This window comes from Engystomops pustulosus, chromosome 3, assembly GCF_040894005.1.
Source record: "Engystomops pustulosus chromosome 3, aEngPut4.maternal, whole genome shotgun sequence".
Classification (NCBI taxonomy): domain Eukaryota; kingdom Metazoa; phylum Chordata; class Amphibia; order Anura; family Leptodactylidae; genus Engystomops; species Engystomops pustulosus.
In genome coordinates this window covers 234,445,578-234,588,000 of record NC_092413.1, presented here as the reverse complement: position 1 = coordinate 234,588,000, position 142,423 = coordinate 234,445,578, and the positions used below count along the sequence as shown (strand labels likewise).

The 142,423-nt window shown below is 51.5% G+C and overlaps 2 protein-coding genes across 5 annotated transcripts; one reads left to right on the top strand and one right to left on the bottom strand.

Annotated features, from left to right (window-relative positions):
* Window positions 1–27,402: 27,402 nt before the first annotated feature.
* CGREF1 (cell growth regulator with EF-hand domain 1) lies at window positions 27,403–57,926 on the top strand. Its single transcript, XM_072144057.1, has 6 exons — window positions 27,403–27,486; window positions 45,166–45,252; window positions 47,005–47,058; window positions 47,451–47,521; window positions 47,807–47,931; window positions 56,314–57,926. Exons 2-6 carry the CDS (start codon window positions 45,176–45,178, stop codon window positions 56,722–56,724), a joined length of 738 nt encoding a protein of 245 aa, XP_072000158.1. The 5' UTR covers window positions 27,403–27,486; window positions 45,166–45,175; the 3' UTR covers window positions 56,725–57,926.
* Window positions 57,927–60,726: 2,800 nt separating this feature from the next.
* Window positions 60,727–128,029, bottom strand: KHK (ketohexokinase). 4 transcript variants are annotated; one of them, XM_072144050.1, is made up of 9 exons: window positions 127,624–128,029; window positions 119,862–119,978; window positions 104,976–105,110; window positions 103,656–103,790; window positions 85,166–85,238; window positions 80,990–81,136; window positions 64,107–64,195; window positions 63,631–63,788; window positions 60,727–61,416 (listed from the first exon to the last, which is right to left on the bottom strand). In XM_072144050.1, exons 1-9 carry the CDS (start codon window positions 127,713–127,715, stop codon window positions 61,328–61,330), a joined length of 1,035 nt encoding a protein of 344 aa, XP_072000151.1. In that variant the 5' UTR covers window positions 127,716–128,029; the 3' UTR covers window positions 60,727–61,327. The 4 variants fall into 4 exon arrangements, with proteins under 4 accessions (XP_072000151.1, XP_072000153.1, XP_072000152.1 ...); XM_072144052.1 differs by lacking the exon at window positions 104,976–105,110; XM_072144051.1 differs by lacking the exon at window positions 103,656–103,790 and having other exon boundaries at window positions 127,624–128,025.
* Between the last annotated feature and the right edge of the window lie 14,394 nt (window positions 128,030–142,423).

The window sequence follows — 142,423 nt, the reverse complement described above, 5'->3', positions numbered from 1 at the left end:
TCAGCACAGAGAGCAGCCTCACCTACACCACGTGCACTGTCCTAGGGTCAGCACAGAGAGCAGCCTCACCTACACCACGTGCACTGTCCTAGGGTCAGCACAGAGAGCAGCCTCACCTACACCACGTGCACTGTCCTAGGGTCAGCACAGAGAGCAGCCTCACCTACACCACGTGCACTGTCCTAGGGTCAGCACAGAGAGCAGCCTCGCCTACACCACGTGCACTGTCCTAGGGTCAGCACAGAGAGCAGCCTCGCCTACACCACGTGCACAGTCCTAGGGTCAGCACAGAGAGCAGCCTCACCTACACCACGTGCACTGTCCTAGGGTCAGCACAGAGAGCAGCCTCACCTACACCACGTGCACTGCCCTAGGGTCAGCACAGAGAGCAGCCTCACCTACACCACGTGCACTGTCCTAGGGTCAGCACAGAGAGTAGCCTCACCTACACCACGTGCACTGTCCTAGGGTCAGCACAGAGAGCAGCCTCACCTACACCACGTGCACTGTCCTAGGGTCAGCACAGAGAGCAGCCTCACCTACACCACGTGCACTGTCCTAGGGTCAGCACAGAGAGCAGCCTCACCTACACCACGTGCACTGCCCTAGGGTCAGCACAGAGAGCAGCCTCACCTACACCACGTGCACTGTCCTAGGGTCAGCACAGAGAGTAGCCTCACCTACACCACGTGCACTGTCCTAGGGTCAGCACAGAGAGCAGCCTCACCTACACCACGTGCACTGTCCTAGGGTCAGCACAGAGAGCAGCCTCACCTACACCACGTGCACTGTCCTAGGGTCAGCACAGAGAGCAGCCTCACCTACACCACGTGCACAGTCCTAGGGTCAGCACAGAGAGCAGCCTCACCTACACCACGTGCACTGTCCTAGGGTCAGCACAGAGAGCAGCCTCACCTACACCACGTGCACTGTCCTAGGGTCAGCACAGAGAGCAGCCTCACCTACACCACGTGCACTGTCCTAGGGTCAGTACAGAGAGCAGCCTCACCTACACCACGTGCACTGTCCTAGGGTCAGCACAGAGCAGCCTCACCTACACCACGTGCACTGTCCTAGGGTCAGCACAGAGAGCAGCCTCACCTACACCACGTGCACTGTCCTAGGGTCAGCACAGAGAGCAGCCTCACCTACACCACGTGCACTGTCCTAGGGTCAGCACAGAGAGCAGCCTCACCTACACCACGTGCACTGTCCTAGGGTCAGCACAGAGCAGCCTCACCTACACCACGTGCACTGTCCTAGGGTCAGCACAGAGAGCAGCCTCACCTACACCACGTGCACTGTCCTAGGGTCAGCACAGAGAGCAGCCTCACCTACACCACGTGCACTGTCCTAGGGTCAGCACAGAGAGCAGCCTCACCTACACCACGTGCACTGTCCTAGGGTCAGCACAGAGAGCAGCCTCACCTTCACCACGTGCACTGTCCTAGGGTCAGCACAGAGAGCAGCCTCACCTTCACCACGTGCACTGTCCTAGGGTCAGCACAGAGAGCAGCCTCACCTACACCACGTGCACTGTCCTAGGGTCAGCACAGAGAGCAGCCTCACCTACACCACGTGCACTGCCCTAGGGTCAGCACAGAGAGCAGCCTCACCTACACCACGTGCACTGTCCTAGGGTCAGCACAGAGGGCAGCCTCACCTACACCACGTGCACTGTCCTAGGGTCAGCACAGAGAGCAGCCTCACCTACACCACGTGCACTGTCCTAGGGTCAGCACAGAGAGCAGCCTCGCCTACACCACGTGCACAGTCCTAGGGTCAGCACAGAGAGCAGCCTCGCCTACACCACGTGCACAGTCCTAGGGTCAGCACAGAGAGCAGCCTCACCTACACCACGTGCACTGTCCTAGGGTCAGCACAGAGAGCAGCCTCACCTACACCACGTGCACTGCCCTAGGGTCAGCACAGAGAGCAGCCTCACCTACACCACGTGCACTGTCCTAGGGTCAGCACAGAGAGCAGCCTCACCTACACCACATGCACTGTCCTAGGGTCAGCACAGAGAGCAGCCTCACCTACACCACGTGCACTGTCCTAGGGTCAGCACAGAGAGCAGCCTCACCTACACCACGTGCACTGCCCTAGGGTCAGCACAGAGAGCAGCCTCACCTACACCACGTGCACTGTCCTAGGGTCAGCACAGAGCAGCCTCACCTACACCACGTGCGCTGTCCTAGGGTCAGCACAGAGAGCAGCCTCACCTACACCACATGCACTGTCCTAGGGTCAGCACAGAGAGCAGCCTCACCTACACCACGTGCACTGTCCTAGGGTCAGCACAGAGGGCAGCCTCACCTACACCACGTGCACTGTCCTAGGGTCAGCACAGAGAGCAGCCTCACCTACACCACGTGCACTGTCCTAGGGTCAGCACAGAGGGCAGCCTCACCTACACCACGTGCACTGTCCTAGGGTCAGCACAGAGAGCAGCCTCACCTACACCACGTGCACTGTCCTAGGGTCAGCACAGAGAGCAGCCTCACCTTCACCACGTGCACTGTCCTAGGGTCAGCACAGAGAGCAGCCTCACCTACACCACGTGCACTGTCCTAGGGTCAGCACAGAGAGCAGCCTCTACTACACCACGTGCACTGTCCTAGGGTCAGCACAGAGAGCAGCCTCACCTACACCACGTGCACTGTCCTAGGGTCAGCACAGAGAGCAGCCTCACCTACACCACGTGCACTGTCCTAGGGTCAGCACAGAGAGCAGCCTCACCTACACCACGTGCGCTGTCCTAGGGTCAGCACAGAGAGCAGCCTCACCTACACCACGTGCACTGTCCTAGGGTCAGCACAGAGGGCAGCCTCACCTACACCACGTGCACTGTCCTAGGGTCAGCACAGAGAGCAGCCTCACCTACACCACGTGCACTGTCCTAGGGTCAGCACAGAGAGCAGCCTCACCTACACCACGTGCACTGTCCTAGGGTCAGCACAGAGAGCAGCCTCACCTACACCACGTGCACTGTCCTAGGGTCAGCACAGAGAGCAGCCTCACCTACACCACGTGCACTGTCCTAGGGTCAGCACAGAGAGCAGCCTCACCTACACCACGTGCACTGTCCTAGGGTCAGCACAGAGAGCAGCCTCACCTACACCACGTGCACTGTCCTAGGGTCAGCACAGAGAGCAGCCTCACCTACACCACGTGCACTGTCCTAGGGTCAGCACAGAGAGCAGCCTCACCTACACCACGTGCACTGTCCTAGGGTCAGCACAGAGAGCAGCCTCACCTACACCACGTGCGCTGTCCTAGGGTCAGCACAGAGAGCAGCCTCACCTTCACCACGTGCACTGTCCTAGGGTCAGCACAGAGAGCAGCCTCACCTTCACCACGTGCACTGTCCTAGGGTCAGCACAGAGAGCAGCCTCACCTTCACCACGTGCACTGTCCTAGGGTCAGCACAGAGAGCAGCCTCACCTACACCACGTGCACTGTCCTAGGGTCAGCACAGAGGGCAGCCTCACCTACACCAGGTGCACTGTCCTAGGGTCAGCACAGAGAGCAGCCTCACCTACACCACGTGCACTGCCCTAGGGTCAGCACAGAGCAGCCTCACCTACACCACGTGCACTGTCCCAGGGTCAGCACAGAGCGCAGCCTCACCTACACCACGTGCACTGTCCTAGGGTCAGCACAGAGCAGCCTCACCTACACCACGTGCACTGTCCTAGGGTCAGCACAGAGAGCAGCCTCACCTTCACCACGTGCACTGTCCTAGGGTCAGCACAGAGCAGCCTCACCTACACCACGTGCACTGTCCTAGGGTCAGCACAGAGAGCAGCCTCACCTACACCACGTGCACTGTCCTAGGGTCAGCACAGAGAGCAGCCTCACCTACACCACGTGCACTGCCCTAGGGTCAGCACAGAGAGCAGCCTCACCTTCACCACGTGCACTGTCCTAGGGTCAGCACAGAGAGCAGCCTCACCTACACCACGTGCACAGTCCTAGGGTCAGCACAGAGAGCAGCCTCACCTACACCACGTGCACTGTCCTAGGGTCAGCACAGAGAGCAGCCTCACCTTCACCACGTGCACTGTCCTAGGGTCAGCACAGAGAGCAGCCTCACCTACACCACGTGCACTGTCCTAGGGTCAGCACAGAGAGCAGCCTCACCTACACCACGTGCACTGTCCTAGGGTCAGCACAGAGAGCAGCCTCACCTACACCACGTGCACAGTCCTAGGGTCAGCACAGAGAGCAGCCTCACCTACACCACGTGCACTGTCCTAGGGTCAGCACAGAGAGCAGCCTCACCTACACCACGTGCACAGTCCTAGGGTCAGCACAGAGAGCAGCCTCACCTACACCACGTGCACTGTCCTAGGGTCAGCACAGAGAGCAGCCTCACCTACACCACGTGCACTGTCCTAGGGTCAGCACAGAGAGCAGCCTCACCTACACCACGCGCACTGTCCTAGGGTCAGCACAGAGCAGCCTCACCTACACCACGTGCACTGTCCTAGGGTCAGCACAGAGAGCAGCCTCACCTACACCACGTGCACTGTCCTAGGGTCAGCACAGAGCAGCCTCACCTACACCACGTGCACTGTCCTAGGGTCAGCACAGAGAGCAGCCTCACCTACACCACGTGCACTGTCCTAGGGTCAGCACAGAGAGCAGCCTCACCTACACCACGTGCACTGTCCTAGGGTCAGCACAGAGAGCAGCCTCACCTACACCACGTGCACAGTCCTAGGGTCAGCACAGAGAGCAGCCTCACCTACACCACGTGCACAGTCCTAGGGTCAGCACAGAGAGCAGCCTCACCTACACCACGTGCACTGTCCTAGGGTCAGCACAGAGAGCAGCCTCACCTACACCAGGTGCACTGTCCTAGGGTCAGCACAGAGAGCAGCCTCACCTACACCACGTGCACTGTCCTAGGGTCAGCACAGAGCAGCCTCACCTACACCACGTGCACTGTCCTAGGGTCAGCACAGAGAGCAGCCTCACCTACACCACGTGCACTGTCCTAGGGTCAGCACAGAGAGCAGCCTCACCTACACCACGTGCACTGTCCTAGGGTCAGCACAGAGAGCAGCCTCACCTACACCACGTGCACTGTCCCAGGGTCAGCACAGAGAGCAGCCTCACCTACACCACGTGCACTGTCCTAGGGTCAGCACAGAGAGCAGCCTCACCTACACCACGTGCACTGTCCTAGGGTCAGCACAGAGAGCAGCCTCACCTACACCACGTGCACTGTCCTAGGGTCAGCACAGAGAGCAGCCTCACCTACACCACGTGCACTGTCCTAGGGTCAGCACAGAGCAGCCTCACCTACACCACGTGCACTGTCCTAGGGTCAGCACAGAGAGCAGCCTCACCTACACCACGTGCACTGTCCTAGGGTCAGCACAGAGAGCAGCCTCACCTACACCACGTGCACTGTCCTAGGGTCAGCACAGAGAGCAGCCTCGCCTACACCACGTGCACTGTCCTAGGGTCAGCACAGAGAGCAGCCTCACCTACACCACGTGCACTGTCCTAGGGTCAGCACAGAGAGCAGCCTCACCTACACCACGTGCACTGTCCTAGGATCAGCACAAAGAGCAGCCTCACCTACACCACGTGCACTGTCCTAGGGTCAGCACAGAGAGCAGCCTCACCTACACCACGTGCACTGTCCTAGGGTCAGCACAGAGAGCAGCCTCACCTACACCACGTGCACTGTCCTAGGGTCAGCACAGAGAGCAGCCTCACCTACACCACGTGTACTGTCCTAGGGTCAGCACAGAGAGCAGCCTCACCTACACCACGTGCACTGTCCTAGGGTCAGCACAGAGAGCAGCCTCACCTACACCACGTGCACTGTCCTAGGGTCAGCACAGAGAGCAGCCTCACCTACACCACGTGCACTGTCCTAGGGTCAGCACAGAGAGCAGCCTCACCTTCACCACGTGCACTGTCCTAGGGTCAGCACAGAGAGCAGCCTCACCTACACCACGTGCACTGTCCTAGGGTCAGCACAGAGCAGCCTCACCTACACCACGTGCACTGTCCTAGGGTCAGCACAGAGAGCAGCCTCACCTACACCACGTGCACTGTCCTAGGGTCAGCACAGAGAGCAGCCTCACCTACACCACGTGCACTGTCCTAGGGTCAGCACAGAGAGCAGCCTCACCTACACCACGTGCACTGTCCTAGGGTCAGCACAGAGAGCAGCCTCACCTACACCACGTGCACTGCCCTAGGGTCAGCACAGAGAGCAGCCTCACCTACACCACGTGCACTGTCCTAGGGTCAGCACAGAGAGCAGCCTCACCTACACCACGTGCACTGTCCTAGGGTCAGCACAGAGAGCAGCCTCACCTTCACCACGTGCACTGTCCTAGGGTCAGCACAGAGAGCAGCCTCACCTACACCACGTGCACTGTCCTAGGGTCAGCACAGAGCAGCCTCACCTACACCACGTGCACTGTCCTAGGGTCAGCACAGAGAGCAACCTCGCCTACACCACGTGCACTGTCCTAGGGTCAGCACAGAGAGCAGCCTCACCTACACCACGTGCACAGTCCTAGGGTCAGCACAGAGAGCAGCCTCACCTACACCACGTGCACTGTCCTAGGGTCAGCACAGAGAGCAGCCTCACCTACACCACGTGCACTGTCCTAGGGTCAGCACAGAGAGCAGCCTCACCTACACCACGCGCACTGTCCTAGGGTCAGCACAGAGCAGCCTCACCTACACCACGTGCACTGTCCTAGGGTCAGCACAGAGAGCAGCCTCACCTACACCACGTGCACTGTCCTAGGGTCAGCACAGAGAGCAGCCTCACCTACACCACGTGCACAGTCCTAGGGTCAGCACAGAGAGCAGCCTCACCTACACCACGTGCACTGTCCTAGGGTCAGCACAGAGAGCAGCCTCACCTACACCACGTGCACTGTCCTAGGGTCAGCACAGAGAGCAGCCTCACCTACACCACGTGCACTGTCCTAGGGTCAGCACAGAGAGCAGCCTCACCTACACCACGTGCACTGTCCTAGGGTCAGCACAGAGAGCAACCTCGCCTACACCACGTGCACTGTCCTAGGGTCAGCACAGAGAGCAGCCTCACCTACACCACGTGCACTGTCCTAGGGTCAGCACAGAGAGCAGCCTCACCTACACCACGTGCACTGCCCTAGGGTCAGCACAGAGAGCAGCCTCACCTACACCACGTGCACTGTCCTAGGGTCAGCACAGAGAGCAGCCTCACCTACACCACGTGCACTGTCCTAGGGTCAGCACAGAGAGCAGCCTCACCTACACCACGTGCACTGTCCTAGGGTCAGCACAGAGAGCAGCCTCGCCTACACCACGTGCACAGTCCTAGGGTCAGCACAGAGAGCAGCCTCGCCTACACCACGTGCACAGTCCTAGGGTCAGCACAGAGAGCAGCCTCGCCTACACCACGTGCACTGTCCTAGGGTCAGCACAGAGAGCAGCCTCACCTACACCACGTGCACTGCCCTAGGGTCAGCACAGAGAGCAGCCTCACCTACACCACGTGCACTGTCCTAGGGTCAGCACAGAGAGCAGCCTCTACTACACCACGTGCACTGTCCTAGGGTCAGCACGGAGAGCAGCCTCACCTACACCACGTGCACTGTCCTAGGGTCAGCACAGAGAGCAGCCTCACCTACACCACGTGCACTGTCCTAGGGTCAGCACAGAGAGCAGCCTCACCTACACCACGTGCACTGTCCTAGGGTCAGCACAGAGGGCAGCCTCACCTACACCACGTGCACTGTCCTAGGGTCAGCACAGAGAGCAGCCTCACCTACACCACGTGCACTGTCCCAGGGTCAGCACAGAGAGCAGCCTCACCTACACCACGTGCACTGTCCTAGGGTCAGCACAGAGAGCAGCCTCGCCTACACCACGTGCACTGTCCTAGGGTCAGCACAGAGAGCAGCCTCACCTACACCACGTGCACTGTCCTAGGGTCAGCACAGAGAGCAGCCTCACCTACACCACGTGCACTGTCCTAGGGTCAGCACAGAGAGCAGCCTCACCTACACCACGTGTACTGTCCTAGGGTCAGCACAGAGAGCAGCCTCACCTACACCACGTGCACTGCCCTAGGGTCAGCACAGAGAGCAGCCTCACCTACACCACGTGCACAGTCCTAGGGTCAGCACAGAGAGCAGCCTCACCTACACCACGTGCACTGTCCTAGGGTCAGCACAGAGAGCAGCCTCACCTACACCACGTGCACTGTCCTAGGGTCAGCACAGAGAGCAGCCTCACCTACACCACGTGCACTGTCCTAGGGTCAGCACAGAGAGCAGCCTCACCTACACCACGTGCACTGTCCTAGGGTCAGCACAGAGAGCAGCCTCACCTACACCACGTGCACTGTCCTAGGGTCAGCACAGAGAGCAGCCTCACCTACACCACGTGCACTGTCCTAGGGTCAGCACAGAGAGCAGCCTCACCTACACCACGTGCACTGTCCTAGGGTCAGCACAGAGAGCAGCCTCACCTACACCACGTGCACTGTCCTAGGGTCAGCACAGAGAGCAGCCTCACCTACACCACGTGCACTGTCCTAGAGTCAGCACAGAGAGCAGCCTCACCTACACCACGTGCACTGTCCTAGGGTCAGCACAGAGAGCAGCCTCGCCTACACCACGTGCACTGTCCTAGGGTCAGCACAGAGAGCAGCCTCTACTACACCACGTGCACTGTCCTAGGGTCAGCACAGAGAGCAGCCTCACCTACACCACGTGCACTGTCCTAGGGTCAGCACAGAGAGCAGCCTCACCTACACCTCGTGCACTGTCCTAGGGTCAGCACAGAGAGCAGCCTCACCTTCACCACGTGCACTGTCCTAGGGTCAGTACAGATAGCAGCCTCACCTACACCACGTGCACTGTCCTAGGGTCAGCACAGAGAGCAGCCTCACCTACACCACGTGCACTGTCCTAGGGTCAGCACAGAGAGCAGCCTCACCTTCACCACGTGCACTGTCCTAGGGTCAGCACAGAGAGCAGCCTCACCTACACCACGTGCACTGTCCTAGGGTCAGCACAGAGAGCAGCCTCACCTACACCACGTGCACTGTCCTAGGGTCAGCACAGAGAGCAGCCTCACCTTCACCACGTGCACTGTCCTAGGGTCAGCACAGAGAGCAGCCTCACCTACACCACGTGCACTGTCCTAGGGTCAGCACAGAGAGCAGCCTCACCTACACCACGTGCACTGTCCCAGGGTCAGCACAGAGAGCAGCCTCACCTACACCACGTGCACTGTCCTAGGGTCAGCACAGAGCGCAGCCTCACCTACACCACGTGCACTGTCCTAGGGTCAGCACAGAGGGCAGCCTCACCTACACCACGTGCACTGTCCTAGGGTCAGCACAGAGAGCAGCCTCACCTACACCACGTGCACTGTCCTAGGGTCAGCACAGAGAGCAGCCTCACCTACACCACGTGCACTGTCCTAGGGTCAGCACAGAGAGCAGCCTCACCTACACCACGTGTACTGTCCTAGGGTCAGCACAGAGAGCAGCCTCACCTACACCACGTGCACTGCCCTAGGGTCAGCACAGAGAGCAGCCTCACCTACACCACGTGCACAGTCCTAGGGTCAGCACAGAGAGCAGCCTCACCTACACCACGTGCACTGTCCTAGGGTCAGCACAGAGAGCAGCCTCACCTACACCACGTGCACTGTCCTAGGGTCAGCACAGAGAGCAGCCTCACCTACACCACGTGCACTGTCCTAGGGTCAGCACAGAGAGCAGCCTCACCTACACCACGTGCACTGTCCTAGGGTCAGCACAGAGAGCAGCCTCACCTACACCACGTGCACTGTCCTAGGGTCAGCACAGAGAGCAGCCTCACCTACACCACGTGCACAGTCCTAGGGTCAGCACAGAGAGCAGCCTCACCTACACCACGTGCACTGTCCTAGGGTCAGCACAGAGAGCAGCCTCACCTACACCACGTGCACTGTCCTAGGGTCAGCACAGAGAGCAGCCTCACCTTCACCACGTGCACTGTCCTAGGGTCAGCACAGAGAGCAGCCTCACCTACACCACGTGCACTGTCCTAGGGTCAGCACAGAGAGCAGCCTCACCTACACCACGTGCACAGTCCTAGGGTCAGCACAGAGAGCAGCCTCACCTACACCTCGTGCACTGTCCTAGGGTCAGCACAGAGAGCAGCCTCACCTACACCACGTGCACTGTCCTAGGGTCAGCACAGAGAGCAGCCTCACCTACACCACGTGCACTGTCCTAGGGTCAGCACAGAGAGCAGCCTCACCTACACCACGTGCACTGTCCTAGGGTCAGCACAGAGAGCAGCCTCACCTACACCACGTGCACTGTCCTAGGGTCAGCACAGAGAGCAGCCTCACCTACACCACATGCACTGTCCTAGGGTCAGCACAGAGAGCAGCCTCACCTACACCACGTGCACTGTCCTAGGGTCAGCACAGAGAGCAGCCTCACCTACACCACGTGCACTGTCCTAGGGTCAGCACAGAGAGCAGCCTCACCTACACCACGTGCACTGTCCTAGGGTCAGCACAGAGCAGCCTCACCTACACCACGTGCACTGTCCTAGGGTCAGCACAGAGAGCAGCCTCACCTACACCACGTGCACTGTCCTAGGGTCAGCACAGAGAGCAGCCTCACCTACACCACGTGCACTGTCCTAGGGTCAGCACAGAGAGCAGCCTCACCTACACCACGTGCACTGTCCTAGGGTCAGCACAGAGAGCAGCCTCACCTACACCACGTGCACTGTCCTAGGGTCAGCACAGAGAGCAGCCTCACCTACACCACGTGCACTGTCCTTGGGTCAGCACAGAGAGCAGCCTCACCTACACCACGTGCACTGTCCTAGGGTCAGCACAGAGAGCAGCCTCACCTACACCACGTGCACTGTCCTAGGGTCAGCACAGAGAGCAGCCTCACCTACACCACGTGCACTGTCCTAGGATCAGCACAAAGAGCAGCCTCACCTACACCACGTGCACTGTCCTAGGGTCAGCACAGAGAGCAGCCTCACCTACACCACGTGCACTGTCCTAGGGTCAGCACAGAGAGCAGCCTCACCTACACCACGTGCACTGTCCTAGGGTCAGCACAGAGAGCAGCCTCACCTACACCACGTGCACTGTCCTAGGGTCAGCACAGAGAGCAGCCTCACCTACACCACGTGCACTGTCCTAGGGTCAGCACAGAGAGCAGCCTCACCTACACCACGTGCACTGTCCTAGGGTCAGCACAGAGAGCAGCCTCACCTACACCACGTGCACTGTCCTAGGGTCAGCATAGAGAGCAGCCTCACCTACACCACGTGCACTGTCCTAGGGTCAGCACAGAGGGCAGCCTCACCTACACCACGTGCACTGTCCTAGGGTCAGCACAGAGAGCAGCCTCACCTACACCACGTGCACTGTCCTAGGGTCAGCACAGAGAGCAGCCTCACCTACACCACGTGCACTGTCCTAGGGTCAGCACAGAGGGCAGCCTCACCAACACCACGTGCACTGTCCTAGGGTCAGCACAGAGAGCAGCCTCACCTACACCACGTGCACTGTCCTAGGGTCAGCACAGAGAGCAGCCTCACCTACACCACGTGCACTGTCCCAGGGTCAGCACAGAGAGCAGCCTCACCTACACCACGTGCACTGTCCTAGGGTCAGCACAGAGAGCAGCCTCACCTACACCACGTGCACTGTCCTAGGGTCAGCACAGAGAGCAGCCTCACCTACACCACGTGCACTGTCCTAGGGTCAGCGCAGAGAGCAGCCTCACCTACACCACGTGCACTGTCCTAGGGTCAGCACAGAGAGCAGCCTCACCTACACCACGTGCACTGTCCTAGGGTCAGCACAGAGAGCAGCCTCACCTACACCACGTGCACTGTCCTAGGGTCAGCACAGAGAGCAGCCTCACCTACACCACGTGCACTGTCCTAGGGTCAGCACAGAGAGCAGCCTCACCTACACCACGTGCACTGTCCTAGGGTCAGCGCAGAGAGCAGCCTCACCTACACCACGTGCACTGTCCTAGGGTCAGCGCAGAGAGCAGCCTCACCTACACCACGTGCACTGTCCTAGGGTCAGCACAGAGAGCAGCCTCACCTACACCACGTGCACTGTCCTAGGGTCAGCACAGAGAGCAGCCTCACCTACACCACGTGCACTGTCCTAGGGTCAGCACAGAGAGCAGCCTCACCTACACCACGTGCACTGTCCTAGGGTCAGCATAGAGAGCAGCCTCACCTACACCACGTGCACTGTCCTAGGGTCAGCACAGAGAGCAGGTGGTCAGGTGATCCTTACAGTGAGGACCCCAATGAACCAGCTGCAGAGTTTCCCAATTAATTACCGGATTATGGATCCGGAGCCAGGGTAGACCAAGAATGACATTTTCAGACAAGTTTTCCATAACTAGGAAAGAACCATTCTTCATGCATAGCTCCTACCATAAGCTTTATCTGCGGGGTTCAGAATGTAATCAGCCGCCTGTAGAGGGGTCAAATCCGCACCCGACATCTGGATAGGAGTGGACAATGGAATCAATGACATGCAAAACTGAGAGACAAACTTATAATCGATTAAATTAGACGCAGCACCTGAATCCAAGAAGGCGCGACCAGTGCAGGAAACAGACTGAAACTTAACCGTACAAGGTAAATACATTCTAGACACAATTGGGAGAACCTGAGCTCCTGGCAGTCCCCCGACTACTGCTTAGGAGCGGAAGTTTTCCTGCTGCTGCCTCTTGGAACAGGATCTGATGGTCAGGACTTCCACAGCAGAAACAAAGATGACGTCTCAGTCGATGTTGCTTCCGCTGTGCAGGAGAGATGCTATCCAGCTCCATGGATTCCCTTTCTGGATTACCTGGAGACAGACCGGCCGCTGGCTGACAGTCAGAGGACACCCGAGGTGATCGCCTGGAGACAGACTGGCCGCTGGCTGACAGTCAGAGGACACCCGAGGTGATCGCCTGGAGACAGACTGGCCGCTGGCTGACAGTCAGAGGACACCCGAGGTGATTGCCTGGAGACAGACCGGCCACTGGCTGACAGTCGGAGGACACCCGAGGTGATCGCCTGGAGACAGACCGGCCGCTGGCTGACAGTCAGAGGACACCCGAGGTGATCGCCTGGAGACAGACCGGCCTCTGGCTGACAGTCAGAGGACACCCGAGGTGATCGCCTGGAGACAGACCGGCCGCTGGCTGACAGTCAGAGGACACCCGAGGTGATCGCCTGGAGACAGACCGGCCGCTGGCTGACAGTCAGAGGACACCCGAGGTGATCGCCTGGAGACAGACCGGCCGCTGGCTCACAGTCAGAGGACACCCGAGGTGATCGCCTGGAGACAGACTGGCCGCTGGCTGACAGTCAGAGGACACCCGAGGTGATCGCCTGGAGACAGACCGGCCGCTGGCTGACAGTCAGAGGACACCCGAGGTGATCGCCTGGAGACAGACCGGCCTCTGGCTGACAGTCAGAGGACACCCGAGGTGATCGCCTGGAGACAGACCGGCCACTGGCTGACAGTCAGAGGACACCCGAGGTGATCGCCTGGAGACAGACCGGCCGCTGGCTGACAGTCAGAGGACACCCGAGGTGATCGCCTGGAGACAGACCGGCCGCTGGCTGACAGTCAGAGGACACCCGAGGTGATCGCCTGGAGACAGACCGGCCGCTGGCTGACAGTCAGAGGACACCCGAGGTGATCGCCTGGAGACAGACTGGCCGCTGGCTCACAGTCAGAGGACACCCGAGGTGATCGCCTGGAGACAGACCGGCCGCTGGCTGACAGTCAGGGGACACCCGAGGTGATCGCCTGGAGACAGACCGGCCACTGGATGACAGTCAGAGGACACCCGAGGTGATTGCCTGGAGACAGACCGGCCGCTGGCTGACAGTCAGAGGACACCCGAGGTGAACGCCTGGAGACAGACCGGCCGCTGGCTGACAGTCAGAGGACACCCGAGGTGATCGCCTGGAGACAGACTGGCCGCTGGCTCACAGTCAGAGGACACCCGAGGTGATCGCCTGGAGACAGACTGGCCGCTGGCTGACAGTCAGAGGACACCCGAGGTGATCGCCTGGAGACAGACCGGCCGCTGGCTGACAGTCAGAGGACACCCGAGGTGATTGCCTGGAGACAGACCGGCCGCTGGCTGACAGTCAGAGGACACCCGAGGTGATCGCCTGGAGACAGACCGGCCGCTGGCTGACAGTCAGAGGACACCCGAGGTGAACGCCTGGAGACAGACCGGCCGCTGGCTGACAGTCAGAGGACACCCGAGGTGATCGCCTGGAGACAGACTGGCCGCTGGCTGACAGTCAGAGGACACCCGAGGTGATCGCCTGGAGACAGACCGGCCGCTGGCTGACAGTCAGGGGACACCCGAGGTGATCGCCTGGAGACAGACTGGCCGCTGGCTGACAGTCAGAGGACACCCGAGGTGATTGCCTGGAGACAGACCGGCCGCTGGCTGACAGTCAGAGGACACCCGAGGTGATCGCCTGGAGACAGACCGGCCGCTGGCTGACAGTCAGAGGACACCCGAGGTGATTGCCTGGAGACAGACCGGCCGCTGGCTGACAGTCAGAGGACACCCGAGGTGATCGCCTGGAGACAGACTGGCCGCTGGCTGACAGTCAGAGGACACCCGAGGTGATCGCCTGGAGACAGACTGGCTGCTGGCTGACAGTCAGGGGACACCCGAGGTGATCGCCTGGAGACAGACTGGCCGCTGGCTGACAGTCAGAGGACACCCGAGGGGATCGCCTGGAGACAGACCGGCCGCTGGCTGACAGTCAGAGGACACCCGAGGTGATCGCCTGGAGACAGACTGGCCGCTGGCTGACAGTCAGAGGACACCCGAGGTGATCGCCTGGAGACAGACCGGCCGCTGGCTGACAGTCAGAGGACACCTGAGGTGATCGCCTGGAGACAGACTGGCCGCTGGCTGACAGTCAGAGGACACCCGAGGTGATCGCCTGGAGACAGACCGGCCGCTGGCTGACAGTCAGAGGACACCCGAGGGGATCGCCTGGAGACAGACCGGCCGCTGGCTGACAGTCAGAGGACACCCGAGGGGATCGCCTGGAGACAGACCGGCCGCTGACTGACAGTCAGAGGACACCCGAGGTGATCGCCTGGAGACAGACCGGCCGCTGGCTGACAGTCAGAGGACACCCGAGGTGATCGCCTGGAGACAGACCGGCCGCTGGCTGACAGTCGGAGGACACCCGAGGTGATCGCCTGGAGACAGACTGGCCGCTGGCTGACAGTCAGAGGACACCCGAGGTGATCGCCTGGAGACAGACCGGCCGCTGGCTGACAGTCAGAGGACACCCGAGGGGATCGCCTGGAGACAGACCGGCCGCTGACTGACAGTCAGAGGACACCCGAGGTGATCGCCTGGAGACAGACCGGCCGCTGGCTGACAGTCAGAGGACACCTGAGGTGATCGCCTGGAGACAGACTGGCCGCTGGCTGACAGTCAGAGGACACCCGAGGTGATCGCCTGGAGACAGACTGGCCGCTGGCTGACAGTCAGAGGACACCCGAGGTGATCGCCTGGAGACAGACCGGCCGCTGGCTGACAGTCAGAGGACACCCGAGGGGATCGCCTGGAGACAGACTGGCCGCTGGCTGACAGTCAGAGGACACCCGAGGTGATCGCCTGGAGACAGACCGGCCGCTGGCTGACAGTCAGAGGACACCCGAGGTGATCGCCTGGAGACAGACCGGCCGCTGGCTGACAGTCAGAGGACACCCGAGGTGATCGCCTGGAGACAGACCGGCCGCTGGCTGACAGTCAGAGGACACCCGAGGTGATCGCCTGGAGACAGACCGGCCGCTGGCTGACAGTCAGAGGACACCCGAGGTGATCGCCTGGAGACAGACCGGCCGCTGGCTGACAGTCAGAGCACACCTGAGGTGATCACCTGGAGACAGACTGGCCACTGGCTGACAGTCAGAGGACACCCGAGGTGATCGCCTGGAGACAGACCGGCCGCTGGCTGACAGTCAGAGGACACCTGAGGTGATCACCTGGAGACAGACCGGCCGCTGGCTGACAGTCAGAGGACACCCGAGGTGATCGCCTGGAGACAGACCGGCCGCTGGCTGACAGTCAGAGGACACCTGAGGTGATCGCCTGGAGACAGACTGGCCGCTGGCTGACAGTCAGAGGACACCCGAGGTGATCGCCTGGAGACAGACTGGCCGCTGGCTGACAGTCAGAGGACACCCGAGGTGATCGCCTGGAGACAGACCGGCCGCTGGCTGACAGTCAGAGGACACCCGAGGTGATCGCCTGGAGACAGACCGGCCTCTGGCTGACAGTCAGAGGACACCCGAGGTGATCGCCTGGAGACAGACCGGCCGCTGGCTGACAGTCAGAGGACACCCGAGGTGATCGCCTGGAGACAGACTGGCCGCTGGCTGACAGTCAGAGGACACCCGAGGTGATCGCCTGGAGACAGACTGGCCGCTGGCTGACAGTCAGAGGACACCCGAGGTGATCGCCTGGAGACAGACCGGCCGCTGGCTGACAGTCAGAGGACACCCGAGGTGATCGCCTGGAGACAGACTGGCCGCTGGCTGACAGTCGGGGGACACCCGAGGTGATCGCCTGGAGACAGACCGGCCACTGGCTGACAGTCAGAGGACACCCGAGGTGATCGCCTGGAGACAGACTGGCCACTGGCTGACAGTCAGAGGACACCCGAGGTGATTGCCTGGAGACAGACCGGCCGCTGGCTGACAGTCAGAGGACACCCGAGGTGATCGCCTGGAGACAGACCGGCCACTGGCTGACAGTCAGAGGACACCCGAGGTGATCTCCTGGAGACAGACCGGCCGCTGGCTGACAGTCAGAGGACACCCGAGGTGATTGCCTGGAGACAGACCGGCCACTGGCTGACAGTCAGAGGACACCCGAGGTGATCGCCTGGAGACAGACTGGCCGCTGGCTGACAGTCAGAGGACACCCGAGGTGATCGCCTGGAGACAGACCGGCCGCTGGCTGACAGTCAGAGGACACCCGAGGTGATCGCCTGGAGACAGACCGGCCGCTGGCTGACAGTCAGAGGACACCCGAGGTGATCGCCTGGAGACAGACCGGCCACTGGCTGACAGTCAGAGGACACCCGAGGTGATCGCCTGGAGACAGACCGGCCGCTGGCTGACAGTCAGGGGACACCCGAGGTGATCGCCTGGAGACAGACCGGCCGCTGGCTGACAGTCAGAGGACACCCGAGGTGATCGCCTGGAGACAGACTGGCCGCTGGCTGACAGTCAGAGGACACCCGAGGTGATCGCCTGGATCTTAGGCGACGATCAACTCGGATGACCAGAGTCATGGCTTCATCTAATGTCTGAGGCTCGGCATAAGCGAAGACTAAGTCCTGTACTCGGTCTGACAGTCCGGACATAAATTGGTCTTTTAGGGCGCAGTCGTTCCATTGCGAGTCAGTCACATACTGTCTGAATTGGGCACAATAATCTTCCGCCGTCAGTTTCCCCTGACACAGAGATGGGAAAGGTGGGAAACTGCCAGTGCTCAGCGGTCAGGTTCGTCATAAATCTGGCCTAAAGCAGAAAACAAAGCGTCAATAGAAGAGCGGGATGGAGAGTCAGGTGGGAGAGAAAAGGCCCAATTTTGTGGATCCCCACGCAACAGGGAAATTACCACGCCCACCCTTTGTGTCTCGGTGCCCGATGAACGAGGGCGTAAAGAAAAATAAAGTTTACAGCCTTCCCTAAATGAAAAAAATTTCTTACGGTCACCAAAAAACAAATCAGTGAGAGGAACCTTAGGTTCTGGTGCAGGTGGCGGTGGGGCATTTGAAGACGGGCAGACAGACCCTGAACATGGACCTGAGCGACCACAGCTGACAAAGGCTCCATGGGAGGAGAGAATGTAGCAGGTCGGATACAGGATGCAGACCTATTAGGCCAGTGTTTCTGTTCGGGTTGGGTAACACAGAAGACAGGGGATAGTGTGCCCTGAGCTCGCCCCAACCCCTGTCCCTTCCTATAGCCCCCCCATGCTAAACCGTGGGGCGACTACTTGAAGACTCAGAATACACTGGATAAGTGCGGGAAGGGAAACACAAACAGACTGACAAACATAAAACACAAAAGATTGGTAAACTAGCCGGAGTCACAACGAGAGGGAACGTCAAGAACAAAGTCAGGAAGCAAAGAGTCAAAGTCAAAAACGAGCCGAGGTCACAACAATACAGATACAGATACAGAGCAAGTCAGACCTAATGCAGAGAGCGAGCGATGGAGGGAGCTCACACACCGGCACAGGTGACTAGTGAGGCTGCAATTTATGCAGTCAGAACCTCCAGAACCTGATAGGAGCTGGACAGCATCTGGGAATTAACCCCTCATGGTGCAGAACAACCAGGCACCAAGCAGAGGTAGCACAAGTCCCAGCAGTTCCGAACACAACTCCTAGACAGCGCGAGATCTTAGCAGCCGCTGCCCGGGACGAGAGGTGGAGTTTGCGCGGATACGCGCCGGGGTTCGGAGAACGCTGCTGGTACCACCAGAAGAACCAGAAGTCCCAGCATTCTCCCTAGCGAACCTGACAGGTGCCAGTGGATGCGTTGGAGGTATGAGCAGTGGCGTGGCCAGGGGGTGTGGTTAGGGGGCGTGGCTAGGGTGTGGCTTCTGTGGGTAAAAAAATCCCTCTTTCTCCTCCACAAAAGTTGGGAGGTATGGGTGTCTGTAATATCCTCGGAAGGGGGCGGGACTTCCTATGATAATCCCAGTGATACCTGTATCCTGCTGCTTCCTATCCTGAGATATAGGGGGAATAAATATATGAGGTATCTGTAATATCCCCTGAAGGGGGCGGGACTTCTTGTGATAATCCCAGTGATACCTGTATCCTGCTGCTTTCTATCCTGAGATATAGGGGGAATAGATATATGAGGTATCTGTAATATCCTCTGAAGGGGGCGGGACTTCTTGTGATAATCCCAGTGATATCTGTATCCTGCTGCTTTCTATCCTGAGATATAGGGGGAATAGATATATGAGGTATCTGTAATATCCCCTGAAGGGGGCGGGACTTCTTGTGATAATCCCAGTGATACCTGTATCCTGCTGCTTCCTATCCTGAGATATAGGGGGGAATAGATATATGAGGTATCTGTAATATCCTCTGAAGGGGGCGGGACTTCCTGTGATAATCCCAGTGATACCTGTATCCTGCTGCTTCCCATCCTAAGATATAGGGGGAATAGATATATGAGGTGTCTGTAATATCCTCTGAAGGGGGTGGGACTTCCAGTGATAACAATCCCAGTGATACCTGTGCCCTGCTGCTTCCTATCCTGAGATATAGGGGGGAATAGATATATGAGGTGTCTGTAAGGGCCCTCTGAAGGGGGTGGGACTTCCTGTGATAACAATCCCAGTGATACCTGTGCCCTGCTGCTTCCTATCCTGAGATATAGGGGGAATAGATATATGAGGTGTCTGTAATATCCTCTGAAGGGGGTGGGACTTCCTGTGATAACAATCCCAGTGATACCTGTATCCTGCTGCTTCCTATCCTGAGATATAGGGGGAATAGATATATGAGGTGTCTGTAATATCCTCGGAAGGGGGCGGGACTTCCTGTGATAACATTCCCAGTGATACCTGTATCCTGCTGCTTCCTATCCTGAGATATAGGGGGAATAGATATATGAGGTGTCTGTAATATCCTCTGAAGGGGGCGGGACTTCCTGTGATATCAATCCCAGTGATACCTGTGTCCTGCTGCATCCTATCCTGAGATATAGGGGGGAATAGATATATGAGGTATCTGTAATATCCTCTGAAGGGGGCAGGAATTCCTGTGACATAATTCCCAGTGATATCTGTATCCTGCTGTTTCCTATCCTGAGATATTGGGGGAATAGATATATGAGGTGTCTGTAATATCCTCGGAAGGGGGCGGGACTTCTTATGATAATCCCAGTGATACCTGTATCCTGCTGCTTCCTATTCTGAGATATAGGGGGAATAGATATATGAGGTATCTGTAATATCCTCTGAAGGGGGTGGGACTTCCTGTGACATCAATCCCAGTTATACCTGTGTCCTGCTGCTTCCTATCCAGAGATATTGGGGGAATAGATATATGAGGTATCTGTAATATCCTCTGAAGGGGGCGGGACTTCCTGTGACATCAATCCCAGTGATACCTGTGTCCTGCTGCATCCTATCCTGAGATATAGGGGGAATAGATATATGAGGTATCTGTAATATCCTCTGAAGGGGGCAGGAATTCCTGTGACATAATTCCCAGTGATACCTGTATCCTGCTGCTTCCTATCCTGAGATATTGGGGGAATAGATATATGTGGTGTCTGTAATATCCTCGGAAGGGGGCGGGACTTCTTGTGATAATCCCAGTGATATCTGTATCCTGCTGCTTCCTATCCAGAGATATAGGGGGAATAGATATATGAGGTGTCTGTAATATCCTCGGAAGGGGGCGGGATTTCCTGTGATAACATTCCCAGTGATATCTGTATCCTGCTGCTTCCCATCCTGAGATATTGGGGGAATAGATATATGAGGTATCTGTAATATCCTCTGAAGGGGGCGGGACTTCCTGTGACATCAATCCCAGTGATACCTGTGTCCTGCTGCTTCCTATCCTGAGATATAGGGGGAATAGATATATGAGGTATCTGTAATATCCTCTGAAGGGGGGCAGGACTTACTGTGACATCAATCCCAGTGATACCTGTGTCCTGCTGCTTCCTATTTTGAGATATGGGGGGAATAGATATATGAGGTATCTGTAATATCCTTTTGAAGGGGGCGAGACTTCCTGTGATAACAATCCCAATAATACCTGTATCCTGCTGCTTCCCATCCTGAGATATAGGGGGAATAGATATATGAGGTGTCTGTAATATCCTCTGAAGGGGACGGGACTTCTTGTGATAATCCCAGTGATACCTGTATCCTGCTGCTTCCTATCCAGAGATATTGGGGGAATAGATATATGTGGTGTCTGTAATATCCTCGGAAGGGGGCGGGACTTCTTGTGATAATCCCAGTGATACCTGTGTTCTGCTGCTTCCTATCTTGAGATATGGGGGGAATAGATATATGAGGTATCTGTAATATCCTTTTAAAGGGGGTGAGACTTCCTGTGATAACAATCCCAATAATACCTGTATCCTGCTGCTTCCCATCCTGAGATATAGGGGGAATAGATATATGAGGTGTCTGTAATATCCTCTGAAGGCGGTGGGACTTCATGTGATAAGAATCCCAGTGATACCTGTATCCTGCTGCTTCCTTTCCTGAGATATAGGGGAATAGATATATGAGGTGTCTGTAATATCCTCTGAAGGGGGCAGGAATTCCTGTGACATAATTCCCAGTGATACCTGTATCCTGATGTTTCCTATCCTGAGATATAGGGGGAATAGATATATGAGGTGTCTGTAATATCCTATGAAAGGCGCTGGACTTCCTGTGACATCAATCCCAGTGATACCTGTGTCCTGCTGCTTCCTATCCTGAGATATAGGGGGAATAAATATGAGGTGTCTGTAATATCCTCTGAAGGGGGCGGGACTTCCTGTGACATCAGCTCAGGGCACTGAGGCTACTGCATCGAAGGCATCCATATGAACCAGTGCAGTGCAGGTCTTCATGAATCTGGAACCCCCTGCACTGCCCCGCTACAGCGCACCAACTATTTTTGGTGCTCCTTTGACATTGGTGGTGCAACACAATTCTGTCCAGTCGTTGTAATAAATGTGGCGCATAGTCTGAGTGATAACCGGACACCCCTTTATGTGTAGAAATTTGTGTTGCATCAGGTATTTTGCACCCCCCAATAGAAATGCATAGCTCCCAATCGTCCTGGATTCAGCGGGACAGTCCCGGTTTTTCGCCTCTGCCCCACCGTCACGGGCAGCTGGGAGATTTTCCTGGATATTTCCTCCAGGTCCCGCACTGGCTGGGGTTGTCCCGGCTCTGTGTCCCTCTATATATACTTTCAAAGCTAGAACTTGCGGTACTGAATGGCTTCTACAGACATCAGGCAGGGAATCCCTTCTGTAGATGTGTCCGGTTAGCACAGAGCAGGGACCACCATCAGCACGGAGATATCCCCATCTGTCCATACATGGTCTCTACACCTCCCAGGGCTTCCCCAGACACAAAGGGGCATATTTATCAGGGCCTGAGGTGACGCAGAGTCCCTGAAATAATCACAAATGCTAGTTTACTGCTTATTTCTAGCACTTGCAATTATTTGCCCTAATCCGCCACCTTCACACCAGTGGGGCGAGAAGGGGGTAATTAATAAAAATTAATAATAAGACAGAACATAATAAAAAGGAAAGGGGAGGAGAGAGGATGAGCCAGAAAAGTCCAAAATCAGGTGCAACATCCCCCACCGGGGCCTTTTCTTGGGGCCTAGAGGCAGCCTGGGCCCAGAATACCGGAGTGGCTGGCGGTTGTGGCCTAGGCACGCTAGTGTCACGGTGCTTGGTATGGGGACCGGAGGGCTGTCCTACAGTCTGGCAGCTCTCCAGCAGGTGGTGTGTGCAAGAAATTTGTAGGGAGAGGCTGATGTACTGGATCTCCCTGGGGCAACCCCTGAGTGTCTGTAGGATGAGTCCCTGGGTGATGGATGGGGGAGCCCGTGGTGGTAACAGCCGTATCCAGGGATCAGACAGAGGCAACATTGTGCAAAATAACTCACGATTCTTTATTGAAACAACTGCAGGCAACGGGCCGAAACGATTTCGGGACAGATTCCGGATTACTGGAGGGGTCATGGAGAGTGTAGCTGTGCCCAATGTGTGAACGCTGCAGCTCTGAGTCCTGGTGCACAGACACTGGGGCAGATTTACTTACCCGGTCCATACGCGATCCAGCGGCGCGTTCTCTGCGCTGGATTTGGGTCGGGCCGGGATTTATTAAGGTAGTTCCTCCGCCGTCCACCAGGTGGCGCTGCTGCACTGAAAAGCATTGGAACGTACTGGAGTTCACCGAGCCGGGCTGAGTGAATGTAAGTGCAAGCTCCGCGACAGATTTTTTGTTTTAAATGCGGCGGGTTTTCCAAATCCGCCGGGTTTTCGTTCGGCCACGCCCCCCGATTTCCGTCGCGTGCATGCCAGCACCGCTGCGCCACAATCCGACCGCGTGCGCCAAAACCCCTGGGGCAATTCAGGGAAAATCGGCGCAAATCGGAAATATTCGGGTAACACGTTGGGAAAACGCGAATCGGGCTCTTAGTAATTGACCCCAATGTCTCTCTCTAGTGAGAGCTGAGGCCTGTGGTCAGAGCATGTGCTCTAATATCGGACCTCTCTGGGGACTGTAAACTTAGCCCAAAATATTCAGGCTCTTGACCCGGAAATTTTAAATCCTCCAAAATTAAACCAGCCATCAATGGACACCACACCGTGTTCCTTATTGTGGGTATGTGGGGGGGGGAGGGGGGGGCACAGCATTTATTTTTAGAGAAACAATTAATTAATTAAATAACCAATAGAAAAAATGCAAAATAGTTGGAACAAAATTCATGCCCATCCGGGCCCTTCGCTTCTTCTTTAGCAAAAACCTTTCACTCGAATGGCGTCAGACGTCATGTGGGCCCCTTCATCTCGCCAATGCTGTGACATCTAAAAGGAAGACAGAGAACAGCCAGAAACCGGAAAACCACCTGTAAACGTAAATTAACCTGAGGGCAGGGTGGGCGACTTCACACCGCTCGGTCCTGAGGGCAGAAGGAAAAAGGCCCCTCCACGTGCCCCCAATGCTTTTTAAAACCACAGGGCGGGCCCCAATAAGCCGTCCAATCCAGCCCCTTTTTGGGACCGCCTAAAGAAGGGGCCAATCGCCTTTTCAGCCGCCTTCTGCACCATCACCAGAAATCCCCTACAGTCCCCAGCCCCTTCTCTATGCGATTTGGGGCTAATGATTCCCACTCACTGCACAGGGGTTTTATACTCCCCCTGGTCAGGTGGTAGCTCCTCTCCAATCACACTTCAGGTTACAATACAGCCACATGATTGGTTGATAACTTACACATAGTTAACTGTTGCCTTTCCAGGCAGTATTCACAGGCTGTAATTACAAAGTCTGACATGGAGAGGGACACTTTGCGTCCGCAGGGGTTACACATGATGCAGCGCTGGCAGTGCAGGGGTTACAGATGATGCAGCGCTGACAGTGCAGGGGTTACACATGATGCAGCGCTGGCAGTGCAGGGGTTACACATGATGCAGCGCTGGCAGTGCAGGGGTTACACATGATGCAGCGCTGGCAGTGCAGGGGTTACAGGTGATGCAGCGCTGGCAGTGCAGGGGTTACAGGTGATGCAGCGCTGGCAGTGCAGGGGTTACACGTGATGCAGCGCTGGCAGTGCAGGGGTTACACATGATGCAGCGCTGGTGGTGCAGGGGTTACACATGAGGCAGCGCTGGCAGTGCTGGGGTTACACATGATGCAGCGCTGGCAGTGCAGGGGTTACACATGATGCAGCGTTGGCAGTGCAGGGGTTACAGGTGATGCAGCGCTGGCAGTGAAGGGGTTACAGGTGATGCAGCGCTGGCAGTGCAGGGGTTACAGGTGATGCAGCGCTGGCAGTGCAGGGGTTACACATGAGGCAGCGCTGGCAGTGCAGGGGTTACACATGATGCAGCGCTGGCAGTGCAGGGGTTACAGATGATGCAGCGCTGGCAGTGCAGGGGTTACAGATGATGCAGCGCTGGCAGTGCAGGGGTTACAGATGATGCAGCGCTGGCAGTGCTGGGGTTACACGTGATGCAGCGCTGGCAGTGCAGGGGTTACACATGATGCAGCGCTGGCAGTGCAGGGGTTACACATGATGCAGCGCTGGCAGTGCAGGGGTTACAGGTGATGCAGCGCTGGCAGTGCAGGGGTTACAGGTGATGCAGCGCTGGCAGTGCAGGGGTTACAGGTGATGCAGCGCTGGCAGTGCAGGGGTTACAGGTGATGCAGCGCTGGCAGTGCAGGGGTTACAGGTGATGCAGCGCTGGCAGTGCAGGGGTTACACATGATGCAGCGCTGGCAGTGCAGGGGTTACAGGTGAGGCAGCGCTGGCAGTGCAGGGGTTACACATGATACAGCGCTGGCAGTGCAGGGGTTACACATGATGCAGCGCTGGCAGTGCAGGGGTTACACATGATGCAGCGCTGGCAGTGCAGGGGTTACACATGATGCAGCGCTGGCAGTGCAGGGGTTACACATGATGCAGCGCTGGCAGTGCAGGGGTTACAGGTGATGCAGCGCTGGCAGTGCAGGGGTTACAGGTGATGCAGCGCTGGCAGTGAAGGGGTTACAGATGATGCAGCACTGGCAGTGCAGGGGTTACACATGATGCAGCGCTGGCAGTGCAGGGGTTACACATGATGCAGCGCTGGCAGTGCAGGGGTTACACATGATGCAGCGCTGGCAGTGCAGGGGTTACACATGATGCAGCGCTGGCAGTGCAGGGGTTACAGATGATGCCGGGCAGGGGTTACACATGATGCAGCGCTGGCAGTGCAGGGGTTACAGATGATACAGCGCTGGCAGTGCAGGGGTTACACATGATGCAGCGCTGGCAGTGCAGGGGTTACAGATGATGCAGCGCTGGCAGTGCAGGGGTTACAGATGATGCAGCGCTGGCAGTGCAGGGGTTACAGATGATGCAGCGCTGGCAGTGCAGGGGTTACACATGAGGCAGCGCTGGCAGTGCAGGGGTTACAGATGATGCAGCGCTGGCAGTGCAGGGGTTACACATGAGGCAGCGCTGGCAGTGCAGGGGTTACACATGATGCAGCGCTGGCAGTGCAGGGGTTACACATGAGGCAGCGCTGGCAGTGCAGGGGTTACACATGATGCAGCGCTGGCAGTGCAGGGGTTACACATGATGCAGCGCTGGCAGTGCAGGGGTTACAGGTGATGCAGCGCTGGCAGTGCAGGGGTTACAGGTGATGCAGCGCTGGCAGTGCAGGGGTTACACATGATGCAGCGCTGGCAGTGCAGGGGTTACACATGATGCAGCGCTGGCAGTGCAGGGGTTACACATGATGCAGCGCTGGCAGTGCAGGGGTTACACATGATGCAGCGCTGGCAGTGCAGGGGTTACACATGATGCAGCGCTGGCAGTGCAGGGGTTACACATGATGCAGCGCTGGCAGTGCAGGGGTTACAGGTGAGGCAGCGCTGGCAGTGCAGGGGTTACACATGAGGCAGCGCTGGCAGTGCAGGGGTTACACATGATGCAGCGCTGGCAGTGCAGGGGTTACACATGAGGCAGCGCTGGCAGTGCAGGGGTTACACATGATGCAGCGCTGGCAGTGCAGGGGTTACACATGATGCAGCGCTGGCAGTGCAGGGGTTACACATGATGCAGCGCTGGCAGTGCAGGGGTTACAGGTGAGGCAGCGCTGGCAGTGCAGGGGTTACACATGATGCAGCGCTGGCAGTGCAGGGGTTACACATGAGGCAGCGCTGGCAGTGCTGGGGTTACACATGATGCAGCGCTGGCAGTGCAGGGGTTACAGATGATGCAGCGCTGGCAGTGCAGGGGTTACAGATGATGCAGCGCTGGCAGTGCTGGGGTTACAGGTGATGCAGTGCTGGCAGTGCAGGGGTTACAGGTGATGCAGCGCTGGCAGTGCAGGGGTTACACATGATGCAGCGCTGGCAGTGCAGGGGTTACACATGATGCAGCGCTGGCAGTGCAGGGGTTACAGATGAGGCAGCGCTGGCAGTGCAGGGGTTACACATGATGCAGCGCTGGCAGTGCAGGGGTTACACATGATGCAGCGCTGGCAGTGCAGGGGTTACACATGATGCAGCGCTGGCAGTGCAGGGGTTACACATGATGCAGCGCTGGCAGTGCAGGGGTTACACATGATGCAGCGCTGGCAGTGCAGGGGTTACACATGATGCAGCGCTGGCAGTGCAGGGGTTACACATGATGCAGCGCTGGCAGTGCAGGGGTTACACATGATGCAGCGCTGGCAGTGCAGGGGTTACACATGATGCAGCGCTGGCAGTGCAGGGGTTACACATGATGCAGCGCTGGCAGTGCAGGGGTTACACATGATGCAGCGCTGGCAGTGCTGGGGTTACACATGAGGCAGCGCTGGCAGTGCAGGGGTTACACATGATGCAGCGCTGGCAGTGCAGGGGTTACACATGATGCAGCGCTGGCAGTGCTGGGGTTACACATGAGGCAGCGCTGGCAGTGCTGGGGTTACACATGAGGCAGCGCTGGCAGTGCAGGGGTTACACATGATGCAGCGCTGGCAGTGCAGGGGTTACACATGATGCAGCGCTGGCAGTGCAGGGGTTACACATGATGCAGCGCTGGCAGTGCTGGGGTTACACATGATGCAGCGCTGGAGGCTGGAGGTTGCGGGGAGGAGCTGCGGCTTTTCTGTGCAGATGACAGAAGTCTGTAGAGGGAAGGTGAGTGCCACGAATACAATGATTGTTTCTATGTGTTATTAGAGGAGGAATACTCTCATCATCCATCATAAACATCATGTCACACTGCATCTCCTCTATGTGTACTACCACCCCCAATATGACTGCAATACAACCTTATCCCACCACTGAGGTGTCCTAGACTGTATCCCACCACTGAGGTGTCCTAGACTGTATCCCACCACTGAGGTGTCCTAGACTGTATCCACCACTGAGGTGTCCAAGACTGTATCCACCACTGAGGTGTCCTAGACTGTATCCACCACTGAGGTGTCCTAGACTGTATCCACCACTGAGGTGTCCTAGACTGTATCCACCACTGAGGTGTCCTAGACTGTATCCACCACTGAGGTGCCCTAGACTGTATCCACCACTGAGGTGTCCTAGACTGTATCCCACCACTGAGGTGTCCTAGACTGTATCCACCACCGAGGTGTCCTAGACTGTATCCCATCACTGAGGTGTCCTAGACTGTATCCCACCACTGAGGTGTCCTAGACTGTATCCACCACTGAGGTGTCCTAGACTGTATCCACCACTGAGGTGTCCAAGACTGTATCCACCACTGAGGTGTCCTAGACTGTATCCACCACTGAGGTGTCCTAGACTGTATCCCACCACTGAGGTGTCCTAGACTGTATCCACCACTGAGGTGTCCTAGACTGTATCCACCACTGAGGTGTCCTAGACTGTATCCCACCACTGAGGTATCCTAGACTGTATCCCACCACTGAGGTGTCCTAGACTGTATCCCACCACTGAGGTGTCCTAGACTGTATCCACCACTGAGGCGTCCTAGACTGTATCCACCACTGAGGCGTCCTAGACTGTATCCACCACTGAGGTGTCCTAGACTGTATCCCACCACTGAGGTGTCCTAGACTGTATCCACCACTGAGGAGTCCTAGACTGTATCCCACAACTGAGGTGTCCTAGACTGTATCCCACCACTGAGGTGTCCTAGACCGTATCCACCACTGAGGTGTCCTAGACTGTATCCCACCATTGAGATGTCCTAGACCGTATCCACCACTGAGGTGTCCTAGACTGTATCCCACCACTGAGGTGTCCTAGACTGTATCCACCACTGAGGTGTCCTAGACCGTATCCACCACTGAGATGTCCTAGACTGTATCCACCACTGAGGTGTCCTAGACTGTATAACCCACCACTGAGGTGTCCTAGACTGTATCCCACCACTGAGGTGTCCTAGACTGTATCCACCACTGAGGTGTCCTAGACTGTATCCACCACTGAGGTGTGCTAGACTGTATCCCACCATTGAGATGTCCTAGACTGTATCCCACCATTGAGATGTCCTAGACTGTATCCCACCACTGAGGTAACCTAGACTGTATCCCACCACTGAGGAGTCCTAGACTGTATCCCAGCACTGAGGTGTCCTAGACTGTATCCCACCACTGAGGTGTCCTAGACTGTATCCCACCACTGAGGTGTCCTAGACTGTATCCCACCACTGAGGTGTCCTAGACTGTATCCACCACTGAGGTGTCCTAGACTGTATCCACCACTGAGGTGTCCTAGACTGTATCCCACCACTGAGGTGTCCTAGACTGTATCCACCACTGAGGTGTCCTAGACTGTATCCCACCACTGAGGTGTCCTAGACTGTATCCCACCACTGAGGTCTCCTAGACTGTATCCCACCACTGAGGTGTCCTAGACTGTATCCCACCACTGAGGTCTCCTAGACTGTATCCCACCACTGAGGTCTCCTAGACTGTATCCCACCACTGAGGTGTCCTAGACTGTATCCCACCACTGAAGTGTCCTAGACTGTATCCCACCACTGAGGTGTCCTAGACTGTATCCCACCACTGAGGTGTCCTAGACTGTATCCCACCACTGAGGTGTCCTAGACTGTATCCACCACTGAGGTGTCCTAGACTGTATCCCACCACTGAGGTGTCCTAGACTGTATCCCACCACTGAGGTGTCCTAGACTGTATCCACCACTGAGGTGTCCTAGACTGTATCCACCACTGAGGTGTCCTAGACTGTATCCCACCACTGAGGTGTCCTAGACTGTATCCCACCACTGAGGTGTCCTAGACTGTATCCCACCACTGAGGTGTCCTAGACTGTATCCCACCACTGAGATGTCCTAGACTGTACCCCACCACTGAGGTGTCCTAGACTGTATCCCACCACTGAGGTGTCCTAGACTGTATCCCACCACTGAGGAGTCCTAGACTGTATCCCACCACTGAGGAGTCCTAGACTGTATCCCACCACTGAGGTGTCTTATGCTGTATCCACCACTGAGGTGTCCTAGACTGTATCCCACCACTGAGGTGTCTTATGCTGTATCCACCACTGAGGTGTCCTAGACTGTATCCCACCACTGAGATGTCCTAGACTGTACCCCACCACTGAGGTGTCCTAGACTGTATCCCACCACTGAGATGTCCTAGACTGTATCCACCACTGAGGTGTCCAAGACTGTATACACCACTGAGATGTCCTAGACTGTATCCCACCACTGAGATGTCCTAGACTGTACCCCACCACTGAGGAGTCCTAGGCTGTATCCCACCACTGAGATGTCCTAGACTGTATCCCACCACTGAGATGTCCTAGACCGTATCCACCACTGAGGAGTCCTAGACTGTATCCCACCACTGAGGTGTCCTAGACTGTATCCCACCACTGAGGTGTCCTAGACTGTATCCTATCACTGAGGTGTCCTATACTGTATTCCACCACTGAGGTGTCCTAGACTGTATCCCACCACTGAGGTGTCCTAGACTGTATCCCACCACTGAGGTGTCCTAGACTGTATCCACCACTGAAGTGTCCTAGACTGTATCCACCACTGAGGTGTCCTAGACTGTATCCCAGCACTGAGGTGTCCTAGACTGTATCCACCACTGAGGTGTCCTAGACTGTATCCACCACTGAGGTGTCCTAGACTGTATCCCACCACTGAGGTGTCCTAGACTGTATCCCACCACTGAGGTGTCCTAGACTGTATCCACCACTGAGGTGTCCTAGACTGTATCCCAGCACTGAGGTGTCCTAGACTGTATCCCACCACTGAAGTGTCCTAGACTGTATCCCACCACTGAGGTGTCCTAGACTGTATCCCACCACTGAGGTGTCCTAGACTGTATCCACCACTGAGGTGTCCTAGACTGTATCCACCACTGAAGTGTCCTAGACTGTATCCCACCACTGAGGTGTCCTAGACTGTATCCACCACTCAGGTGTCCTAGACTGTATCCCACCACTGAGGTGTCCTAGACTGTATCCCACCACTGAGATGTCCTAGACTGTACCCCACCACTGAGGTGTCCTAGACTGTATCCCACCACTGAGGTGTCCTAGACTGTATCCCACCACTGAGGAGTCCTAGACTGTATCCCACCACTGAGGAGTCCTAGACTGTATCCCACCACTGAGGTGTCTTATGCTGTATCCACCACTGAGGTGTCCTAGACTGTATCCCACCACTGAGGTGTCTTATGCTGTATCCACCACTGAGGTGTCCTAGACTGTATCCCACCACTGAGATGTCCTAGACTGTACCCCACCACTGAGGTGTCCTAGACTGTATCCCACCACTGAGATGTCCTAGACTGTATCCACCACTGAGGTGTCCAAGACTGTATACACCACTGAGATGTCCTAGACTGTATCCCACCACTGAGATGTCCTAGACTGTACCCCACCACTGAGGAGTCCTAGGCTGTATCCCACCACTGAGATGTCCTAGACTGTATCCCACCACTGAGATGTCCTAGACCGTATCCACCACTGAGGAGTCCTAGACTGTATCCCACCACTGAGGTGTCCTAGACTGTATCCCACCACTGAGGTGTCCTAGACTGTATCCTATCACTGAGGTGTCCTATACTGTATTCCACCACTGAGGTGTCCTAGACTGTATCCCACCACTGAGGTGTCCTAGACTGTATCCCACCACTGAGGTGTCCTAGACTGTATCCACCACTGAGGTGTCCTAGACTGTATCCCACCACTGAGGTGTCCTAGACTGTATCCCACCACTGAGGTGTCCTAGACTGTATCCACCACTGAGGTGTCCTAGACTGTATCCCAGCACTGAGGTGTCCTAGACTGTATCCCACCACTGAAGTGTCCTAGACTGTATCCCACCACTGAGGTGTCCTAGACTGTATCCCACCACTGAGGTGTCCTAGACTGTATCCACCACTGAGGTGTCCTAGACTGTATCCACCACTGAAGTGTCCTAGACTGTATCCCACCACTGAGGTGTCCTAGACTGTATCCACCACTCAGGTGTCCTAGACTGTATCCCACCACTGAGGTGTCCTAGACTGTATCCCACCACTGAGGAGTCCTAGACTGTATCCCACCACTGAGGAGTCCTAGACTGTATCCCACCACTGAGGTGTCTTATGCTGTATCCACCACTGAGGTGTCCTAGACTGTATCCCACCACTGAGGTGTCTTATGCTGTATCCACCACTGAGGTGTCCTAGACTGTATCCCACCACTGAGATGTCCTAGACTGTACCCCACCACTGAGGTGTCCTAGACTGTATCCCACCACTGAGATGTCCTAGACTGTATCCACCACTGAGGTGTCCAAGACTGTATACACCACTGAGATGTCCTAGACTGTATCCCACCACTGAGATGTCCTAGACTGTACCCCACCACTGAGGAGTCCTAGGCTGTATCCCACCACTGAGATGTCCTAGACTGTATCCCACCACTGAGATGTCCTAGACCGTATCCACCACTGAGGAGTCCTAGACTGTATCCCACCACTGAGGTGTCCTAGACTGTATCCCACCACTGAGGTGTCCTAGACTGTATCCTATCACTGAGGTGTCCTATACTGTATTCCACCACTGAGGTGTCCTAGACTGTATCCCACCACTGAGGTGTCCTAGACTGTATCCCACCACTGAGGTGTCCTAGACTGTATCCACCACTGAAGTGTCCTAGACTGTATCCACCACTGAGGTGTCCTAGACTGTATCCCAGCACTGAGGTGTCCTAGACTGTATCCACCACTGAGGTGTCCTAGACTGTATCCACCACTGAGGTGTCCTAGACTGTATCCCACCACTGAGGTGTCCTAGACTGTATCCCACCACTGAGGTGTCCTAGACTGTATCCACCACTGAGGTGTCCTAGACTGTATCCCAGCACTGAGGTGTCCTAGACTGTATCCCACCACTGAAGTGTCCTAGACTGTATCCCACCACTGAGGTGTCCTAGACTGTATCCCACCACTGAGGTGTCCTAGACTGTATCCACCACTGAGGTGTCCTAGACTGTATCCACCACTGAAGTGTCCTAGACTGTATCCCACCACTGAGGTGTCCTAGACTGTATCCACCACTCAGGTGTCCTAGACTGTATCCCACCACTGAGGTGTCCTAGACTGTATCCCACCACTGAGGTGTCCTAGACTGTATCCCACCACTGAGGTGTCCTAGACTGTATCCCATCACTGAGGTGTCCTAGACTGTATAACCCACCACTGAGGTGTCCTAGACCGTATCCACCACTGAGGTGTCCTAGACTGTATCCCACCACTGAGGTGTCCTAGACTGTATCCCACCACTGAAGTGTGCTAGACTGTATCCCACCACTGAGGTGTCCTAGACTGTATCCACCACTGAGGTGTCCTAGACTGTATCCACCACTGAGGTGTCCTAGACTGTATCCCACCACTGAGGTGTCCTAGACTGTATCCCACCACTGAGGTGTCCTAGACTGTATCCCACCACTGAGGTGTCCTAGACTGTATCCCACCACTGAGGTGTCCTAGACTGTATCCACCACTGAAGTGTCCTAGACTGTATCCACCACTGAGGTGTCCTAGACTGTATCCCAGCACTGAGGTGTCCTAGACTGTATCCACCACTGAGGTGTCCTAGACTGTATCCCAGCACTGAGGTGTCCTAGACTGTATCCACCACTGAGGTGTCCTAGACTGTATCCCAGCACTGAGGTGTCCTAGACTGTATCCCACCACTGAAGTGTCCTAGACTGTATCCCACCACTGAGGTGTCCTAGACTGTATCCCACCACTGAGGTGTCCTAGACTGTATCCACCACTGAGGTGTCCTAGACTGTATCCACCACTGAAGTGTCCTAGACTGTATCCCACCACTGAGGTGTCCTAGACTGTATCCACCACTGAGGTGTCCTAGACTGTATCCCACCACTGAGGTGTCCTAGACTGTATCCCACCACTGAAGTGTCCTAGACTGTATCCACCACTGAAGTGTCCTAGACTGTATCCCACCACTGAGGTGTCCTAGACTGTATCCACCACTGAGGTGTCCTAGACTGTATCCACCACTGAGGTGTCCTAGACTGTATCCCACCACTGAGGTGTCCTAGACTGTATCCCACCACTGAGGTGTCCTAGACTGTATCCCACCACTGAGGTGTCCTAGACTGTATCCCACCACTGAGGTGTCCTAGACTGTATCCACCACTGAGGTGTCCTAGACTGTATCCCACCACTGAGGTGTCCTAGACTGTATCCCACCACTGAGGTCTCCTAGACTGTATCCCACCACTGAGGTGTCCTAGACTGTATCCACCACTGAGGTGTCCTAGACTGTATCCCACCACTGAGGTCTCCTAGACTGTATCCCACCACTGAGGTGTCCTAGACTGTATCCACCACTGAGGAGTCCTAGACTGTATCCCATCACTGAGGTGTCCTAGACTGTATCCCACCACTGAGGTGTCCTAGACACTGTATCCCACCACTGAGGTGTCCTAGACTGTATCCCACCACTGAGGTCTCCTAGACTGTATCCCGCCACTGAGGTGTCCTAGACTGTATCCCACCACTGAGGTGTCCTAGACTGTATCCCACCACTGAGGTGTCCTAGACTGTATCCCATCACTGAGGTGTCCTAGACTGTATCCACCACTGAGGAGTCCTAGACTGTATCCACCACTGAGGTGTCCTAGACTGTATCCCACCACTGAGGTGTCCTAGACTGTATCCCACCACTGAGGTGTCCTAGACTGTATCCACCACCGAGGTGTCCTAGACTGTATCCACCACCGAGGTGTCCTAGACTGTATCCACCACTGAGGTGTCCTAGACTGTATCCACCACTGAGGTGTCCTAGACTGTATCCCACCACTGAGGTGTCCTAGACTGTATCCCACCACTGAGGTGTCCTAGACTGTATCCCACCACTGAGGTCTCCTAGACTGTATCCACCACTGAGGTGTCCTAGACTGTATCCCACCACTGAGGTGTCCTAGACTGTATCCACTACTGAGGTGTCCTAGACTGTATCCACTACTGAGGTGTCCTAGACTGTACCCCACCACTGAGGTGTCCTAGACTGTATCCCACCACTGAGGTGTCCTAGACTGTATAACCCACCACTGAGGTGTCCTAGACTGTATCCACCACTGAGGTGTCCTAGACTGTATCCCACCACTGAGGTGTCCTAGACTGTATCCACCACTGAGGTGTCCTAGACTGTATCCCTCCACTGAGGTGTCCTAGACACTGTATCCCACCACTGAGGTGTCCTAGACTGTATCCACCGCTGAGGAGTGCTAGACTGTATCCCATCACTGAGGTGTCCTAGACTGTATCCCACCACTGAGGTGTCCTAGACACTGTATCCCACCACTGAGGTGTCCTAGACTGTATCCACCATTGAGGTGTCCTAGACTGTATCCCATCACTGAGGTGTCCTAGACTGTATCCACCACTGAGGAGTCCTAGACTGTATCCCACCACTGAGGTGTCCTAGACTGTATCCACCACTGAGGTGTCCTAGACTGTATCCACCACTGAGGTGTCCTAGACTGTATCCCACCACTGAGGTGTCCTAGACTGTATCCCACCACTGAGGTGTCCTAGACTGTATCCCACCACTGAGGTCTCCTAGACTGTATCCCACCACTGAGGTGTCCTAGACACTGTATCCCACCACTGAGGTGTCCTAGACTGTATCCACCACTGAGGTGTCCTAGACTGTATCCCATCACTGAGGTGTCCTAGACTGTATCCACCACTGAGGAGTCCTAGACTGTATCCACCACTGAGGTGTCCTAGACTGTATCCCACCACTGAGGTGTCCTAGACTGTATCCCACCACTGAGGTCTCCTAGACTGTATCCAACCACTGAGGTGTCCTAGACTGTATCCCACCACTGAGGTCTCCTAGACTGTATCCACCACTGAGGTCTCCTAGACTGTATCCCACCACTGAGGTCTCCTAGACTGTATCCCACCACTGAGGTGTCCTAGACTGTATCCACCACTGAGGTGTCCTAGACTGTATCCCACCACTGAGGTCTCCTAGACTGTATCCCACCACTGAGGTGTCCTAGACTGTATCCACCACTGAGGTCTCCTAGACTGTATCCCACCACTGAGGTCTCCTAGACTGTATCCCACCACTGAGGTGTCCTAGACTGTATCCCACCACTGAGGCGTCCTAGACTGTATTCCACCACTGAGGTGTCCTAGACTGTATCCCACCACTGAGGTCTCCTAGACTGTATCCACCACTGAGGTGTCCTAGACTGTATCCGATCACTGAGGTGTCCTAGACTGTATCCACCACTGAGGTCTCATAGACTGTATCCACCACTGAGGTGTCCTAGACTGTATCCCATCACTGAGGTGTCCTAGACTGTATCCACCACTGAGGAGTCCTAGACTGTATCCCACCACTGAGGTGTCCTAGACTGTATCCCACCACTGAGGCGTCCTAGACTGTATCCACCACTGAGGTGTCCTAGACTCTATCCCATCACTGAGGTGTCCTAGACTGTATCCCACCACTGAGGAGTCCTAGACTGTATCCACCACTGAGGTGTCCTAGACTCTATCCCATCACTGTGGTGTCCTAGACTGTATCCCACCACTGAGGTGTCCTAGACTGTATCCCACCACTAAGGCGTCCTAGACTGTATCCCACCACTGAGGCGTCCTAGACTGTATTCCACCACTGAGGTGTCCTAGACTGTATCCACCACTGAGGTGTCCTAGACTGTATCCCACCACTGAGGTCTCCTAGACTGTATCCCACCACTGAGGTGTCCTAGACGGTATCCCACCACTGAGGTGTCCTAGACTGTATCCCACCACTGAGGTGTCCTAGACTGTATCCACCACTGAGGTGTCCTAGACTGTATCCCACCACTAAGGCGTCCTAGACTGTATCCACCACTGAGGTGTCCTAGACTGTATTCCACCACTGAGGTGTCCTAGACTGTATCCACCACTGAGGTGTCCTAGACTGTATCCACCACTGAGGTGTCCTAGACTGTATCCACCACTGAGGTGTCCTAGACTGTATCCCACCACTGAGGTGTCCTAGACTGTATCCCACCACTGAGGTGTCCTAGACTGTATCCCACCACTGAGGTCTCCTAGACTGTATCCACCACTGAGGTGTCCTAGACTGTATCCACCACTGAGGAGTGCTAGACTGTATCCCATCTCTGAGGTGTCCTAGACTGTATCCCACCACTGAGGTGTCCTAGACTGTATCCCACCACTGAGGTGTCCTAGACTGTATCCCACCACTGAGGTGTCCTAGACACTGTATCCCACCACTGAGGTGTCCTAGACTGTATCCACCACTGAGGTGTCCTAGACTGTATCCCATCACTGAGGTGTCCTAGACTGTATCCACCACTGAGGAGTCCTAGACTGTATCCACCACTGAGGTGTCCTAGACTGTATCCCACCACTGAGGTGTCCTAGACTGTATCCCACCACTAAGGCGTCCTAGACTGTATCCCACCACTGAGGTGTCCTAGACTGTATCCACCACTGAGGTGTCCTAGACTGTATCCACCACCGAGGTGTCCTAGACTGTATCCACCACTGAGGTGTCCTAGACTGTATCCACCACTGAGGTGTCCTAGACTGTATCCCACCACTGAGGTGTCCTAGACTGTATCCCACCACTGAGGTATCCTAGACTGTATCCCACCACTGAGGTGTCCTAGACTGTATCCCACCACTGAGGTGTCCTAGACTGTACCCCACCACTGAGGTGTCCTAGACTGTATCCCACCACTGAGGTGTCCTAGACTGTATCCCACCACTGAGGTGTCCTAGACTGTATCCCACCACTGAGGTGTCCTAGACTGTATCCACCACTGAGGTGTCCTAGACTGTATCCACCACTGAGGTGTCCTAGACTGTATCCCACCACTGAGGTGTCCTAGACTGTATCCCACCACTGAGGTGTCCTAGACTGTATCCACCACTGAGGTGTCCTAGACTGTATCCCACCACTGAGGTGTCCTAGACTGTATCCACCACTGAGGTGTCCTAGACCAGTGATGGCAAACCTTTTAGAGACCGAGTGCCCAAACTACAACAAAGACCCGCTTATTTATCGCAGAGTGCCAACACAGAAATTTAATTTGTGATTTATACTCCCTTCTTTGTCACAGTTCTCATTGATACCAGCACCTGAGGACACCAATAAAGCAGGAAATAGTCCCAGGTAGAGCTGTCACTTTAAAATAGCTCTGTGCACAGCAAGTCCTGGGCTGTCTGGGACTGCAGGAAGATACCTGGAGTCATCTCTGGTGATGGCCTGAGTGCCCACAGAAAGGGCTCAGAGTGCCCCCTCCACCACCAGTGCCATAGGTTAGCCATCACTGTCCTAGACTGTATCCCACCACTGAGGTCTCCTAGACTGTATCCCACCACTGAGGTGTCCTAGACTGTATCCCACCACTGAGGTCTCCTAGACTGTATCCCACCACTGAGGTCTCCTAGACTGTATCCACCACTGAGGTGTCCTAGACTGTATCCACCACTGAGGAGTCCTAGACTGTATCCCATCACTGAGGTGTCCTAGACTGTATCCCACCACTGAGGTGTCCTAGACACTGTATCCCACCACTGAGGTGTCCTAGACACTGTATCCACCACTGAGGTGTCCTAGACTGTATCCACCACTGAGGTGTCCTAGACTGTATCCCACCACTGAGGTGTCCTAGACTGTATCCCACCACTGAGGTGTCTTAGACACTGTATCCCACCACTGAGGTGTCCTAGACTGTATCCACCACTGAGGTGTCCTAGACTGTATCCCACCACTGAGGTGTCCTAGACTGTATCCCACCACTGAGGTGTCCTAGACTGTATCCCACCACTGAGGTGTCCTAGACTGTATCCCACCACTGAGGTGTCCTAGACTGTATCCCACCACTGAGGTGTCCTAGACTGTATCCCACCACTGAGGTGTCCTAGACTGTATCCCACCACTGAGGTGTCCTAGACTGTATCCCACCACTGAGGTGTCCTAGACTGTATCCCACCACTGAGGTGTCCTAGACTGTATCCACCACTGAGGTGTCCTAGACTGTATCCACCACCGAGGTGTCCTAGACTGTATCCACCACCGAGGTGTCCTAGACTGTATCCCACCACTGAGGTGTCCTAGACTGTATCCCACCACTGAGGTGTCCTAGACTGTATCCCACCACTGAGGTGTCCTAGACTGTATCCACCACTGAGGTGTCCTAGACTGTATCCCACCACTGAGGTGTCCTAGACTGTATCCCACCACTGAGGTGTCCTAGACTGTATCCCACCACTGAGGTCTCCTAGACTGTATCCACCACTGAGGTGTCCTAGACTGTATCCCACCACTGAGGTGTCCTAGACTGTATCCACTACTGAGGTGTCCTAGACTGTATCCACTACTGAGGTGTCCTAGACTGTACCCCACCACTGAGGTGTCCTAGACTGTATCCCACCACTGAGGTGTCCTAGACTGTATAACCCACCACTGAGGTGTCCTAGACTGTATCCACCACTGAGGTGTCCTAGACTGTATCCCACCACTGAGGTGTCCTAGACTGTATCCACCACTGAGGTGTCCTAGACTGTATCCCTCCACTGAGGTGTCCTAGACACTGTATCCCACCACTGAGGTGTCCTAGACTGTATCCACCGCTGAGGAGTGCTAGACTGTATCCCATCACTGAGGTGTCCTAGACTGTATCCCACCACTGAGGTGTCCTAGACACTGTATCCCACCACTGAGGTGTCCTAGACTGTATCCACCATTGAGGTGTCCTAGACTGTATCCCATCACTGAGGTGTCCTAGACTGTATCCACCACTGAGGAGTCCTAGACTGTATCCCACCACTGAGGTGTCCTAGACTGTATCCACCACTGAGGTGTCCTAGACTGTATCCACCACTGAGGTGTCCTAGACTGTATCCCACCACTGAGGTGTCCTAGACTGTATCCCACCACTGAGGTGTCCTAGACTGTATCCCACCACTGAGGTCTCCTAGACTGTATCCCACCACTGAGGTGTCCTAGACACTGTATCCCACCACTGAGGTGTCCTAGACTGTATCCACCACTGAGGTGTCCTAGACTGTATCCCATCACTGAGGTGTCCTAGACTGTATCCACCACTGAGGAGTCCTAGACTGTATCCACCACTGAGGTGTCCTAGACTGTATCCCACCACTGAGGTGTCCTAGACTGTATCCCACCACTGAGGTCTCCTAGACTGTATCCAACCACTGAGGTGTCCTAGACTGTATCCCACCACTGAGGTCTCCTAGACTGTATCCACCACTGAGGTCTCCTAGACTGTATCCCACCACTGAGGTCTCCTAGACTGTATCCCACCACTGAGGTGTCCTAGACTGTATCCACCACTGAGGTGTCCTAGACTGTATCCCACCACTGAGGTCTCCTAGACTGTATCCCACCACTGAGGTGTCCTAGACTGTATCCACCACTGAGGTCTCCTAGACTGTATCCCACCACTGAGGTCTCCTAGACTGTATCCCACCACTGAGGTGTCCTAGACTGTATCCCACCACTGAGGCGTCCTAGACTGTATTCCACCACTGAGGTGTCCTAGACTGTATCCCACCACTGAGGTCTCCTAGACTGTATCCACCACTGAGGTGTCCTAGACTGTATCCGATCACTGAGGTGTCCTAGACTGTATCCACCACTGAGGTCTCATAGACTGTATCCACCACTGAGGTGTCCTAGACTGTATCCCATCACTGAGGTGTCCTAGACTGTATCCACCACTGAGGAGTCCTAGACTGTATCCCACCACTGAGGTGTCCTAGACTGTATCCCACCACTGAGGCGTCCTAGACTGTATCCACCACTGAGGTGTCCTAGACTCTATCCCATCACTGAGGTGTCCTAGACTGTATCCCACCACTGAGGAGTCCTAGACTGTATCCACCACTGAGGTGTCCTAGACTCTATCCCATCACTGTGGTGTCCTAGACTGTATCCCACCACTGAGGTGTCCTAGACTGTATCCCACCACTAAGGCGTCCTAGACTGTATCCCACCACTGAGGCGTCCTAGACTGTATTCCACCACTGAGGTGTCCTAGACTGTATCCACCACTGAGGTGTCCTAGACTGTATCCCACCACTGAGGTCTCCTAGACTGTATCCCACCACTGAGGTGTCCTAGACGGTATCCCACCACTGAGGTGTCCTAGACTGTATCCCACCACTGAGGTGTCCTAGACTGTATCCACCACTGAGGTGTCCTAGACTGTATCCCACCACTAAGGCGTCCTAGACTGTATCCACCACTGAGGTGTCCTAGACTGTATTCCACCACTGAGGTGTCCTAGACTGTATCCACCACTGAGGTGTCCTAGACTGTATCCACCACTGAGGTGTCCTAGACTGTATCCCACCACTGAGGTGTCCTAGACTGTATCCCACCACTGAGGTGTCCTAGACTGTATCCCACCACTGAGGTCTCCTAGACTGTATCCACCACTGAGGTGTCCTAGACTGTATCCACCACTGAGGAGTGCTAGACTGTATCCCATCTCTGAGGTGTCCTAGACTGTATCCCACCACTGAGGTGTCCTAGACTGTATCCCACCACTGAGGTGTCCTAGACTGTATCCCACCACTGAGGTGTCCTAGACACTGTATCCCACCACTGAGGTGTCCTAGACTGTATCCACCACTGAGGTGTCCTAGACTGTATCCCATCACTGAGGTGTCCTAGACTGTATCCACCACTGAGGTGTCCTAGACTGTATCCACCACTGAGGTGTCCTAGACTGTATCCACCACCGAGGTGTCCTAGACTGTATCCACCACTGAGGTGTCCTAGACTGTATCCACCACTGAGGTGTCCTAGACTGTATCCCACCACTGAGGTGTCCTAGACTGTATCCCACCACTGAGGTATCCTAGACTGTATCCCACCACTGAGGTGTCCTAGACTGTATCCCACCACTGAGGTGTCCTAGACTGTACCCCACCACTGAGGTGTCCTAGACTGTATCCCACCACTGAGGTGTCCTAGACTGTATCCCACCACTGAGGTGTCCTAGACTGTATCCCACCACTGAGGTGTCCTAGACTGTATCCACCACTGAGGTGTCCTAGACTGTATCCACCACTGAGGTGTCCTAGACTGTATCCACCACTGAGGTGTCCTAGACTGTATCCCACCACTGAGGTGTCCTAGACTGTATCCACCACTGAGGTGTCCTAGACCAGTGATGGCAAACCTTTTAGAGACCGAGTGCCCAAACTACAACAAAGACCCGCTTATTTATCGCAGAGTGCCAACACAGAAATTTAATTTGTGATTTATACTCCCTTCTTTGTCACAGTTCTCATTGATACCAGCACCTGAGGACACCAATAAAGCAGGAAATAGTCCCAGGTAGAGCTGTCACTTTAAAATAGCTCTGTGCACAGCAAGTCCTGGGCTGTCTGGGACTGCAGGAAGATACCTGGAGTCATCTCTGGTGATGGCCTGAGTGCCCACAGAAAGGGCTCAGAGTGCCCCCTCCACCACCAGTGCCATAGGTTAGCCATCACTGTCCTAGACTGTATCCCACCACTGAGGTCTCCTAGACTGTATCCCACCACTGAGGTGTCCTAGACTGTATCCCACCACTGAGGTCTCCTAGACTGTATCCCACCACTGAGGTCTCCTAGACTGTATCCACCACTGAGGTGTCCTAGACTGTATCCACCACTGAGGAGTCCTAGACTGTATCCCATCACTGAGGTGTCCTAGACTGTATCCCACCACTGAGGTGTCCTAGACACTGTATCCCACCACTGAGGTGTCCTAGACACTGTATCCACCACTGAGGTGTCCTAGACTGTATCCACCACTGAGGTGTCCTAGACTGTATCCCACCACTGAGGTGTCCTAGACTGTATCCCACCACTGAGGTGTCTTAGACACTGTATCCCACCACTGAGGTGTCCTAGACTGTATCCACCACTGAGGTGTCCTAGACTGTATCCCACCACTGAGGTGTCCTAGACTGTATCCCACCACTGAGGTGTCCTAGACTGTATCCCACCACTGAGGTGTCCTAGACTGTATCCCACCACTGAGGTGTCCTAGACTGTATCCCACCACTGAGGTGTCCTAGACTGTATCCCACCACTGAGGTGTCCTAGACTGTATCCCACCACTGAGGTGTCCTAGACTGTATCCCACCACTGAGGTGTCCTAGACTGTATCCCACCACTGAGGTGTCCTAGACTGTATCCCACCACTGAGGTGTCCTAGACTGTATCCCACCACTGAGGTGTCCTAGACTGTATCCCACCACTGAGGTGTCCTAGACTGTATCCACCACCGAGGTGTCCTAGACTGTATCCACCACCGAGGTGTCCTAGACTGTATCCCACCACCGAGGTGTCCTAGACTGTATCCCACCACTGAGGTGTCCTAGACTGTATCCACCACTGAGGTGTCCTAGACTGTATCCCACCACTGAGGTGTCCTAGACTGTATCCCACCACTGAGGTGTCCTAGACTGTATCCACCACCGAGGTGTCCTAGACTGTATCCACCACCGAGGTGTCCTAGACTGTATCCCACCACTGAGGTGTCCTAGACTGTATCCACCACCGAGGTGTCCTAGACTGTATACCACCACTGAGGTGTCCTAGACTGTATCCCACCACTGAGGTGTCCTAGACTGTATCCCACCACTGAGGTGTCCTAGACTGTATCCACCACTGAGGTGTCCTAGACTGTATCCCACCACTGAGGTGTCCTAGACTGTATCCCACCACTGAGGTGTCCTAGACTGTATCCCACCACTGAGGTGTCCTAGACTGTATCCCACCACTGAGGAGTCCTAGACTGTATCCCACCACTGAGGAGTCCTAGACTGTATCCCACCACTGAGGTGTCCTAGACTGTATCCCACCACTGAGGTGTCCTAGACTGTATCCCACCACTGAGGAGTCCTAGACTGTATCCCACCACTGAGGAGTCCTAGACTGTATCCCACCACTGAGGTGTCCTAGACTGTATCCCACCACTGAGGAGTCCTAGACTGTATCCCACCACTGAGGAGTCCTAGACTGTATCCCATCACTGAGGTGTCCTAGACTGTATCCCACCACTGAGGTGTCCTAGACTGTATCCACCACTGAGGTGTCCTAGACTGTATCCCACCACTAAGGCGTCCTAGACTGTATCCACCACTGAGGTGTCCTAGACTGTATCCCACCACTGAGGTCTCCTAGACTGTATCCCACCACTGAGGTGTCCTAGACTGTATCCCATCACTGAGGTGTCCTAGACTGTATCCCACCACTGAGGTGTCCTAGACTGTATCCACCACTGAGGTGTCCTAGACTGTATCCCACCACTAAGGCGTCCTAGACTGTATCCACCACTGAGGTGTCCTAGAATGTATCCCACCACTGAGGTGTCCTAGACTGTATCCCACCACTGAGGTGTCCTAGTCTGTATCCACCACTGAGGTGTCCTAGACTGTATCCCACCACTGAGGTCTCCTAGACTGTATCCCACCACTGAGGTGTCCTCGCTCTTGGTTTGATTATTAATCCTTGTAGGAGGAGACGTCTCGCTTCTCTTATCTATCACCAAGAGGTTTAGCAAACAAGTTGTGCAGCACCGAGACGTCTCAGATCTCCTGGAACTTTCCAGACACAAATCATTCACAATGGTTACACCCTGCTGCCCCTCCCCCAGGGTGTCAGAGAAAACCCCGAGATTAAAAGAAGCACAGCGCTAAAAACCGGTCGGGGAAAACCCAACTGCTGTGTAGGAGGTGGTCACAGCCCCGCCCCCTGCCTGTATATCCTCTGTGAGAGGTAGTCACAGCCCCGCCCCCTGCCTGTATATCCTGTGTGAGAGGTAGTCACAGCCCCACCCCCTGCCTGTATATCCTGTGTGTGAGTAGTCACAGCCCAGCCCCCTGCCTGTATATCCTGTGTGAGAGGTAGTCACAGCCCCGTCCCCTGCCTGTATATCCTGTGTGAGAGGTAGTCACAGCCCCGCCCCCTGCCTGTATATCCTGTGTGAGAGGTAGTCACAGCCCCGCCCCCTGCCTGTATATCCTGTGTGAGAGGTAGTCACAGCCCCGCCCCCTGCCTGTATATCCTGTGTGAGAGGTAGTCACAGCCCCGCCCCCTGCCTGTATATCCTGTGTGAGAGGTAGTCACAGCCCCGCCCCCTGCCTGTATATCCTGTGTGAGAGGTAGTCACAGCCCCGCCCCCTGCCTGTATATCCTGTGTGAGAGGTAGTCACAGCCCCGCCCCCTGCCTGTATATCCTGTGTGAGAGGTAGTCACAGCCCCGCCCAGATTGGCTTTTGTTTATACACAATTCAGTTGCACACAATAATATTCCCTTTGTTCTGCAGAGAGTCCACCATGAGGGGTTCGGTTCTGGTCCGGCTGCTGCCTCTGCTCTTCAGCCATGCACTGGCAGCTCCCAGGGCAGATAGCAGGTAAGTGAGAAGCATACAGGACATGTGTAGTAACACGCCGGGCTCCAAGGTATACAGCCACAAGTTACACCGACATACCACTGCCCCTCATACTACAGCCAACTCCACTTCCTACAGCCTCATGTCCTCCTTCTCCAGGGTACTACTCTGCAACCCAATCAAGACATGCCAGCCCCAGACACGCCAGCCCCAGACACGCCAGCCCCAGACATGCTAGCCCCAGACAAGCCAGACCCAGACACGCCAGCTCAGTCCAGCTCAGACACGCCAGCCCCAGACACGCCAGCCCAGTCCAGCTCAGACACGCCAGCCCAAGACACGCCAGCCCCAGACACGCCAGCCCAGTCCAGCTCAGACACGCCAGCCCAAGACACGCCAGCCCAAGACACGCCAGCCCAAGACACACCAGCCCCAGACACGCCAGCCCAGTCCAGCTCAGACACGCCAGCCCAAGACACGCCAGCCCAGTCCAGCTCAGACACGCCAGCCCCAGACACTTCAGCCCAGTCCAGCTCAGACACGCCAGCCCAAGACACGCCAGCCCGTCACGCCAGCCCCAGACACGCCAGCCCAAGACACGCCAGCCCCAGACACGCCAGCCCAACACATGCCAGCCCAACACACGCCAGCCCAGCTGTGCTGGTAAAGATGGAGCCGACTCCAGGTGGTGGACCTCTGCTCTGGGGCTTAGTCTCCGGACTTGCCCTACTGTGTCAGGCAGCTTGCCTTGACATTAAGACACTGGTATTCAGACACTGGTTGGTGCGGCTCTGCAGGAGCTGCTCTCTCCTCTGGTTGCTTTGCTCCAAGATGGAGTCTCTCACTCTCCTCATGAGGTCTGACCATGTGCTCCCTCCCACCAGGGGTTTATATACTCCCTTGGTCAGGTGATAGCACCCTCCAATCAGCTTCCAGCTTGCCTCACAGTATCACAAGATATATCATTGGACCAGAACATTCCACAGTGTTAACTCTTGCCTTACCAGACAGCTGCAATTAAAAAGATCTCCAGTACTTAGAGACTTCCTAGAGAGGTGATCAGTCTCTCTAACAGCTCCTGACACGGAGATGGTGCTATTCGCAATTACCACCTTGCGAATGCGTTGGCTGGGGTGTTGCACCTTCCTGTTTTAGATTCTTCTTACCAACAACCTCTCCAAAAGAGTAGTCATTTATCCAAGATATTCCTGTCCAAATAAGGTGACGCTTACCCATCACATCCAAAATACCCCCACCACCCAGCTCCTCCATGTGGGCTTCTTATCTCCTGGAGGTCTGCTGGTATTATACTCTAGAAGACCCCGCAGGCTGCCGATTCCTGGTCTCTAGAAGGAAGACTAGGGGTCTATACTAGGGGCCTCACAGAATGCCATTTTGTTGTACAGGAAGTAAATTCTGTAACACAGCATAAGAATTTTGTCCCACAGAAATAGATTTTGTTGCACAGAATAAGAATTTCATGTCACAGAATAAAATTTTGTCACACAGAATTAGAATTTTGTCACAGATTTGGCAGTTTAACGAAAGTTAATTCTGTGTCATAAAAAATGATCCTGTGAACACAAATTAATTTTTTTGTTCACATAATTTATTATGTAAAATTATTCTGTGCTTACAAAATGGATTGTGTGTCAGAAGCAGCAGAGCGCCCCCCCCCCTGCTCCACGTGTAGTTATCATGAGATGGACCTTCTGCTGATGATGAGGCCCCATGCCGTTACTCCATGGATTCATCTCAGCTGTTTTCTTGCAGGTCGGAGCAGTCAGATGTCATCAGCCCCTTCTCTCCAGGAGAAGAACATCTCAGGTGAGAGGTCCGGTTCTCCAATCGCTGAGGACACACAGGTTACATTGAGGCTGCGGTCACACGTGGCGTTTCAACCCGTGGTCACACGGCACGTGTGACCGCAGCCTGAGCCGTAGAGATTCCAGATCACACAAAGACAGTTGTGGAAGAGAAAGGAGTATGACTTCCATCAGATACAAGAACACAAGTCAGAGCTTATTCTACACAAGTCGCACCGACATCTCAGGCCGAGTGACGACTGGACTCAGGGATCTTCAGGCCACACATGATGCAGATCTCCAGGTTACACATATGAAGGGTTTGGTTCTTGGTCTGACCTATTATTATTGTGTTTTGGACCTCCTGAGATCAGGATATGGGATCATAAAAGGATCTACAATCTCTATTCCCAGGTTCCTACAAAGTTACCTACAGGAAATAGATCCACTGGGCGAAAAGGACCCAAACATGAGCCGAGAGACAGGTGAGTTTCTCATGACATCGGACTTATACCCCATCAGCATACAAGGTCTCCTCCAGATACTCCTCATCCAACATGGAGTCTGATAATTGTGGATTTGGTCCAGTGTCTTCCATTGTCCTGGTGGCTCAGTCTTTATGATTCTCCGTTATTGCCCTGGCTGTCTGTGGTGACCCTGGATAAAGGTGTCTAGATACCTCTGAAGTGTAGGACCTTCCTAACGGTTGAGCTATTTGGGCAGATGTAGTACTTAGATGTCATTATTCGTCACGTCTCTTCTCCTTTCAGCCATCTTACGCCTCTTTGCTCTCCATGACTATGATAAGAACGGACAATTGGATGGTCTGGAACTCATGCATCTGCTTCACGGCGTCTTGGTAAAGAGTCTGAAGGAGATTCCTACTGAAGACTTGGTAAATATCTCTTTATGGTTGGCATTTTATTCCTCTTACATTGAATCTGATTGCTATAGGGTCTACTTCATCATCACCAGGAAGACGGATAATAGGGTGACTGCTGGGACCTCAGATCAGGGATCTGCTCATAGCATTTATGAATATGTCTGGATGTCCAGGAGATGCCACCAGTAGACGTTCTCCTCTCCCATATTGTGCGTCCTGGTCATTCCTGATATATTGAAAACATTTTTAGTCAAGCAACAGATAAAATACAGTAAATGTGATGACAAAACAATCATAAAAACAGATATCTCTTGTCCAAATAAAACCGATAGAGATGTCCAAGTCCATTAGGAACCGATTCCATGCATCCTACCACACTGTAACGATCTGGGTCTGGTTTTGGAGTCTAAGTGTTGTAACTTACTTGAGTTATTGCAGGCAGGAATCGTAGTCGTTGAAGCCAGAGGTCGTAGCACAGGAGAGGCTTAGCAGTACAGAGGAGCAGGCAGGAATCGTAGTCGTTGAAGCCAGAGGTCGTAGCACAGGAGAGGCTTAGCAGTACAGAGGAGCAGGCAGGAATCGTAGTCGTTGAAGCCAGAGGTCGTAGCACAGGAGAGGCTTAGCAGTACAGAGGAGCAGGCAGGAATCGTAGTCGTTGAAGCCAGAGGTCGGAACACAGGAGAGGCTCAGCAGTACAGAGGAGCAGGCAGGAATCGTAGTCGTTGAAGCCAGAGGTCGGAACACAGGAGAGGCTCAGCAGTACAGAGGAGCAGGCAGGAATCGTAGTCGTTGAAGCCAGAGGTCGGAACACAGGAGAGGCTCAGCAGTACAGAGGAGCAGGCAGGAATCGTAGTCGTTGAAGCCAGAGGTCGGAACACAGGAGAGGCTCAGCAGTACAGAGGAGCAGGCAGGAATCGTAGTCTGTGAAGCTAGAGGTCAGCACACAGGAGAGGCTCAGCAGTATAGAGGAGCAGGCAGGAATCGTAGTCGGAGAAGCTAGAGGTCAGCACACAGGAGAGGCTCAGCAGTACAGAGGAGCAGGCAGGAATCGTAGTCGGAGAAGCTAGAGGTCAGCACACAGGAGAGGCTCAGCAGTACAGAGGAGCAGGCAGGAATCGTAGTCGGAGAAGCTAGAGGACAGCACACAGGAGAGGCTCAGCAGTACAGAGGAGCAGGCAGGAATCGTAGTCGGAGAACCTAGAGGTCAGCACACAGGAGAGGCTCAGCAGTACAGAGGAGCAGGCAGGAATCGTAGTCGTTGAAGCCAGAGGTCGGAACACAGGAGAGGCTCAGCAGTACAGAGGAGCAGGCAGGAATCGTAGTCGTTGAAGCCAGAGGTCGGAACACAGGAGCGGCTCAGCAGTACAGAGGAGCAGGCAGGAATCGTAGTCGGTGAAGCTAGAGGTCAGCACACAGGAGAGGCTCAGCAGTACAGAGGAGCAGGCAGGAATCGTAGTCGGTGAAGCTAGAGGTCAGCACACAGGAGAGACTCAGCAGTACAGAGGAGCAGGCAGGAATCGTAGTCGGTGAAGCTAGAGGTCAGCACACAGGAGAGGCTCAGCAGTACAGGGGAGCAGGCAGGAATCGTAGTCGGTGAAGCTAGAGGTCAGCACACAGGAGAGGCTCAGCAGTATAGAGGAGCAGGCAGGAATCGTAGTCAGAGAAGCTAGAGGTCAGCACACAGGAGAGGCTCAGCAGTACAGAGGAGCAGGCAGGAATCGTAGTCGGAGAAGCTAGAGGTCAGCACACAGGAGAGGCTCAGCAGTACAGAGTAGCAGGCAGGAATCGTAGTCGGAGAAGCTAGAGGTCAGCACACAGGAGAGGCTCAGCAGTACAGAGGAGCAGGCAGGAATCGTAGTCGGAGAAGCTAGAGGTCAGCACACAGGAGAGGCTCAGCAGTACAGAGGAGCAGGCAGGAATCGTAGTCGGTGAAGCTAGAGGTCAGCACACAGGAGAGGCTCAGCAGTACAGAGGAGCAGGCAGGAATCGTAGTCGGTGAAGCTAGAGGTCAGCACACAGGAGAGGCTCAGCAGTACAGAGTAGCAGGCAGGAATCATAGTCGGAGAAGCTAGAGGTCAGCACACAGGAGAGACTCAGCAGTACAGAGGAGCAGGCAGGAATCGTAGTCGGTGAAGCTAGAGGTCAGCACACAGGAGAGGCTCAGCAGTACAGAGGAGCAGGCAGGAATCGTAGTCGGTGAAGCTAGAGGTCAGCACACAGGAGAGGCTCAGCAGTACAGAGGAGCAGGCAGGTATCGTAGTCGGTGAAGCTAGAGGTCAGCACACAGGAGAGGCTCAGCAGTACAGAGGAGCAGGCAGGAATCGTAGTCGGAGAAGCTAGAGGTCAGCACACAGGAGAGGCTCAGCAGTACAGAGGAGCAGGTAGGAATCGTAGTCGGTGAAGCTAGAGGTCAGCACACAGGAGAGGCTCAGCAGTACAGAGGAGCAGGCAGGAATCGTAGTCGGAGAAGCTAGAGGTCAGCACACAGGAGAGGCTCAGCAGTACAGAGGAGCAGGCAGGAATCGTAGTCGGAGAAGCTAGAGGTCAGCACACAGGAGAGGCTCAGCAGTACAGAGGAGGCAGCAGGTAGCGTAGTCAGGAGGCTGGGGGTCGTAGCACAGGAGAGGCTCAGCAGTACAGAGGAGCCAGCAGGTAGCGTAGTCAGGAGGAGGCTGGGGGTCGTAGGACAGGAGAGGCTTAGCAGTACAGAGGAGCAGGCAGGTATCATAGTCAGGAGGAAGCCGGGGGTCATAGCACAGGAGAGGCTCAGCAGTACAGAGGAGCAGGCAGGAATCGTACTCGGAGAAGCTAGAGGTCAGCATACAGGAGAGGCTCAGCAGTACAGAGGAGCAGGCAGGTATCATAGTCAGAAGGAAGCCGGAGGTCGTAGCACAGGAGAGGCTCAGCAGTACAGAGGAGCAGGCAGGTATCATAGTCAGGAGGAAGCCAGAGGTCGTAGCACAGGAGAGGCTCAGCAGTACAGAGGAGCCGGCAGGTATCATAGTCAGGAGGAAGCCGGAGGTCATAGCACAGGAGAGGCTCAGCAGTACAGAGGAGCAGGCAGGTATCATAGTCAGGAGGAAGCCAGAGGTCGTAGCACAGGAGAGGCTCAGCAGTACAGAGGAGCAGGCAGGTATCATAGTCCGGAGGAAGCCGGAGGTCGTAGCACAGGGGAGGCTCAGCAGTACAGAGGAGCCGGCAGGTATCATAGTCAGGAGGAAGCCGGGGGTCATAGCACAGAAGAGGCTCAGCAGTACAGAGGAGCAGGCAGGTATCATAGTCAGGAGGAAGCCGGGGGTCATAGCACAGGAGAGGCTCAGCAGTACAGAGGAGCAGGCAGGTATCATAGTCAGGAGGAAGCCGGAGGTCGTAATACAGGAGAGGCTTAGCAGTACAGAGGAGCAGGCAGGTATCATATTCTGGAGGAGGCCGGGGGTCGTAGCACAGGGGAGGCTCAGCAGTACAGAGGAGCAGGCAGGTATCATATTCTGGAGGAGGCCGGGGGTCGTAGCACAGGAGAGGCTCAGCAGTACAGAGGAGCAGGCAGGTATCCTAGTCAGGAGGAAGCCGGAGGTCGTAGCACAGGAGAGGCTCAGCAGTACAGAGGAGCAGGTAGGTAGCATAGTCAGGATGAAGCCGGAGGTCATAGCACAGGAGAGGCTCAGCAGTACAGAGGAGCCGGCAGGTATCATAGTCAGGAGGAAGCCGGAGGTCGTAACACAGGAGAGGCTTAGCAGTACAGAGGAGCAGGCAGGTATCATAGTCAGGAGGAAGCCAGAGGTCGTAGCACAGGAGAGGCTCAGCAGTACAGAGGAGCAGGCAGGTATCATAGTCAGGAGGAAGCCAGAGGTCGTAGCACAGGAGAGGCTCAGCAGTACAGAGGAGCAGGCAGGAATCGTAGTCAGGAGGAAGCCGGAGGTCGTAACACAGGAGAGGCTCAGCAGTACAGAGGAGCAGGCAGGTATCATAGTCCGGAGGAGGCCGGGGGTCGTAGCACAGGAGAGGCTTAGCAGTACAGGGGAGCAGGCAGGAATCGTAGTCAGGAGGAAGCCGGAGGTCGTAGCACAGGAGAGGCTTAGCAGTACAGAGGAGCAGGCAGGTATCATAGTCAGGAGGAAGCCAGAGGTCGTAGCACAGGAGAGGCTCAGCAGTACAGAGGAGCAGGCAGGTATCATAGTCAGGAGGAAGCCGGAGGTCGTAGCACAGGAGAGGCTCAGCAGTACAGAGGAGCAGGTAGGTAGCATAGTCAGGAGGAAGCCGGAGGTCATAGCACAGGAGAGGCTCAGCAGTACAGAGGAGCAGGCAGGTATCATAGTCAGGAGGAAGCCAGAGGTCGTAGCACAGGAGAGGCTCAGCAGTACAGAGGAGCAGGCAGGAATCGTAGTCAGGAGGAAGCCGGAGGTCGTAACACAGGAGAGGCTCAGCAGTACAGAGGAGCAGGCAGGTATCATAGTCCGGAGGAGGCCGGGGGTCGTAGCACAGGAGAGGCTTAGCAGTACAGGGGAGCAGGCAGGAATCGTAGTCAGGAGGAAGCCGGAGGTCGTAGCACAGGAGAGGCTTAGCAGTACAGAGGAGCAGGCAGGTATCATAGTCAGGAGGAAGCCAGAGGTCGTAGCACAGGAGAGGCTTAGCAGTACAGAGGAGCAGGCAGGTATCATAGTCAGGAGGAAGCCAGAGGTCGTAGCACAGGAGAGGCTCAGCAGTACAGAGGAGCAGGCAGGTATCATAGTCAGGAGGAAGCCGGAGGTCATAGCACAGGAGAGGCTCAGCAGTACAGAGGAGCAGGCAGGTATCATAGTCAGGAGGAAGCCGGAGGTCGTAGCACAGGAGAGGCTTAGCAGTACAGAGGAGCAGGCAGGTATCATAGTCAGGAGGAAGCCAGAGGTCGTAGCACAGGAGAGGCTTAGCAGTACAGAGGAGCCGGCAGGTCTCGTAGTCAGGAGGAAGCCAGAGGTTGTAGCACAGGAGAGCCTTAGCAGTACAGAGGAGCAGGCAGGTAGAATAGTCAGGATGAAGCCGGAGGTCATAGCACAGGAGAGGCTCAGCAGTACAGAGGAGCAGGCAGGTATCATAGTCCGGAGGAAGCCGGAGGTCGTAGCACAGGAGAGGCTCAGCAGTACAGAGGAGCAGGCAGGTATCATAGTCAGGAGGAAGCCAGAGGTCGTAGCACAGGAGAGGCTTAGCAGTACAGAGGAGCAGGCAGGTATCATAGTCAGGAGGAAGCCAGAGGTCGTAGCACAGGAGAGGCTTAGCAGTACAGAGGAGCAGGCAGGTAGAATAGTCAGGATGAAGCCAGAGGTCGTAGCACAGGAGAGGCTCAGCAGTACAGAGGAGCAGGCAGGTCTCGTAGTCAGGAGGAAGCCAGAGGTCGTAGCACAGGAGAGCCTTAGCAGTACAGAGGAGCAGGCAGGTAGAATAGTCAGGATTAAGCCGGAGGTCATAGCACAGGAGAGGCTCAGCAGTACAGAGGAGCAGGCAGGTATCATAGTCAGGAGGAAGCCAGAGGTCGTAGCACAGGAGAGGCTCAGCAGTACAGAGGAGCAGGCAGGTATCATAGTCAGGAGGAAGCCAGAGGTCGTAGCACAGGAGAGGCTCAGCAGTACAGAGGAGCAGGCAGGTATCATAGTCAGGAGGAAGCCGGAGGTCATAGCACAGGAGAGGCTCAGCAGTACAGAGGAGCAGGCAGGTATCATAGTCCGGAGGAAGCCGGAGGTCATAGCACAGGAGAGGCTCAGCAGTACAGACGAGCAGGCAGGTATCATAGTCCGGAGGAAGCCGGAGGTCGTAGCACAATAGAGGAGTCAATTGCAGGAGAGAAGGAGACAAGCTAGACTACAGGCTGGAAGCACAATAATCTTGCAAGGATGTATAAGCAAGGCTGGGTTTAAATCGGAAGTCCAATCTAGGAAGGGGCGGAGCAAAGCCAGGGAAACAGGAAGTAGGAACTGGAAAGTCAAAAACTAGGCCAAGGATCAGCACTGGAGCTGTCCAGAGTGTTGCTTAGCTCAGTTGGTAAAGCTGCAGCCTGGGACAGCGGAGTCTGCCGGTTCTAGTCCTGACAACACACGCTGCTAAGCTGCATTGTTGTTTCTTGCAGGCTCCTAATTGGACTTATATCTAGTGGGTTCTGGGACCTGTATTGGTACTGATGTGACTGACAATAAGAGGGATTTGGTCACATGTGCAGTTACTCTAGGAGAGAGCAGCAGAAATCCCAACATCAATGGACATCAAAAGTTTTAGCCCAAATGTTCTTACAAGATAAATCCTTGGGTAATGGATAAATGAAGGGTCAGAGGTGGAGGATGTGCGGTGTCACCTCTGGACCTCCCTTATCCAGTCCCATGGACTAATGACCCGTAGATCTGACCCAGACATCATCTCCTGCTTCTTCTCTTTCTGCTTTTCCCATATCCACTCTCCCATGTCCCCAATCCCAAAAGTCTTTGCCTCTGCCTTATTCTCTGAGCCCCACGACCAGGTCTTCAGAACAACTTTTCTCAACCTGTAGTCTACTCCCTCATTATCGACCGTTCTCCCAGCTAACTCTCTAACGGCCCTCCAATCCTTCCTATACTCTGCTGCCCACCTTCTCCATCTCTCTGCCTTGACTCTCATCTTCTCACAGTCTGTAGTATATAGCCAGCCTGCCCCCCTGTAGTTTATAGCCAGCCTGCCCCCCTGTAGTATATAGCCTGCATGCCCCCTGTATTATATAGCCAGCCTGCCCCCCTGTAGTATATAGCCAGCCTGCCCCTTGTATTATATAGCCTGCCAGCCCCCTGTAGTATATAGCCAGCCTGCCTCCCTGTAGTATATAGCCAGCCTGCCTCCCTGTAATATATAGCCAGCCTGCCCCCCTATAATATATAGTCAGCCTGATCCCCCTGTAGTATATAGCGAGCATGCCAGCCCCTGTAGTATATAGCCAGCATGCCCCTGGTAGTATATAACCAGCCTGCCTCTCCAGTAGTATATAGTCAGCCTGCCCTCCTGTAGTATATAGCCAGCCTGCCCCCTGTAGTATATAGGCAGTCAGCCCCCTGTAGTATATAGGCAGCTTGCCCCCCCTGTAGTATATAGCCAGCCTGGCCCCCCTTTAGTATATAGCCAGCCTGTCACCCCTGTAGTCTATAGCCAGCCTGCCCCCCCTGTAGTATATAGCCAGCCTGCCCCCCCTGTAATATATAGCCAGCCTGCCTCCCTGTAGTATATAGCCAGCCTGCCACCCTGTAATATATAGTCAGCCTGATCCCCCTGTAGTATATAGCGAGCATGCCAGCCCCTGTAGTATATAGCCAGCATGCCCCCGGTAGTATATAACCAGCCTGCCCCTCCAGTAGTATATAGTCAGCCTGCCCCCCTGTAGTATATAGCCAGTCTGCCCCCCTGTAGTATATAGCCAGTCTGCCCCCCATTATATAGCCAGCCTGCCCCCTGTAGTATATAGCCAGCCTGCCCCCTGTAGTATATAGTCAGCCTGTCCCCCTGCAGTATACAGCCAGCCTGCCCCCTTTAATATATAGCCAACCTGCCCCCCTGTAGTATACAGCAAGCCTGTCCTCCCTGTAGTTTATAGCCAGTCTGCCCCCTGTAGTATACAGCCTGCCTGCCCACCCTGTAGTGAAGCCCCCTGTAGTATATAGCCATCTTGCCCCCTGTAGTATATAGCCTGTCTGCCTCCTGTAGTATATAGCCATCCTGCTCCCCTGTAGTATATAGCCTGCCAGCCCCCTGTAGTATATAGCCAACCTGCCCCCTGTAATATATAGCCAACCTGCCCACCCTGTAGTATACAGCCAACCCCCCAGAATATAGCCAGTCCGCCCCTATTACATAGGCAGCCTGCCCCCCTGTAGTATATAGCCAGCCTGCCCACCTGTAGTTTATAGCAAGTCTGCCTCCATTATATAGCCATCCTGCCCCCTGTAGTATATAGCCAGCCTGCCCCCTGTAGTATATAGCCAGCCTGCCCCCTGTAGTATATAGCCAACCTGCCCCCTGTAGTATATAGCCAACCTACCCCCTGTAGTATATAGCCAACCAATCTCTTAAAGATACACATATTACTGGTCGATTTGGGGGGAAGGGGGAGCAGGATGGCGCCCCAGGATGGGAGGCGCGGGTATTGCCCTAGGTGATCGCCTACCCTCGCCTACCCATCGTCCCGGCCCTGGAACACACTACTCCAACTCATCGTATTGTTTTAAAACCCTACAACAAAACCGTTTGGTCTTTAATGGCCTACAACAAGTCTGAGCCCTGCACATGAGTAACATCTGCCTCCCCCTTCCCCTCCTTTTTCTGCTCTACCACTCTGGTCCAGCAGCTAGTTTTGTGTTTGTTGTACTTGTTCTTGATGGAGTCATACAGTAATACTCAATCTTCTCTCAGGTGATTTCTGTGGTTGATGACGTCCTGGAGAAACAAGATGGGAACCATGATGGACTTCTTAGCGCCCAAGAACTTGTCAATTCTCTGAGCTATAAAGACAAGGAGGGCCAGGATACTGCTCAAGTTGCAATTCCACCTCCTATGGGGGTTCCCATCGAAGATCTCCCGGCTCCTGTTGACTTTGATCCTTCTAATAAAGAAAAACTGGAGATCCAACATCCAGAGGAGGACAATGATCTACCTCTGTACCAAACCAATGACCCTGCCCCTCCACCGGCAGAGACTGTAAGTAGTCAGGAAGAGCAGGAACTGGTCCACGATGAGAATGTGGTGGAGGAGGTCCCCGGAGAGGTAGAAGCAGTGGAGATGCCAAGAGAAGAAGAGGACGATAAAGTAGATGATGAGATGTAAACATTGTGTCCAACAAATGATCAAATACTTGAAATCACAGAACTTCCCCCGTAAAGACCCCAAAAATCCTGAAGTCAGCCCCTTCAGCTGTTTCCAGATTTCATCTTCAGGATGGCCTACATCACATCTTCCAGAATGCGTCCAATGAGAATTAGCCTCCATGGAGGGTGACTGCGGGGGGGGGGGGGGGGAGGCGATTGTCCTGTTATTTCTGTTATTGTTACGTTGACTCTTTCCACCAGTTCCCCGAGCAGACGCTTTGTCCTCCTGAAGATCGTGTGACTGTCATATTCCAAGATGATCTCAATAATTTACTGTGCAGCATAAGATTCTGCCATGGCCTTTTAACCCTTTCTGTACAAGCTGAGACCAGTGATTAATGAACCTTCTCCGTCACATCACGTTGTGGCCACAGGTGGCAGAATCCTATAGGCAGCGGCTGTTGTAGGAAGACGTTCTCTAGTGAGAGCTCGTGACTGTCCATAGGGGGAGGATGTAAAAGATAGGGGAATGTAAGTCCCTCCTGTCGTTTCATTCACACTTTATCGCATAGTAGAGAGATTTCACAATAAAACGTAATGGCGCCACCATGGCAGCAGTGAGGGATCTGTCTTGCGCGTTACAAGTGTTTAAACATTCGTAATCGGGTCCAAAAAACAAATGTGACCGGGAGGTTTGTTCTATTGGATACATGATACCAGTTAACTCTAAAATCATTATTTATATATATAAAGAAGCATATGTGCACGCAAAGGGTTAATTAACTCAACTTACAGCAATTCCCTATCTTAGATACTAACAGGGATTCGAGTGATGAGCATCAGCGTCTGACCTGTGTATCAGCACCCACACAGCATCGGGGGGAAAGGGGATGGGTCCATATTCCACATCATCAGGTCTAAAGGGTGACATGTGGTGTAACTGTCTGGGTGCTGCACCCTCATGGCTCTATGTGACCCACGAACCACAAGGATCAGCGCTCGTAGGTTGTAAATCTATCGTCCACAAGGGGAGAAGAGAGGGTCACTGGATATCACTAATAATAATGTCCCGCATAGATTTGGTGGCTTCCTGATAAGACTGGAGGCCTGGGCACGGTCCTCAGCTTTTTGGGCATTTGCCCTGGTTTTGGCTCACAGGGTTGTACCGCTGGGGGGAGATTTGTTTCACAGCGTTTGTCATCATTCGTATTATCGCACAACCAAGCCCCCCCCCCCCCCCCCCCCTCTGGCAAGTCCATCGAAATTAAAAAAAAAAAGCGAAAAGGGTCAAATACACACTCTATTGCCATGGAGACCAAATTTCGTTCCATTTGTGCTCTATTCGAGTCATTTTGGATCTATTAAGTTCATATTCTTTTATCTGCATCGTAAGTTTCCACCAGTCTCCACTTTGGGAGGGAGTTTGGATCCCCATTTTCTGACTAGAATTCCCATTGCCTGCTGATCAGTTCACCAGAAGATTGATTATTCTTGGGTTATCCATCAGGCCAGAAATAGCTGAAGGAACGCTGAGGGGAAGTTCCATCCTGGGAGCATCAGCTATTTTTCCAAATACTTCAATATGTAGGAAGTCGGCATTTGCAGCACCTGGAGTCTTCCTTCAGTTTCATTTCACACAAAGGACCTGGCGTATAGTAAACCTGGTGCCACACATTCAGGTAAATGAACCTGTGATTCCAGTTTAGAGAACATGATTTACTTTCCATCTTTCCTTACGAAGTGTCTCAATCACCTATAGATTTATGTCTCGTGTTCCTTGATGATACCGTAACCATTCCTCCGATTCTAATCCATATAACCTTTGCATCAGTGAAAGTGAAATAGATTGCCCCTCTATTATAATTTGTGATATGTACCTGACACCCATTCCCCACCACATTCTCCAGTTATGGCGAGTCATTTACACTCCCAGTATCTTCTTCCTAGCGTTCCATACTTTTTTCAAGGCCCCACCCATGATGTGATTGTGGTATAAGAGAGAGATGGATTCTACTTTACCTTGTGCCATATTCACTAATTTAACCATTAGTGGGTTCTCCCTCCAATTTATTAATCCATCAATCTGGGCTGCTGGATAGGAAGGCCCAGACCCCCTTCACCTACCGGTTTATACAAGAAATCCATTTTCATCCTAATGTTTCTCCTTCCCCAGATCAGACTGTTCAATATTACTTCAATCATTTAAAGAAAAGAGTCTTCCGACAAAAAATCTAATATCTGAGCTAAAATGACCATTTTAATAAGCCCGATTTTACCTGCTTTGGAGAGCGGCAATGTGTTCCAGCCCCCAATTCTTTTCCTCAGTGTCCCGACTAGTGGTGCGAAATTTAGTCCGTAAATTTCTTCCCGCCTACATGAAACCTCCACGGCCAGGAATCAGAAGTCCTTACCCCAGGTTAGTGTAACGTTATCCCGTGCCCAGTTTTCTACCAGTGGCTCTAGGCCCAGCAGAATGGACTTCCCCCAATTTATTTCTAACCCAGAAAATCTGCCAAATTCCTGCACTACTGTAATTGCAATAGGGATGGATGTGGGGGCCAAGTCATCTGCATATAGACTAACCTTATCGTCCGCGCCCCCACGACCCCCTCCAACTATCTCTGAATGGCAAGGGGTTCTGTGTATATTGCAAATAGTAAAGGTTCCACGGGTCACATGAAACACCTCTGATTCTCGCTATAGGGGCACTGTACATACACTTCACTCCCAGCCCAAATCTCCTCATCACTTCCCAAAAGAAACTCCACTCCGCCCCATCAAACGCCTTTACGGCATCCAGTGACCCCCCCCCCTCCCAGGTCGATGGCCGAGTACAATCTCTGGATACAGTCACCCACCAGGTATAAACATGTTTTGATCCCTATGAATTATATCTTTAAGATTTTTTTGTAATCTTATTACAAGCGCTTTAGAAAAGATCTTAATATCCGTGATTATCAATGAAATAGACGAGATGATCCTGAATCTACCGGCTCTAAGGAATCAGGACAATCCCGGCCTCCGCCATGGACCTGGGAACTCCTCCTTTCCCTTCTGCTTCCTCCAAAAGTCTTGGAAGTAAAATCTCCTGATATTGTTTATAAAAACTAAAGGGGAAGCCGCCTGGAGCGGGTGAGGGGTCCTTACTAAAAGAGGCGCAGGCAGTTTTCATTTCTTGCATAGAAATAGCGTCATTTATCATTTGATATCGGGTTTCCGAAATTTTGGGGAATTGTATCCCACCCAAATATTCTCTGATCTCACGGTTGTCCACTATTTTTTTTTCCGATTTGTATAATTCAGAATAGAAGTTTCTTACTGTCTGATATACTCCCACCCCTGGTATTTATTAAGGAATAATTCACTTACACCCAAGTCTTTGTATATGGGTCAGGTGTACAAAGATCGGCAGGTACTGCCAAAATTCTGGGATCTCTGGCCCAGTTACAGGGATTTTTTATTTTCCGCAGTTTGGGTCCCAATTTTTAGTTCATAAGCGCACCCCCGCCCTTACCTGTATTGAATTTCAGGTATATTTAGAATGTGTTGGGGTCTTAGGATGGACCTGAACGTTTCGGCACCCGTTAGATTGGGGCAGCTGATGAGGGCGGGGTCTTGTCTATGCTTCGTTCATGTTTGGCTTCCTGTCACCCTAAGAGGAAGGAGCTTTGGGGGTTTTCAAAAGGCGGACATAAAACAGACGGGTCCAGCTCCTCCGGGAGGCAGTGTCTGAATTATTGACCTTAATCACTGATTCATTGAATTTACTGATATTTGTGTTACTGGTGATTTATAAAAGTGCCCTAATGGCTGCTTCACGTGAGGGGGACATGGTCAGAGTGTTTTAGACTGTTTTGCCTTTTTCTGCACAATTTTTGGTGCAGTTATTACATTTGTCTCAAACTTCTTTGTTTCTTTCAAAATGTCTCCAGTAAGGACTTCACCATTGTCTCCGGGATCTTCTCTGTGATCTGAGAACATTATCTCCATTTCCTGTACATTATAATAAAAAGGCAAAGACTCATCGGAGCGAGAATTTATTATTTATTTTCCATCTCTGTGACTTTTGGTCCCTGCAGTTACATCGCATTGTGGTCCGGACATTGTACGAGCCGAGACTTTATGCGCAGAGATGACGCCCGGAACCTTCTGGCACCTTCTCTCCGTCTCGTTCCATTATTGGTCACAATTTACTTTGTAGGGGAAGAATTTGAGACAAATTTGGTGCAAAACTAAATCCATCATAAATCACAAGCCAAAAAAAAAAAAAAAACAGGCGCAAAAATAGGCGAAGCTGAGACCCCCCATGAGTAATGTCCCCCAGGGTGTTCTGCTGGTGCCCTCCAGTCTGGTCCCTGCAGGAGATTCCTGGTCTACATGGAGGACTCAATGGCGGCATAATCATCATCCTGTGAGGACAATTCATGAGAAGTGGACATCATCACTCCACCGAGATGAACCTGTGCAGGTGTGTTTGTGTCACATCTTCTCGCGATGATATTTAGGTCTGAATTGGAGGGTGGAGATACGTGGGCCATGATAATACTGGCGATGTCCAGGCCAGGGATGTTCTTTTTCTTTGGCTTTGGTCCACTATTCTTGTATATCTGGAAGTGAAGGTTTCAGGAGGTGATGCCATCATAACCCTGAATCCCACACTTCTTCCCGGCTATACGGCAACCAAATGTAATGGCCTCCTCCATCGTCTGACCTGGAAGAGCAAAACCAAGAACCAACAGTAAACAAACATGGCCAGGGCGAAGAACATGGTGGAATCTGTCCTGTAGACTGGCGATGAGGTCCTCTATTGGCCACCATGGTGCACATGACTTCAGTAGTATCGGCCACCATGGAGCACATCACTTCAGTAGTATCTGCCACCATGGGGCACATCACTTCAGTAGTATCGGCCACCATGGTGCACATCACTTCAGTAGTATCGGCCACCATGGTGCACATCACTTCAGTAGTATCGGCCACCATGGTGCACATCACTTCAGTAGTATCGGCCACCATGGTGCACATCACTTCAGTAGTATCGGCCACCATGGTGCACATCACTTCAGTAGTATCGGCCACCATGGGGCACATCACTTCAGTAGTATCGGCCACCGTGGTGCACATCACTTCAGTAGTATCGGCCACCGTGGTGCACATCACTTCAGTAGTATCGGCCACCGTGGTGCACATCACTTCAGTAGTATCGGCCACCGTGGTGCACATCACTTCAGTAGTATCGGCCACCTTGGTGCACATCACTTCAGTAGTATCGGCCACCGTGGTGCACGTCACTTCAGTAGTATCGGCCACCGTGGTGCACATCACTTCAGTAGTATCGGCCACCGTGGTGCACATCACTTCAGTAGTATCGGCCACCGTGGTGCACATCACTTCAGTAGTATCGGCCACCGTGGTGCACATCACTTCAGTAGTATCGGCCACCGTGGTGCACATCACTTCAGTAGTATCGGCCACCGTGGTGCACATCACTTCAGTAGTATCGGCCACCGTGGTGCACATCACTTCAGTAGTATCGGCCACCATGGTGCACATCACTTCAGTAGTATCGGCCACCGTGGTGCACATCACTTCAGTAGTATCGGCCACCGTGGTGCACATCACTTCAGTAGTATCGGCCACCGTGGTGCACATCACTTCAGTAGTATCGGCCACCATGGTGCACATCACTTCAGTAGTATCGGCCACCGTGGTGCACATCACTTCAGTAGTATCGGCCACCGTGGTGCACATCACTTCAGTAGTATCGGCCACCGTGGTGCACATCACTTCAGTAGTATCGGCCACCGTGGTGCACATCACTTCAGTAGTATCGGCCACCGTGGTGCACGTCACTTCAGTAGTATCGGCCACCGTGGTGCACGTCACTTCAGTAGTATCGGCCACCGTGGTGCACATCACTTCAGTAGTATCGGCCACCGTGCTGCACGTCACTTCAGTAGTATCGGCCACCATGGTGCACGTCACTTCCGTAGTATCGGCCACCATGGTGCACATCACTTCAGTAGTATCGGCCACCATGGGGCACATCACTTCAGTAGTATCGGCCACCATGGGGCACATCACTTCAGTAGTATCGGCCACCATGGTGCACATCACTTCAGTAGTATCGGCCACCATGGTGCACATCACTTCAGTAGTATCGGCCACCATGGTGCACATCACTTCAGTAGTATCGGCCACCATGGTGCACGTCACTTCAGTAGTATCGGCCACCATGGGGCACATCACTTCAGTAGTATCGGCCACCATGGGGCACATCACTTCAGTAGTATCGGCCACCATGGGGCACATCACTTCAGTAGTATCGGCCACCATGGTGCACATCACTTCAGTAGTATCGGCCACCATGGGGCACATCACTTCAGTAGTATCGGCCACCATGGTGCACATCACTTCAGTAGTATCGGCCACCATGGTGCACATCGCTTCAGTAGTATCGGCCACCATGGTGCACATCACTTCAGTAGTATCGGCCACCGTGCTGCACATCACTTCAGTAGTATCGGCCACCATGGTGCACATCACTTCAGTAGTATCGGCCACCGTGGTGCACATCACTTCAGTAGTATCGGCCACCGTGCTGCACATCACTTCAGTAGTATCGGCCACCATGGTGCACATCACTTCAGTAGTATCGGCCACCATGGGGCACATCACTTCAGTAGTATCGGCCACCATGGTGCACATCACTTCAGTAGTATCGGCCACCATGGTGCACATCGCTTCAGTAGTATCGGCCACCATGGTGCACATCACTTCAGTAGTATCGGCCACCATGGTGCACATCACTTCAGTAGTATTGGCCACCATGGGGCACATCACTTCAGTAGTATCGGCCACCAGGATATTTCACGTTAACACATACATCACGGGTGTCTGGGGGGACCTGGTGGGGCAGACTTACCTTTAGACAGTGCATAGATTACAGAAGCATTAAAAGTGTCTCCTGCACCAAGTGTGTCTACAATTTTGTCTGGAGGAAAGGAAGGAGAATGGAGGACGCGTCCGTCTGGTCCTAGAGCATCAGCTCCATGTTCAGCCCAAGCACAGACCAGAAAAGCCCTGAAGAGAGACAATCCAGAGAACATCCTGGGAATGGATGAAGGACAACCATGGGGGGAAGACATGATGTGACCCACAGGTGTCCTATGTGAAGGATCAGCACTAAGGGGTCAATGTCCCATCAGGGTCAACCCCCCCCCCCCCGCATTGGATGAATTAATAAGTAGGGTCTATGAGGAAACACAGAAGGTAAGGTGTAAAAGACTAAACTTGGTGGACACCACAATAACCTGAGACCCCCGAGGCTCCGCCCCTCTTCATGTCTATACTACGTACAAGGTGCTCCTTACATGTAGAAGATGATAACTGGCTGCTCACCCTTTCTTCACACGTGGGTACAGGCCACGGACGGCCTCAGAAGACGAGGTGAACCCAAAATGTTTGGCAACATCTTTACTAACAAACACCTACAGGAAATATAAACATCATAAATAAAGAGCACCCAACCCCCCCCTCCCCAAAATACTGGGGCAAGGAATGAGGGAAGAGAATCATCCACCGATTATAATGGCTTCATATCAGTTACCAAACAATGAAGACCCCCCCGCACCAACATCTTCATGACCACAGGACCTACACGACACAGAACCCCTCCTCACCATATGGTCAGTAACCTCCTCCTCACCCTATGGTCAGTAACCTCCTCCTCACCCTATGGTCAGTAACCTCCTCCTCACCCTATGGTCAGTAACCTCCTCCTCACCCTATGGTCAGTAACCTCCTCCTCACCCTATGGTCAGTAACCTCCTCCTCACCCTATGGTCAGTAACCTCCTCCTCACCCTATGGTCAGTAACCTCCTCCTCACCCTATGGTCAGTAACCTCCTCCTCACCCTAAGGTCAGTAACCTCCTCCTCACCCTATGGTCAGTAACCTCCTCCTCACCAGTTCTCTCCTCTCTATGGTCAGTAACCTCCTCCTTACTAGTTCTCTCCTCTCTATGGTCGGTAACCTCCTCCTTACCAGTTCTCTCCTCTCTATGGTCAGTAACCTCCTCCTCCTTACCAGTTCTCTCCTCTCTATGGTCAGTAACCTCCTCCTTACCAGTTCTCTCCTCTCTATGGTCAGTAACCTCCTCCTTACCAGTTCTCTCCTCTCTATGGTCGGTAACCTCCTCCTTACTAGTTCTCTCCTCTCTATGGTCGGTAACCTCCTCCTCCTTACCAGTTCTCTCCTCTCTATGGTCAGTAACCTCCTCCTCCATACCAGTTCTCTCCTCTCTATGGTCAGTAACCTCCTCCTTACCAGTTCTCTCCTCTCTATGGTCAGTAACCTCCTCCTCACCAGTTCTCTCCTCTCTATGGTCAGTAACCTCCTCCTTACCAGTTCTCTCCTCTCTATGGTCAGTAACCTCCTCCTTACCAGTTCTCTCCTCTCTATGGTCGGTAACCTCCTCCTTACTAGTTCTCTCCTCTCTATGGTCGGTAACCTCCTCCTTACTAGTTCTCTCCTCTCTATGGTCGGTAACCTCCTCCTTACTAGTTCTCTCCTCTCTATGGTCGGTAACCTCCTCCTTACCAGATCTCTCCTCTCTATGGTCAGTAACCTGCTCCTCCTTACCAGTTCTCTCCTCTCTATGGTCGGTGACCTCCTCCTTACCAGTTCTCTCCTCTCTATGGTCAGTAACCTCCTCCTCACCAGGTCTCTCCTCTCTATGGTCAGTGACCTCCTCCTCACCAGTTCTCTCCTCTCTATGGTCAGTAACCTCCTCCTCCTTACCAGTTCTCTCCTCTCTATGGTCAGTAACCTCCTCCTTACCAGTTCTCTCCTCTCTATGGTCAGTAACCTCCTCCTCCTTACCAGTTCTCTCCTCTCTATGGTCAGTAACCTCCTCCTTACCAGTTCTCTCCTCTCTATGGTCAGTAACCTCCTCCTTACCAGTTCTCTCCTCTCTATGGTCGGTAACCTCCTCCTCCTTACCAGTTCTCTCCTCTCTATGGTCAGTAACCTCCTCCTTACCAGTTCTCTCCTCTCTATGGTCAGTAACCTCCTCCTTACCAGTTCTCTCCTCTCTATGGTCAGTAACCTCCTCCTTACCAGTTCTCTCCTCTCTATGGTCGGTAACCTCCTCCTTACCAGTTCTCTCCTCTCTATGGTCAGGAACCTCCTCCTTACCAGTTCTCTCCTCTTTATGGTCAGTAACCTCATCCTTACTAGTTCTCTCCTCTCTATGGTCGGTAACCTCCTCCTTACCAGTTCTCTCCTCTTTATGGTCAGTAACCTCCTCCTTACCAGTTCTCTCCTCTCTATGGTCAGTAACCTCCTCCTTACCAGTTCTCTCCTCTCTATGGTCAGTAACCTCCTCCTTACCAGTTCTCTCCTCTTTATGGTCAGTAACCTCATCCTTACTAGTTCTCTCCTCTCTATGGTCAGTAACCTCCTCCTTACCAGTTCTCTCCTCTTTATGGTCAGTAACCTCCTCCTTACTAGTTCTCTCCTCTCTATGGTCGGTAACCTCCTCCTTACCAGTTCTCTCCTCTCTATGGTCAGTAACCTCCTCCTTACCAGTTCTCTCCTCTCTATGGTCAGTAACCTCCTCCTTACCAGTTCTCTCCTCTCTATGGTCGGTAACCTCCTCCTTACCAGTTCTCTCCTCTCTATGGTCAGTAACCTCCTCCTTACCAGTTCTCTCCTCTCTATGGTCAGTAACCTCCTCCTTACCAGTTCTCTCCTCTCTATGGTCAGTAACCTCCTCCTTACCAGTTCTCTCCTCTCTATGGTCGGTAACCTCCTCCTTACCAGTTCTCTCCTCTCTATGGTCAGTAACCTCCTCCTTACCAGTTCTCTCCTCTTTATGGTCAGTAACCTCCTCCTTACTAGTTCTCTCCTCTCTATGGTCGGTAACCTCCTCCTTACTAGTTCTCTCCTCTCTATGGTCGGTAACCTCCTCCTTACCAGATCTCTCCTCTCTATGGTCAGTAACCTGCTCCTCCTTACCAGTTCTCTCCTCTCTATGGTCGGTGACCTCCTCCTTACCAGTTCTCTCCTCTCTATGGTCAGTAACCTCCTCCTCACCAGGTCTCTCCTCTCTATGGTCAGTGACCTCCTCCTCACCAGTTCTCTCCTCTCTATGGTCAGTAACCTCCTCCTTACCAGTTCTCTCCTCTCTATGGTCGGTAACCTCCTCCTTACCAGTTCTCTCCTCTCTATGGTCAGTAACCTCCTCCTTACCAGTTCTCTCCTCTCTATGGTCAGTAACCTCCTCCTCCTTACCAGTTCTCTCCTCTCTATGGTCAGTAACCTCCTCCTTACCAGTTCTCTCCTCTCTATGGTCAGTAATCTCCTCCTTACCAGTTCTCTCCTCTCTATGGTCGGTAACCTCCTCCTCCTTACCAGTTCTCTCCTCTCTATGGTCAGTAACCTCCTCCTTACCAGTTCTCTCCTCTCTATGGTCAGTAACCTCCTGCTTACCAGTTCTCTCCTCTCTATGGTCAGTAACCTCCTCCTTACCAGTTCTCTCCTCTCTATGGTCAGTAACCTCCTCCTTACCAGTTCTCTCCTCTCTATGGTCAGTAACCTCCTCCTTACCAGTTCTCTCCTCTTTATGGTCAGTAACCTCATCCTTACTAGTTCTCTCCTCTCTATGGTCAGTAACCTCCTCCTTACCAGTTCTCTCCTCTCTATGGTCAGTAACCTCCTCCTTACCAGTTCTCTCCTCTCTATGGTCGGTAACCTCCTCCTTACCAGTTCTCTCCTCTCTATGGTCAGTAACCTCCTCCTTACCAGTTCTCTCCTCTTTATGGTCAGTAACCTCATCCTTACTAGTTCTCTCCTCTATATGGTCGGTGACCTCCTCCTTACCAGTTCTCTCCTCTCTATGGTCAGTGACCTCCTCCTCACCAGTTCTCTCCTCTCTATGGTCAGTAACCTGCTCCTCCTTACCAGTTCTCTCCTCTCTATGGTCGGTGACCTCCTCCTTACCAGTTCTCTCCTCTCTATGGTCAGTAACCTCCTCCTTACCAGTTCTCTCCTCTCTATGGTCAGTGACCTCCTCCTTACCAGTTCTCTCCTCTCTATGGTCAGTAACCTCCTCCTTACCAGTTCTCTCCTCTCTATGGTCAGTAACCTCCTCCTTACCAGTTCTCTCCTCTCTATGGTCAGTAACCTCCTCCTTACCAGTTCTCTCCTCTCTATGGTCAGTAACCTCCTCCTTACCAGTTCTCTGCTCTCTATGGTCAGTAACCTCCTCCTTACCAGTTCTCTCCTCTCTATGGTCAGTAACCTCCTCCTTACCAGTTCTCTCCTCTCTATGGTCAGTAACCTCCTCCTCCTTACCAGTTCTCTCCTCTCTATGGTCAGTAACCTCCTCCTCCTTACCAGTTCTCTCCTCTCTATGGTCAGTAACCTCCTCCTTACCAGTTCTCTCCTCTCTATGGTCAGTAACCTCCTCCTCCTCACCAGTTCTCTCCTCTCTATGGTCAGTAACCTCCTCCTTACCAGTTCTCTCCTCTCTATGGTCAGTAACCTCCTCCTCACCAATTCTCTCCTCTCTATGGTCAGTAACCTCCTCCTTACCAGTTCTCTCCTCTCTATGGTCAGTAACCTCCTCCTTACCCTATGGTCAGTAACCTCCTCCTCCTTACCAGTTCTCTCCTCTCTATGGTCGGTAACCTCCTCCTTACCAGTTCTCTCCTCTCTATGGTCAGTAACCTCCTCCTTACCAGTTCTCTCCTCTCAATGTTCAGTAACCTCCTCCTTACCAGTTCTCTCCTCTCTATGGTCAGTAACCTCCTCCTTACCAGTTCTCTCCTCTCTATGGTCAGTAACCTCCTCCTTACCAGTTCTCTCCTCTCTATGGTCGGTAACCTCCTCCTTACCAGTTCTCTCCTCTCTATGGTCAGTAACCTCCTCCTTACCAGTTCTCTCCTCTCAATGTTCAGTAACCTCCTCCTTACTAGTTCTCTCCTCTCTATGGTCAGTAACCTGCTCCTTACCAGTTCTCTCCTCTCTATGGTCGGTAACCTCCTCCTTACCAGTTCTCTCCTCTCTATGGTCAGTAACCTCCTCCTTACCAGTTCTCTCCTCTCAATGTTCAGTAACCTCCTCCTTACTAGTTCTCTCCTCTCTATGGTCGGTAACCTCCTCCTTACCAGTTCTCTCCTCTCTATGGTCAGTAACCTCCTCCTTACCAGTTCTCTCCTCTCTATGGTCAGTAACCTCCTCCTTACCAGTTCTCTCCTCTCTATGGTCAGTAACCTCCTCCTTACCAGTTCTCTCCTCTCTATGGTCAGTAACCTCCTCCTTACCCTATGGTCAGTAACCTCCTCCTTACCAGTTCTCTCCTCTCTATGGTCAGTAACCTCCTCCTTACCAGTTCTCTCCTCTCTATGGTCGGTAATCTCCTCCTCACCAGTTCTCTCCTCTCTATGGTCGGTAACCTCCTCCTTACCAGTTCTCTCCTCTCTATGGTCGGTAACCTCCTCCTCCTTACCAGTTCTCTCCTCTCTATGGTCAGTAACCTCCTCCTCCTTACCAGTTCTCTCCTCTCAATGTTCAGTAACCTCCTCCTTACCAGTTCTCTCCTCTCTATGGTCAGTAACCTCCTCCTTACCAGTTCTCTCCTCTCTATGGTCAGTAACCTCCTTCTTACCAGTTCTCTCCTCTCTATGGTCGGTAACCTCCTCCTTACCAGTTCTCTCCTCTCTATGGTCAGTAACCTCCTCCTTACCAGTTCTCTCCTCTCAATGTTCAGTAACCTCCTCCTTACCAGTTCTCTCCTCTCTATGGTCAGTAACCTCCTCCTTACCAGTTCTCTCCTCTCTATGGTCAGTAACCTCCTCCTTACCAGTTCTCTCCTCTCTATGGTCAGTAACCTCCTCCTTACCAGTTCTCTCCTCTCTATGGTCAGTAACCTCCTCCTTACCAGTTCTCTCCTCTCTATGGTCAGTAACCTCCTCCTTACCAGTTCTCTCCTCTCTATGGTCAGTAACCTCCTCCTTACCAGTTCTCTCCTCTCTATGGTCAGTAACCTCCTCCTTACCAGTTCTCTCCTCTCTATGGTTGGTAACCTCCTCCTTACCAGTTCTCTCCTCTCAATGTTCAGTAACCTCCTCCTTACCAGTTCTCTCCTCTCTATGGTCAGTAACCTCCTCCTCCTTACCAGTTCTCTATGGTCAGTAACCTCCTCCTTACCAGTTCTCTCCTCTCTATGGTCAGTAACCTCCTCCTTACCAGATCTCTCCTCTCTATGGTCAGTAACCTCCTCCTCCTCCTTACCAGTTCTCTATGGTCAGTAACCTCCTCCTTACCAGTTCTCTCCTCTCTATGGTCAGTAACCTCCTCCTTACCAGTTCTCTATGGTCAGTGACCTCCTCCTTACCAGTTCTCTCCTCTCTATGGTCAGTAACCTCCTCCTCCTTACCAGTTCTCTCCTCTCTAAGGTCAGTAACCTCCTCCTTACCAGTTCTCTATGGTCAGTGACCTCCTCCTTACCAGTTCTCTCCTCTCTATGGTCAGTAACCTCCTCCTTACCAGTTCTCTCCTCTCTATGGTCAGTAACCTCCTCCTTACCAGTTCTCTCCTCTCTATGGTCAGTGACCTCCTCCTTACCAGTTCTCTCCTCTCTATGGTCAGTAACCTCCTCCTTACCAGTTCTCTCCTCTCAATGTTCAGTAACCTCCTCCTTACCAGTTCTCTCCTCTCTATGGTCAGTAACCTCCTCCTCCTTACCAGTTCTCTCCTCTCTATGGTCAGTAACCTCCTCCTCCTTACCAGTTCTCTCCTCTCTATGGTCAGTAACCTCCTCCTTACCAGTTCTCTCCTCTCTATGGTCAGTAACCTCCTCCTCCTCACCAGTTCTCTCCTCTCTATGGTCAGTAACCTCCTCCTTACCAGTTCTCTCCTCTCTATGGTCAGTAACCTCCTCCTCCTTACCAGTTCTCTCCTCTCTATGGTCAGTAACCTCCTCCTTACCAGTTCTCTCCTCTCTATGGTCAGTAACCTCCTCCTCCTCACCAGTTCTCTCCTCTCTATGGTCAGTAACCTCCTCCTCACCAGTTCTCTTTTCTCTATGGTCAGTAACCTCCTCCTTACCAGTTCTCTCCTCTCTATGGTCAGTGACCTCCTCCTCCTTACCAGTTCTCTCCTCTCTATGGTCAGTAACCTCCTCCTTACCAGTTCTCTCCTCTCTATGGTCAGTAACCTCCTCCTTACCAGTTCTCTCCTCTCTATGGTCAGTAACCTCCTCCTCACCAGTTCTCTCCTCTCTATGGTCAGTGACCTCCTCCTCCTTACCAGTTCTCTTTTCTCTATGGTCAGTAACCTCCTCCTTACTAGTTCTCTTTTCTCTATGGTCAGTAACCTCCTCCTTACCAGTTCTCTCCTCTCTATGGTCAGTGACCTCCTCCTCCTTACCAGTTCTCTCCTCTCTATGGTCAGTAACCTCCTCCTTACCAGTTCTCTCCTCTCTATGGTCAGTAACCTCCTCCTTACCAGTTCTCTCCTCTCTATGGTCAGTAACCTCCTCCTTACCAGTTCTCTCCTCTCTATGGTCAGTAACCTCCTCCTCACCAATTCTCTCCTCTCTATGGTCAGTGACCTCCTCCTCCTTACCAGTTCTCTCCTCTCTATGGTCAGTAACCTCCTCCTCCTCACCAGTTCTCTCCTCTCTATGGTCAGTAACCTCCTCCTCACCAGTTCTCTTTTCTCTATGGTCAGTAACCTCCTCCTTACCAGTTCTCTCCTCTCTATGGTCAGTGACCTCCTCCTCCTTACCAGTTCTCTCCTCTCTATGGTCAGTAACCTCCTCCTTACCAGTTCTCTCCTCTCTATGGTCAGTAACCTCCTCCTTACCAGTTCTCTCCTCTCTATGGTCAGTAACCTCCTCCTCACCAGTTCTCTCCTCTCTATGGTCGGTAACCTCCTCCTCCTTACCAGTACTCTCCTCTCTATGGTCAGTAACCTGCTCCTCACCAGTTCTCTCCTCTCTATGGTCAGTAACCTGCTCCTCACCAGTTCTCTCCTCTCTATGGTCGGTAACCTCCTCCTCCTTACCAGTTCTCTCCTCTCTATGGTCAGTAACCTCCTCCTTACCAGTTCTCTCCTCTCTATGGTCAGTAACCTCCTCCTTACCAGTTCTCTCCTCTCTATGGTCAGTGACCTCCTCCTCCTTACCAGTTCTCTCCTCTCTATGGTCAGTGACCTCCTCCTTACCAGTTCTCTCCTCTCTATGGTCAGTAACCTCCTCCTTACCAGTTCTCTCCTCTCTATGGTCAGTAACCTCCTCCTTACCAGTTCTCTCCTCTCTATGGTCAGTAACCTCCTCCTTACCAGTTCTCTCCTCTCTATGGTCAGTAACCTCCTCCTTACCAGTTCTCTCCTCTCTATGGTCAGTAACCTCCTCCTCCTTACCAGTTCTCTCCTCTCAATGTTCAGTAACCTCCTCCTTACCAGTTCTCTCCTCTCTATGGTCGGTAATCTCCTCCTTACCAGTTCTCTCCTCTCTATGGTCAGTGACCTCCTCCTTACCAGTTCTCTCCTCTCTATGGTCAGTAACCTCGTCCTCACCAGTTCTCTCCTCTCTATGGTCGGTAACCTCCTCCTTACCAGTTCTCTCCTCTCTATGGTCAGTAACCTCCTCCTCACCAGTTCTCTCCTCTCTAAGGTCAGTAACCTCCTCCTTACCAGTTCTCTCCTCTCTATGGTCAGTGACCTCCTCCTTACCAGTCCTCTCCTCTCTATGGTCGGTAACCTCCTCCTTACCAGATCTCTCCTCTCTATGGTCAGTGACCTCCTCCTTACCAGTTCTCTCCTCTCTATGGTCAGTGACCTCCTCCTCACCAGTCCTCTCCTCTCTATGGTCAGTAACCTCCTCCTCACCAGTCCTCTCCTCTCTATGGTCAGTAACCTCCTCCTCACCAGTCCTCTCCTCTCTATGGTCAGTAACCTCCTCCTTACTAGTTCTCTCCTCTCTATGGTCAGTAACCTCCTCCTCACCAGTCCTCTCCTCTCTATGGTCAGTAACCTCCTCCTCACCAGTCCTCCCCTCTCTATGGTCAGTAACCTCCTCCTCACCAGTTCTCTCCTCTCTATGGTCAGTAACCTCCTCCTTACCAGTTCTCTCCTCTTTATGGTCAGTAACCTCCTCCTTACCAGTTCTCTCCTCTCTATGGTCAGTAACCTCCTCCTTACCAGTTCTCTCCTCTCTATGGTCAGTAACCTCCTCCTTACCAGTTCTCTCCTCTCTATGGTCGGTAACCTCCTCCTTACCAGTTCTCTCCTCTCTATGGTCAGTAACCTCCTCCTTACCAGTTCTCTCCTCTCTATGGTCAGTAACTTCCTCCTTACCAGTTCTCTCCTCTCTATGGTCAGTAACCTCCTCCTTACCAGTTCTCTCCTCTGTATGGTCAGTAACCTCCTCCTTACCAGTTCTCTCCTCTCTATGGTCAGTGACCTCCTCCTTACCAGTCCTCTCCTCTCTATGGTCAGTAACCTCCTCCTTACCAGTTCTCTCCTCTTTATGGTCAGTAACCTCCTCCTTACCAGTTCTCTCCTCTCTATGGTCAGTAACCTCCTCCTTACCAGTTCTCTCCTCTCTATGGTCAGTAACCTCCTCCTTACTAGTTCTCTCCTCTCTATGGTCGGTAACCTCCTCCTTACTAGTTCTCTCCTCTCTATGGTCAGTAACCTCCTCCTTACCAGTTCTCTCCTCTCTATGGTCAGTAACCCCCTCCTTACCAGTTCTCTCCTCTCTATGGTCAGTAACCTCCTCCTTACCAGTCCTCTCCTCTCTATGGTCAGTAACCTCCTCCTTACCAGTTCTCTCCTCTCTATGGTCAGTAACCTCCTCCTCACCAGTTCTCTCCTCTCTATGGTCAGTAACCTCCTCCTTACCAGTTCTCTCCTCTGTATGGTCAGTAACCTCCTCCTTACCAGTTCTCTCCTCTCTATGGTCAGTGACCTCCTCCTTACCAGTCCTCTCCTCTCTATGGTCAGTAACCTCCTCCTTACCAGTTCTCTCCTCTCTATGGTCAGTAACCTCCTCCTTACCAGTTCTCTCCTCTCTATGGTCAGTAACCTCCTCCTTACTAGTTCTCTCCTCTCTATGGTCGGTAACCTCCTCCTTACTAGTTCTCTCCTCTCTATGGTCAGTAACCTCCTCCTTACCAGTTCTCTCCTCTCTATGGTCAGTAACCCCCTCCTTACCAGTTCTCTCCTCTCTATGGTCAGTAACCTCCTCCTTACCAGTCCTCTCCTCTCTATAATCAGTGACCTCCTCCTTACCAGTCCTCTCCTCTCTATGGTCAGTAACCTCCTCCTTACCAGTTCTCTCCTCTCTATGGTCAGTGACCTCCTCCTTACCAGTCCTCTCCTCTCTATGGTCGGTAACCTCCTCCTTACCAGTTCTCTCCTCTCTATGGTCAGTAACCTCCTCCTCCTTACCAGTTCTCTCCTCTCTATGGTCAGTAACCTCCTCCTTACCAGTTCTCTCCTCTCTATGGTCAGTGACCTCCTCCTTACCAGTTCTCTCCTCTCTATGGTCAGTAACCTCCTCCTCACCCTATGGTCAGTAACCTCCTCCTCACCAGTTCTCTCCTCTCTATGGTCAGTAACCTCCTCCTCACCCTATGGTCAGTAACCTCCTCCTCACCAGTTCTCTCCTCTCTATGGTCAGTAACCTCCTCCTTACCAGTCCTCTCCTCTCTATAATCAGTGACCTCCTCCTTACCAGTCCTCTCCTCTCTATGGTCAGTAACCTCCTCCTTACCAGTTCTCTCCTCTCTATGGTCAGTGACCTCCTCCTTACCAGTCCTCTCCTCTCTATGGTCGGTAACCTCCTCCTTACCAGTTCTCTCCTCTCTATGGTCAGTGACCTCCTCCTTACCAGTCCTCTCCTCTCTATGGTCAGTAACCCCCTCCTTACCAGTTCTCTCCTCTCTATGGTCAGTAACCTCCTCCTTACCAGTCCTCTCCTCTCTATAATCAGTGACCTCCTCCTTACCAGTCCTCTCCTCTCTATGGTCAGTAACCTCCTCCTTACCAGTTCTCTCCTCTCTATGGTCAGTGACCTCCTCCTTACCAGTCCTCTCCTCTCTATGGTCGGTAACCTCCTCCTTACCAGTTCTCTCCTCTCTATGGTCAGTAACCTCCTCCTCCTTACCAGTTCTCTCCTCTCTATGGTCAGTAACCTCCTCCTTACCAGTTCTCTCCTCTCTATGGTCAGTGACCTCCTCCTTACCAGTTCTCTCCTCTCTATGGTCAGTAACCTCCTCCTCACCCTATGGTCAGTAACCTCCTCCTCACCAGTTCTCTCCTCTCTATGGTCAGTAACCTCCTCCTCACCCTATGGTCAGTAACCTCCTCCTCACCAGTTCTCTCCTCTCTATGGTCAGTAACCTCCTCCTTACCAGTCCTCTCCTCTCTATAATCAGTGACCTCCTCCTTACCAGTCCTCTCCTCTCTATGGTCAGTAACCTCCTCCTTACCAGTTCTCTCCTCTCTATGGTCAGTGACCTCCTCCTTACCAGTCCTCTCCTCTCTATGGTCGGTAACCTCCTCCTTACCAGTTCTCTCCTCTCTATGGTCAGTAACCTCCTCCTCCTTACCAGTTCTCTCCTCTCTATGGTCAGTAACCTCCTCCTTACCAGTTCTCTCCTCTCTATGGTCAGTGACCTCCTCCTTACCAGTTCTCTCCTCTCTATGGTCAGTAACCTCCTCCTCACCCTATGGTCAGTAACCTCCTCCTCACCAGTTCTCTCCTCTCTATGGTCAGTAACCTCCTCCTCACCCTATGGTCAGTAACCTCCTCCTCACCAGTTCTCTCCTCTCTATGGTCAGTGACCTCCTCCTTACCAGTCCTCTCCTCTCTATGGTCAGTGACCTCCTCCTTACTAGTTCTCTCCTCTATATGGTCGGTGACCTCCTCCTTACCAGTCCTCTCCTCTCTATAATCAGTGACCTCCTCCTTACCAGTCCTCTCCTCTCTATGGTCAGTAACCTCCTCCTTACCAGTTCTCTCCTCTCTATGGTCAGTGACCTCCTCCTTACCAGTCCTCTCCTCTCTATGGTCGGTAACCTCCTCCTCACCAGTTCTCTCCTCTCTATGGTCAGTAACCTCCTCCTTACCAGTTCTCTCCTCTCTATGGTCAGTGACCTCCTCCTTACCAGTTCTCTCCTCTCTATGGTCAGTAACCTCCTCCTCCTTACCAGTTCTCTCCTCTCTATGGTCAGTAACCTCCTCCTTACCAGTTCTCTCCTCTCTATGGTCAGTGACCTCCTCCTTACCAGTTCTCTCCTCTCTATGGTCAGTAACCTCCTCCTCACCCTATGGTCAGTAACCTCCTCCTCACCAGTTCTCTCCTCTCTATGGTCAGTAACCTCCTCCTTACCAGTTCTCTCCTCTCTATGGTCAGTACCCTCCTCCTTACCAGTTCTCTCCTCTCTATGGTCAGTAATCTCCTCCTTACCAGTTCTCTCCTCTCTATGGTCAGTAACCTCCTCCTTACCAGTTCTCTCCTCTCTATGGTCAGTAACCTCCTCCTTACCAGTTCTCCCCTCTCTATGGTCAGTAACCTCCTCCTCACCAGTCCTCTCCTCTCTATGGTCGGTAACCTCCTCCTTACCAGTTCTCTCCTCTCTATGGTCGGTAACCTCCTCCTTACCAGTTCTCTCCTCTCTATGGTCGGTAATCTCCTCCTTACCAGTTCTCTCCTCTCTATGGTCAGTACCCTCCTCCTTACCAGTTCTCTCCTCTCTATGGTCAGTAATCTCCTCCTTACCAGTTCTCTCCTCTCTATGGTCAGTAACCTCCTCCTTACCAGTTCTCTCCTCTCTATGGTCAGTAACCTCCTCCTTACCAGTTCTCCCCTCTCTATGGTCAGTAACCTCCTCCTCACCAGTCCTCTCCTCTCTATGGTCGGTAACCTCCTCCTTACCAGTTCTCTCCTCTCTATGGTCGGTAACCTCCTCCTTACCAGTTCTCTCCTCTCTATGGTCGGTAATCTCCTCCTTACCAGTTCTCTCCTCTCTATGGTCAGTAACCTCCTCCTTACCAGTTCTCTCCTCTCTATGGTCAGTAACCTCCTCCTTACCAGTTCTCTCCTCTCTATGGTCAGTAACCTCCTCCTCACCAGTTCTCTCCTCTCTATGGTCGGTGACCTCCTCCTCACCAGTTCTCTCCTCTCTATGGTCGGTAATCTCCTCCTTACCAGTTCTCTCCTCTCTATGGTCAGTAACCTCCTCCTCACCAGTTCTCTCCTCTCTATGGTCGGTAACCTCCTCCTCACCAGTTCTCTCCTCTCTATGGTCAGTAACCTCCTCCTCACCAGTTCTCTCCTCTCTATGGTCAGTAACCTCCTCCTTACCAGTTCTCTCCTCTCTATGGTCAGTAACCTCCTCCTCACCAGTCCTCTCCTCTCTATGGTCAGTGACCTCCTCCTCACCAGTTCTCTCCTCTCTATGGTCAGTAACCTCCTCCTCACCAGTTCTCTCCTCTCTATGGTCAGTAACCTCCTCCTCCTTACCAGTTCTCTCCTCTCTATGGTCGGTAACCTCCTCCTCCTTACCAGTTCTCTCCTCTCTATGATCAGTGACCTCCTCCTTACCAGTTCTCTCCTCTCTATGGTCAGTGACCTCCTCCTTACCAGTTCTCTCCTCTCTATGGTCAGTAACCTCCTCCTTACCAGTTCTAGAGAGGAGAGAACTGGTAAGGAGGAGGTTACTGACCATAGAGAGGAGAGAACTGGTAAGGAGGAGGTTACTGACCATAGAGAGGAGAGAACTGGTAAGGAGGAGGAGGTTACTGACCATAGAGAGGAGAGAACTGGTAAGGAGGAGGAGGTTACTGACCATAGAGAGGAGAGAACTGGTGAGGAGGAGGTTACTGACCATAGAGAGGAGAGAACTGGTAAGGAGGAGGTTACTGACCATAGAGAGGAGAGAACTGGTAAGGAGGAGGTTACTGACCATAGAGAGGAGAGAACTGGTGAGGAGGAGGTTACTGACCATAGAGAGGAGAGAACTGGTAAGGAGGAGGTTACTGACCATAGAGAGGAGAGAACTGGTAAGGAGGAGGTTACTGACCATAGAGAGGAGAGAACTAATAAGGAGGAGGTTACTGACCATAGAGAGGAGAGAACTGGTAAGGAGGAGGTTACTGACCATAGAGAGGAGAGAACTGGTGAGGAGGAGGTTACTGACCATAGAGAGGAGAGAACTGGTAAGGAGGAGGTTACTGACCATAGAGAGGAGAGAACTGGTGAGGAGGAGGTTACTGACCATAGAGAGGAGAGAACTGGTGAGGAGGAGGTTACTGACCATAGAGAGGAGAGAACTGGTAAGGAGGAGGTCACTGACCATAGAGAGGAGAGAACTGGTGAGGAGGAGGTTACTGACCATAGAGAGGAGAGAACTGGTAAGGAGGAGGTTACTGACCATAGAGAGGAGAGAACTGGTAAGGAGGAGGTTACTGACCATAGAGAGGAGAGAACTGGTAAGGAGGAGGTCACTGACCATAGAGAGGAGAGAACTGGTGAGGAGGAGGTTACTGACCATAGAGAGGAGAGAACTGGTGAGGAGGAGGTTACTGACCATAGAGAGGAGAGAACTGGTAAGGAGGAGGAGGTTACTGACCATAGAGAGGAGAGAACTGGTAAGGAGGAGGAGGTTACTGACCATAGAGAGGAGAGAACTGGTAAGGAGGAGCAGGTTACTGACCATAGAGAGGAGAGAACTGGTGAGGAGGAGGTTACTGACCATAGAGAGGAGAGAACTGGTAAGGAGGAGCAGGTTACTGACCATAGAGAGGAGAGAACTGGTAAGGAGGAGGTTACTGACCATAGAGAGGAGAGAACTGGTAAGGAGGAGGTTACTGACCATAGAGAGGAGAGAACTGGTGAGGAGGAGGTTACTGACCATAGAGAGGAGAGAACTGGTAAGGAGGAGGAGGTTACTGACCATAGAGAGGAGAGAACTGGTAAGGAGGAGGTTACTGACCATAGAGAGGAGAGAACTGGTAAGGAGGAGGAGGTTACTGACCATAGAGAGGAGAGAACTGGTAAGGAGGAGGAGGTTACTGACCATAGAGAGGAGAGAACTGGTAAGGAGGAGCAGGTTACTGACCATAGAGAGGAGAGAACTGGTGAGGAGGAGGTTACTGACCATAGAGAGGAGAGAACTGGTAAGGAGGAGCAGGTTACTGACCATAGAGAGGAGAGAACTGGTAAGGAGGAGGTTACTGACCATAGAGAGGAGAGAACTGGTAAGGAGGAGGTTACTGACCATAGAGAGGAGAGAACTGGTGAGGAGGAGGTTACTGACCATAGAGAGGAGAGAACTGGTAAGGAGGAGGAGGTTACTGACCATAGAGAGGAGAGAACTGGTAAGGAGGAGGTTACTGACCATAGAGAGGAGAGAACTGGTAAGGAGGAGGAGGTTACTGACCATAGAGAGGAGTGGTATTAGGCGAGTCCCGAGGGATGAAGAAGTTTGCGGACCGGCGCTTCTATTTCCAATGATATAACGCACAACTGTATGCGTTTAAGTTAAAATCTTTATTGCATAAAACTCGCGACGCGTTTCTGCTCCGGACTGGAGCCTTCGTCAGGCATAAGGTGACAAACATAAAATGACACCAGTTCTCCTCACCTCCTCACCAGTTCTCTCCTCTCTATGGTCAGTAACCTCCTCACCAGTTCTCTCCTCTCTATGGTCAGTAACCTCCTCCTTACCAGTTCTCTCCTCTCTATGGTCAGTAACCTCCTCCTCCTTACCAGTTCTCTCCTCTCTATGGTCAGTAACCTCCTCCTTACCAGTTCTCTCCTCTCTATGGTCAGTAACCTCCTCCTTACCAGTTCTCTCCTCTCTATGGTCAGTAACCTCCTCCTTACCAGTTCTCTCCTGTCTATGGTCAGTAACCTCCTCCTCACCAGTTCTCTCCTCTCTATGGTCAGTAACCTCCTCCTCACCAGTTCTCTCCTCTCTATGGTCAGTAACCTCCTCACCAGTTCTCTCCTCTCTATGGTCAGTAACCTCCTCCTTACCAGTTCTCTCCTCTCTATGGTCAGTAACCTCCTCCTCCTTACCAGTTCTCTCCTCTCTATGGTCAGTAACCTCCTCCTTACCAGTTCTCTCCTCTCTATGGTCAGTAACCTCCTCCTTACCAGTTCTCTCCTCTCTATGGTCAGTAACCTCCTCCTCACCAGTTCTCTCCTCTCTATGGTCAGTGACCTCCTCCTCCTTACCAGTTCTCTCCTCTCTATGGTCAGTAACCTCCTCCTCCTCACCAGTTCTCTCCTCTCTATGGTCAGTAACCTCCTCCTCCTCACCAGTTCTCTCCTCTCTATGGTCAGTAACCTCCTCCTCACCAGTTCTCTCCTCTCTATGGTCAGTGACCTCCTCCTTACCAGTTCTCTCCTCTCTATGGTCAGTAACCTCCTCCTCACCAGTTCTCTCCTCTCTATGGTCAGTAACCTCCTCCTCCTTACCAGTTCTCTCCTCTCTATGGTCAGTAACCTCCTCCTTACCAGTTCTCTCCTCTCTATGGTCAGTAACCTCCTCCTCACCAGTTCTCTCCTCTCTATGGTCAGTGACCTCCTCCTCCTTACCAGTTCTCTCCTCTCTATGGTCAGTAACCTCCTCCTTACCAGTTCTCTCCTCTCTATGGTCAGTAACCTCCTCCTTACCAGTTCTCTCCTCTCTATGGTCAGTAACCTCCTCCTCCTTACCAGTTCTCTCCTCTCTATGGTCAGTAACCTCCTCCTTACCAGTTCTCTCCTCTCTATGGTCAGTAACCTGCTCCTCCTTACCAGTTCTCTCCTCTCTATGGTCGGTAACCTCCTCCTCACCAGTTCTCTCCTCTCTATGGTCAGTAACCTCCTCCTCACCAGTTCTCTCCTCTCTAAGGTCAGTAACCTCCTCCTCACCAGTTCTCTCCTCTCTATGGTCAGTAACCTCCTCCTTACCAGTTCTCTCCTCTCTATGGTCAGTAACCTCCTCCTCACCAGTTCTCTCCTCTCTATGGTCAGTAACCTCCTCCTTACCAGTTCTCTCCTCTCTATGGTCAGTAACCTCCTCCTCACCAGTTCTCTCCTCTCTATGGTCGGTAACCTCCTCCTTACCAGTTCTCTCCTCTCTATGGTCAGTAACCTCCTCCTTACCAGTTCTCTCCTCTCTATGGTCAGTAACCTGCTCCTCCTTACCAGTTCTCTCCTCTCTTTGGTCAGTAACTTTACTCTATCAGTATTGGATTCTGACCCGTTACTCACCACTTCTCCATACTGGAATAATTGGTAGAGCTCCTCGCGCTCCTTTTCTATCTCTACAGAGATGTTGATGCGCTGCTCCTTCTGGCAGCTCTGGTTATATTCTTCTACTCTTTGGATCATCTTTACTTGTTCATCTGCGTTCCTCCCCTGTAAAGATGAAGAGTGATCAGTACCTGCCCCATCCCCCCACAGGCTCCTGCCATTGTATGAGAGGCCGGGCCGGTCCGATACTATAGTGCGCTGTAGGTTCTTTCAGACTTTAACAAAATGTATTTAATATTAAATATCAAAAGAACAAAATAACCCAAAGCAGATGGGTAATGATAGCACAGCGAGATCATGTGACTATACAGGAAGGGCCACCAAATTTACTATTTTACCTCTAGGAACCTCAGCTAAAAAAAATGCATGAGGATAATACAATAAATCACACGGTTTTACCATCACCGCCAGGACATATTGGGGCAGATTTACTTACCCGGTCCATTCGCGATCCAGCGGTGCGTTCTCTGCGGTGGATTCGGGTCTTCCGGCGAATCACTAAGGCAGTTCCTCCGACGTCCACCAGGTGTCGCTGCTGCGCTGAAGTCCACGAAGGTCCGCCGGAGTTCACGATCCGTTGCTGGGTGCAGGTAAGCACATGACCCGCAACACTTTTTTTTTTTTTAAATACGGCGGTTTTTCCGAATCCGTCGGGTTTTCGTTCGACCACGCCCCCGATTTCCGTTGCGTGCATGCCGAGGCCGATGCGCCACAAGCCGATCGCATGCGCCAAAAACCCGGGGCAATTCAGGGAAAATCAGCGCAAAACTGAAAAATTCGGGTAACCCACCATAAAAACGCGATTCGGGCCCTTAGTAAATGACCCCCATTATGTGGTGTCTCTCCGGATACATAGAGCGACCATACAAACGTATCTCCCCCTACATAAAAACAAGGAGGACTCATCCTTCTCCCACGTGGACAGGTTCCTCATCAGAAGCTCAACAACCATGTACTTGCATCGGCTGTCCAGCCAATCAGTGCTCACCCACATCCTTATAGCCCACTATGTGCAGGGTGTGTACTATGTGCAGGGGTCCTGTGTACTATGTGCAGTGTCCTGTGTACTATGTGCAGTGTGTACTATGTGCAGTGTGTACTATGTGCAGGGGTCCTGTGTACTATGTGCAGTGTGTACTATGTGCAGGGGTCCTGTGTACTATGTGCAGTGTGTACTATGTGCAGGGTGTCCTGTGTGCTATGTGCAGGGGTCCTGTGTACTATGTGCAGTGTGTACTATGTGCAGTGTGTACTATGTGCAGTGTCCTGTGTACTATGTGCAGTGTCCTGTGTACTATGTGCAGGGTCCTGTGTACTATGTGCAGTGTCCTGTGTACTATGTGCAGGGTCCTGTGTACTATGTGCAGGGTCCTGTGTACTATGTGCAGGGTCCTGTGTACTATGTGCAGGGTCCTGTGTACTATGTGCAGAGTCCTGTGTACTATGTGCAGGGTCCTGTGTACTATGGGCAGTGTCCTGTGTACTATGTGCAGGGTCCTGTGTACTATGTGCAGTGTCCTGTGTACTATGTGCAGGGTCCTGTGTACTATGTGCAGTGTCCTGTGTGCTATGTGCAGAGTCCTGTGTACTATGTGCAGGGTCCTGTGTACTATGTGCAGGGTCCTGTGTACTATAGGCAGTGTCTGTGTACTATGTGCACTGTCCTGTGTAGTGTGCAGTGTCCTGTGTAGTGTGCAGTGTCCTGTGTACTATGTGCAGGGTCCTGTGTACTATGTGCAGGGTCCTGTGTACTATGTGCAGTGTGTACTATGTGCAGGGTCCTGTGTACTATGTGCAGTGTGTACTATGTGCAGTGTCCTGTGTACTATGTGCAGAGTCCTGTGTACTATGTGCAGTGTGTACTATGTGCAGGGGTCCTGTGTACTATGTGCAGTGTGTACTATGTGCAGAGTCCTGTGTACTATGTGCAGTGTGTACTATGTGCAGGGGTCCTGTGTACTATGTGCAGTGTGTACTATGTGCAGGGTCCTGTGTACTATGTGCAGGGGTCCTGTGTACTATGTGCAGGGGTCCTGTGTACTATGTGCAGGGGTCCTGTGTACTATGTGCAGGGGTCCTGTGTACTATGTGCAGGGGTCCTGTGTACTATGTGCAGAGTCCTGTGTACTATGTGCAGGGTCCTGTGTACTATGTGCAGTGTGTACTATGTACAGGGTCCTGTGTACTATGTGCAGGGGTCCTGTGTACTATGTGCAGGGGTCCTGTGTACTATGTGCAGGGGTCCTGTGTACTATGTGCAGGGGTCCTGTGTACTATGTGCAGAGTCCTGTGTACTATGTGCAGGGTCCTGTGTACTATGTGCAGTGTGTACTATGTGCAGGGTCCTGTGTACTATGTGCAGTGTGTACTATGTGCAGTGTCCTGTGTACTATGTGCAGGGTCCTGTGTACTATGTGCAGAGTCCTGTGTACTATGTGCAGAGTCCTGTGTACTATGTGCAGAGTCCTGTGTACTATGTGCAGTGTGTGCTATGTGCAGTGTCCTGTGTACTATGTGCAGGGACCTGTGTACTATGTGCAGTGTCTTGTGTACTATGTGCAGGGTCCTGTGTACTATGTGCAGGGGTCCTGTGTACTATGTGCAGGGGTCCTGTGTACTATGTGCAGGGGTCCTGTGTACTATGTGCAGGGGGGTGTACTATGTGCAGGGGGTGTACTATGTGCAGGGGGTACTATGTGCAGTGTCCTGTGTACTATGGGCAGTGTGTACTATGTGCAGGGTCCTGTGTACTATGTGCAGGGGGGTGTACTATGTGCAGGGGGTGTACTATGTGCAGGGGGTACTATGTGCAGTGTCCTGTGTACTATGGGCAGTGTGTACTATGTGCAGTGTCCTGTGTACTATGTGCAGTGTCCTGTGTACTATGTGCAGTGTCCTGTGTACTATGTGCAGTGTCCTGTGTGCTATTTGCAGTGTCCTGTGTACTATGTGCAGTGTCCTGTGTACTATGTGCAGTGTCCTGTGTACTATGTGCAGTGTCCTGTGTACTATGTGCAGGGGTCCTGTGTGCTATGTGCAGGGGTCCTGTGTGCTATGTGCAGGGGTCCTGTGTGCTATGTGCAGGGGTCCTGTGTGCTATGTGCAGTGTCCTGTGTACTATGTGCAGGGTGTCCTGTGTGCTATGTGCAGTGTCCTGTGTACTATGTGCAGTGTCCTGTGTACTATGTGCAGGGTCATGTGTGCTATGTGCAGGGGTCCTGTGTGCTATGTGCAGGGTACTGTGTGCTATGTGCAGGGTCCTGTGTGCTATGTGCAGGGTCCTGTGTACTATGTGCAGGGTCCTGTGTGCTATGTGCAGGGGTCCTGTGTACTATGTGCAGGGTCCTGTGTACTATGTGCAGGGTCCTGTGTACTATGTGCAGGGTCCTGTGTACTATGTGCAGTGTCCTGTGTACTATGTGCAGGGTCCTGTGTGCTATGTGCAGGGTCCTGTGTACTATGTGCAGGGTCATGTGTGCTATGTGCAGGGGTCCTGTGTGCTATGTGCAGGGTGTCCTGTGTGCTTTGTGCAGGGTGTCCTGTGTGCTATGTGCAGGGTACTGTGTACTATGTGCAGTGCCCTGTGTCCTATGTGCAGTGTCCTGTGTACTATGTGCAGGGTCCTGTGTGCTATGTGCAGGGGTCCTGTGTACTATGTGCAGGGTCCTGTGTACTATGTGCAGGGTCCTGTGTGCTATGTGCAGAGTGTCCTGTGTACTATGTGCAGGGTCCTGTGTACTATGTGCAGGGTCCTGTGTACCATGTGCAGGGTCCTGTGTACTATGTGCAGGGTCCTGTGTACTATGTGCAGGGTCCTGTGTGCTATGTGCAGAGTGTCCTGTGTACTATGTGCAGTGTCCTGTGTACTATGTGCAGGGTCCTGTGTACTATGTGCAGGGTCCTGTGTACTATGTGCAGGGTCCTGTGTACTATGTGCAGTGTCCTGTGTACTATGTGCACTGTCCTGTGTAGTGTGCAGGGGGCTCCACGACCCTCAGGTAATGTACTGTATATAGTATTGGATTAATATGGAGGGAATTAGGGATTTATAGATTGGGTCTTGGGCCCTGGTTCTGGTATGAGCCTAGCAGCGCTCCATAGTATATATATATATACACCTCCTTTGTCTCTTACCTCCCAGTGAATCCACTTGTATTGAGTCAGATCTACTTTCTGGAAGTCATCGGCCGTTACATCAGGAAGATTTCTACAAGGGGGAAAAGTCCATAATTCAGCGCTGACCACAACATGGAATAACGTAAGGAAATTGGAGAGAGGAGGATTTCACATCATTTTCTCCCATAGAGAGAATGGAGAGGTCTGTAATTTGTAGTGTAGGTCCCTCTGTTTTACTTCTCCATACGGGTTATTTCGGGCCTGTTGCTGGGTGACATTGACTTTCAGCTCCTTCAAAGATTTTTGGATTGGGTTCAGGTCTGGAGACTGGCTTGGCCTTTCCCAGAAATGCTTCTTCTGGAGCTACTCCTTAGTTGTCCTGCTATAATTTTCAGGTGATTGCCCTTCTAAAAGGCCCAGCCATGACCCATCTTTATGCTCAAAATCCCAGCCAAGACCCATCTTCATGCTGGAGACCCAACCATGACCCATCTACATGTTGGAAGACCCCGCCATGATTCATCTATATGTTGGAAGACCCCGCCATGGTTCATCTTCATGTTGGAAGACCCCATCATGACCCATCTTCATGTTGAAAGACCCCATCATGACCCATCTTCATGTTGGAAGACCCCACCATGACCCATCTTCATGTTGGAAGACCCCACCATGATTCATCTTCATGTTGGAAGACCCCGCCATGACCCATCTACATGTTGGAAAAACCCCACAATGATTCATCTTCATGTTGGAAGACCCCCGCCATGATTCATCTTCATGTTGGAAGACCCCATCATGATTCATCTTCAGGTTGGAAGACCCCACAATGATTCATCTTCATGTTGGAAGACCCCGCCATGACCCATCTTCATGTTGGAAGACCCCCGCCATGATTCATCTTCATGTTGGAAGACCCCGCCATGACCCATCTTCATGTTGGAAGACCCCCGCCATGATTCATCTTCATGTTGGAAGACCCCCGCCATGATTCATCTTCAGGTTGGAAGACCCCGCCATGGTTCATCTTCATGTTGGAAGACCCCTTCATGACCCATCTTCATGTTGGAAGACCCCCGTCATGACCCATCTTCATGTTGGAAGACCCCGTCATGACCCATCTTCATGTTGGAAGACCCCGCCATGATTCACCTTCATGTTGGAAGACCCCGCCATGATTCACCTTCATGTTGGAAGACCCCGCCATGATTCATCTTCATGTTGGAAGACCCTTGCATGATTCATCTCCATGTTGGGAGACCCCGTCGTGACCCATCTTCATGTTGGAAGACCTAGTCGTGACCCATCTTCATGTTGGAAGACCCTTGCATGAGTCATCTTTATGTTGGAAGACCCCATCATGACGCATCTTCAAGTTGGAAGACCCCGTCATGACCCATCTTCATGTTGGAAGACCCCGTCATGACCCATCTTCATGTTGGAAGACCCCACCATGATACATCTTCATGTTGGAAGACCCAGCCATGATTCATCTTCATGTTGGAAGACCCCGCCATGATTCATCTTCATGTTGGAAGACCCCCGCCATGATTCATCTTCATGTTGGAAGACCCCGTCATGATTCATCTTCATGTTGGCAGACCCCGTCATGGTTCATCTTTATTTTGGAAGACCCCGCCATGATTCATTTTCATGTTGGAAGACCCTGTCATGATTCATCTTCATGTTGGAAGACCCCGCCATGACCCATCTTCATGTTGGAAGACCCCCGCCATGATTCATCTTCATGTTGGAAGACCCCCGCCATGATTCATCTTCAGGTTGGAAGACCCCGCCATGGTTCATCTTCATGTTGGAAGACCCCTTCATGACCCATCTTCATGTTGGAAGACCCCCGTCATGACCCATCTTCATGTTGGAAGACCCCGTCATGACCCATCTTCATGTTGGAAGACCCCGCCATGATTCACCTTCATGTTGGAAGACCCCTGCCATGATTCATCTTCATGTTGGAAGACCCCCGCCATGATTCATCTTCATGTTGGAAGACCCCGTCATGATTCATCTTCATGTTGGCAGACCCCGTCATGGTTCATCTTTATTTTGGAAGACCCCGCCATGATTCATTTTCATGTTGGAAGACCCTGTCATGATTCATCTTCATGTTGGAAGACCCCGCCATGACCCATCTTCATGTTGGAAGACCCCCGCCATGATTCATCTTCATGTTGGAAGACCCCCGCCATGATTCATCTTCAGGTTGGAAGACCCCGCCATGGTTCATCTTCATGTTGGAAGACCCCTTCATGACCCATCTTCATGTTGGAAGACCCCCGTCATGACCCATCTTCATGTTGGAAGACCCCGTCATGACCCATCTTCATGTTGGAAGACCCCGTCATGACCCATCTTCATGTTGGAAGACCCCGCCATGATTCACCTTCATGTTGGAAGACCCCTGCCATGATTCATCTTCATGTTGGAAGACCCTTGCATGATTCATCTCCATGTTGGGAGACCCCGTCGTGACCCATCTTCATGTTGGAAGACCCTGTCATGATTCATCTTTATGTTGGAAGACCCCACCATGATTCATCTTTATGTTGGAAGACCCCACCATGATTCATCTTCATGTTTGAAGACCCCATCATTACCCACCTTCATGTTTGAAGACCACGCCGTGGTTCATCTTCATGTTGGAAGACCCCGCCATGATTCATATTCATTTTGGAAGACCCCGCCATGATTCATCTTCATGTTGGAAGACCCTTGCATGATTCATCTTCATGTTTGAAGACCCCATCATTACCCATCTTCATGTTTGAAGACCACGCCGTGGTTCATCTTCATGTTGGAAGACCCCGCCATGATTCATATTCATTTTGGAAGACCCCGCCATGATTCATCTTCATGTTGGAAGACCCTTGCATGATTCATCTTCATGTCGGAAGACCCCGTCGTGACCCATCTTCATGTTGGATCACCCAGTCATGACCCATCTTCATGTTGGAAGACCCTTGCATGATTCATCTTCATGTTGGGAGACCCCGTCATGACCCCATCTTCATGTTGGAAGACCCCGTCACGACCCATCTTCATGTTGGAAGACCCCGTCACGACCCATGTTCATGTTGGAAGACCCTGCCATGATTCATCTTCATGTTGGAAGACCCCGTCATGACCCATCTTCATGTTGGAAGACTCAGTCATGACCCATCTTCATGTTGGAAGACCCTTGCATGATTCATCTTTATGTTGGAAGACCCAGCCATGATTCATCTTCATGTTGGAAGACCCAGCCATGATTCATCTTCATGTTGGAAGACCCTGCCATGATTCATCTTCATGTTGGAAGACCCCGTCATGACCCATCTTCATGTTGGAAGACTCCGTCATGACCCATCTTCATGTTGGAAGACCCCACCATGATACATCTTCATGTTGGAAGACCCAGCCATGATTCATCTTCATGTTGGAAGACCCCGCCATGATTCATCTTCATGTTGGAAGACCCCCGCCATGATTCATCTTCATGTTGAAAGACCCCGTCATGATTCATCTTCATGTTGGCAGACCCCGTCATGGTTCATCTTTATTTTGGAAGACCCCGCCATGATTCATTTTCATGTTGGAAGACTCTGTCATGATTCATCTTTATGTTGGAAGACCCCACCATGATTCATCTTCATGTTGGAAGACCCCACCATGATTCATCTTCATGTTGGAAGACCCCGTCATGACCCATCTTCATGTTGGAAGACTCAGTCATGACCCATCTTCATGTTGGAAGACCCTTGCATGATTCATCTTTATGTTGGAAGACCCCGTCATGACGCATCTTCAAGTTGGAAGACTCCGCCATGATTCATCTTTATGTTGGAAGACCCCGTCATGACATATCTTCATGTTGGAAGACTCTGCCATGGTTCATCTTCATGTTGGAAGACCCCATCATGACCCATCTTCATGTTGGAAGACCCCGCCATGGTTCATGTTGGAAGACCCCGTGATGACCCATCATCATGTTGGAAGACCCCATCATGATTCATCTTCATGTTGGAAGACCCCGTGATGACCCATCATCATGTTGGAAGACCCCATCATGATTCATCTTCATGTTGGAAGACCCCGTCATGACCCATCTTCATGTTGGAAGACCCCGTCATGACCCATCTTCATGTTGGAAGACCCCACCATGATACATCTTCATGTTGGAAGACCCCGCCATGATTCATCTTCATGTTGGAAGACCCCTGCCATGATTCATCTTCATGTTGGAAGACCCCGTCATGATTCATCTTCATGTTGGCAGACCCCGTCATGGTTCATCTTTATTTTGGAAGACCCCGCCATGATTCATTTTCATGTTGGAAGACCCCGCCATGATTCATCTTCATGTTGGAAGACCCCACCATGATACATCTTCATGTTGGAAGACCCAGCCATGATTCATCTTTATGTTGGAAGACCCCGTCATGATTCATCTTCATGTTGGAAGACCCCGCCATGATTCATCTTCATGTTTGAAGACCCCGTCGTGGTTCATCTTCATGTTGGAAGACCCCGCCATGATTCATATTCATTTTGGAAGACCCCGCTATGATTCATATTCATGTTGGAAGACCCTTGTATGATTCATCCTTATGTTGGAAGACCCCGCCATGATTCACCTTCATGTTGGAAGACCCCGTCATGACCCATCTTTATGTTGGATGACCCCGCCATGATTTATCCTCATGTTGGAAGAACCTGTCATGATTCATCTTCATGTTGCAAAATCTGGCCACGAGCCATCATGAATTCTATGGAAAGGAGGTTGTGGGGCAAAATCTGGACCTCCAAAACAAAGAAGATTGACAGTCATCTTGTGTTTCATCCATTTTCAGTTGTTGCTTCTTTTAGGCCATCCCAGCCTTGAGTCCATGGCGTCCTTGCACAGCTCCCTGGTCTTGGCCATGGTGGAGAAGACTGAGTGTGGACAGGTGTAACGAGTGATAAGTAATGAGTGCAGAGTAGGAGGGGCTACAGGTTTTGAGTCAGAGTAGGTTGATCTAAAGGTAATGAGTGCTTTAGAGGAGGAGCTTCTTAAAGGAGAATTAACCACCTGAGAGAATAGAATTCTTGCTGATAAATACTATACAATACTATACAATGTAAATTAAATATGGATCTTTTTTTTTTAGTTCCCGTCTCTCACAGGTGAAGTGACCTACAATATAAATTACAGAACTCTTCATTCTTTGCAGGTGGGAAAATTTGTAAAATTGTCAGAGAATGAAATTCTTATTAATACAAGAAGTCATTATAAATAATAAGAAGACAAGAAATGACAATACAATAACAATACAATGACAATGCGGTGGGCATAGAGCAGTCTCAGCACAAATGTATCACTGACACTTCTCAGACACATGGACAACATTTACTAAGGGTCCAAATCGTTTTTTTCCGCCGGGTTTCCTGATTTGTACCGAAATGCCCCGGGATTTTGGCGCATTGGCGCCGGCTTTCACGCAACAGAAATCAGGGGGCGTGGCCATTGGAAAACCCGATGGATTCGGAAAAACCGCAGAATTTAAAAAATGAATTGTGTTGCAAGATCAAGCACTCACATGCACCGGGGATAGGTTGGTGAACTCCGGCAGACCTCGGCGCAGCAGCGACACCTGGTGGACACCGGGCGCATGACCTTAGTGAATCACCGGAAGACTCGAATCCTCGTCGGAGAGCGCACTGGCTGGATCGTGACAGGACCGGGTAAGTAAATGACCCCCTATGACTGGGATGTCTTTATGTGTGAGGTCCATTCACACGCCAATGACAGGACCAGGACCTGCTCTGAGTTTTGCGTCTGTGTGTGAGCCATTAGTAATGCCTGGTGATGAGTCCTGGCTGGTGAAGCAATCACATGCCTGCGCTTCTGGTTGTATAATCACTTCCTCAGATTGGGGCAGATTTACTTACCCGGTCCATTCGCGATCCAGCAGCGCGTTCTATGCGGAGGATTTGGGTCGTCTAAGGTCGTGCGTCCGATGTCCACCAGGTGTCGCTGCTGCGCTGAAGTCCGTCGGAGTTCACTGAAGTTCACCAAGCCGGGCCAGGTGCAGGTAAGTGCGTGTCGAGCGACACTTTTTTTTAAAGAAAATACGGCGGTTTTTCCGAATCCGTAGTTTTTTTTTTACGGCCTCGCCCCGATTTCCGTTGCATGCATGCTGTCGCCGATGCGCCACAATCCGATCGCGTGCCCCAAAAACCCTTAATAAATGACCCCCATTGTCCACGCCATCTTGGATTAAAGGAGCTTATTCCGAGGTCTTTCATACACGACTTGTGCCATCTCTGCAGCCCCAGGATGTTCAGTATCATTGTCATGGCAGATTATTGAGGACTGGTGCACACTTCATGCGCCAGACGCACTTACACTTAGTGCATGAGTTGTTTAGTTTAAGGAGCGCACCCCACGATTATTTGGGGTTTTCAGACATAAATGCGGGAGCCGGTGTGAGCCGGCACTGGACGCCCCTTCAGGTGCAGAGTTATGTGTCGCGGTGGATACAGAGCAGCCGCAGTCGCTTCATAAATACACGTGCACATGAAGCCTTGAAGCTTCGGGAGGATTTGCCTTGCTCTTTCCTTCTTCATGGTGGACCTTTATATCACAGGCTTGCGGGGTGGATGGCATGTGATGTCTTCTAGATCCTGGATTATGGTGAGTTCTGTTCGGCCAATACAGACTTCTCTATATACTTTGGATGTCATTGGTTAATTAAATGTGATGTAAAACCCTGGACTCATCTAGAAGCTCTTGAAGTCTAGAGACAGATCGTATAGTCGCTGAGTCATCATCGCTTGCCTCACATTCATGTCTTCTAGGGCGGATCATTTTTGGTCCCTTTTCTCACCTCTGCTGTAAGTGAAGGTCCTGCTCAGGGTTTTCCTCCTGGTTTTTCCATGGGTGACCGAGGACCATCCTGAAGAACCATGATCTGGCCACGAGTCACTCTTAGCAGCTTGGATATTGATGGAATCCACTGTAGTCCACACGTCCTCCATTATATTCACTGAGAAGGCCGATGCCTTGTCCTGATTGTCTGACCTTAGAGATCAAGCAGCTGATATTTATCCCATCTCCTCCTCCATCAGGGTCATTGCTCATGGAAAAAGGTTTGGTCATTACCTGAGGCAACAACCAGCCAAACTTTCTGATCATCCAGACTCTGAACTTCTCAACTCTAATGGAGATCTCCACAACAACAACTAAGTCTCTGTATGTACTAGATGTCTCCAGAGTCCCCCTGTATGTACTAGGTGTCTCCAGAGTCCCCCTGTATGTACTAGATGTCTCCGGAGTACAGGGGTACTAGATGTCTCCAGAGTACTCCTGTATGTACTAGGTGTCTCCAGAGTAACCCTGTATATACTATGTGTCTCCAGAGTAACCCTGTATATACTATGTGTCTCCAGAGTAACCCTGTATATACTATGTGTCTCCAGAGTACCCCTGTATGTACTAGATGTCTCCAGAGTCCCCCTGTATGTACTAGGTGTCTCCAGAGTCCCCCTGTATGTACTATGTGTCTCCAGAGTACCCCTGTATGTAGTAGATGTCTCCAGAGTCCCCCTGTATGTACTAGGTGTCTCCAGAGTCCCCCTGTATGTACTAGGTGTCTCCAGAGTCCCCCTGTATGTACTAGGTGTCTCCAGAGTTCCCCTGTATGTACAAGGTGTCTCCAGAGTCCCCCTGTATGTACTAGATGTCTCCAGAGTACCCCTGTATGTACTAGGTGTCTCCAGAGTCCCCCTGTATATACTATGTGTCTCCAGAGTCCCCCTGTATGTACTAGATGTCTCCAGAGTCCCCCTGTATGGACTAGGTGTCTCCAGAGTCCCCCTGTATATACTATGTGTCTCCAGAGTCCCCCTGTATATACTATGTGTCTCCAGGGTACTCCTGTATGTACTAGATGTCTCCAGAGTCCCCCTGTATGTACTAGGTGTCTCCAGAGTCCCCCTGTATGTACTAGATGTCTCCAGAGTACTCCTGTATGTACTAGATGTCTCCAGAGTACTCCTGTATGTACTAGGTGTCTCCAGAGTCCCCCTGTATGTACTAGGTGTCTCCAGAGTCCCCCTGTATGTACTAGATGTCTCCAGAGTACTCCTGTATGTACTAGATGTCTCCAGAGTACTCCTGTATGTACTAGGTGTCTCCAGAGTACTCCTGTATGTACTAGGTGTCTCCAGAGTACTCCTGTATGTACTAGGTGTCTCCAGAGTAACCCTGTATATACTATGTGTCTCCAGAGTAACCCTGTATATACTATGTGTCTCCAGAGTACCCCTGTATGTACTAGATGTCTCCAGAGTCCCCCTGTATGTACTAGGTGTCTCCAGAGTCCCCCTGTATGTACTATGTGTCTCCAGAGTACCCCTGTATGTAGTAGATGTCTCCAGAGTCCCCCTGTATGTACTAGGTGTCTCCAGAGTCCCCCTGTATGTACTAGGTGTCTCCAGAGTCCCCCTGTATGTACTAGGTGTCTCCAGAGTTCCCCTGTATGTACAAGGTGTCTCCAGAGTCCCCCTGTATGTACTAGATGTCTCCAGAGTACCCCTGTATGTACTAGGTGTCTCCAGAGTCCCCCTGTATATACTATGTGTCTCCAGAGTCCCCCTGTATGTACTAGATGTCTCCAGAGTCCCCCTGTATGGACTAGGTGTCTCCAGAGTCCCCCTGTATATACTATGTGTCTCCAGAGTCCCCCTGTATATACTATGTGTCTCCAGGGTACTCCTGTATGTACTAGATGTCTCCAGAGTCCCCCTGTATGTACTAGGTGTCTCCAGAGTCCCCCTGTATGTACTAGATGTCTCCAGAGTACTCCTGTATGTACTAGATGTCTCCAGAGTACTCCTGTATGTACTAGGTGTCTCCAGAGTCCCCCTGTATGTACTAGGTGTCTCCAGAGTCCCCCTGTATGTACTAGATGTCTCCAGAGTACTCCTGTATGTACTAGGTGTCTCCAGAGTACTCCTGTATGTACTAGGTGTCTCCAGAGTACCCCTGTATGTACTAGATGTCTCCAGAGTACCCCTGTATGTACTAGATGTCTCCAGAGTACAGGGGTACTAGGTGTCTCCAGAGTCCCCCTGTATATACTATGTGTCTCCAGAGTACCCCTGTATGTACTAGATGTCTCCAGAGTACTCCTGTGTGTACTAGGTGTCTCCAGAGTCCCCCTGTATATACTATGTGTCTCCAGAGTACCCCTGTATATACTATGTGTCTCCAGAGTACCCCTGTATATACTATGTGTCTCCAGAGTACCCCTGTATGTACTAGGTGTCTCCAGAGTACCCCTGTATGTACTAGGTGTCTCCAGAGTACCCCTGTATGTACTAGATGTCTCCAGAGTACCCCTGCATGTACTATGCATCTCCAGAGTACCCCTGTATGTACTAGGTGTCTCCAGAGTACTCCTGTATGTACTATGCATCTCCAGAGTACCCCTGTATGTACTAGATGTCTCCAGAGTACCCCTGTATGTACTAGATGTCTCCAGAGTACCCCTGTATGTACTAGATGTCTCCAGAGTACTCCTGTATGTACTAGGTGTCTCCAGAGTCCCCCTGTATGTACTAGGTGTCTCCAGAGTCCCCCTGTATGTACTAGATGTCTCCAGAGTACTCCTGTATGTACTAGATGTCTCCAGAGTACTCCTGTATGTACTAGGTGTCTCCAGAGTACTCCTGTATGTACTAGGTGTCTCCAGAGTACTCCTGTATGTACTAGGTGTCTCCAGAGTAACCCTGTATATACTATGTGTCTCCAGAGTAACCCTGTATATACTATGTGTCTCCAGAGTACCCCTGTATGTACTAGATGTCTCCAGAGTCCCCCTGTATGTACTAGGTGTCTCCAGAGTACAGGGGTACTAGGTGTCTCCAGAGTCCCCCTGTATATACTATGTGTCTCCAGAGTACAGGGGTACTAGATGTCTCCAGAGTACTCCTGTATGTACTAGGTGTCCCCAGAGTACCCCTGTATGTACTAGATGTCTCCAGAGTACCCCTATATGTACTAGATGTCTCCAGAGTACTCCTGTATGTACTAGATGTCTCCAGAGTACCCCTGTATGTACTAGATGTCTCCAAAGTACCCCTGTATGTACTAGGTGTCTCCAGAGTACCCCTATATGTACTAGATGTCTCCAGAGTACTCCTTATTGTACTAGATGTCTCCAGAGTACTCCTGTATGTACTAGATGTCTCCAGAGTACTCCTGTATGTACTAGATGTCTCAAGGGTACCCCTGTATGTACTAGATGTCTCCAGGGTACCCCTGTATGTACTAGATGTCTCCAGAGTACAGGGGTACTAGATGTCTCCAGAGTACTCCTGTATGTACTAGGTGTATCCAGAGTCCCCCTGTATATACTATGTGTCTCCAGAGTACCCCTGTATGTACTAGATGTCTCCAGGGTACAGGGGTACTAGGTGTCTCCAGAGTACTCCTGTATGTACTAGATGTCTCCAGAGTACAGGGGTACTAGGTGTCTCCAGAGTACTCCTGTATGTACTAGGTGTATCCAGAGTCCCCCTGTATATACTATGTGTCTCCAGAGTACCCCTGTATGTACTAGATGTCTCCAGAGTACTCCTGTATGTACTAGGTGTATCCAGAGTCCCCCTGTATATACTATGTGTCTCCAGAGTACCCCTGTATGTACTAGATGTCTCCAGAGTCCCCCTGTATGTACTAGGTGTCTCCAGAGTACCCCTGTATGTACTAGGTGTCTCCAGAGTACCCCTGTATGTACTAGATGTCTCCAGAGTACCCCTGTATGTACTAGGTGTCTCCAGAGTACCCCTGTATGTACTAGGTGTCTCCAGAGAACCCCTGTATGTACTAGATGTCTCCAGAGTACCCCTGTATGTACTAGATGTCTCCAGAGTCCCCCTGTATGTACTAGATGTCTCCAGAGTACAGGGGTACTAGATGTCTCCAGAGTACTCCTGTATGTACTAGGTGTCCCCAGAGTACCCCTGTATGTACTAGATGTCTCCAGAGTATCCCTGTATGTACTAGGTGTCTCCAGAGTACCCCTGTATGTACTAGATGTCTCCAGAGTACCCCTATATGTACTAGATGTCTCCAGAGTACTCCTGTATGTACTAGATGTCTCCAGAGTACCCCTGTATGTACTAGATGTCTCCAAAGTACCCCTGTATGTACTAGGTGTCTCCAGAGTACCCCTATATGTACTAGATGTCTCCAGAGTACTCCTTATTGTACTAGATGTCTCCAGAGTACTCCTGTATGTACTAGATGTCTCCAGAGTACCCCTGTATGTACTAGGTGTCTCCAGAGTACTCCTTATTGTACTAGATGTCTCCAGAGTACTCCTTATTGTACTAGATGTCTCCAGAGTACCCCTGTATGTACTAGATGTCTCCAGAGTACGCCTGTATGTACTAGATGTCTCCAGAGTACCCCTGTATGTACTAGATGTCTCCAGAGTACCCCTGTATGTACTAGGTGTCTCCAGAGTCCCCCTGTATATACTAGGTGTCTCCAGAGTACCCCTGTATGTACTAGATGTCTCCAGAGTCCCCTGTATGTACTAGATGTCTCCAGAGTACCCCTGTATGTACTACGTGTCTCCAGAGTCCCCCTGTATGTACTAGGTGTCTCCAGAGTACCCCTGTATGTACTAGGTGTCTCCAGAGTACCCCTGTATGTACTAGATGTCTCCAGAGTCCCCTGTATGTACTAGATGTCTCCAGAGTACCCCTGTATGTACTACGTGTCTCCAGAGTACTCCTGTATGTACTAGATGTCTCCAGAGTACCCCTGTATGTACTAGATGTCTCCAGAGTCCCCCTGTATGTACTAGATGTCTCCAGAGTACAGGGGTACTAGATGTCTCCAGAGTACTCCTGTATGTACTAGGTGTCCCCAGAGTACCCCTGTATGTACTAGATGTCTCCAGAGTATCCCTGTATGTACTAGGTGTCTCCAGAGTACCCCTGTATGTACTAGATGTCTCCAGAGTACCCCTATATGTACTAGATGTCTCCAGAGTACTCCTGTATGTACTAGATGTCTCCAGAGTACCCCTGTATGTACTAGATGTCTCCAGAGTACCCCTGTATGTACTAGATGTCTCCAGAGTACTCCTTATTGTACTAGATGTCTCCAGAGTACTCCTGTATGTACTAGATGTCTCCAGAGTACTCCTGTGTGTACTAGGTGTCTCCAGAGTCCCCCTGTATATACTATGTGTCTCCAGAGTACCCCTGTATATACTATGTGTCTCCAGAGTACCCCTGTATATACTATGTGTCTCCAGAGTACCCCTGTATGTACTAGGTGTCTCCAGAGTACCCCTGTATGTACTAGGTGTCTCCAGAGTACCCCTGTATGTACTAGATGTCTCCAGAGTACCCCTGCATGTACTATGCATCTCCAGAGTACCCCTGTATGTACTAGGTGTCTCCAGAGTACTCCTGTATGTACTATGCATCTCCAGAGTACCCCTGTATGTACTAGATGTCTCCAGAGTACCCCTGTATGTACTAGATGTCTCCAGAGTACCCCTGTATGTACTAGATGTCTCCAGAGTACTCCTGTGTGTACTAGATGTCTCCAGAGTACCCCTGTATGTACTAGATGTCTCCAGAGTACTCCTGTGTGTACTAGATGTCTCCATAGTACCCCTGTATGTACTAGATGTCTTCAGAGTACTCCTGTATGTACTAGATGTCTCCAGAGTACTCCTGTATGTACTAGATGTCTCCAGGGTACCCCTGTATGTACTAGATGTCTCCAGGGTACCCCTGTATGTACTAGATGTCTCCAGAGTACAGGGGTACTAGATGTCTCCAGAGTACTCCTGTATGTACTAGGTGTATCCAGAGTCCCCCTGTATATACTATGTGTCTCCAGAGTACCCCTGTATGTACTAGATGTCTCCAGGGTACAGGGGTACTAGGTGTCTCCAGAGTACTCCTGTATGTACTAGATGTCTCCAGAGTACAGGGGTACTAGGTGTCTCCAGAGTACTCCTGTATGTACTAGGTGTATCCAGAGTCCCCCTGTATATACTATGTGTCTCCAGAGTACCCCTGTATGTACTAGATGTCTCCAGAGTACTCCTGTATGTACTAGGTGTATCCAGAGTCCCCCTGTATATACTATGTGTCTCCAGAGTACCCCTGTATGTACTAGATGTCTCCAGAGTCCCCCTGTATGTACTAGGTGTCTCCAGAGTACCCCTGTATGTACTAGGTGTCTCCAGAGTACCCCTGTATGTACTAGATGTCTCCAGAGTACCCCTGTATGTACTAGGTGTCTCCAGAGTACCCCTGTATGTACTAGGTGTCTCCAGAGTACCCCTGTATGTACTAGATGTCTCCAGAGTACCCCTGTATGTACTAGATGTCTCCAGAGTCCCCCTGTATGTACTAGATGTCTCCAGAGTACAGGGGTACTAGATGTCTCCAGAGTACTCCTGTATGTACTAGGTGTCCCCAGAGTACCCCTGTATGTACTAGATGTCTCCAGAGTACCCCTATATGTACTAGATGTCTCCAGAGTACTCCTGTATGTACTAGATGTCTCCAGAGTACCCCTGTATGTACTAGATGTCTCCAAAGTACCCCTGTATGTACTAGGTGTCTCCAGAGTACCCCTATATGTACTAGATGTCTCCAGAGTACTCCTTATTGTACTAGATGTCTCCAGAGTACTCCTGTATGTACTAGATGTCTCCAGAGTACCCCTGTATGTACTAGGTGTCTCCAGAGTACTCCTTATTGTACTAGATGTCTCCAGAGTACTCCTTATTGTACTAGATGTCTCCAGAGTACCCCTGTATGTACTAGATGTCTCCAGAGTACGCCTGTATGTACTAGATGTCTCCAGAGTACCCCTGTATGTACTAGATGTCTCCAGAGTACCCCTGTATGTACTAGGTGTCTCCAGAGTCCCCCTGTATATACTAGGTGTCTCCAGAGTACCCCTGTATGTACTAGATGTCTCCAGAGTCCCCTGTATGTACTAGATGTCTCCAGAGTACCCCTGTATGTACTACGTGTCTCCAGAGTCCCCCTGTATGTACTAGGTGTCTCCAGAGTACCCCTGTATGTACTAGGTGTCTCCAGAGTACCCCTGTATGTACTAGATGTCTCCAGAGTCCCCTGTATGTACTAGATGTCTCCAGAGTACCCCTGTATGTACTACGTGTCTCCAGAGTACTCCTGTATGTACTAGATGTCTCCAGAGTACCCCTGTATGTACTAGATGTCTCCAGAGTCCCCCTGTATGTACTAGATGTCTCCAGAGTACCCCTGTATGTACTAGATGTCTCCAGAGTCCCCCTGTATGTACTAGATGTCTCCAGAGTACTCCTGTATGTACTAGATGTCTCCAGAGTACCCCTGTATGTACTAGATGTCTCCAGAGTACTCCTGTATGTACTAGATGTCTCCAGAGTACCCATGTATGTACTAGATGTCTCCATGGTACTCCTGTATGTACTAGATGTCTCCAGAGTACCCATGTATGTACTAGATGTCTCCATGGTACTCCTGTATGTACTAGATGTCTCCAGAGTACTCCTGTATGTACTAGGTGTCTCCATGGTACTCCTGTATGTACTAGATGTCTCCAGAGTACCCCTGTATGTACTAGATGTCTCCACAGTACCCCTGTATGTACTAGATGTCTCCAGAGTACCCCTGTATGTACTAGATGTCTCCACAGTACCCCTGTATGTACTAGATGTCTCCAGGGTACTCCTGTATGTACTAGATGTCTCCAGAGTACCCCTGTATGTACTAGATGTCTCCAGAGTACCCCTGTATGTACTAGATGTCTCCAGGGTCCCCCTGCATGTACTAGATGTCTCCACAGTACCCCTGTATGTACTAGATGTCTCCAGGGTCCCCCTGTATGTACTAGATGTCTCCAGAGTACCCCTGTATGTACTAGATGTCTCCACAGTACCCCTGTATGTACTAGATGTCTCCAGAGTACCCCTGTATGTACTAGATGTCTCCACAGTACCCCTGTATGTACTAGATGTCTCCAGGGTACTCCTGTATGTACTAGGTGTCTCCAGGGTACTCCTGTATGTACTAGATGTCTCCAGAGTACCCCTGTATGTACTAGATGTCTCCAGAGTACCCCTGTATGTACTAGATGTCTCCAGGGTCCCCCTGTATGTACTAGATGTCTCCACAGTACCCCTGTATGTACTAGATGTCTCCAGAGTCCCCTGTATGTACTAGGTGTCTCCAGGGTCCCCCTGTATGTACTAGATGTCTCCTGAGTACTCCTGTATGTACTAGATGTCTCCAGGGTACTCCTGTATGTACTAGATGTCTCCAGAGTACCGCTGTATGTACTAGATGTCTCCAGAGTACCCCTGTATGTACTAGATGTCTCCAGAGTACCCCTGTATGTACTAGATGTCTCCAGAGTACCCCTGTATGTACTAGATGTCTCCAGAGTACCCCTGTATGTACTAGATGTCTCCAGAGTACCCCTGTATGTACTAGATGTCTCCAGAGTACCCCTTTATGTACTAGATGTCTCCAGAGTACCCCTTTATGTACTAGATGTCTCCAGAGTACCCCTGTATGTACTAGATGTCTCCAGAGTACCCCTTTATGTACTAGATGTCTCCAGAGTACCCCTGTATGTACTAGATGTCTCCATGGTACTCCTGTATGTACTAGATGTCTCCAGAGTACCCCTGTATGTACTAGGTGTCTCCAGGGTACTCCTGTATGTACTAGATGTCTCCAGAGTCCCCTGTATGTACTAGATGTCTCCAGAGTCCCCTGTATGTACTAGATGTCTCCAGAGTACTCCTGTATGTACAAGATGTCTCCAGAGTCCCCCTGTATGTACAAGGTGTCTCCAGAGTCCCCCTGTATGTACAAGATGTCTCCAGAGTCCCCCTGTATGTACAAGATGTCTCCAGAGTCCCCCTGTATGTACTAGGTGTCTCCAGAGTCCCCCTGTATGTACTAGATGTCTCCGGAGTACAGGGGTACTAGATGTCTCCAGAGTACTCCTGTATGTACTAGGTGTCCCCAGAGTACCCCTGTATGTACTAGATGTCTCCAGAGTATCCCTGTATGTACTAGGTGTCTCCAGAGTACCCCTGTATGTACTAGATGTCTCCAGAGTACCCCTATATGTACTAGATGTCTCCAGAGTACTCCTGTATGTACTAGATGTCTCCAGAGTACCCCTGTATGTACTAGGTGTCTCCAGAGTACCCCTATATGTACTAGATGTCTCCAGAGTACTCCTTATTGTACTAGATGTCTCCAGAGTACTCCTGTATGTACTAGATGTCTCCAGAGTACCCCTGTATGTACTAGGTGTCTCCAGAGTACTCCTTATTGTACTAGATGTCTCCAGAGTACTCCTTATTGTACTAGATGTCTCCAGAGTACCCCTGTATGTACTAGATGTCTCCAGAGTACTCCTGTATGTACTAGATGTCTCCAGAGTACCCCTGTATGTACTAGATGTCTCCAGAGTCCCCCTGTATGTACTAGATGTCTCCAGAGTACGCCTGTATGTACTAGATGTCTCCAGAGTACCCCTGTATGTACTAGATGTCTCCAGAGTACCCCTGTATGTACTAGATGTCTCCAGAGTACCCCTGTATGTACTAGATGTCTCCAGAGTACCCCTGTATGTACTAGATGTCTCCAGAGTACCCCTGTATGTACTAGATGTCTCCAGAGTACCCCTGTATGTACTAGATGTCTCCAGAGTACTCCTGTATGTACTAGATGTCTCCAGAGTACCCATGTATGTACTAGATGTCTCCATGGTACTCCTGTATGTACTAGATGTCTCCAGAGTACCCCTGTATGTACTAGATGTCTCCACAGTACCCCTGTATGTACTAGATGTCTCCAGAGTACCCCTGTATGTACTAGATGTCTCCACAGTACCCCTGTATGTACTAGATGTCTCCAGAGTCCCCTGTATGTACTAGGTGTCTCCAGGGTACTCCTGTATGTACTAGATGTCTCCAGAGTACCCCTGTATGTACTAGATGTCTCCAGAGTACCCCTGTATGTACTAGATGTCTCCAGGGTCCCCCTGTATGTACTAGATGTCTCCACAGTACCCCTGTATGTACTAGATGTCTCCAGAGTCCCCTGTATGTACTAGGTGTCTCCAGGGTCCCCCTGTATGTACTAGATGTCTCCAGAGTACTCCTGTATGTACTAGATGTCTCCAGGGTACTCCTGTATGTACTAGATGTCTCCAGAGTACCGCTGTATGTACTAGATGTCTCCAGAGTACCCCTGTATGTACTAGATGTCTCCAGAGTACCCCTGTATGTACTAGATGTCTCCAGAGTACCCCTGTATGTACTAGATGTCTCCAGAGTACCCCTTTATGTACTAGATGTCTCCAGAGTACCCCTGTATGTACTAGATGTCTCCAGAGTACCCCTTTATGTACTAGATGTCTCCAGAGTACCCCTTTATGTACTAGATGTCTCCAGAGTACCCCTGTATGTACTAGATGTCTCCATGGTACTCCTGTATGTACTAGATGTCTCCAGAGTACCCCTGTATGTACTAGATGTCTCCATGGTACTCCTGTATGTACTAGATGTCTCCAGAGTACCCATGTATGTACTAGATGTCTCCATGGTACTCCTGTATGTACTAGATGTCTCCAGAGTACCCCTGTATGTACTAGATGTCTCCAGGGTCCCCCTGTATGTACTAGATGTCTCCACAGTACCCCTGTATGTACTAGATGTCTCCAGAGTCCCCTGTATGTACTAGGTGTCTCCAGGGTCCCCCTGTATGTACTAGATGTCTCCAGAGTCCCCTGTATGTACTAGGTGTCTCCAGGGTACTCCTGTATGTACTAGATGTCTCCAGAGTACCCCTGTATGTACTAGGTGTCTCCAGGGTACTCCTGTATGTACTAGATGTCTCCAGAGGCCCCTGTATGTACTAGATGTCTCCAGAGTCCCCTGTATGTACTAGATGTCTCCAGAGTACTCCTGTATGTACTAGATGTCTCCAGAGTACCCCTGTATGTACTAGGTGTCTCCAGAGTACCCCTGTATGTACTAGATGTCTCCAGAGTACCCCTGTATGTACTAGGTGTCTCCAGAGTACCCATGTATGTACTAGATGTCTCCAGAGTACCCCTGTATGTACTAGGTGTCTCCAGAGTACCCATGTATGTACTAGATGTCTCCAGAGTACTCCTGTATGTACTAGATGTCTCCAGAGTACTCCTGTATGTACTAGATGTCTCCAGAGCACCCCTGTATGTACTAGGTGTCTCCAGAGTCCCCCTGTATGTACAAGATGTCTCCAGAGTCCCCCTGTATGTACAAGATGTCTCCAGAGTCCCCCTGTATGTACAAGATTGCTGGTATATGTTTGCAATTACACTCATAAAATAACCCAGAGGAATCAGAGAATTTGTAGCAGATATTATATGTATATCTTGATTTGTTGGGTGTGAGTATAGTAGCCTTTCCCTTACATGTCATAGAGCGTGACGGTCCGACAGCCGTTGCTGATGTTTACCAGGCAGCAAGCGCAGGGGGTATCGCCCCGGGTCTGCCAGCTCACGGGCGAGGTCACAATGTTCCTCCTGGAGAAATCTGACATGATGAAACTATGGAGCATCAGGGAGAAGAAAGGGGTTAGAAGAGACGTGGTACTGTGCTGAGGGCAGAGACGTGGTACTGTGCTGAGGGCAGAGACGTGGTACTGTGCTGAGGGCAGAGGCGTGGTACAGTGCTGAGGGCAGAGGCGTGGTACTGTGCTGAGGGCAGAGGCGTGGTACTGTGCTGAGGGCAGAGACGTGGTACTGTGCTGAGGGCAGAGACGTGGTACTGTGCTGAGGGCAGAGACGTGGTACTGTGCTGAGGGCAGAGGCGTGGTACTGTGCTGAGGGCAGAGGCGTGGTACTGTGCCGAGGGCAGAGGCGTGGTACTGTGCCGAAGGCAGAGGCGTGGTACTGTGCCGAGGGCAGAGGCGTGGTACAGTGCTGAGGGCAGAGGCGTGGTACTGTGCTGAGGGCAGAGGCGTGGTACTGTGCTGAGGGCAGAGGCGTGGTACTGTGCTGAGGGCAGAGGCGTGGTACTGTGCTGAGGGCAGAGGCGTGGTACTGTGCTGAGGGCAGAGGCGTGGTACTGTGCTGAGGGCAGAGGCGTGGTACTGTGCTGAGGGCAGAGGCGTGGTACTGTGCTGAGGGCAGAGGCGTGGTACTGTGCTGAGGGCAGAGGCGTGGTACTGTGCTGAAGGCAGAGACGTGGCACTGTGCTGAGGGCAGAGGCATGGCACTGTGCTGAGGGCAGAGGCGTGGTACTGTGCTGAGGGCAGAGACGTGGTACTGTGCTGAGGGCAGAGACGTGGTACTGTGCTGAAGGCAGAGACGTGGCACTGTGCTGAGGGCAGAGACGTGGCACTGTGCTGAGGGCAGAGACGTGGCACTGTGCTGAGGGCAGAGGCATGGCACTGTGCTGAGGGCAGAGGCGTGGTACTGTGCTGAGGGCAGAGACGTGGCACTGTGCTGAAGGCAGAGACGTGGCACTGTGCTGAGGGCAGAGGCGTGGTACTGTGTTGAGGGCAGAGGCGTGGCACTGTGCTGAAGACTTGATAAAGTAAGGATGATAGAGAAGTAGTACTGTCCTGAGAGCTCTGCGGTTTCCTGAGATCCGGATGTGGAGGAGAGTCTGACATGGAAGGCACATTATAGAGATAACAGAAGCCTCCTGTCCCAGCATGACATCATAACATGCAGCACAACATAACTGCCCCCAGGCTCATACCTGCCCCACCTCTATCTGACACTAACCTGTTCATGTGAAGAATGGTTCGACTCCCATTGCTAATGTTGCTGATAACTATGGAAGCTGGAAATGAAGAACCAGGATGAGAGACAACATGTCTTACATCTATGCCGTAACTTGTCAGACTGTCCAACGTAAAACTGCGGGGGAGGGACAGGGGTAGAGAGCAAGGGCAATTACTGTACAATCATCCAATAGAGAGAAGAGACACATAACGATCATACAGGAGAACATGGGAAGAGATCATAGGGAGAGCAAGAAAAGTGTACACACAATAATGGATCATATCAGAAAGTGAAGATACTCTAGATCATAGGTCTGGTGAAATGTGCATCTTCTATAACTAGTAAGGGGATGTTCTAGATCATAGGTCTGGTGAAATGTGCATCTTCTATAACTAGTAAGGGGATGTTCTAGATCATAGGTCTGGTGAAATGTGCATCTTCTATAACTAGTGATGGGATGTTCTAGATCATAGGTCTGGAGAAATGTGCATCTTCTATAACTAGTGAAGGAATGGACTAGATCATAGGTCTGGTGAAATGTGCATCTTCTATAACTAGTGATGGGATGTTCTAGATCATAGGTCTAGTGAAATGTGCATCTTCTATAACTAGTGATGGGATGTTCTAGATCATAGGTCTGGAGAAATGTGCATCTTCTATAACTAGTGATGGGATGTTCTAGATCATAGGTCTGGTGAAATGTGCATCTTCTATAACTAGTGATGGGATGTTCTAGATCATAGGTCTGGTGAAATGTGCATCTTCTATAACTAGTGAAGAGGTGTTCTAGATCATAGGTCTGGTGAAATGTGCATCTTCTATAACTAGTGATGGGATGTTCTAGATCATAGGTCTGGTGAAATGTGCATCTTCTATAACTAGTGAAGAGGTGTTCTAGATCATAGGTCTGGTGAAATGTGCATCTTCTATAACTAGTGATGGGATGTTCTAGATCATAGGTCTAGTGAAATGTGCATCTTCTATAACTAGTGATGGGATGTTCTAGATCATAGGTCTGGTGAAATGTGCATCTTCTATAACTAGTGATGGGATGTTCTAGATCATAGGTCTGGTGAAATGTGCATCTTCTATAACTAGTGATGGGATGTTCTAGATCATAGGTCTGGTGAAATGTGCATCTTCTATAACTAGTGAAGAGATGTTCTAGATCATAGGTCTGGTGAAATGTGCATTTTCTATAACTAGTGATGGGATGTTCTAGATCATAGGTCTAGTGAAATGTGCATCTTCTATAACTAGTGATGGGATGCTCTAGATCATAGGTCTGGTGAAATGTGCATCTTCTATAACTAGTGATGGGATGTTCTAGATCATAGGTCTAGTGAAATGTGCATCTTCTATAACTAGTGATGGGATGTTCTAGATCATAGGTCTAGTGAAATGTGCATCTTCCATAACTAGTGATGGGATGTTCTAGATCATAGGTCTGGTGAAATGTGCATCTTCTATAACTAGTGATGGGATGTTCTAGATCATAGGTCTGGTGAAATGTGCATCTTCTATAACTAGTGATGGGATGTTCTAGATCATAGGTCTGGAGAAATGTGCATCTTCTATAACTAGTGAAGGAATGGACTAGATCATAGGTCTGGTGAAATGTGCATCTTCTATAACTAGTGATGGGATGTTCTAGATCATAGGTCTAGTGAAATGTGCATCTTCTATAACTAGTGATGGGATGTTCTAGATCATAGGTCTGGAGAAATGTGCATCTTCTATAACTAGTGATGGGATGTTCTAGATCATAGGTCTGGTGAAATGTGCATCTTCTATAACTAGTGATGGGATGTTCTAGATCATAGGTCTGGTGAAATGTGCATCTTCTATAACTAGTGAAGAGGTGTTCTAGATCATAGGTCTGGTGAAATGTGCAGCTTCTATAACTAGTGAAGAGATGCTCTAGATCATAGGTCTGGTGAAATGTGCATCTTCTATAACTAGTGAAGGAATGGACTAGATCATAGGTCTGGTGAAATGTGCATCTTCTATAACTAGTGATGGGATGTTCTAGATCATAGGTCTGGTGAAATGTGCATCTTCTATAACTAGTGATGGGATGTTCTAGATCATAGGTCTGGTGAAATGTGCATCTTCTATAACTAGTGATGGGATGCTCTAGATCATAGGTCTGGTGAAATGTGCATCTTCTATAACTAGTGATGGGATGTTCTAGATCATAGGTCTGGTGAAATGTGCATCTTCTATAACTAGTGAAGAGATGTTCTAGATCATAGGTCTGGTGAAATGTGCATCTTCTATAACTAGTGATGGGATGTTCTAGATCATAGGTCTGGTGAAATGTGCATCTTCTATAACTAGTGAAGAGGTGTTCTAGATCATAGGTCTGGTGAAATGTGCATCTTCTATAACTAGTGATGGGATGTTCTAGATCATAGGTCTAGTGAAATGTGCATCTTCTATAACTAGTGATGGGATGTTCTAGATCATAGGTCTGGTGAAATGTGCATCTTCTATAACTAGTGATGGGATGTTCTAGATCATAGGCCTGGTGAAATGTGCATCTTCTATAACTAGTGATGGGATGTTCTAGATCATAGGTCTGGTGAAATGTGCATCTTCTATAACTAGTGAAGAGATGTTCTAGATCATAGGTCTGGTGAGATGTGCATCTTCTATAACTAGTGATGGGATGTTCTAGATCATAGGTCTAGTGAAATGTGCATCTTCTATAACTAGTGATGGGATGCTCTAGATCATAGGTCTGGTGAAATGTGCATCTTCTATAACTAGTGAAGAGGTGTTCTAGATCATAGGTCTGGTGAAATGTGCATCTTCTATAACTAGTGAAGAGGTGTTCTAGATCATAGGTCTGGTGAAATGTGCAGCTTCTATAACTAGTGAAGAGATGTTCTAGATCATAGGTCTGGTGAAATGTGCATCTTCTATAACTAGTGATGGGATGTTCTAGATCATAGGTCTGGTGAAATGTGCATCTTCTATAACTAGTGAAGGAATGGACTAGATCATAGGTCTGGTGAAATGTGCATCTTCTATAACTAGTGATGGGATGTTCTAGATCATAGGTCTGGTGAAATGTGCATCTTCTATAACTAGTGAAGAGATGTTCTAGATCATAGGTCTGGTGAAATGTGCATCTTCTATAACTAGTGATGGGATGTTCTAGATCATAGGTCTGGTGAAATGTGCATCTTCTATAACTAGTGATGGGATGTTCTAGATCATAGGTCTGGTGAAATGTGCATCTTCTATAACTAGTGAAGAGGTGTTCTAGATCATAGGTCTGGTGAAATGTGCAGCTTCTATAACTAGTGAAGAGATGCTCTAGATCATAGGTCTGGTGAAATGTGCATCTTCTATAACTAGTGAAGGAATGGACTAGATCATAGGTCTGGTGAAATGTGCATCTTCTATAACTAGTGATGGGATGTTCTAGATCATAGGTCTGGTGAAATGTGCATCTTCTATAACTAGTGATGGGATGTTCTAGATCATAGGTCTGGTGAAATGTGCATCTTCTATAACTAGTGATGGGATGCTCTAGATCATAGGTCTGGTGAAATGTGCATCTTCTATAACTAGTGATGGGATGTTCTAGATCATAGGTCTGGTGAAATGTGCATCTTCTATAACTAGTGAAGAGATGTTCTAGATCATAGGTCTGGTGAAATGTGCATCTTCTATAACTAGTGATGGGATGTTCTAGATCATAGGTCTGGTGAAATGTGCATCTTCTATAACTAGTGATGGGATGCTCTAGATCATAGGTCTGGTGAAATGTGCATCTTCTATAACTAGTGATGGGATGTTCTAGATCATAGGTCTGGTGAAATGTGCATCTTCTATAACTAGTGAAGAGATGTTCTAGATCATAGGTCTGGTGAAATGTGCATCTTCTATAACTAGTGATGGGATGTTCTAGATCATAGGTCTGGTGAAATGTGCATCTTCTATAACTAGTGATGGGATGTTCTAGATCATAGGTCTGGTGAAATGTGCATCTTCTATAACTAGTGAAGAGGTGTTCTAGATCATAGGTCTGGTGAAATGTGCATCTTCTATAACTAGTGAAGAGGTGTTCTAGATCATAGGTCTGGTGAAATGTGCAGCTTCTATAACTAGTGAAGAGATGCTCTAGATCATAGGTCTGGTGAAATGTGCATCTTCTATAACTAGTGAAGGAATGGACTAGATCATAGGTCTGGTGAAATGTGCATCTTCTATAACTAGTGATGGGATGTTCTAGATCATAGGTCTGGTGAAATGTGCATCTTCTATAACTAGTGAAGAGATGTTCTAGATCATAGGTCTGGTGAAATGTGCATCTTCTATAACTAGTGATGGGATGTTCTAGATCATAGGTCTGGTGAAATGTGCATCTTCTATAACTAGTGATGGGATGTTCTAGATCATAGGTCTGGTGAAATGTGCATCTTCTATAACTAGTGATGGGATGCTCTAGATCATAGGTCTGGTGAAATGTGCATCTTCTATAACTAGTGATGGGATGTTCTAGATCATAGGTCTGGTGAAATGTGCATCTTCTATAACTAGTGATGGGATGTTCTAGATCATAGGATTTTAGTTTGTGATTGTTCTGGATTACACTCTGGATTATCGGATGTCGATGACAGTGTTGTTGGCATTCTGGATTCAAAAGTGAAAGAGTAGAAACCACATTAAAAAAAATGTTAAAGAAAAACTTTTTTTTTTGAACCAGAACAAATTAGGTTCTAGACACTTGGCCTAAAATGTAATAATAATGTTTGTTATTGTTTGTTATCCCCATGCTGGGGAGACTGGGGAGACCCCTGGAAAAAGATATGGCATAACTAGGAAATATGTCCCTAAGCCCCAAGCCCCGCCCCACTGACATAACAAAGGAGGCGGGATTAGGAGTGCAACACGTGGGCCAACGCATAGGCCAGGAGGTAGTGGGGAACAGCGCCCTCTGCATCTCAGGAGCTCTTAGGGCGACTGATCAGCTCTAGGAGGTCTCCATGTAATTGCAGCTCTAGCCACTGCCTGGTAAGGCAAGAGTTAACGATGTGAAATGTTGTCCAATAAGAATCTCTATACTGTTGTAAAGCAAGCTGGAGGCTGATTGGAGAAGAGCTACCACATGACCAAAGGAGTATAAAAACCCCTGGTGGGCGGGGGCACATGGGGAGAGTCTGCAGAGACTCCATCTTGGAGCACATGTCAGCTCCAGCAAGCAGAGGAGAGAGCAGCTCCTGCAGCGTCTCAATACCAGGAAGCAGAGGAGAGTGCAGCTCCTCCAGCGTCTCAATACCAGGAAGCAGAGGAGAGAGCAGCTCCTGCAGCGTCTCAATACCAGGAAGCAGAGGAGAGTGCAGCTCCTGCAGCGTCTCATTACCAGGAAGCAGAGGAGAGTGCAGCTCCTGCAGCGTCTCATTACCAGGAAGCAGAGGAGAGTGCAGCTCCTGCAGCGTCTCAATACCAGGAAGCAGAGGAGAGTGCAGCTCCCGCAGCGTCTCAATACCAGGAAGCAGAGGAGAGTGCAGCTCCTGCAGCGTCTCAATACCAGGAAGCAGAGGAGAGAGCAGCTCCTGCAGCGTCTCAATACCAGGAAGCAGAGGAGAGTGCAGCTCCTGCAGCGTCTCAATACCAGGAAGCAGAGGAGAGTGCAGCTCCTGCAGTGTCTCAATACCAGGAGGCAGAGGAGAGTGCAGCTCCTGCAGCGTCTCAATACCAGGAAGCAGAGGAGAGTGCAGCTCCCGCAGCGTCTCAATACCAGGAAGCAGAGGAGAGTGCAGCTCCTGCAGCGTCTCAATACCAGGAAGCAGAGGAGAGTGCAGCCCCTCCAGCGTCTCAATACCAGGAAGCAGAGGAAAGTGCAGCTCCTGCAGCGTCTCAATACCAGGAGGCAGAGGAGAGTGCAGCTCCTGCAGCGTCTCAATACCAGGAAGCAGAGGAGAGTGCAGCTCCTCCAGCGTCTCAATACCAGGAAGCAGAGGAGAGTGCAGCTCCCGCAGCGTCTCAATACCAGGAAGCAGAGGAGAGTGCAGCTCCCGCAGCGTCTCAATACCAGGAAGCAGAGGAGAGTGCAGCTCCTCCAGCGTCTCAATACCAGGAAGCAGAGGAGAGTGCAGCTCCTGCAGTGTCTCAATACCAGGAAGCAGAGGAGAGTGCAGCTCCTCCAGCGTCTCAATACCAGGAAGCAGAGGAGAGTGCAGCTCCTGCAGCGTCTCAATACCAGGAGGCAGAGGAGAGTGCAGCTCCTCCAGTGTCTCAATACCAGGAAGCAGAGGAGAGTGCAGCTCCTGCAGCGTCTCAATACCAGGATGCAGAGGAGAGTGCAGCTCCTGCAGCGTCTCAATACCAGGAAGCAGAGGAGAGTGCAGCTCCTCCAGCGTCTCAATACCAGGAAGCAGAGGAGAGTGCAGCTCCTGCAGCGTCTCGATACCAGGAAGCAGAGGAGAGTGCAGCTCCCGCAGCGTCTCAATACCAGGAAGCAGAGGAGAGTGCAGCTCCCGCAGCGTCTCAATACCAGGAAGCAGAGGTGCCTCGGGTCACTGCCTGGCACCCAGGGCAGTCAGGAGACTAAGCCCCAGAGCAGAGGTCCCCATCTGTACCAGCACAGGCTGAAGCTCCTACCACTCCTGTGCAGCAGCTCTCCATCCCCCTCCAGCTCTGTTGAACCTGCTGCTGCTGCTGATGTTTGGCCGTTGCTGTGTGAAGTTGAATAAAGAACTGTAAGTTGATTTGCACAATGTGACTGTGTATTCCCTGGATACAGCGCTTACCACCACGGGCTCCCCATCCATTACCCAGGGACTTATCTTTCAGACACTCAGGGGGTGCCCCAGTACATCAGCCTCTACCCCCATATTTCCACCACCTGCTGGAGAGCTGCCAGGCTGTAGGACAACCCTCCGGTCCCCACACCAAGCACCGGGACCACAGCGTGCTCTAGGGGCAACCGCCGGCCATTCCGGTATTCTGGGCCCCGGCTGTCTCCAGGCCCCAAGAAAAGGCCCCGGTGGGGGGTGCGGTAAGAACATCCCATTTTTTCATGAGATTGGGGAATTCATGTATGATGTGGAGACGCTGCAGTAACGCCGCAGCAGGAATAACTGGCGCTACTCATGTGTATCCCTCTCTCTTATAGAAGGTGTCTGTATACTGTGTGTGTAACATGTATGCTTCATGTGTGCACTACGCCGTCTATAGCAGAGTTATGGGAACCCTCCAATAAAGCCGGCGGACACGGCAACGCCAAAGCCTCGCAACACCGGACCAGGCTCACAGCCATACATGAGGGGGCGGTGACTGAAGAAGGGGGCGGTTCTATGAAGAAGCAGCAGCTCGGACCGCCCCCTCATGAATACACCGGACCAGGCGCACAGCCATACATGAGGGGGCGGTGACTGCCGCAGGGGGCGGTGCTATGAAGAAGCAGCGCCTCGGACCGCCCCCTCATGAATTCACCGGACCAGGCGCACAGCCATACATGAGGGAGCGGTCCTATGAAGAAGCAGCGCTTCGGAAACGCCAGCAGTTTTTCCATGGTGGAAACGAGCTGGGAGCTGCAGGCGGTAGGAAGGGTGACGGGTAAGAACATTCCCGGATCCAGGAATCGCACAGATAATTGTGTAATTTGGGTTTGTAAATTGTGGAGACGGGCACGAGCACGAGCACATCTACAGCCCGCACGAGCACATCTACAGCCCACAGGTGCACATCTACAGCCCACAGGCGCACATCTACAGCCCACAGGTGCACATCTACAGCCCACAGGTGCACATCTACGGCCCACAGGTGCACATCTACGGCCCACAGGCGCACATATATACAGCCCACAGGAGCACATCTACAGCCGAAGAGTTTCACATCTACACAGAGATCACATGAAAATATCTACAAGGGCCACAGAGAGATGACATCCGCATGCGGTCAGTTTTTTCCCCAACTATTAGGCAATAATCTGGTCAGAGTGCAGAGCCGGAGCTACTGGTGGAGGCCGGGAAGAGGCACCCGAGAGGCTGCAGAGCCGGAGCTACTGGTGGAGGCCGGCAATAGGCACCCGAGAGGCTGCAGAGCCGCAGCTACAGGTGGAGGCCGGGAAGAGGCACCCGAGAGGCTGCAGAGCTGGTGCTACTGGTGGAGGCCGGGAAGAGGCACCCGAGAGGCTGCAGAGGCGCAGCTACAGGTGGAGGCCGGGAAGAGGCACCCGAGAGGCTGCAGAGCCGGAGCTACTGGTGGAGGCCGGCAATAGGCACCCGAGAGGCTGCAGAGCCGCAGCTACAGGTGGAGGCCGGGAAGAGGCACCCGAGAGGCTGCAGAGCTGGTGCTACTGGTGGAGCCCGGGAAGAGGCACCCGAGAGGCTGCAGAGCCGCAGCTACGGGTGGAGGCCGGGAAGAGGCACCCGAGAGGCTGCAGAGCCGCAGCTACTGGTGGAGCCCGGGAAGAGGCACCCGAGAGGCTGCAGAGCCGGAGCTACTGGTGGAGCCCGGGAAGAGGCACCCGAGAGGCTGCAGAGCCGGAGCTACTGGTGGAGCCCGGGAAGAGGCACCCGAGAGGCTGCAGAGCCGGAGCTACTGGTGGAGCCCGGGAAGAGGCACCCGAGAGGCTGCAGAGCCGGAGCTACTGGTGGAGCCCGGGAAGAGGCACACGAGAGGCTGCAGAGCCGGAGCTACTGGTGGAGCCCAGGAATAGGCACCCGAGAGGCTGCAGAGCCGCAGCTACTGTTGGAGGCCGGGAAGAGGCACCCGAGAGGCTGCAGAGCCGGAGCTACTGGTGGAGCCCGGGAAGAGGCACCCGAGAGGCTGCAGAGCCGCAGCTACAGGTGGAGGCCGGGAAGAGGCACCCGAGAGGCTGCAGAGCTGGTGCTACTGGTGGAGCCCGGGAAGAGGCACCCGAGAGGCTGCAGAGCCGCAGCTACGGGTGGAGGCCGGGAAGAGGCACCCGAGAGGCTGCAGAGCCGCAGCTACTGGTGGAGCCCGGGAAGAGGCACCCGAGAGGCTGCAGAGCCGGAGCTACTGGTGGAGCCCGGGAAGAGGCACCCGAGAGGCTGCAGAGCCGGAGCTACTGGTGGAGCCCGGGAAGAGGCACCCGAGAGGCTGCAGAGCCGGAGCTACTGGTGGAGCCCGGGAAGAGGCACACGAGAGGCTGCAGAGCCGGAGCTACTGGTGGAGCCCAGGAATAGGCACCCGAGAGGCTGCAGAGCCGCAGCTACTGTTGGAGGCCGGGAAGAGGCACCCGAGAGGCTGCAGAGCCGGAGCTACTGGTGGAGCCCGGGAAGAGGCACCCGAGAGGCTGCAGAGCCGCAGCTACTGGTGGAGCCCGGGAAGAGGCACCCGAGAGGCTGCAGAGCCGCAGCTACTGGTGGAGGCCGGGAAGAGGCACCCGAGAGGCTGCAGAGCCGCAGCTACTGGTGGAGCCCAGGAATAGGCACCCGAGAGGCTGCAGAGCCGCAGCTACTGTTGGAGGCCGGGAAGAGGCACCCGAGAGGCTGCAGAGCCGGAGCTACTGGTGGAGCCCGGGAAGAGGCACCCGAGAGGCTGCAGAGCCGGAGCTACTGGTGGAGCCCGGGAAGAGGCACCCGAGAGGCTGCAGAGCCGCAGCTACTGGTGGAGGCCGGGAAGAGGCACCCGAGAGGCTGCAGAGCCGCAGCTACAGGTGGAGGCCGGGAAGAGGCACCCGAGAGGCTGCAGAGCCGGAGCTACTGGTGGAGCCCGGGAAGAGGCAACCGAGAGGCTGCAGAGCCGCAGCTACTGGTGGAGGCCGAGAAGAGGCACCCGAGAGGCTGCAGAGCCGGAGCTACTGGTGGAGGCCGGGAAGAGGCACCCGAGAGGCTGCAGAGCCGCAGCTACTGGTGGAGGCCGGGAAGAGGCACCCGAGAGGCTGCAGAGCCGCAGCTACTGGTGGAGGCCGGGAAGAGTCACCCGAGAGGCTGCAGAGCCGCAGCTACAGGTGGAGGCCGGGAAGAGGCACTCGAGAGGCTGCAGAGCCGGAGCTACTGGTGGAGGCCGGGAAGAGGCACCCGAGAGGCTGCTGAGCCGCAGCTACAGGTGGAGGCCGGGAAGAGGCACCCGAGAGGCTGCAGAGCCGCAGCTACTGGTGGAGGCCGGGAAGAGGCACCCGAGAGGCTGCAGATCCGGAGCTACAGGTGGAGGCCGGGAAGAGCCACCCGAGAGGCTGCAGAGCCGCAGCTACTGGTGGAGGCCGGGAAGAGCCACCCGAGAGGCTGCAGAGCCGCAGCTACAGGTGGAGGCCGGGAAGAGGCACCCGAGAGGCTGCAGAGCCGCAGCTACAGGTGGAGGCCGGGAAGAGGCACCCGAGAGGCTGCAGAGCCGCAGCTACAGGTGGAGGCCGGGAAGAGGCACCCGAGAGGCTGCAGAGCCGGAGCTACTGGTGGAGCCCGGGAAGAGGCAACCGAGAGGCTGCAGAGCCGCAGCTACTGGTGGAGGCCGAGAAGAGGCACCCGAGAGGCTGCAGAGCCGGAGCTACTGGTGGAGGCCGGGAAGAGGCACCCGAGAGGCTGCAGAGCCGCAGCTACTGGTGGAGGCCGGGAAGAGGCACCCGAGAGGCTGCAGAGCCGCAGCTACTGGTGAAGGCCGGGAAGAGTCACCCGAGAGGCTGCAGAGCCGCAGCTACAGGTGGAGGCCGGGAAGAGGCACTCGAGAGGCTGCAGAGCCGGAGCTACTGGTGGAGGCCGGGAAGAGGCACCCGAGAGGCTGCAGAGCCGCAGCTACAGGTGGAGGCCGGGAAGAGGCACCCGAGAGGCTGCAGAGCCACAGCTACTGGTGGAGGCCGGGAAGAGGCACCCGAGAGGCTGCAGATCCGGAGCTACAGGTGGAGGCCGGGAAGAGCCACCCGAGAGGCTGCAGAGCCGCAGCTACAGGTGGAGGCCGGGAAGAGGCACCCGAGAGGCTGCAGAGCCGCAGCTACAGGTGGAGGCCGGGAAGAGGCACCCGAGAGGCTGCAGAGCCGCAGCTACAGGTGGAGGCCGGGAAGAGGCACCCGAGAGGCTGCAGAGCCGCAGCTACTGGTGGAGGCTGGGAAGAAGCACCCGAGAGGCTGCAGAGCCGCAGCTACTGGTGGAGGCTGGGAAGAAGCACCCGAGAGGCTGCAGAGCCGCAGCTACTGGTGGAGGCTGCGAAGAGGCACCCGAGAGGCTGCAGAGCCGCAGCTACTGGTGGAGGCTGCGAAGAGGCACCCGAGAGGCTGCAGAGCCGCAGCTACTGGTGGAGGCCGGGAAGAGGCACCCGAGAGGCTGCAGAGCCGCAGCTACAGGTGGAGGCCGGGAAGAGGCACCCGAGAGGCTGCAGAGCCGCAGCTACTGGTGGAGGCCGGGAAGAGGCACCCGAGAGGCTGCAGAGCCACAGCTACTGGTGGAGGCCGGGAAGAGCCACCCGAAAGGCTGCAGAGCCGCAGCTACAGGTGGAGGCCGGGAAGAGCAACCCCAGAGGCTGCAGAGCCGCAGCTACTGGTGGAGGCCGGAGCTGTGATATAGGAGGCTGCAGAGCTACTGGTGGAGGCCGAGAAGAGGCACCCGAGAGGTTGCAGAGCCGCAGCTACTGGTGGAGGCCGGAGCTGTGATATAGGAGGCTGCAGAGCTACTGGTGGAGGCCGGGAAGAGGCACCCGAGAGGCTGCAGAGCCGCAGCTACTGGTGGAGGCCGGGAAGAGGCACCCGAGAGGCTGCAGAGCCGCAGCTACAGGTGGAGGCCGGGAAGAGGCACCCGAGAGGCTGCAGAGCCGCAGCTACTGGTGGAGGCCGGGAAGAGGCACCCGAGAGGCTGCAGAGCCGCAGCTACTGGTGGAGGCCGGGAAGAGCCACCCGAAAGGCTGCAGAGCCGCAGCTACAGGTGGAGGCCGGGAAGAGCCACCCGAGAGGCTGCAGAGCCGCAGCTACTGGTGGAGGCCGGAGCTGTGATATAGGAGGCTGCAAAGCTAATGGTGGAGGCCGGAGCTGTGATATAGGAGGCTGCAGAACTAATGGTGGAGGCCGGAGCTGTGATATAGGAGGCTGCAGAGCTAATGGTGGAGGCCGGAGCTGTGATATAGGAGGCTGCAGAGCTAATGGTGGAGGCCGGAGCTGTGATATAGGAGGCTGCAGAGCCGGAGCTGTGATATAGGAGGCTGCAGAGCTAATGGTGGAGGCCAGAGCTGTGATATAGGAGGCTGCAGAGCTAATGGTGGAGGCCGGAGCTGTGATATAGGAGGCTGCAGAGCAAATGGTGGAGGCCGGAGCTGTGATTTAGGAGGCTGCAGAGCCGGAGCTGTGATATAGGAGGCTGCAGAGCTAATGGTGGAGGCCGGAGCTGTGATATAGGAGGCTGCAGAGCAAATGGTGGAGGCCGAAACTGTGATATAGGAGGCTGCAGAGCTAATGGTGGAGGCCGGAGCTGTGATATAGGAGGCTGCAGAGCCGGAGCTGTGATATAGGAGGCTGCAGAGCTAATGGTGGAGGCCAGAGCTGTGATATAGGAGGCTGCAGAGCTAATGGTGGAGGCCGGAGCTGTGATATAGGAGGCTGCAGAGCAAATGGTGGAGGCCGGAGCTGTGATATAGGAGGCTGCAGAGCCGGAGCTGTGATATAGGAGGCTGCAGAGCTAATGGTGGAGGCCGGAGCTGTGATATAGGAGGCTGCAGAGCCGGAGCTGTGATATAGGAGGCTGCAGAGCTAATGGTGGAGGCCGGAGCTGTGACATAGGAGGCTGCAGAGCCGGAGCTGTGATATAGGAGGCTGCAGAGCAAATGGTGGAGGCCGGAGCTGTGATATAGGAGGCTGCAGAGCCGGAGCTGTGATATAGGAGGCTGCAGAGCTAATGGTGGAGGCCGGAGCTGTGATATAGGAGGCTGCAGAGCCGGAGCTGTGATATAGGAGGCTGCAGAGCTAATGGTGGAGGCCGGAGCTGTGATATAGGAGGCTGCAGAGCCGGAGCTGTGATATAGGAGGCTGCAGAGCTAATGGTGGAGGCCGGAGCTGTGATATAGGGGGCTGCAGAGCCGGAGCTGTGATATAGGAGGCTGCAGAGCCGGAGCTGTGATATAGGAGGCTGCAGAGCTAATGGTGGAGGCCGGAGCTGTGATATAGGAGGCTGCAGAGCAAATGGTGGAGGCCGGAGCTGTGATATAGGAGGCTGCAGAGCAAATGGTGGAGGCCGGAGCTGTGATATAGGAGGCTGCAGAGCTAATGGTGGAGGCCGGAGCTGTGATATAGGAGGCTGCAGAGCTAATGGTGGAGGCCGGAGCTGTGATATAGGAGGCTGCAGAGCTAATGGTGGAGGCCGGAGCTGTGATATAGGAGGCTGCAGAGCTAATGGTGGAGGTCGGAGCTGTGATATAGGAGGCTGCAAAGCTAATGGTGGAGGCCGGAGCTGTTATATAGGAGGCTGCAGAGCTAATGGTGGAGGCCGGAGCTGTGATATAGGAGGTTGCAGAGCTAATGGTGGAGGCCGGAGCTGTGATATAGGAGGCTGCAGAGCTAATGGTGGAGGCCGGAGCTGTGACATAGGAGGCTGCAGAGCTAATGGTGGAGGCCGGAGCTGTGATATAGGAGGCTGCAGAGCTAATGTTGGAGGCCGGAGCTGTGATATAGGAGGCTGCAGAGCTAATGGTGGAGGCCGGAGCTGTGATATAGGAGGCTGCAGAGCTAATGGTGGAGGCCGGAGCTGTGATATAGGAGGCTGCAGAGCTAATGGTGGAGGCCGGAGCTGTGATATAGGAGGCTGCAGAGCCGGAGCTGTGATATAGGAGGCTGCAGAGCTAATGGTGGAGGCCAGAGCTGTGATATAGGAGGCTGCAGAGCTAATGGTGGAGGCCGGAGCTGTGATTTAGGAGGCTGCAGAGCCGGAGCTGTGATATAGGAGGCTGCAGAGCTAATGTTGGAGGCCGGACCTGTGATATAGGAGGCTGCAGAGCTAATGTTGGAGGCCGGAGCTGTGATATAGGAGGCTGCAGAGCTAATGTTGGAGGCCGGAGCTGTGATATAGGAGGCTGCAGAGCTAATGGTGGAGGCCGGAGCTGTGATATAGGAGGCTGCAGAGCAAATGGTGGAGGCCGAAACTGTGATATAGGAGGCTGCAGAGCTAATGGTGGAGGCCAGAGCTGTGATATAGGAGGCTGCAGAGCTAATGGTGGAGGCCGGAGCTGTGATATAGGAGGCTGCAGAGCAAATGGTGGAGGCCGGAGCTGTGATTTAGGAGGCTGCAGAGCTAATGGTGGAGGCCGGAGCTGTGATATAGGAGGCTGCAGAGCCGGAGCTGTGATATAGGAGGCTGCAGAGCTAATGGTGGAGGCCGGAGCTGTGATATAGGAGGCTGCAGAGCCGGAGCTGTGATATAGGAGGCTGCAGAGCAAATGGTGGAGGCCGGAGCTGTGATATAGGAGGCTGCAGAGCCAGAGCTGTGATATAGGAGGCTGCAGAGCTAATGGTGGAGGCCGGAGCTGTGATATAGGAGGCTGCAGAGCCGGAGCTGTGATATAGGAGGCTGCAGAGCTAATGGTGGAGGCCGGAGCTGTGATATAGGAGGCTGCAGAGCCGGAGCTGTGATATAGGAGGCTGCAGAGCCGGAGCTGTGATATAGGAGGCTGCAGAGCTAATGGTGGAGGCCGGAGCTGTGATATAGGAGGCTGCAGAGCTAATGGTGGAGGCCGGAGCTGTGATATAGGAGGCTGCAGAGCTAATGGTGGAGGCCGGAGCTGTGATATAGGAGGCTGCAGAGCTAATGGTGGAGGCCGGAGCTGTGATATAGGAGGCTGCAGAGCTAATGGTGGAGGTCGGAGCTGTGATATAGGAGGCTGCAGGTGGAAGCGCTGGGATGAAATCTCTGTGTGACCTGAACGCTCCTCGGCTGCGGTTCTGGTGCAGTGTGGCGTCTGGGCAGATTATCATTGACCCTCCCTGGTACTTACTCTGCGATGTATCCTGGAGCCAGGGAGCCCATGAAGGCGCAGGGAGCCCCCAGCAGGGACAGGACGGTGCAGGAGTTAGAGGCGTTACCCCCACGCTGCCAGCGCTGAGACACACACCTGGGGGAGAGCGGATACAGGTGAGACCCGCACCTACATATACCCCCCCCGTATATACATGTCACCATACATCTACCCCCCCCCGTATATATTCATGTCACCTCTATCCCCCTGTATATACATGTAACCTCTATCCTCCTGTATATACATGTAACCTCTATCCTCCTGTATATACATGTAACCTCTATCCCCTGTATATACATGTAACCTCTATCCCCCTGTATATACATGTAACCTCTATCCCCTGTATATACATGTAACCTCTATCCCCCTGTATATACATGTAACCTCTATCCTCCTGTATATACATGTAACCTCTATCCTCCTGTATATACATGTAACCTCTATCCTCCTGTATATACATGTAACCTCTATCCTCCTGTATATACATGTAACCTCTATCCTCCTGTATATACATGTAACCTCTATCCCCCTGTATATACATGTAACCTCTATCCTCCTGTATATACATGTAACCTCTATCCTCCTGTATATACATGTAACCTCTATCCCCTGTATATACATGTAACCTCTATCCTCCTGTATATACATGTAACCTCTATCCTCCTGTATATACATGTAACCTCTATCCCCTGTATATACATGTAACCTCTATCCCCCTGTATATACATGTAACCTCTATCCCCCTGTATATACATGTAACCTCTATCCTCTGTATATACATGTAACCTCTATCCTCCTGTATATACATGTAACCTCTATCCCCTGTATATACATGTAACCTCTATCCTCCTGTATATACATGTAACCTCTATCCCCCTGTATATACATGTAACCTCTATCCTCCTGTATATACATGTAACCTCTATCCCCTGTATATACATGTAACCTCTATCCCCCTGTATATACATGTAACCTCTATCCCCCTGTATATACATGTAACCTCTATCCCCCTGTATATACATGTAACCTCTATCCCCTGTATATACATGTAACCTCTATCCCCTGTATATACATGTAACCTCTATCCCCCTGTATATACATGTAACCTCTATCCCCTGTATATACATGTAACCTCTATCCTCTGTATATACATGTAACCTCTATCCTCCTGTATATACATGTAACCTCTATCCTCCTGTATATACGTGTAACCTCTATCCTCCTGTATATACATGTAACCTCTATCCTCCTGTATATACATGTAACCTCTATCCCCCTGTATATACATGTAACCTCTATCCTCCTGTATATACATGTAACCTCTATCCCCTGTATATACATGTAACCTCTATCCTCCTGTATATACATGTAACCTCTATCCCCCTGTATATACATGTAACCTCTATCCCCCTGTATATACATGTAACCTCTATCCCCTGTATATACATGTAACCTCTATCCCCCTGTATATACATGTAACCTCTATCCTCCTGTATATACATGTAACCTCTATCCTCCTGTATATACATGTAACCTCTATCCTCCTGTATATACATGTAACCTCTATCCCCTGTATATACATGTAACCTCTATCCCCCTGTATATACATGTAACCTCTATCCCCCTGTATATACATGTAACCTCTATCCCCTGTATATACATGTAACCTCTATCCTCCTGTATATACATGTAACCTCTATCCCCCTGTATATACATGTAACCTCTATCCCCCTGTATATACATGTAACCTCTATCCTCCTGTATATACATGTAACCTCTATCCCCCTGTATATACATGTAACCTCTATCCCCCTGTATATACATGTAACCTCTATCCCCTGTATATACATGTAACCTCTATCCTCCTGTATATACATGTAACCTCTATCCCCTGTATATACATGTAACCTCTATCCCCCTGTATATACATGTAACCTCTATCCTCCTGTATATACATGTAACCTCTATCCCCTGTATATACATGTAACCTCTATCCTCCTGTATATACATGTAACCTCTATCCCCTGTATATACATGTAACCTCTATCCCCCTGTATATACATGTAACCTCTATCCCCTGTATATACATGTAACCTCTATCCTCCTGTATATACATGTAACCTCTATCCTCCTGTATATACATGTAACCTCTATCCCCTGTATATACATGTAACCTCTATCCTCCTGTATATACATGTAACCTCTATCCTCCTGTATATACATGTAACCTCTATCCTCCTGTATATACATGTAACCTCTATCCTCCTGTATATACATGTAACCTCTATCCTCCTGTATATACATGTAACCTCTATCCTCCTGTATATACATGTAACCTCTATCCTCCTGTATATACATGTAACCTCTATCCCCCTGTATATACATGTAACCTCTATCCTCCTGTATATACATGTAACCTCTATCCTCCTGTATATACATGTAACCTCTATCCCCTGTATATACATGTAACCTCTATCCTCCTGTATATACATGTAACCTCTATCCCCTGTATATACATGTAACCTCTATCCCCTGTATATACATGTAACCTCTATCCTCCTGTATATACGTGTAACCTCTATCCCCCTGTATATACATGTAACCTCTATCCCCTGTATATACGTGTAACCTCTATCCTCCTGTATATACATGTAACCTCTATCCCCCTGTATATACATGTAACCTCTATCCTCCTGTATATACATGTAACCTCTATCCTCCTGTATATACATGTAACCTCTATCCTCCTGTATATACATGTAACCTCTATCCTCCTGTATATACATGTAACCTCTATCCTCCTGTATATACATGTAACCTCTATCCTCCTGTATATACATGTAACCTCTATCCTCCTGTATATACATGTAACCTCTATCCTCCTGTATATACATGTAACCTCTATCCTCCTGTATATACATGTAACCTCTATCCCCCTGTATATACATGTAACCTCTATCCTCCTGTATATACATGTAACCTCTATCCTCCTGTATATACATGTAACCTCTATCCTCCTGTATATACATGTAACCTCTATCCTCCTGTATATACATGTAACCTCTATCCCCCTGTATATACATGTAACCTCTATCCCCTGTATATACATGTAACCTCTATCCCCCTGTATATACATGTAACCTCTATCCCCCTGTATATACATGTAACCTCTATCCCCTGTATATACATGTAACCTCTATCCTCCTGTATATACATGTAACCTCTATCCTCCTGTATATACATGTAACCTCTATCCCCCTGTATATACATGTAACCTCTATCCCCTGTATATACATGTAACCTCTATCCTCCTGTATATACATGTAACCTCTATCCTCCTGTATATACATGTAACCTCTATCCTCCTGTATATACATGTAACCTCTATCCTCCTGTATATACATGTAACCTCTATCCCCTGTATATACATGTAACCTCTATCCTCCTGTATATACATGTAACCTCTATCCCCCTGTATATACATGTAACCTCTATCCTCCTGTATATACATGTAACCTCTATCCCCTGTATATACATGTAACCTCTATCCTCCTGTATATACATGTAACCTCTATCCCCCTGTATATACATGTAACCTCTATCCTCCTGTATATACATGTAACCTCTATCCTCCTGTATATACATGTAACCTCTATCCTCCTGTATATACATGTAACCTCTATCCCCTGTATATACATGTAACCTCTATCCTCCTGTATATACGTGTAACCTCTATCCCCCTGTATATACATGTAACCTCTATCCCCTGTATATACATGTAACCTCTATCCCCCTGTATATACATGTAACCTCTATCCTCCTGTATATACATGTAACCTCTATCCCCCTGTATATACATGTAACCTCTATCCCCCTGTATATACATGTAACCTCTATCCTCCTGTATATACATGTAACCTCTATCCTCCTGTATATACATGTAACCTCTATCCCCTGTATATACATGTAACCTCTATCCCCCTGTATATACATGTAACCTCTATCCTCCTGTATATACATGTAACCTCTATCCCCCTGTATATACATGTAACCTCTATCCCCCTGTATATACATGTAACCTCTATCCCCCTGTATATACATGTAACCTCTATCCTCCTGTATATACATGTAACCTCTATCCTCCTGTATATACATGTAACCTCTATCCTCCTGTATATACATGTAACCTCTATCCCCTGTATATACATGTAACCTCTATCCTCCTGTATATACATGTAACCTCTATCCCCCTGTATATACATGTAACCTCTATCCCCCTGTATATACATGTAACCTCTATCCTCCTGTATATACATGTAACCTCTATCCCCTGTATATACATGTAACCTCTATCCCCTGTATATACATGTAACCTCTATCCCCCTGTATATACATGTAACCTCTATCCCCTGTATATACATGTAACCTCTATCCCCCTGTATATACATGTAACCTCTATCCTCCTGTATATACATGTAACCTCTATCCCCCTGTATATACATGTAACCTCTATCCCCTGTATATACATGTAACCTCTATCCCCTGTATATACATGTAACCTCTATCCCCTGTATATACATGTAACCTCTATCCTCTGTATATACATGTAACCTCTATCCTCCTGTATATACATGTAACCTCTATCCCCCTGTATATACATGTAACCTCTATCCTCCTGTATATACATGTAACCTCTATCCTCCTGTATATACATGTAACCTCTATCCTCCTGTATATACATGTAACCTCTATCCTCCTGTATATACATGTAACCTCTATCCCCCTGTATATACATGTAACCTCTATCCCCCTGTATATACATGTAACCTCTATCCCCCTGTATATACATGTAACCTCTATCCCCTGTATATACGTGTAACCTCTATCCCCCTGTATATACGTGTAACCTCTATCCCCCTGTATATACATGTAACCTCTATCCTCCTGTATATACATGTAACCTCTATCCCCTGTATATACATGTAACCTCTATCCTCCTGTATATACATGTAACCTCTATCCCCCTGTATATACATGTAACCTCTATCCCCCTGTATATACATGTAACCTCTATCCTCCTGTATATACATGTAACCTCTATCCCCCTGTATATACATGTAACCTCTATCCCCTGTATATACATGTAACCTCTATCCCCTGTATATACATGTAACCTCTATCCCCCTGTATATACATGTAACCTCTATCCCCCTGTATATACATGTAACCTCTATCCCCCTGTATATACATGTAACCTCTATCCTCCTGTATATACATGTAACCTCTATCCCCTGTATATACATGTAACCTCTATCCCCCTGTATATACATGTAACCTCTATCCCCCTGTATATACATGTAACCTCTATCCTCCTGTATATACATGTAACCTCTATCCCCCTGTATATACATGTAACCTCTATCCTCCTGTATATACATGTAACCTCTATCTCCTGTATATACATGTAACCTCTATCCCCCTGTATATACATGTAACCTCTATCCCCTGTATATACATGTAACCTCTATCCCCCTGTATATACATGTAACCTCTATCCCCCTGTATATACATGTAACCTCTATCCTCCTGTATATACATGTAACCTCTATCCCCCTGTATATACATGTAACCTCTATCCTCCTGTATATACATGTAACCTCTATCCCCTGTATATACATGTAACCTCTATCCCCCTGTATATACATGTAACCTCTATCCTCCTGTATATACATGTAACCTCTATCCCCTGTATATACATGTAACCTCTATCCTCCTGTATATACATGTAACCTCTATCCTCCTGTATATACATGTAACCTCTATCCTCCTGTATATACATGTAACCTCTATCCCCCTGTATATACATGTAACCTCTATCCTCCTGTATATACATGTAACCTCTATCCCCTGTATATACATGTAACCTCTATCCTCCTGTATATACATGTAACCTCTATCCTCCTGTATATACATGTAACCTCTATCCTCCTGTATATACATGTAACCTCTATCCCCTGTATATACATGTAACCTCTATCCCCTGTATATACATGTAACCTCTATCCCCTGTATATACATGTAACCTCTATCCCCCTGTATATACATGTAACCTCTATCCCCTGTATATACATGTAACCTCTATCCTCCTGTATATACATGTAACCTCTATCCTCCTGTATATACATGTAACCTCTATCCCCCTGTATATACATGTAACCTCTATCCCCTGTATATACATGTAACCTCTATCCCCTGTATATACATGTAACCTCTATCCTCCTGTATATACATGTAACCTCTATCCCCCTGTATATACATGTAACCTCTATCCTCCTGTATATACATGTAACCTCTATCCTCCTGTATATACATGTAACCTCTATCCCCTGTATATACATGTAACCTCTATCCCCTGTATATACATGTAACCTCTATCCTCCTGTATATACATGTAACCTCTATCCCCCTGTATATACATGTAACCTCTATCCTCCTGTATATACATGTAACCTCTATCCTCCTGTATATACATGTAACCTCTATCCTCCTGTATATACATGTAACCTCTATCCTCCTGTATATACATGTAACCTCTATCCTCCTGTATATACATGTAACCTCTATCCTCCTGTATATACATGTAACCTCTATCCTCCTGTATATACATGTAACCTCTATCCCCCTGTATATACATGTAACCTCTATCCCCCTGTATATACATGTAACCTCTATCCTCCTGTATATACATGTAACCTCTATCCCCTGTATATACATGTAACCTCTATCCCCCTGTATATACATGTAACCTCTATCCCCTGTATATACATGTAACCTCTATCCCCTGTATATACATGTAACCTCTATCCTCCTGTATATACATGTAACCTCTATCCTCCTGTATATACATGTAACCTCTATCCTCCTGTATATACATGTAACCTCTATCCCCCTGTATATACATGTAACCTCTATCCCCCTGTATATACATGTAACCTCTATCCTCCTGTATATACATGTAACCTCTATCCCCCTGTATATACATGTAACCTCTATCCCCTGTATATACATGTAACCTCTATCCTCCTGTATATACATGTAACCTCTATCCCCCTGTATATACATGTAACCTCTATCCTCCTGTATATACATGTAACCTCTATCCCCCTGTATATACATGTAACCTCTATCCTCCTGTATATACATGTAACCTCTATCCCCCTGTATATACATGTAACCTCTATCCCCCTGTATATACATGTAACCTCTATCCCCTGTATATACATGTAACCTCTATCCTCCTGTATATACATGTAACCTCTATCCTCCTGTATATACATGTAACCTCTATCCCCTGTATATACATGTAACCTCTATCCCCCTGTATATACATGTAACCTCTATCCTCCTGTATATACATGTAACCTCTATCCCCCTGTATATACATGTAACCTCTATCCCCCTGTATATACATGTAACCTCTATCCCCCTGTATATACATGTAACCTCTATCCTCCTGTATATACATGTAACCTCTATCCTCCTGTATATACATGTAACCTCTATCCCCCTGTATATACATGTAACCTCTATCCTCCTGTATATACATGTAACCTCTATCCACTGTATATACATGTAACCTCTATCCCCTGTATATACATGTAACCTCTATCCCCCTGTATATACATGTAACCTCTATCCCCTGTATATACGTGTAGTGTGTGCGTCCTGCGGCGTCTCTTACCTTGTGTCCGTGTCTTCCTCTGGATAACGATCAACCACGTTAATGATATCTAGACAGACGAGTCCTATACACAGGATCCTCCGCTCCCCCATTGTGTCCTGCGTGACGAGACCCCCGGATGTACGAGACCCTCAGGTAGGTGACACAACGAGACCCTCAGGTAGGTGACACAACGAGACCCTCAGGTAGGTGACACAACGAGACCCTCAGGTAGGTGACACAACAAGACCCTCAGGTAGGTGACACAACGAGACCCTCAGGTAGGTGACACAACGAGACCCTCAGGTAGGTGACACCAGACCCTCAGGTAGGTGACACGACGAGACCCTCAGGTAGGTGACACGACGAGACCCTCAGGTAGGTGACACAACGAGACCCTCAGGTAGGTGACACAACGAGACGGCGTCTGCAAGAAAAACACAACAACACGGTGACCTTTACCCGGAGCAATGTCCACACAGTGTGCAGCCTCGGGGCAGTCTCTGGATCCTGTGATCTCCTCTGTCTCTGGATCCTGTGATCTCCTCTGTCTCTGGATCCTGTGATCTCCTCTGTCTCTGGATCCTGTGATCTCCTCTGTCTCTGGATCCTGTCATCTCCTCTGTCTCTGGATCCTGTGATCTCCTCTGTCTCTGGATCCTGTGATCTCCTCTGTCTCTGGATCCTGTGATCTCCTCTGTCTCTGGATCCTGTGATCTCCTCTGTCTCTGGATCCTGTCATCTCCTCTGTCTCTGGATCCTGTCATCTCCTCTGTCTCTGGATCCTGTCATCTCCTCTGTCTCTGGATCCTGTCATCTCCTCTGTCTCTGGATCCTGTCATCTCCTCTGTCTCTGGATCCTGTCATCTCCTCTGTCTCTGGATCCTGTCATCTCCTCTGTCTCTGGATCCTGTCATCTCCTCTGTCTCTGGATCCTGTCATCTCCTCTGTCTCTGGATCCTGTGATCTCCTCTGTCTCTGGATCCTGTGATCTCCTCTAGAGCCGCTCCTCCTCTGTCACTGGATCCTGTGATCCCCTCTAGACCCGCTCCTCCTCTGTCTCTGGATCCTGTGATCTCCTCTAGAGCCGCTCCTCCTCTGTCACTGGATCCTGTGATCTCCTCTAGACCCGCTCCTCCTCTGTCACTGGATCCTGTGATCTCCTCTAGACCCGCTCCTCCTCTGTCACTGGATCCTGTGATCTCCTCTAGAGCCGCTCCTCTCTGTGCTCTGGATCCTGTGATCCCCTCTAGACCCGCTCCTCTCTGTGCTCTGGATCCTGTGATCCCCTCTAGACCCGCTCCTCTCTGTCTCTGGATCCTGTGATCTCCTCTAGAGCCGCTCCTCCTCCGTCACTGGATCCTGTGATCTCCTCTAGACCCGCTCCTCTCCGTCTCTGGATCCTGTGATCTCCTCTAGAGCCGCTCCTCTCTGTCACTGGATCCTGTGATCTCCTCTAGAGCCGCTCCTCCCTGTCTCTGGATCCTGTGATCTCCTCTAGAGCCGCTCCTCTCTGTCTCTGGATCCTGTGATCCCCTCTAGAGCCGCTCCTCTCTGTGCTCTGGATCCTGTGATCTCCTCTAGACCCGCTCCTCTCTGTCTCTGGATCCTGTGATCTCCTCTAGAGCCGCTCCTCTCCGTCTCTGGATCCTGTGATCTCCTCTAGAGCCGCTCCTCTCTGCCTCTGGATCCTGTGATCTCCACTAGAGCCGCTCCTCCCTGTCTCTGGATCCTGTGATCTCCTCTAGACCCGCTCCTCTCCGTCTCTGGATCCTGTGATCTCCTCTAGAGCCGCTCCTCTCCGTCACTGGATCCTGTGATCTCCTCTAGACCCGCTCCTCCCTGTCTCTGGATCCTGTGATCTCCTCTAGAGCCGCTCCTCTCCGTCACTGGATCCTGTGATCTCCTCTAGAGCCGCTCCTCTCCGTCTCTGGATCCTGTGATCTCCTCTAGAGCCGCTCCTCTCCGTCTCTGGATCCTGTGATCTCCTCTAGAGCCGCTCCTCTCCGTCACTGGATCCTGTGATCTCCTCTAGAGCCGCTCCTCTCCGTCTCTGGATCCTGTGATCTCCTCTAGAGCCGCTCCTCTCCGTCTCTGGATCCTGTGATCTCCTCTAGAGCCGCTCCTCTCCGTCTCTGGATCCTGTGATCTCCTCTAGAGCCGCTCCTCTCTGTCTCTGGATCCTGTGATCTCCTCTAGACCCGCTCCTCTCTGTCTCTGGATCCTGTGATCTCCTCTAGACCCGCTCCTCTCTGTCTCTGGATCCTGTGATCTCCTCTAGACCCGCTCCTCTCCGTCTCTGGATCCTGTGATCTCCTCTAGAGCCGCTCCTCTCCGTCTCTGGATCCTGTGATCTCCTCTAGAGCCGCTCCTCCCTGTCTCTGGATCCTGTGATCTCCTCTAGACCCGCTCCTCTCTGTCTCTGGATCCTGTGATCTCCTCTAGAGCCGCTCCTCCCTGTCTCTGGATCCTGTGATCTCCTCTAGAGCCGCTCCTCCCTGTCTCTGGATCCTGTGATCTCCTCTAGACCCGCTCCTCTCTGTCTCTGGATCCTGTGATCTCCTCTAGAGCCGCTCCTCTCTGTCTCTGGATCCTGTGATCTCCTCTAGACCCGCTCCTCTCTGTCTCTGGATCCTGTGATCTCCTCTAGAGCCGCTCCTCTCTGTGCTCTGGATCCTGTGATCTCCTCTAGAGCCGCTCCTCCCTGTCTCTGGATCCTGTGATCTCCTCTAGAGCCGCTCCTCTCTGTCTCTGCAGTCTCTCTCTCTCTCTCTCCCCTGCAGTCTCTCTCTCTCTCTCTCTCCCTGCAGTCTCTCTCTCTCTCTCCCTGCAGTCTCTCTCTCTCTCCATGCAGTCTCTCTCTCTCTCTCCCTGCAGTCTCTCTCTCCCTGCAGTCTCTCTCTCCCCTGCAGTCTCTCTCTCTCTCCCTGCAGTCTCTCTCTCTCTCCCTGCAGTCTCTCTCTCCCCTGCAGTCTCTCTCTCCCCTGCAGTCTCTCTCTCTCCCTGCAGTCTCTCTCTCTCTCTCCCTGCAGTCTCTCTCTCTCTCTCTCTCTCCCTGCAGTCTCTCTCTCTCTCTCCCTGCAGTCTCTCTCTCTCTCTCTCCCTGCAGTCTCTCTCTCTCTCTCCCTGCAGTCTCTCTCTCTCTCTCCCTGCAGTCTCTCTCTCTCTCCCTGCAGTCTCTCTCTCTCTCCCTGCAGTCTCTCTCTCTCTCTCTCTCTCTCCCTGCAGTCTCTCTCTCTCTCTCCCTGCAGTCTCTCTCTCTCCCTGCAGTCTCTCTCTCTCTCTCCCTGCAGTCTCTCTCTCTCTCTCTCTCTGCAGTCTCTCTCTCTCTCTCTCTCCCTGCAGTCTCTCTCTCTCCCCTGCAGTCTCTCTCTCTCTCTCCCTGCAGTCTCTCTCTCTCTCTCCCTGCAGTCTCTCTCTCCCTGCAGTCTCTCTCTCTCTCCCTGCAGTCTCTCTCTCTCTCTCTCCCTGCAGTCTCTCTCTCTCTCCCTGCAGTCTCTCTCTCTCTCTCCCTGCAGTCTCTCTCTCTCTCTCTCCCTGCAGTCTCTCTCTCTCTCTCTCCCTGCAGTCTCTCTCTCTCTCTCTCCCTGCAGTCTCTCTCTCTCTCTCTCCCTGCAGTCTCTCTCTCTCTCTCTCTCTCCCTGCAGTCTCTCTCTCTCTCTCTCCCTGCAGTCTCTCTCTCTCTCTCTCTCTCCCTGCAGTCTCTCTCTCCCCTGCAGTCTCTCTCTCTCTCCCTGCAGTCTCTCTCTCTCTCTCCCTGCAGTCTCTCTCTCTCTCTCCCTGCAGTCTCTCTCTCTCTCTCCCTGTAGTCTCTCCTCTCTCTCTCCCTGCAGTCTCTCTCTCTCTCCCTGCAGTCTCTCTCTCTCTCTCCCTGCAGTCTCTCTCTCTCTCCCTGCAGTCTCTCTCTCTCTCCCTGCAGTCTCTCTCTCTCTCCCTGCAGTCTCTCTCTCTCTCCCTGCAGTCTCTCTCTCTCTCCCTGCAGTCTCTCTCTCTCTCCCTGCAGTCTCTCTCTCTCTCTCTCTCTCTCTCTCCCTGCAGTCTCTCTCTCTCTCCCTGCAGTCTCTCTCTCTCTCTCCCTGCAGTCTCTCTCTCTCCCTGCAGTCTCTCCTCTCTCTCTCCCTGCAGTCTCTCTCTCTCTCCCTGCAGTCTCTCTCTCTCTCTCTCCCTGCAGTCTCTCTCTCTCTCTCCCTGCAGTCTCTCTCTCTCTCTCCCTGCAGTCTCTCTCTCTCTCTCCCTGCAGTCTCTCTCTCTCTCTCTCTCCAGTCTCTCTCTCTCTCCCTGCAGTCTCTCTCTCTCTCCCTGCAGTCTCTCTCTCTCTCTCTCTCCCTGCAGTCTCTCTCTCTCTCTCCAGTCTCTCTCTCTCTCTCTCTCCCTGCAGTCTCTCTCTCTCTCTCTCCCTGCAGTCTCTCTCTCTCTCTCTCCCTGCAGTCTCTCTCTCTCTCTCTCTCCCTGCAGTCTCTCTCTCTCTCCCTGCAGTCTCTCTCTCCCCTGCAGTCTCTCTCTCCCCTGCAGTCTCTCTCTCCCCTGCAGTCTCTCTCTCTCTCTCTCTCTCTCTCCCTGCAGTCTCTCTCTCTCTCCCTGCAGTCTCTCTCTCTCTCTCCCTGCAGTCTCTCTCTCTCTCTCCCTGCAGTCTCTCTCTCTCTCTCTCCCTGCAGTCTCTCTCTCTCTCCAGTCTCTCTCTCTCTCCCTGCAGTCTCTCTCTCTCTCTCTCCCTGCAGTCTCTCTCTCTCTCTGCAGTCTCTCTCTCTCCCTGCAGTCTCTCTCTCTCCCTGCGTCTCTCTCTCTCCCTGCAGTCTCTCTCTCTCCCTGCAGTCTCTCTCTCTCCCTGCAGTCTCTCTCTCTCCCTGCAGTCTCTCTCTCTCTCTCCCTGCAGTCTCTCTCTCTCCCTGCAGTCTCTCTCTCCCCTGCAGTCTCTCTCTCTCTCCCTGCAGTCTCTCTCTCTCTCCCTGCAGTCGCTCTCTCTCTCCCTGCAGTCGCTCTCTCTCTCCCTCTCTCCCTGCAGTCTCTCTCTCTCTCTCTCTCTCTCTCTCCCTGCAGTCTCTCTCTCTCCCTGCAGTCTCTCCCTGCAGTCTCTCTCTCCCTGCAGTCTCTCTCTCTCTCTCTCTCTCTCTCTCCCTGCAGTCTCTCTCTCTCTCTCCCTGCAGTCTCTCTCTCTCTCTCCCTGCAGTCTCTCTCTCCCTGCAGTCTCTCTCTCTCTCTCCCTGCAGTCTCTCTCTCTCTTCCTGCAGTCTCTCTCTCTTTCCTGCAGTCTCTCTCTCTCTCTCTCTCTCTCTCTCTCCCTGCAGTCTCTCTCTCTCTCTCCCTGCAGTCTCTCTCTCCTCTCTCTCCCTGCAGTCTCTCTCTCTCTCTCTCTCCCTGCAGTCTCTCTCTCTCCCTGCAGTCTCTCTCTCTCTCTCCCTGCAGTCTCTCTCTCTCCATGCAGTCTCTCTCTCCCTGCAGTCTCTCTCTCCCTGCAGTCTCTCTCTCTCTCTCCCTGCAAGTCTCTCTCTCTCTCCCTGCAGTCTCTCTCTCTCTCTCCCTGCAGTCTCTCTCTCTCTCCCTGCAGTCTCTCTCTCTCTCTCTCTCTCCCTGCAGTCTCTCTCTCCCCTGCAGTCTCTCTCTCCCCTGCAGTCTCTCTCTCTCTCCCTGCAGTCTCTCTCTCTCTCCCTGCAGTCTCTCTCTCTCTCTCTCTCTCCCTGCAGTCTCTCTCTCTCTCTCTCCCTGCAGTCTCTCTCTCTCTCTCCCTGCAGTCTCTCTCTCTCTCTCTCTCCCTGCAGTCTCTCTCTCTCTCTCCTGCAGTCTCTCTCTCTCTCTCCCTGCAGTCTCTCTCTCTCTCTCCCTGCAGTCTCTCTCTCTCCTCTCCCTGCAGTCTCTCTCTCTCTCTCCCTGCAGTCTCTCTCTCTCTCTCCCTGCAGTCTCTCTCTCTCTCTCCCCTGCAGTCTCTCTCTCTCTCCCTGCAGTCTCTCTCTCTCTCCCTGCAGTCTCTCTCTCTCTCTCTCCCTGCAGTCTCTCTCTCCCTGCAGTCTCTCTCTCTCTCTCTCCCTGCAGTCTCTCTCTCCCTGCAGTCTCTCTCTCCCTGCAATCTCTCTCTCTCTCTCTCTCTCTCTCTCTCTCTCTCTCTCCAGTCTCTCTCTCTCTCTCCAGTCTCTCTCTCTCTCCCCTGCAGTCTCTCTCTCTCTCCCTGCAGTCTCTCTCTCTCCCCTGCAGTCTCTCTCTCTCCCCTGCAGTCTCTCTCTCCCCCTGCAGTCTCTCTCTCTCCCTGCAGTCTCTCTCTCTCTCTCCCTGCAGTCTCTCTCTCTCTCCCTGCAGTCTCTCTCTCTCTCCCTGCAGTCTCTCTCTCTCTCCCTGCAGTCTCTCTCTCTCTCCCTGCAGTCTCTCTCTCTCCCCTGCAGTCTCTCTCTCTCTCTCCCTGCAGTCTCTCTCTCTCTCTCTGCAGTCTCTCTCTCTCCTGCAGTCTCTCTCTCTCCCTGCAGTCTCTCTCTCTCCTGCAGTCTCTCTCTCTCCCTGCAGTCTCTCTCTCTCCCTGCAGTCTCTCTCTCTCCCTGCAGTCTCTCTCTCTCCCCTGCAGTCTCTCTCTCTCCCTGCAGTCTCTCTCTCTCCCTGCAGTCTCTCTCTCTCCCTGCAGTCTCTCTCTCCTCCCTGCAGTCTCTCTCTCTCTCTCCCCTGCAGTCTCTCTCTCTCTCCCTGCAGTCTCTCTCTCTCTCCCTGCAGTCTCTCTCTCTCTCCCTGCAGTCTCTCTCTCCCCTGCAGTCTCTCTCTCCCCTGCAGTCTCTCTCTCTCTCCTGCAGTCTCTCTCTCTCTCCTGCAGTCTCTCTCTCTCTCCCTGCAGTCTCTCTCTCTCTCCCTGCAGTCTCTCTCTCTCTCCCTGCAGTCTCTCTCTCTCTCCCTGCAGTCTCTCTCTCTCTCTCTCCCTGCAGTCTCTCTCTCTCTCCTCCCTGCAGTCTCTCTCTCTCTCCCTGCAGTCTCTCTCTCTCTCTCCCTGCAGTCTCTCCTCTCTCTCTCTCTCCTGCAGTCTCTCTCTCTCTCTCCCTGCAGTCTCTCTCTCTCTCTCCCTGCAGTCTCTCTCTCTCCATGCAGTCTCTCTCTCCCTGCAGTCTCTCTCTCTCTCTCCCTGCAGTCTCTCTCTCTCTCTCCCTGCAGTCTCTCTCTCTCTCTCTCCATGCAGTCTCTCTCTCCCTGCAGTCTCTCTCTCTCTCTCCCTGCAGTCTCTCTCTCTCTCTCCCTGCAGTCTCTCTCTCTCTCTCCTGCAGTCTCTCTCTCTCTCTCCCTGCAGTCTCTCTCTCTCTCTCTCCCTGCAGTCTCTCTCTCTCTCTCCCTGCAGTCTCTCTCTCTCTCCCTGCAGTCTCTCTCTCTCTCTCCCTGCAGTCTCTCTCTCTCTCTCCTGCAGTCTCTCTCTCTCTCTCCCTGCCGTCTCTCTCTCTCTCTCCCTGGCAGTCTCTCTCTCTCTTTCCCTGCAGTCTCTCTCCTCTCTCTCCCTGCAGTCTCTCTCTCTCTCTCCCTGCAGTCTCTCTCTCTCTCTCCCTGCAGTCTCTCTCTCTCTCTCCCCTGCAGTCTCTCTCTCTCTCTCCCCTGCAGTCTCTCTCTCTCTCTCCCTGCAGTCTCTCTCTCTCTCTCCCTGCGTCTCTCTCTCTCTCTCTCTCTCCCTGCAGTCTCTCTCTCTCTCTCCCTGCAGTCTCTCTCTCTCTCTCTCCCTGCAGTCTCTCTCTCTCTCTCTCCCTGCAGTCTCTCTCTCTCTCTCTCCCTGCAGTCTCTCTCTCTCTCTCCCTGCAGTCTCTCTCTCTCTCTCCCTGCAGTCTCTCTCTCTTCCCTGCAGTCTCTCTCTCTCTCCCTGCAGTCTCTCTCTCTCTCCTGCAGTCTCTCTCTCTCTCCCTGCAGTCTCTCTCTCTCTCTCTCTCTCCCTGCAGTCTCTCTCTCTCTCCCTGCAGTCTCTCTCTCTCCCTGCAGTCTCTCTCTCTCTCTCTCCCTGCAGTCTCTCTCTCCCTGCAGTCTCTCTCTCTCCCTGCAGTCTCTCTCTCTCCCTGCAGTCTCTCTCTCCTGCAGTCTCTCTCTCTCCCCTGCAGTCTCTCTCTCTCCCCCTGCCAGTCTCTCTCTCTCTCTCTCCCTGCAGTCTCTCTCTCTCTCTCCCTGCAGTCTCTCTTCTCCCTGCATCTCTCTCTCTCTCTCTCTCTCTGTAGTCTCTCCTCTCTCTCTCCCTGCAGTCTCTCTCTCTCTCTCTCTCCCTGCAGTCTCTCTCTCTCTCTCTCCCTGCAGTCTCTCTCTCTCTCTCTCCCTGCAGTCTCTCTCTCTCTCTCTCCCTGCAGTCTCTCTCTCTCTCTCTCCCTGCAGTCTCTCTCTCTCTCTCCCTGCAGTCTCTCTCTCTCTCTCTCCCTGCAGTCTCTCTCTCCCTGCAGTCTCTCTCTCCCTGCAGTCTCTCTCTCCCTGCAGTCTCTCTCTCTCCCTGCAGTCTCTCTCTCTCCCTGCAGTCTCTCTCTCTCTCTCTCCCTGCAGTCTCTCTCTCTCTCTCTCCCTGCAGTCTCTCTCTCCCTGCAGTCTCTCTCTCCCTGCAGTCTCTCTCTCTCCCCTGCAGTCTCTCTCTCTCCCCTGCAGTCTCTCTCTCTCTCTCTCCCTGCAGTCTCTCTCTCTCTCTCCCTGCAGTCTCTCTCTCTCTCTCCCTGCAGTCTCTCTCTCTCCCTGCAGTCTCTCTCTCTCCCTGCAGTCTCTCTCTCTCCCTGCAGTCTCTCTCTCTCCCTGCAGTCTCTCTCTCTCTCCCTGCAGTCTCTCTCTCTCTCCCTGCAGTCTCTCTCTCTCTCCCTGCAGTCTCTCTCTCTCTCCCTGCAGTCTCTCTCTCTCTCCCTGCAGTCTCTCTCTCTCTCCCTGCAGTCTCTCTCTCTCTCCCTGCAGTCTCTCTCTCTCTCCCTGCAGTCTCTCTCTCTCTCTCTCCTGCAGTCTCTCTCTCTCTCTCTCTCTCTGCAGTCTCTCTCTCTCTGCAGTCTCTCTCTCTCTCTCTCCCTGCAGTCTCTCTCTCTCTCTCTCCCTGCAGTCTCTCTCTCTCCCTGCAGTCTCTCTCTCTCTCTCTCTGTCTCTCTCTCTCTGTCTCTCTCTCTCCCTGCAGTCTCTCTCTCTCTCTCTCTCTCTCTCTCTCTCTCTCTGTCTCTCTCTCTCCCTGCAGTCTCTCTCTCTCTCCCTGCAGTCTCTCTCTCTCTGTCTCTCTCTCTCCCTGCAGTCTCTCTCTCTCTCTCTCTCTCTCCCTGCAGTCTCTCTCTCTCTCTCCCTGCAGTCTCTCTCTCTCTCTCCCTGCAGTCTCTCTCTCTCTCCCTGCAGTCTCTCTCTCTCTCCCTGCAGTCTCTCTCTCTCTCCCTGCAGTCTCTCTCTCTCTCTCTCTCTCTGTCTCTCTCTCTCCCTGCAGTCTCTCTCTCTCTCTCTCTCTGTCTCTCTCTCTCCCTGTCTCTCTCTCTCCCTGCAGTCTCTCTCTCTCTCTCCCTGCAGTCTCTCTCTCTCCCTGCAGTCTCTCTCTCTCTCTCCCTGCAGTCTCTCTCTCTCTCTCCCTGCAGTCTCTCTCTCTCTCTCCCTGCAGTCTCTCTCTCTCTCTCCCTGCAGTCTCTCTCTCTCCCTGCAGTCTCTCTCTCTCCCTGCAGTCTCTCTCTCTCCCTGCAGTCTCTCTCTCTCCCTGCAGTCTCTCTCTCTCTCTCCCTGCAGTCTCTCTCTCCCTGCAGTCTCTCTCTCCCTGCAGTCTCTCTCTCTCCCTGCAGTCTCTCTCTCCCTGCAGTCTCTCTCTCTCTCCCTGCAGTCTCTCTCTCCCCCTGCAGTCTCTCTCTCTCTCTCCCTGCAGTCTCTCTCTCTCTCCCTGCAGTCTCTCTCTCTCCCTGCAGTCTCTCTCTCTCCCTGCAGTCTCTCTCTCTCCCTGCAGTCTCTCTCTCTCCCTGCAGTCTCTCTCTCTCCCTGCAGTCTCTCTCTCTCTCCCTGCAGTCTCTCTCTCCCCCTGCAGTCTCTCTCTCTCTCTCCCTGCAGTCTCTCTCTCTCTCCCTGCAGTCTCTCTCTCTCTCTCTCCCTGCAGTCTCTCTCTCTCTCCCTGCAGTCTCTCTCTCTCTCCCTGCAGTCTCTCTCTCTCTCTCCCTGCAGTCTCTCTCTCTCTCTCTCCCTGCAGTCTCTCTCTCTCTCTCCCTGCAGTCTCTCTCTCTCTCTCCCTGCAGTCTCTCTCTCTCTCTCCCTGCAGTCTCTCTCTCTCTCTCCCTGCAGTCTCTCTCCCCCTGCAGTCTCTCTCTCCCTGCAGTCTCTCTCTCTCTCCCTGCAGTCTCTCTCTCCCCCTGCAGTCTCTCTCTCTCCCCCTGCAGTCTCTCTCTCTCTCTCTCCCTGCAGTCTCTCTCTCTCTCCCTGCAGTCTCTCTCTCTCTCTCTCCCTGCAGTCTCTCTCTCTCTCTCTCCCTGCAGTCTCTCTCTCTCTCTCCCTGCAGTCTCTCTCTCTCTCTCCCTGCAGTCTCTCTCTCTCCCCCTGCAGTCTCTCTCTCTCTCTCTCCCTGCAGTCTCTCTCTCTCCCTGCAGTCTCTCTCTCTCTCTCTCCCTGCAGTCTCTCTCTCTCTCTCCCTGCAGTCTCTCTCTCTCTCTCCCTGCAGTCTCTCTCTCTCTCTCCCTGCAGTCTCTCTCTCCCTGCAGTCTCTCTCTCTCTCTCTCCCTGCAGTCTCTCTCTCTCCCCCTGCAGTCTCTCTCTCTCTCCCTGCAGTCTCTCTCTCTCTCCCTGCAGTCTCTCTCTCTCTCCCTGCAGTCTCTCTCTCTCTCTGTCACTTACCTTGATGGTTTCGTTCTCTCACTTCCCGTTTGTGTCACATGATCATCTTTATAACCACCGCCCCCAACCAGCCCTGAGGGGAGGAGTCACGGAGGAGGCGTGGTCATCCATGATAAAAGGAGACGTTATCCAAACTCCTGAAGCCTGTACCATGTGCAGCGTCCTGGGGGGAGGATTGTACCACCTCTTATACATGTGCCCTGCCCGGGGAGGGGCATCAGCATAACTGCACGTTACCCATGCTGCAGACATGTGGAGCAGTCAGTAATAAATGTAGAGCAGTCAGTAATAAATGTGGAGCAGTCAGTAATAAATGTGATGCAGTCAGTAATAAATGTGATGCAGTCAGTAATAAATGTGGTGCAGTCAGTAATAAATGTGATACAGTCAGTAATAAATGTGATACAGTCAGTAATAAATGTGGAGCAGTCAGTAATAAATGTGATACAATCAGTGATAAATGTGGAACAGTCAGTAATAAATGTGATACAGTCAGTAATAAATGTGATACAGTCAGTAATAAATGTGATACAGTCAGTAATAAATGTGATACAGTCAGTAATAAATGTGGAGCAGTCAGTAATAAATGTGGAGCAGTCAGTAATAAATGTGATACAGTCAGCAATAAATGTGGAGCAGTCAGTAATAAATGTGATGTAGTCAGTAATAAATGTGATACAGTCAGCAATAAATGTGATGTAGTCAGTAATAAATGTGGAGCAGTCAGTAATAAATGTGATGTAGTCAGTAATAAATGTGATGTAGTCGGTAATAAATGTGATGCAGTCAGTAATAAATGTGATGTAGTCAGTAATAAATGTGATACAGTCAGTAATAAATGTGAAGCAGTCAGTAATAAATGTGGAGCAGTCAGTAATAAATGTGATACAGTCAGTAATAAATGTGATACAGTCAGTAATAAATGTGATACAGTCAGTAATAAATGTGAAGCAGTCAGTAATAAATGTGGAGCAGTCAGTAATAAATGTGATGCAGTCAGTAATAAATGTGATGCAGTCAGTAATAAATGTGATACAGTCAGTAATAAATGTGATACAGTCAGTAATAAATGTGGTACAGTCAGTAATAAATGTGATGCAGTCAGTAATAAATGTGATGTAGTCAGTAATAAATGTGGAGCAGTCAGTAATAAATGTGGAGCAGTCAGTAATAAATGTGATGCAGTCAGTAATAAATGTGGAGCAGTCAGTAATAAATGTGATACAGTCAGTAATAAATGTGGAGCAGTTAGTAATAAATGTGATGCAGTCAGTAATAAATGTGGAGCAGTCAGTAATAAATGTGATGCAGTCAGTAATAAATGTGATACAGTCAGTAAAAAATGTGATACAGTCAGTAATAAATGTGGAGCAGTCAGTAATAAATGTGGAGCAGTCAGTAATAAATGTGATGCAGTCAGTAATAAATGTGGAGCAGTCAGTAATAAATGTGATACAGTCAGTAATAAATGTGGAGCAGTTAGTAATAAATGTGATGCAGTCAGTAATAAATGTGATGTAGTCAGTAATAAATGTGATACAGTCAGTAAAAAATGTGATACAGTCAGTAATAAATGTGGAGCAGTCAGTAATAAATGTGGAGCAGTCAGTAATAAATGTGATGCAGTCAGTAATAAATGTGGAGCAGTCAGTAATAAATGTGATACAGTCAGTAATAAATGTGATACAGTCAGTAATAAATGTGGTGCAGTCAGTAATAAATGTGATGTAGTCAGTAATAAATGTGGAGCAGTCAGTAATAAATGTGATGCAGTCAGTAATAAATGTGATACAGTCAGTAATAAATGTGATACAGTCAGTAATAAATGTGATGCAGTCAGTAATAAATGTGGAGCAGTCAGTCATAAATGTGGAGCAGTCAGTAATAAATGTAGAGCAGTCAGTAATAAATGTGATACAGTCAGTAATAAATGTGATACAGTCAGTAATAAATGTGATGTAGTCAGTAATAAATGTGGAGCAGTCAGTAATAAATGTGATGCAGTCAGTAATAAATGTGAAGCAGTCAGTAATAAATGTGGGGCAGTCAGTAATAAATGTGGAGCAGTCAGTAATAAATGTGATGCAGTCAGTAATAAATGTGGAGCAGTCAGTAATAAATGTGATACAGTCAGTAATAAATGTGATGCAGTCAGTAATAAATGTGATGCAGTCAGTAATAAATGTGATACAGTCAGTAATAAATGTGGAGCAGTCAGTAATAAATGTGATACAGTCAGTAATAAATGTGATGTAGTCAGTAATAAATGTGATGCAGTCAGTAATAAATGTGGAGCAGTCAGTAATAAATGTGATACAGTCAGTAATAAATGTGATACAGTCAGTAATAAATGTGATACAGTCAGTAATAAATGTGATGTAGTCAGTAATAAATGTGATGCAGTCAGTAATAAATGTGGAGCAGTCAGTAATAAATGTGGAGCAGTCAGTAATAAATGTGGTGCAGTCAGTAATAAATGTGGAGCAGTCAGTAATAAATGTGATGCAGTCAGTAATAAATGTGATGCAATCAGTAATAAATGTGGTGCAGTCAGTAATAAATGTGGAGCAGTCAGTAATAAATGTGATGCAGTCAGTAATAAATGTGATGCAATCAGTAATAAATGTGGTGCAGTCAGTAATAAATGTGGAGCAGTCAGTAATAAATGTGATGCAGTCAGTAATAAATGTGGAGCAGTCAGTAATAAATGTGATACAGTCAGTAATAAATGTGATACAGTCAGTAATAAATGTGATGTAGTCAGTAATAAATGTGATGCAGTCAGTAATAAATGTGGAGCAGTCAGTAATAAATGTGGAGCAGTCAGTAATAAATGTGGTGCAGTCAGTAATAAATGTGGAGCAGTCAGTAATAAATGTGATGCAGTCAGTAATAAATGTGATGCAATCAGTAATAAATGTGGTGCAGTCAGTAATAAATGTGGAGCAGTCAGTAATAAATGTGATGCAGTCAGTAATAAATGTGATGCAGTCAGTAATAAATGTGGTGCAGTCAGTAATAAATGTGGAGCAGTCAGTAATAAATGTGGAGCAGTCAGTAATAAATGTGGAGCAGTCAGTAATAAATGTGGAGCAGTCAGTAATAAATGTGATGCAGTCAGTAATAAATGTGATACAGTCAGTAATAAATGTGATGCAGTCAGTAATAAATGTGGAGCAGTCAGTAATAAATGTGGAGCAGTCAGTAATAAATGTGGAGCAGTCAGTAATAAATGTGGAGCAGTCAGTAATAAATGTGATGCAGTCAGTAATAAATGTGGAGCAGTCAGTAATAAATGTGGAGCAGTCAGTAATAAATGTGGAGCAGTCAGTAATAAATGTGATACAGTCAGTAATAAATGTGGAGCAGTCAGTAATAAATGTGGAGCAGTCAGTAATAAATGTGGAGCAGTCAGTAATAAATGTGATACAGTCAGTAATAAATGTGATGTAGTCAGTAATAAATGTGGAGCAGTCAGTAATAAATGTGGAGCAGTCAGTAATAAATGTGGAGCAGTCAGTAATAAATGTGATACAGTCAGTAATAAATGTGGAGCAGTCAGTAATAAATGTGGAGCAGTCAGTAATAAATGTGATGTAGTCAGTAATAAATGTGATGTAGTCAGTAATAAATGTGATGCAGTCAGTAATAAATGTGATGCAGTCAGTAATAAATGTGGTGCAGTCAGTAATAAATGTGGAGCAGTCAGTAATAAATGTGATGCAGTCAGTAATAAATGTGGAGCAGTCAGTAATAAATGTGATGCAGTCAGTAATAAATGTGATGTAGTCAGTAATAAATGTGGAGCAGTCAGTAATAAATGTGATACAGTCAGTAATAAATGTGGAGCAGTCAGTAATAAATGTGATGCAGTCAGTAATAAATGTGATGCAGTCAGTAATAAATGTGATACAGTCAGTAATAAATGTGATACAGTCAGTAATAAATGTGGAGCAGTCAGTAATAAATGTGGAGCAGTCAGTAATAAATGTGATGCAGTCAGTAATAAATGTGATACAGTCAGTAATAAATGTGGTGCAGTCAGTAATAAATGTGATACAGTCAGTAATAAATGTGATAC

Bases quoted from the DNA above. Each gene is read 5' to 3' on its own strand.
- KHK (XM_072144050.1), bottom strand. From the start codon at position 127,715: ATGGGGGAGCGGAGGATCCTGTGTATAGGACTCGTCTGTCTAGATATC. The intron at 119,979-127,623 runs GTAAGAGACGCC...GCTCTCCCCCAG, and splicing joins GAGGAAGACACGGACACAAG to GTGTGTGTCTCAGCGCTGGC. The intron at 63,789-64,106 runs GTGAGCAGCCAG...GTCTCTCTTCAG, and splicing joins TACCCACGTGTGAAGAAAGG to GGCTTTTCTGGTCTGTGCTT.
- CGREF1 (XM_072144057.1), top strand. From the start codon at position 45,176: ATGAGGGGTTCGGTTCTGGTCCGGCTGCTGCCTCTGCTCTTCAGCCAT. The intron at 45,253-47,004 runs GTAAGTGAGAAG...GTTTTCTTGCAG, and splicing joins GCTCCCAGGGCAGATAGCAG to GTCGGAGCAGTCAGATGTCA. The intron at 47,932-56,313 runs GTAAATATCTCT...ATCTTCTCTCAG, and splicing joins AGATTCCTACTGAAGACTTG to GTGATTTCTGTGGTTGATGA.